Below are 127515 nucleotides of genomic sequence, written 5' to 3'. Positions count from 1 at the left end.
TTCAGAATAAACATTCTTCTCAGCAGCACCTGAGATTTTCTTTTTCTTTTTTTATTAACTTGAGTATTTCTTATATACATTTCAAGTGTTATTCCCTTTCCCGGTTTCCGGGCAAACATCCCCCTCCCCCCTCCCCTTCCTTATGGGTGTCCCCCTCCCAACCCTCCCCCCATTGCCGCCCTCCCCCCATAGACTAGTTCACTGGGGGTTCAGTCTTAGCAGGACCCAGGGCTTCCCCTTCCACTGGTGCTCTTACTAGGATATTCATTGCTACCTACGGGGTCAGAGTCCAGGGTCAGTCCATGTATAGTATTTAGGTAGTGGCTTAGTCCCTGGAAGCTCTGGTTGCTTGACATTGTTGTACTTTTGGGGTCTCGAGCCCCTTCAAGCTCTTCCAGTTCTTTCTCTGATTCCTTCAACGGGGGACCTATTCTCAGTTCAGTGGTTTGCTGCTGGCATTCGCCTCTGTATTTGCTGTATTCTGGCTGTCTCTCAGGAGCGATCTACATCCGGCTCCTGTCGGTCTGCACTTCTTTGCTTCATCCATCTTGTCCAATTGGGTGGCTGTATATGTATGGGCCACCTGTGGGGCAGGCTCTGAATGGGTGTTCCTTCAGTCTCTGTTTTAATCTTTGCCTCTCCCTTCCCTACCAAGGGTATTCTTTTTCCTCATTTAAAGAAGGAGTGAAGCATTCACATTTTGATCATCCGTCTTGAGTTTCGTTTGTTCTAGGGATCTAGGGTAATTCAAGCATTTGGGCTAATAGCCACTTATCAATGAGTGCATACCATGTATGTCTTTCTGTGATTGGGTTAGCTCACTCAGGATGATATTTTCCAGTTCCAACCATTTGCCTACGAATTTCATAAACTCGTTGTTTTTGATAGCTGAGTAATATTCCATTGTGTAGATGTACCACATTTTCTGTATCCATTCCTCTGTTGAAGGGCATCTGGGTTCTTTCCAGTTTCTGGCTATTATAAATAAGGCTGCGATGAACATAGTGGAGCACGTGTCTCTTTTATATGTTGAGGCATCTTTTGGGTATATGCCCAAGAGAGGTATAGCTGGATCCTCAGGCAGTTCAATGTCCAATTTTCTGAGGAACCTCCACACTGATTTCCAGAATGGTTTTACCAGTCTGCAATCCCACCAACAATGGAGGAGTGTTCCTCTTTCTCCACATCCTCCCAGCATCTGCTGTCACCTGAGTTTTTGATCTTAGCCATTCTCACTGGTGTGAGGTGAAATCTCAGGGTTGTTTTGATTTGCATTTCCCTTATGACTAAAGATGTTGAACATTTCTTTAGGTGTTTCTCAGCCATTCGGCATTCCTCAGCTGTGAATTCTTTGTTTAGCTCTGAACCCCATTTTTTAATAGGGTTATTTGTTTCCCTGCGGTCTAACTTCTTGAGTTCTTTGTATATTTTGGATATAAGGCCTCTATCTGTTATAGGATTGGTAAAGATCTTTTCCCAATCTGTTGGTTGCCGTTTTGTCCTAACCACAGTGTCCTTTGCCTTACAGAAGCTTTGCAGTTTTATGAGATCCCATTTGTCGATTCTTGATCTTAGAGCATAAGCCATTGGTGTTTTGTTCAGGAAATTTTTTCCAGTGCCCATGTGTTCCAGATGCTTCCCTAGTTTTTCTTCTATTAGTTTGACTGTGTCTGGTTTGATGTGGAGGTCCTTGATCCACTTGGACTTAAGCTTTGTACAGGGTGATAAGGAAGGATCGATCTGCATTCTTCTACATGTTGCCCTCCAGTTGAACCAGCACCATTTGCTGAAAATGCTATCTTTTTTCCATTGGATGGTTTTGGCTCCTTTGTCAAAAATCAAGTGACCATAGGTGTGTGGGTTCATTTCTGGGTCTTCAATTCTATTCCATTTGTCTATCTGTCTGTCTCTGTACCAATACCATGTAGTTTTTATCACTATTGCTCTGTAATACTGCTTGAGTTCAGGGATAGTGATTCCCCCTGAAGTCCTTTTATTGTTGAGGATAGCTTTAGCTATCCTGGGTTTTTTGTTATTCCAGATGAATTTGCAAATTGTTCTGTCTAACTCTTTGAAGAATTGGATTGGTATTTTGATGGGGATTGCATTGAATCTGTAGATTGCTTTTAGTAAAATGGCCATTTTTACTATATTAATCCTGCCAATCCATGAGCATGGGAGATCTTTCCATCTTCTGAGGTCTTCTTCAATTTCCTTCTTCAGTGTCTTGTAGTTCTTATTGTACAGATCTTTTACTTGCTTGGTTAAAGTCACACCGAGGTACTTTATATTATTTGGGTCTATTATGAAGGGTGTAGTTTCCCTAATTTCTTTCTCGGCTTGTTTCTCTTTTGTATAGAGGAAGGCAACTGATTTATTTGAGTTAATTTTATACCCAGCCACTTTGCTGAAGTTGTTTATCAGCTTTAGTAGTTCTCTGGTGGAACTTTTGGGATCACTTAAATATACTAACATGTCATCTGCAAATAGTGATATTTTGACTTCTTCTTTTCCGATCTGTATCCCCTTGATCTCCTTTTGTTGTCTGATTGCTCTGGCTAGAACTTCAAGAACTATATTGAATAAGTAGGGAGAGAGTGGGCAGCCTTGTCTAGTCCCTGATTTTAATGGGATTGCTTCAAGTTTCTCTCCATTTAGTTTAATGTTAGCAACTGGTTTGCTGTATATGGCTTTTACTATGTTTAGGTATGGGCCTTGAATTCCTATTCATTCCAGGACTTTTATCATGAAGGGGTGTTGAATTTTGTCAAATGCTTTCTCAGCATCTAATGAAATGATCATGTGGTTCTGTTCTTTCAGTTTGTTTATATAATGGATCACGTTGACGGTTTTCCGTATATTAAACCATCCCTGCATGCCTGGGATGAAGCCTACTTGATCATGGTGGATGATTGTTTTGATGTGCTCTTGAATTCGGTTTGCCAGAATTTTATTGAGTATTTTTGCATCGATATTCATAAGGGAAATTGGTCTGAAGTTCTCTTTCTTTGTTGTGTCTTTGTGTGGTTTAGGTATAAGAGTAATTGTGGCTTCGTAGAAGGAATTCGGTAGTGCTCCATCTGTTTCAATTTTGTGGAATAGTTTGGATAATATTGGTATGAGGTCTTCTATGAAGGTTTGATAGAATTCTGCACTAAACCCATCTGGACCTGGGCTCTTTTTGGTTGGGAGACCTTTAATGACTGCTTCTATTTCCTTAGGAGTTATGGGGTTGTTTAACTGGTTTATCTTTTCCTGATTTAACTTCGATACCTGGTATCTGTCTAGGAAATTGTCCATTTCCTGAAGATTTTCAAGTTTTGTTGAATATAGGTTTTTATAGTAAGATCTGATGATTTTTTGAATTTCCTCTGAATCTGTAGTTATGTCTCCCTTTTCATTTCTGATTTTGTTAATTTGGACGCACTCTCTGTGTCCTCTCGTTAGTCTGGCTAAGGGTTTATCTATCTTGTTGATTTTCTCAAAAACCAACTTTTGGTTCTGTTGATTCTTTCTATGGTCCTTTTTGTTTCTACTTGGTTGATTTCAGCTCTGAGTTTGATTATTTCCTGCCTTCTACTCCTCCTGGGTGTATTTGCTTCTTTTTGTTCTAGAGCTTTTAGGTGTGCTGTCAAGCTGCTGACATATGCTCTTTCCTGTTCTTTCTGCAGGCACTCAGCGCTATGAGTTTTCCTCTTAGCAGAGCTTTCATTGTGTCCCATAAGTTTGGGTATGTTGTATCTTCATTTTCATTAAATTCTAAAAAGTTTTTAATTTCTTTCTTTATTTCTTCCTTGACCAGGTTATCATTGAGTAGAGCATTGTTCAATTTCCACGTATATGTGGGCATTCTTCCCTTATTGTTATTGAAGACCAGTTTTAGGCCGTGGTGGTCCAATAGCATGCATGGGATTATTTCTATCTTTCTGTACCTGTTGAGGCCCGTTTTTTGACCAATTATATGGTCAATTTTGGAGAAAGTACCATGAGGAGCTGAGAAGAAGGTATATCCTTTTGCTTTAGGATAGAATGTTCTATAAATATCCGTTAAGTCCATTTGGCTCATGACTTCTCTTAGTCTGTCGACATCACTGTTTAATTTCTGTTTCCATGATCTGTCCATTGATGAGAGTGGGGTGTTGAAATCTCCCACTATTATTGTGTGAGGTGCAATGTGTGCTTTGAGCTTTAGTAAGGTTTCTTTTACGTATGTAGGTGCCCTTGTATTTGGGGCATAGATATTTAGGATTGAGAGTTCATCTTGGTGGATTTTTCCTTTGATGAATATGAAGTGTCCTTCCTTATCTTTTTTGATGACTTTTGGTTGGAAATTGATTTTATTTGATATTAGAATGGCTACTCCAGCTTGCTTCTTCTGACCATTTGCTTGGAAAGTTGTTTTCCAGCCTTTCACTCTGAGGTAGTGTCTGTCTTTGTCTCTGAGGTGTGTTTCCTGTAGGCAGCAGAATGCAGGGTCCTCGTTGCATATCCAGTTTGTTAATCTATTTCTTTTTATTGGGGAGTTGAGGCCATTGATGTTGAGAGATATTAAGGAATAGTGATTATTGCTTCCCGTTATATTCATATTTGGATGTGAGGTTATGTTTGTGTGCTTTCATTCTCTTTGTTTTGTTGCCAAGACGATTAGTTTCTTGCTTCTTCTAGGGTATATCTTGCCTCCTTATGTTGGGCTTTACCATTTATTATCCTTTGTAGTGCTGGATTTGTGGAAAGATATTGTGTAAATTTGGTTTTGTCATGGAGTATCTTGGTTTCTCCATCAATGTTAATTGAGAGTTTTGCAGGATACAGTAACCTGGGCTGGCATTTGTGTTCTCTTAGGGTCTGTATAACATCAGTCCAGTATCTTCTGGCCTTCATAGTTTCTGGCGAGAAGTCTGGTGTGATTCTGATAGGTCTGCCTTTATATGTTACTTGACCTTTTTCCCTTACTGCTTTTAATATTCTTTCTTTATTTTGTGCGTTTGGTGTTTTGATAATTATGTGACGGGAGGTGTTTCTTTTCTGGTCCAATCTATTTGGAGTTCTGTAGGCTTCTTGTATGTCTATGGGTATCTCTTTTTTTAGGTTAGGGAAGTTTTCTTCTATGATTTTGTTGAAGATATTTACTGGTCCTTTGAGCTGGGAGTCTTCACTCTCTTCTGTACCTATTATCCTTAGGTTTGATCTTCTCATTGAGTCCTGGATTTCCTGTATGTTTTGGACCAGTAGCTTTTTCCGCTTTACATTATCTTTGACAGTTGAGTCAATGATTTCTATGGAATCTTCTGCTCCTGAGATTCTCTCTTCCATCTCTTGTATTCTGTTGGTGAAGCTTGTATCTACAGCTCCTTGTCTCTTCTTTTGGTTTTCTATATCCAGGGTTGTTTCCATGTGTTCTTTCTTGATTGCTTCTATTTCCATATTTAATTCCTTCAACTGTTTGATTGTGTTTTCCTGGAATTCTTTCAGGGATTTTTGTGTCTCCTCTCTATGGGCTTCTACTTGTTTATTCATGTTTTCCTGGAATTCTTTCAGGGATTTTTGTGTCTCCTCTCTATGGGCTTCTACTTGTTTATTTATGTTTTCCTGGAATTCTTTCAGGGATTTTTGCGATTCTTTCAGGCATTTTTGCGATTCCTCTCGGTAGGCTTCTACTTGTTCTCTAAGGGAGTTCTTCACGTCTTTCTTGAAGTCCTCCAGCATCATGATCAAAAATGATTTTGGAACTAGATCTTGCTTTTCTGGTGTGTTTGGATATTCCATGTTTGTTTTGATGGGAGAATTGGGCTCCGATGGTGCCATGTAGTCTTGGTTTCTGTTGCTTGGGTTCCTGCGCTTGCCTCTCGCCATCAGATTATCTCTAGTGTTACTTTGTTCTGCTATTTCTGACAGTGGCTAGACTGTCCTATAAGCCTGTGTGTCAGGAGTGCTGTAGACCTGTTTTCCTCTCTTTCAGTCAGTTATGGGGACAGAGTGTTCTGCTTTCCGGCGTGTGGTTTTTCCTCTCTACAGGTCTTCAGCTGTTCCTGTGGGCCTGTGTCTTGAGTTCACCAGGCAGCTTTCTTGCAGCAGAAAAGTTGGTCTTACCTGTGGTCCTGAGGCTCAAGTTCGCTCGTGGGGTGCTACCCACGGGCTCTCTGCAGCGGCAGCAACCAGGAAGACCTGTGCCGCTGTTTCTGGGAGCTTCAGTGCACCAGGGTTCCAGATGGTCTTTGGCTTTTTCCTCTGGCGTCCGAGATGTGTGTGCAGAGAGCAGTCTCTTCTGGTTTCCCAGGCTTGTCTGCCTCTCTGAAGGTTCAGCTCTCCCTCCCACGGGATTTGGGTGCAGAGAACTGTTTATCCGGTCTGTTTCCTTCTGGTTCTGGTGGTGTCTCAGGCACAGGGGTCCTGCCGCTCCTGGGCCCTCCCCCACGGGAGCCCAGAGGCCTTATACAGTTTCCTCTTGGGCCAGGGATGTGGGCAGGGGTGAGCAGTGTTGGTGGTCTCTTCCGCTCTGCAGTCTCAGGAGTGCCCACCTGACCAGGCGGTTGGGTCTCTCTCTCACAGGGTCTCGAGATTTTCTATAAAGTAGTTTGTATATTAGGATATAAAGAAAATTTTTTTAAAATTTATTTTATTGGATATTTTACTTATTTACATTTCAAATGTTATCCTCTTTCCTGGTTTCCCCTACAGAAAGCCCCTATCTCTCCCCCTACCCCCTGCTTCCATGGAAGTGCTTCCCTACCCTTTACCCACTCCCTCCTGCCTCCACACCCTGGCATTCCCCTACACTGGGGCATTGAGCCTTCATAGAACCAAGGACCTCTCCTCTCATTGATGCCCAACAAGGTCATCCTCTGCTACATATGCAGCTGGAATCATGGGTCCCTCCATGTGAACTCCTCTTTGGTTGGTGGTTTAGTCCCCAGGAACTCTGGGGGGGTCTGGTTGGCTGATGTTGTTCTTCCTATGAGGTTACAAACCCCTTCAGCTCCTTCAGTCCTTTCTCTAACTCCTCCATTGGGGACCCCTTGTTCAGTCCAATGGTTGACTGTGAGCATCCTCATCTGTTTGTCAGGCTCTGGCAGAACCTCTCAGGAGACAGTTATATCAGGCTCCTGTCAGCAAGCAGTTCTTGGAATTCTCAATAGCATCTAGGTTTAGTGTCTGTATATGGAATGGATCCCCATGTGGGGCAGTCTCTGGATGGCCTTTCCTTCAGTCTCTGCTCCACACTTTGTCTCTGTGTTTCCTCATGTGAGTATTTTGTTCCCCTTTCTAAGAAGGATTGATGAATCCAACTTTGGTCTTCCTTGTTCTTGAGCTTCATATGGTTTGTGAATTGTATCATGTACTGTATTCCAAGCTTTGGGGCTAATACCTTCTTATCAGTGAGTGCATACCATGTGTGTTCTTTTGTGACTGGGTTACCTCACTCAGGATATTTTCTAATTTCAACCATTTGCCTAAGAATTTCATGAAGTCATTGTTTTTAATAGCTGGTATTCCATTGTGTGATGTACCACATTTTCTGTACCAATTCCTCTGTTGAAGGACATCTGGGGTCTTTCCAACTTCTGGCTATTATAAATAAGGCTACTCTGAATATAGTGGAATGTGTGTTCTTGTTATGTGTTGGGGCATCTTATGCCCAGTAGTGGTATCATTCTGTTTATTTGATTGCAATGGAATAAAACTGCAAAAAAGCAAAGGAAACAATGGACTGTATACAATCTCATAGGATTAAACAACATACAGTTGAATGGAGATGTCTGTCATTCAAGAAATCAAGAATGAAATAAATAATGTAAAAATGACCATCTTACCAAAAATAATCTACAGATTCAATGCACAATAAAGAAATTTCAAGATCTTCCTTCACATACGGAGAAAAAGCCATATTACAATTATCATGAAACAAAAAAAGACTGGATAGCCAAATAATTCTTGAATAAAAAGAATATGGTTGGAGGTATCAAGACACTACGTTTTAAGTGCCACGGTAGTATGAGCAACATACTATAGCATACTCTAAATTGCCAGAGGAAAGGTACAGAGTATAAAGACACAGTTATGGTTTTCTGAACATAACTCAAAGCATAGGACCTCAAAGCCTGCCCCACAGTGATGCACTTCCTTCAACAAGGTCACACCTACTCCAATAAGGCCATCCCTCCTAATAGTAGCACTTCCTAATGGCCAAGCCTATTCAAACTATCAGAGACTTTAATATATAAATATGGTACAAGCACCTAAAGGTCCTGAATGAGGTAATAGAGTTGTCAACAACTAAAAAAATGTCTCCACCTATTATATCTCTTAGTTAAATGTCACTAATAATTGACATTCAAAACAATCCATCAGTTTCCATTCCATCATTGTTTCTTATGTTTAAGAAATGACAAACAGGTCTGGGCATGTCCATTAGCATTCAAGTGTTGGAGGGTATCTGGAGGTGCAGAAGAACCACTTGGTTTCTTGGTGTCAACTGAGTATACAGGTATATGGAAAATTCCACAACCACTCTATACACACAGAAATGCACCAAGGAACATTTTATCTTAGAAAATCATCAATGAATGTTCTTTGAGTGATGTTTTATAAATGGCAGATACATTTCTGCTAGATATGATGCCAGAATCCAGCCTTGAAAAGAAGCACCAGGTATTCAGAAAATGAAGGAACTGGTTCCTTGGCCTAGAGATTGAGGCAGTGGGGTATCTCTCAGGCCCACAGCTCATGAACTCCCTGGTCAGATAATAATTTAGAGTAGAGAGGACATTTGTCATGAAGGGCTGGGACCACAAACTGAGGACAAGTGGTGATTTGAATAGGAATGGGCCCCTCAGACTCATGTGTTTGAATGCTTTGCCCATAGACAGTGACACTATTAGGAAATGTGGTCTTGTTGGAGGAAGTGTGTCACTGTGAGGGAAGGCTTAGAGATCCCCTATACTTAAGCTATACCCAGTCTCTCCTGGGAGCCTGCAAATCAAGATGGGGAACACTCAGCTCCTTTTCCAGCAACATGTCTTCCAGAACGCTGCCATATTTCCCAGCATGACTATAATGGACTAAATCTCTGAAACTGTCTGCCAGCCCCAATTAAATGCTGTCCTTTATAGGAGTTGCCATGGTCGTGGTGTTTCTTCACAGCAGTGGAAACCCTAATTAAGACAAGCATACTGGAGGAGACACAGTGAAAGGGCAGCTGATTTTGCCATTTGGAGGAGGCAAGAGCAGCCAGCCATAGCTGTGCCTTTCAGGAAGAAACAGAAAACCATCAAGGAGGAACTTCTTTAGGGCCAGGGTATGGGTGCCCAAGTCTTCTGTGTACTGGAACAATGGAAGCAAGACCAGTCCTCAGATTGTACTACAGGCTGTCTGATACTGGTCCTTGCACACCTTCCAGAAACTCAGGCTGGGCTGTGTGGGAGTGTCTCTTGATCCAGGATTCTTTAATGTGTCCTGCCACGCTTCTTTGTGATTCTGAAGCTTCTACCTACAGACCTGTATTACAGTCTCTGAAACCCAAGCTAGTCATAGACACCGTTCCCCATTAAACTTGTTGAGTAGGTAAAGGAGTGTGAACTTGATCTCTGTAGGAGCTGGCCATGAGAGTAAGGCAGGATAGGCAGATGAGTTCTTCAGAGGCTCCAGATTTGCAGTGTGTTTCAATGAAACAGCTACGCTATTACAGGGAGTGGGCATAGACATAAAATCGTGACTGTAACGGATGGGAGCCCTGAATGTAGACTCAGGAAACTCTAAGTCCTGAAAGCAGAGAGTGGTTTTCAGGGCACTGTGAGTGCTCACTTTTATCCATGTCACGTTTCAAAGAGCTGCATCCTATTCTCCAGTGATATCCTCTGCATACGTCTACAGGATGTGTAGATTAGGACACCGCCTGATATTTCCAGTAACAACTTTTCTGCAGCCTCCTATTCATACCAACACTTGGCCTAGGCTTGTTCCTGAAAGAACTGTGAATACAGTGACTCTGGGTTTGATGAGAGGATTGCTGCTATACTAGACGGACCTCAGGAGTCCCACTGTGCCTTCTACAAGGGCTAAAGGTGAAGCATGAATGGTGGAGTGCCTTGGCCCTATCTGTTACATTCTGGCTCTTGTAACCTCTGCCTAATGAATTCAAGTTCTATGACTTTGCCTTGTCCCAGCAAACTCTCTACCTACTCCACATAGGACCCAAATTCCTGTCTGAGAGAGGTCCCAATATTCTGTTTCCTGTCAATGACACACAGGAAACAGACTTGGGCCTGCAGGTCCATCATACCACCAGACTAACTTCCTCCTAACATTAAATGCTGGAGTCTAGGGGCTCCTGCTGCTGCTTCTCCTCATGCATGGCAAGACTTGTTAGGGGAACATAGGGAACCTTAGTTAAAACTGGTAAGTTCTGCAGACTCAGAGGCTGAGACTACAGAGAGGAAGAAACTCACAAAGATGTCAGAAGAACTTGTTAGAAATGTTTGTCTCCAAATTTCCTCACCAGGACCTTTGAAATGACTTGGCAAATAAGGGTGCCTGCCTCCAAGCTGGTGACCAGAGTCCAATCCCCAGAACCCACACTGTAGAAGGAGATTACTGATTCTAAATGCCCAAAGACACAGAGTATCTGTCTATCAAGCAAATAATACTGGTGGAGGTCACTCAGAGTGAGGAGATCTGAGTTATGCTGAACCTGCAAGTCAGAGGATAAAGCAGCAGATGGGTCTTTTCCTTCCATGCTTTTGTAACTGAAGCTGTTACTGGACTTTTGGATAATAGGAATATAATGTATTCATGCTGCCAAGTATCTCTGAGTGTGCCAATTCTCAGGATAGAACAGATCCTTCAGGACACTGTACAAAGTTATTAGGTTATACAAAAGGTCCTGGTGCCACCCCCAATGCCTCAGTTGACCTTAGCAGTCCCTGGGTTCTCTTTACCAGGCACATAACCTAGGGCAAAGGTAGGTTGGATTTCAGTCCAAATGGCTTGTGTGCTCTGAGCCTGTCAGTAACTTTCAGGCCCTTATCAGAAGTTAAGCCAGAACAACTTTATGCCCAGAGTATGTGTGCTGTGCGGCAATTGATCAATTCCCCACCTCTGGACACACCTCTTGCTAGGCCTCTCCAATCTGATAGTGTAAACTTCATTGACCTCTTCCCAAACCTCCCTAGTTCAATCCACTGAATTTACCTTACCTGTGACCCCTTGCTGTGGGTCACCAGACTACAGAAGGTCACCAGTGTTCTCTATGCAGCAAGATCTACCTGACTCACTTGTGGCTACTGTTTGGAACATTCTTTTTTTGGATTCCTGGGCTTAGAACCAGTGACAACTAAAGAGGGATGGAGTTGCATCCTGTCCTCCCCTCCATCTCATCCTGTTCTACATCGTACTTGGGAACATCAAATATCACCTTGTAGACAATGCCGAGGATTACTTAGAGCAGATGTATTAGCTGAATGCTTTGTGACTCACCTGTAAACACAGAACCTAAGAAGCTGAGAGAGCAATTCAGTCTGACCACAGATAATATTCTGACAAAAAAACCCTGAAAAATCAGAAAAAGAAGAAATGTGTTCACCTTATTTGAGTCCATGGATGACTCCTGTTCAAGAGTATAAGCTTTTACCTTACAGCCGGAAGGACATTTCTCCTGATCACACAGGATTTCATAATATTTCTTAGAAGATAAAGCTTTGTGGGCATAGTCAGGGTCTAAGCAGGACCATTTCAGTATCTGCTGTCTCTTACAATAACTTTCAGGCATCACTGGCTGGTGCTATCAGTAAGATATATTGACAAAGATGCTGTGTGGTAAGCCATTGTTTGTAGCAACCAAATCACAGGGGACAGGGTGAGCATTTAGACTTAGAAAGGGGTTGAAAATTGTTCTTTTGTGGCCCTGGCACCCTTCCCAAATGTGGCACCCAGGGCGCTGATTCATGTGTGTGAGATCAGGGAGGGCAGCAACAGAAGAGTCACGAGGCCCATTTGGGGCTTTTAGCTTTTCTTGTTGCAACTCATCAGATATGTAAACTTCTACACTGTCAAAAAGTGGTGCCTTGGGGACAGGGGGTGACTGGAAGTGGGAACTGGTGGAAAACACACACACACACACACACACACACACACACAGAGAGAGAGAGAGAGAGAGAGAGAGAGAGAGAGAGAGAGAGAGAGAGAGAGAGCAAGAGGGTCTCTGTGCTCTCTTAGGCACAGAAAATCAGGACTGCTTATGGACCGCACAACATCCAAAGCAGAACCTTTTCTGAGGTAAAGAAGAGTTAACAAAGCTATTATGTCCAACTGCTTATCTTCACCCAATGTCAAAACTTGGAGCATACAGGATTTTTAGGTCATTAGGTGGTTTTCTATCATCTCTTCATTTCTTGAACCTTACTCCAACAGGTTGGGCATCCTATGTGCAGGACGCAGCAGCTCTCATGTGAACCCTGGCACAGACAACAATGATGATAATGTAGTCTCTGTGTGTGTGTGTGTGTGTGTGTGTGTGTGTGTGTGTGTGTGTGTGTGGCTGTGTATGAGACTGTGTATATTGTGGATCTGTGTGTGTGTTTGTGTGTGTGTTTGTGTGTTTATGCATTGTGTACGTGTGCTCTGACTATGTGTTTGTGGCTGTGGCTGTGTGTTTGCGGCTGTGTATGAAACTATGTATTTTGTGAATCTGTGTGTGTGTGTTTGTGTCTCTGTGTTTGTGTGTGTTGGAGTGGTTGTGTCTGTATGTCTGAGTATGTATGTCTGTGTGTCTATGTGTCTATGTGTATCTGTCTGTCTATGTGTCAATCTGTTTCTGTCTGCCTTTCTCTCTCTCTCTCTCTCTCTCTCTCTCTCTCTCTCTCTCTGAGTGTGTGTGTGTTGGAGTGGTTGTGTCTGTATGTGTGAGTAGGTATGTCTGTGTGTCTGTGTGTCTATGTGTATCTGTCTATCTATGTGACAATCTGTTTCTTTCTGTCTGTCTGTCTCTGTCTCTCCCTCTGTCTCTCTGTCTCTCTGTCTCTGTCTCTGTCTCTCTCTCTCTCTCTCTCTCTCTCTCTCTCTCTCTCTCTCTCTCTCTGTGTGTGTGTGTGTGTGTGTGTTGGAGTCTGCTGAAGTTTCTTCTCAGCCCCCAGGGCCTGGAGATACTATGAGGTTCATGTTCACATGCTTGGAACATCTGTGAATATGTTTGACTGTGAGGTGGGTCTTGGCAATGGAATGGGAACATTAGAAGGTCCAGATGTGTCCAGGAGAAGAGCATCCTATTCCTGTCTCCCTGAGTACCTGCCATTGTATACGCACTTATTTCTAACATTCACAGACCCCTGTGGTCCTTTGGTTGCTTGTGACACAATCACTCTCCTTCAGCTTCCATACTATTAATTAATTTATTATATATTAATTATATATTAATTCATTGTTGCTCCTAAACTTTCTCTGGGTCCTCTATGAAAAACATTTTCTTGTACTTTGTTGAATGGTTGTATATAGCCTGGTTAATTCACAAAGAATATGAACTAGTCAACCAATCTCACTTCAGATACAAGAGTGTTTCTTTCACTGAAAAAGGTTCCTTGTGTTAATTTATGTCAATCACTCTCTTATCTCTGTTCCTGGAAACCACTTGACTACTTTGTGCTGGAAGAGTCTGGAAATGGTGTGTGATTTAGAAACATCAGGGTCCTGGCTCTTCTATCAGGGAAAAGAAATCATTGGTGACTCCTTCTGCTACTAAAGATTAATTAATGGTCTTGAGATTCAAGTGCCATCTTTGACTAAGAACATCAGTCCATATATGAGTATTTGTTTACCTATATCCCAGCTGATGGGCTTCTGAGTGGTTTCCATTGTTTTTTTCCTGTTGTTAATGAAGCTCTTGTCAACTTTTTGGAACATATTTTGCTGTTGTTGTTTATTTGTTATTTTGTGATTAGTAATTTCATTCCCTTGTATTAAAGTCCTAAAAGTAGAATTTCTCAATCATAGGACAAGAGTGTGCTTAATTTTTGAAGAAAAATACCATCCTGTCTTTCAAGATGACTACATCATTTTGAATCTCCTCTAGCCATGTGCATGGGGTGCTCCATACCTTTGCCAACACTGAATATACTAAATGGGTGTGGAGTGGTGTCTTAATGCAGGTGTTTCCGTGAATATTGAGCCTCTGCTTTTAGACCGGTTTCAATGTCTGTCTGTCTGTCTGTCTGTCTGTCTGTTGGTTAGATTGTGTCCCTGACTCCCTGAACAGAAGAGAACCTTGGATTTCTCCAGTCCATATTTTTATCATGTCTCTGGTCAGAGGATATGGGGACTTTCTTCCAGCTGAGCTAAAAAAGAGTTTGGAGTTAGAAAAAAGCACCAGAATGTTCAGGAAACAGAAATTGGTTGCTTAGCCGAGACATTGAAGGAGCTGGAGACCTTTCAACCCCTATAGCCTGGAAAATACTTGGATCTGGGTTCTAAAAGTAGAACATCCTCCAGGAAGGGTTGGAACCACAGATTGGGCAAGCATATATTGGAGTCACAACACTGTATCAAGGAGGCAGGAGAAAACAGAGCTATAAAGTCCTGTAGTGCCAGGCTATGGGATCCTATATTATCTGGGGATAAAAACCATAGAGCCATATCCTATCTCACATACAAAGGATGACCCCATGTTGATTCCCACACCACTTCTTCCAAGAAGTCAGATGTGTCCAGTTGTAAATTGCTGGTTGTATATTCTTAGATACAGCTTGCTAGGAATTTTTTACTGTGAAACTCCAATTCTGGCTGTGTGTACTGAACCCCACTGATATCACTTGGCAGAGGAGGTGGTTTGGCAAGTGGCTTAGCCAGTTAGGGAGTTTGCTGCCAAGCCTAACAACCTAAGTTTGATCCCTGAACCCATGTGGTGAAAAGAGAGAACTAACTCTTACAAATTGTCTTCTGACTTCCACATGTACATGATGGAATATGAGTGCCCATACATATACATACATGTTCACAATACATAAGTAAAAGGTAGAAAAGGTTAAAACGTTTGTCAAATGGATAAATGACTTCCAAGTTGATTTAAACAGGAGCTGGCAGTGTGAGAAACTACATTGGAGGTGGAGGCAGAAGTGTCAGAATTTCAGTATCTTTCAATAAAGTTACCATGACCTAATTTTGGGGGCAGGTTATACCTGCATTCCTAAGGTACAAGGGGCTCTGAGTGTGGACTCAGTACGCTACGAGTTTTGTCAGCACAGAGGAGTCTTGAGGATGAAAGGAAGGCACACTCAGATCTCCTGGCCTTGCTCTTCTCTTTATCTTGGCATCTTGACTATGTATCTGTTGACAGGAGCCCCATGACTTCTCCTGTTACAACTTTCTGATCCCTGATCTTCACACCAACACCCACCTTGGGTTGGTAAGTAAAAGAGCCAGAGATTATGATGACTCCATATTTGAAAGTCAGGAATCCTGGAATTCCAGAAGCACTTCAGATGCCTTGCTGTGTCTGGCCAGGAGGCCAGGAAAGGAGCAGAAACAGCAGGGGTGGCTTTGCCCTACCTGCTGGCTATTGGCTTCCTGTGGCTTCTACCTTATCAGTTCTCCAGCAATGAGAACTTTGCCCCATCCAACCAAATGCCACACCTACACCCTCAAAGCTACAAATTCCTGCCTGGGCCATGACAATGCAGCAGCACAGGTTTAGGCCTGAGATTCAACCATGCCTTTGGCTAGACTTCCTGGTTGGCTGTATGTTGTAGCCTGTGGGCTCCTGCTTCTCCTCCAGCATGTGCACGGTGAGACTGTCTAAATGAACGGAGGGGACCAGGGTCAGAGCTGCTCCAGTTCTGCAGAGTCATGGCTGAGGTTATGGGATGGAAAGCAGCAGGGAGGGAGAAGGGACTGGTGGAGAATGACATATGACAGCATGGGGTGTGTGTGCTTCTGTGTGTGCTTTCTAATATACTACTAGGGCACACAGGTGTCAGAGATGTCTGAGGTTAGTACATACTGAGGAGGCAACAGAGACAGAACAACAAGCAAGACATGTCCCTCCTCTGCATGTGGTTGTAGCTAAAAATCCCACTGAACTTGATAATGACAATAATTCCTTCATAATGCCAAGTAGCTCTGTGCCTGTCACATTTTTGGCTAGGGAAGAACCTTGTCGATTTGCAAGAAGATCAGCGGACAAGGTTTCTGTCCCTAGGTAATCCTACTGCTGAACTGAGAGGCCCTGGCTTACCTTCCCCATGTACCATGATGATGATGAGGTAGAAATTCCCAAGTGTATTGACAGCTGATGGCATCTCTCTACTTACAGGCCAGGACTCAGCCAGCCCCATCAGGAACACACACACGGGTCAGGTGAGAGGCAGCTTTGTCCATGTGAAGGACACTAAATCTGGTATCCACACCTTCCTGGGAATTCCCTTTGCCAAGCCTCCTGTAGGACCGCTGCGCTTTGCACCTCCTGAGGACCCTGAGCCATGGAGTGGTGTGAGAGATGCGACCTCACAGCCGGCCATGTAAGTTCTGGGACTCAGAGGACTTAAGGCATGAGTTCGAGGCCACACTGCGATGTTTTCTCCAACTCAGCTCTACAGCAGTTTTCTTCCTGTGCTGAGGGGTGTCTCCCATGCACATTTCTGGTGAATGTGCTAAGGGTTAGAGTAGAACAACTGTTCCAGCCTGCTGGGTCAGAGCCTGGAACCTATAGGGAGTTTGTTGAAGGTACTGCAGTAAGGAGCAGAGACTGAGTCCATTTTTCACAGTCTCTGTGACCATCCGTTATCCCTGTGCCACTGACTAAGGAACAAGTACTCATACTTCCAACTGGAGACTATGTGGAACAAGGAGGTACTTATTGATGCTCCTAATGCAAAGAACATGATCAAGATAACTTACCAATGGCATGTCAACCAGTCAACAGATCTAGAAAATCACTGAGTAAGATTCTCTTCCCAGGTGATTTACAATGTGTCAAGTCAATAATCAATACTAGCCACCTTGACAGGATTTAAATTGCATACACAGAAGGGTTAAATTTTGGAACAGAAAGTCAAGCATTTTCTAGGAATCTGTTGGAAGTCTCAATATACTACACCCTAGAATGTTACTATACATGGAGAGGCCTCCCTGAAAAATCTGGCTCTATTTCTATTACCACGGGCCTAGTAGCCTTTACTGTGGTAGGGACTTTAGAGAAGAATCAAGTGTTAGCAGGCCATCATGGAAAGCAGTAATTATAGGTGGCTGAGAGAAGTTTCAGGTTAAGATATACATTTGTCAACCACATACCTTGGACTTCCTGTCTTCCATTTTCACTAGGTGTCTGCAGACTGATATAATGAATTTAGATGGTATCAAGGAAATGAAGCTGACCGTGCATCCCACCCCTATGTCTGAAGACTGCCTGTATCTCAACATCTATACACCAGCTCATGCCCGTGAGGGCTCTAACCTGCCTGTGAGTGTCAGGTCATGGTCGGCTGGGAAGAGATAATTTATTTCTCTGGAAGATGGGAAGGGACAAAATAATTATGAGCTCCACTGTAGTTTAGATCCTGATTAGTAGTTTTACCTCATTGGGTTCAGGTCAACCCATGGTGACCAACCTGCCTCAACGTGTGTGTGTGTGTGTGTGTGTGTGTGTGTGTGTGTGTGTGTGTGTGTGTATCAGAGTCCTAGGGATATGAGAGTCCTAGGGTAAGAGGGTCTAGGTCTTTGATTAAACCAGGAATTCCTCTATCAACCTGGCAGACCCACTCAGGATGGTGCACAAGGGCTGATATTGACATCATCCAAATTTCTACCTGCAAGTTATCTCGTCTGCCAATGGGATCTGATGCCTATTTTGATTAACAGTCAGAAAAGACACTCAGAAGCACACTCCATTTTTGTTTTTGTTGTTGTTGTTGTTGCTGCTGTTTGGTTGGTTGGTTTGGACTGGTTTGGTTTTGTTCTACTTTGATGTGTCTGAGAGTAATGATGACTTTAACTTACATCTAGAGTCATTAATCCATTCTGAGATTTACTGTTGGGGAAGCTAGAATGGAAATATTCTCAAAGGCCTAAAGCACCCCATCTGTGACTCACTTCCTGAGATCCTGAGGAAGTCTGTTTGTAGGTCAACCTGTACAGAGCAAAGCAGTTGATAACCTTATGGGCAGTCTAGATGAGCTTGGGCTGTGTGTGGGCCTCCTGGTAGGTGAGTTCCTCTCTCCAGGTGATGGTATGGATCCACGGTGGTGGGCTGGTTCTAGGATCAGCTTCCATGAATGATGCATCCACACTGGCAGCTACTGAGGAAATAGTAATTGTCTCCATCCAGTATCGTTTGGGTGTCCTTGGCTTCTTCAGGTAAGCCTGGGACAGGGCTGGGTAATGGGGACTAAGTAGTACATGGGCAATCGTGCATTCTTCTTCTTCCTGCTACTTCTCAGCACTGGAGACCAGAATGCCAGAGGCAACTGGGGATACCTGGACCAAGTGGCTGCCCTACGCTGGGTCCAGCAAAATATTGCTTACTTTGGAGGCAACCATGGCAAGGTCACTATATTTGGTGGCTCAGCAGGAGGCACAAGTGTGTCTTCCCATGTTGTGTCCCCCATGTCCAAAGGACTCTTTCATGGAGCTATTATGCAGAGTGGAGTGGCCCTGCTGCCTGACCTCATCTCTGATAAATCTGAGGTGGTCTACAAGGTAAGTGCCCTCATGAACATCAGCTACCTCAATCTTGGCTTCTGGTACTCTGGTGTTCAGTTAAATGGCAAAAGCAAGGATCATGGGAAATAGCTTCTTTCCAGTAACTTCTGAGTGGTGTGAAATATTGAATCCATTTTCTTCTGCTTTATGTATGATGAGCATTTACATGACAGCAAACCTCTTTCCAGTGTCTTCTGTCACTAGCAGAAACACTTAATACATGGTTTCCCAGTTTGTTTCTTATCACTGTGATAAAGACCATTGTCAAAAGCTACTTGGAGAGAAAAGGTTTATTTCAGCACACAACTTATAATCTATCTTGAAGAGAAGTTCACACACAGACATGTACCTGGAGGCCAGAACTGAATCAGAGGCCAAGAAGCAACATGTCTACTGGTTTGTTAACTGTGGCTTCCTCGTTTTGCTTTCTTATACAACACAGAACACCTGCCCATGGGGGGCATTGCCCACAGTGAAGTGGGCTCTTTTGCATTAGTCATTTATCAGGAAAAGGCCCAGACTTGCCATGGACCAATCTAATAGAGACAATATTCCCAGCAGAACTTCCTCTTTCCAACTGATCCTGGCTTGTGTTGAGTTGATTAAAAAATCTAACAAGAACACAAGATTGAGGAAAAGTGTCAACTGGTAAAACTACTTGCTATGCAAGCATGAGGTCCCAAGTTCAAATACCTTGAACCCATACAAAGCTAGTGTTTTTAATGTTTCAGAAAACTCAGTGTTCCTATGGAGATACAGGAAACAAAGACTCCCTAGTAAGCCAGCTAAGTTTGTATAGACAAAGTGAGCAAGGGATAGGGTGACATGTACTTCCTGAGATTGCTCTCTGACCTTCATAGTCTAAATGTGCTATATTGTAACCATTGTTAAAATAACACACACACACACACACACACACACCAAAGCAACAACAAAGCAATGCACAGGTAGAATGTCCTTTCCCAGCTGTCAGTCACCTCTGAGCAACAGAAAATGTCAACAATTCCATTGACTCCTTTCATCCCCAGCAAACACTAGGATGTGGTATTTAGGGGTAATGACTTCTACTAGTATCAAAGAAACTGTTCACTGCTGGGAAGGATGAGCTAACCATTGTCTGTTCCATTTACAGACAGTAGCCAACCTATCTGGATGTGAGGCCCCAGACTCAGAAGCCCTGATACGCTGCCTGCGAGCAAAGAGTAAACAAGAGATCCTGGCTATTAACCAGGTTGGGAGAATTGTGTGTCTTGGAGAACTTGATGACCAGGATGTGGGATTACCATTATTCACTTACTACTCAATTTGCTATCTCATCTCCATGGTTTGGTGTCCTTTCAGTACAGTGTTCAAAGAGAGCATGACAAGCTAATGTGCATTTCTTCTAGAGTGTGCATAGTATCCTGAGATAAGATATGATATAGGGAATTGCTGTGGATATTCATGAGCATTAGAATATTTATATGATTGATCTTCGGTACTGACCGTCAATGCTGTATAGGTCTTCAAGATGATTCCTGGTGTGGTGGATGGAAAGTTCCTACCCAAACATCCTCAGGAGCTGTTGGCCTCTGGTGATTTTCACCCTGTCCCAAGCATCATTGGTATCAACACAGATGAATGTGGCTGGGGAATCCCTGTGGTAAGACATAGTTCTAAGCCCCTGAAAACATAAACTCAAATGGTGTGGGGGGAGGAATTCAGAGATACTTTGATGTAGTTCCAACCCATCCAAAACTTAAGACTATCTTCTGCCTCTCAGTTCCTGGGCCTTGACCATATAATAAAGAAAATAACCAGAGAGACCCTGCCCACTGTTCTAAAGAGCACAGCAGCACAGATGGTGAGAGATACCTTAGTTTCCTGTCCCAATAAAGAGGGTTCCTGTATACTTACTTTCCTAGATCTCTCTCTCTCTCTCTCTCTCTCTCTCTCTCTCTCTCTCTGTGTGTGTGTGTGTGTGTGTGTGTGTGTTCACTACAAAGCTTCTAACTTTACCCATAGACCCTCTTTCATCTCTGACCACATTCCTTACTTAGAGGCTGCTGCCTGCCTGTCCTGTCATCATTCTTCCTGATTCTTCCTGGTATAGATGCTGCCTCCTGAGTGTATTGACCTGATAATGGAAGAGTACATGGGGGACACTGAGAACCCAGAGACCCTCCAAGAACAGTTCAGACACATGCTGGGGGACTTCATGTTTGTGATCCCTGCCCTGCAAGTAGCACATTTCCAACGTAAGTACATCTGTGACAAGAGGGGTAATCAGAGCTGTGGGACCCCAGTGAACTCTGCAGTGTCAAGGCTGGACCCAGGCCCTGGTCAGGTCTCAGGTAGCAGACAGCTTTCCCCCCAGTGAATCTTTATGTCTAGTATAAAGGATGGCATCCAATCCAGGTCTAGAGGAGGAAACATGTGAGATACACTCAGTGTCTTGTCAACTCCTTGGCTGGAATACCAGGGCCTCTGCTTAACACAGATTTCCTGTGTCCAGTGCCCCAGTCTGGATCTCACCACTCAACTGGGATTCTAGATAATTTAACAGCAAGGTTTCCTGTCACTGAAGGTGAGGCAGATAAGCACCATATGAGAAATCATGATGTCAACATGTGTTCCAGGTTCCCAGGCTCCTGTCTACTTTTATGAGTTCCAGCATCTGCCCAGCTTCATCAAGCAAGTCAGACCATCCCATGTTAAGGCAGACCATGGTGATGACATTCTCTTTGTCTTTGGCTCCTACTTGTGGGGCATGACCTGTGAGTCTTTCTTGTTTCCTTGGGATGAATCAGCATCGATGAGTTCTCAAGGGATTATTGTGCTCTCTGTCCAGTTGGGGAAACTGGGAGGGGACCGGGTCAAGTGTTCACCACATCAGAGCTTAAAAAACAACCCAAGCTCCTCCTCCCAAATATGTTTCAGTTTGAATATGATCCTTTCCTTGTCTAGCTTGTGCTAGAAGGAATGAGAGCACACTGCTCTAGAAATGAACCCAAGAAACTTCAAGTACTGCTTTGGATGGATACCCAATTCTGAGAGGAGAGGGAAGAGGGTATAAACCAGGCCTAGGGTTTACTCTCTGGCTGTGGTTGCTATAGGAGAGCATGAGTTGATAACTACATGAGTTGGTAGGACTTGGACTCTTTTTCTTCTTCTGTCTGCAGTTGACCTCACTGAGGAGGAGGAGCTGCTGAAGAGGAGGGTGATGAAGTACTGGGCCAACTTTGCAAGAACTGGGTGAGAATAGACCCCATCTTCAACCTCTTTATGGTCAAGTCTCCATCTCCAGCCCCAGTGTGGGTGTGTTCCATTAGTGTTCATGTGTCCTTAATAACACAAGAGTCTACAACTCAGGCCACACTAAGGCAGATATCTTACAGCTTTCAGTTACTGTTCATCCCACAGAGATCAGGTGGATGAGTCACATTACTGTAGTACCGTTCTTTAGATTTTCCTCTGAGAAGGAGATACAAAACTAGCCAGCTCCCCTTGCTTCACATGGAGTAGACACTGATGGTGAAACTTGTATCTATATCAGTACACCAGTCTCTCTGTCCCCTGAGGCCCATGGTCTGCTCACCCACTACCCTGACCAAATAAGGGGATCAGGCTTTGTGTCAGAGAGACCTTCACTCCTATCTGCTGGCTGGTATATCCACAGGAACCCCAATGGTGAAGATCTACCCCACTGGCCTGTGTTGGACCATGATGAGCAGTATTTGCAGTTGAACACCCAGCCTGCTGTGGGCCGAGCCCTAAAGGCCAGAAGGCTGCAGTTCTGGACCAAGACTCTGCCCCAGAAGATCCAGGAGCTAAAGGGTTCTCAGAGCAAGCATGCAGAGCTGTAGCATCCTGGGCCAGGAGTGTGAGGTTGAAAGCAAATGGGGTAATTCTGAGGTTACAAAGTACATTATCTACATTTATTCATTCCAATAAGTACATAAGCATTTCTCACCTCAGCATTTGGTCTTTCAGACATGTATGAAAAACACTCTGTGTTATCATTCTGGGCAAACATTCATTAGAGTCAATAAAAGCTCTCATAACAGTGTGGATGTTTGTGCCCAAAAGTACCTCCACATTCTTTAACCCTTCACTGAGACTAAGCTCCTCTTTCCTTCCTTCCTTCCTTCCTTCCTTCCTTCCTTCCTTCCTTCCTTCCTTCTCCGTTCCTTCCTTCCTTACTTTTTTTCTTCCATTAGCTTCTTCCCCATCTTCACTCTCCTCTTCTCCAAGTCCCAGACCCTCTTCAAATGAAGCAGATGCTTCAGGGACTGTTGACTACAGAGACTGACTGAATTAAATCCCGTGTCTTCGCTTGGCAAGTTCATGTTTTCTCATATTTATAATTACCATCAGAAAAATCAGTTTCTTTAAGCCCCATTGCCTTCAGAATTCTGTTCCTAAGAGATCATTAACTACAAATAGAACACATGTGTCCTCAGATGTGTGCAGGCCAAGATAGGAAAATTACATAAATCTGAAGCAAGATAACAAGACCCACATCTCTGAAGCAAAACAAAAACCATAACCAGTAACTTACAACAGTACAAATGTACAGTCTTATGGATTGAGAAATTCTGGGTCAAGATGCCCACAGATTTGCTGTGTGGTGAGAAACAGTTCTCAGGGAAACCATTCTCAAGGATTACTACTTGTGCCCTCTCCTGGTAGGATGTGTAAACAAGGCCATTATAAGGATAATATTAAGTCCCTGCTGACTTGAAGTGGGGACAGGGAAGACCTTCCTCTCAGTGAGACTGACCCTGTGTGATGTTTCTGTTCTATATGCACAGCATTGATTGAAGTTCCTACTGCCAGCATGCCTCTGCTTATCAGCTCAGTATACACACATTAACTGGGTGTCAATTAAGTTTGAGAGTTTTAATAATTATCTCATTTTTAATAACTTGAGTGTGGGTTGTTTTTTTGATGCTAGGGATTGATCTTAGGACTTGTGCAATTAGGCAATGGTTCCACCCATGAACTATATCCTCAGATTGTGGATTGTTTACATGCAATTAAATTAATCTATTTTAGGTGTATAGTTTAGAAAGCCATGAGTAAATTCTATGCTTCCCTCAGGCCCTTTTGTGGCCAGTCACTGCCTTTAATTCTGTTTCAGAGTAAATATGAAATTTCTTTATCTTGCTGTCCTGGTATTTATCTCTAGTCCAATATAAATAGAACATTTTGTTACTGTTTAGGCCACTTCATGTAATGTTTTTGTTTCTTTTTATTGTGGAGTGCTATCCAAGTGTGCATACAACACATTTATTCACTTACCTGTCTATGCACAACTGTTGTCCTTCACTAATTCCAGGTTTGGGTTTTAATAAGCTGTATGGATATTCCCACACATGATGTCAGGTGATCACATGTATTAAATTTTTGAGTTTACAACCTAGAGCAGAACTGCTAAGTCATGAGACACATGTTAAACATTTAAACAAGGTTGTAAGGCTGGGAATATAGCAATGGTAGACAGATTCCCCTATTGTACAAAGCCCTGAGTACTATAAAAATAAAATAAAGACAGATCAGATAATATAGACTTTCAATCCTAGCTACTCAGAGAGCTGAGAACCTAGGGATCACAAGTTAAGACCTGCCTGAGGTATAGAGCAAGCTCTAGGCAAAACTGGAAATTTTAGTTGTGATCTGTCTCCACATAAAACATATAAAAAATGGCCAGTAGGTGGTGACTGAGCATGCATTTTTAAATTATTAATTATATCTATTTACATTTCTATTATCCCCCTTCCTGGTTCTCCCTCCACAAGCCCCACATAAAATTCCCCCCATCTCCCTTGCCTATAAGAGTGTGCTCCCCACCCACCCACTCCCACTTCACCCCTCTAGCATTCCCTTCTCTGGGCCATCAAACCTACAAAGGACCAAGCACAACCTCTTCCACCCACTCCCACCTCACCTTTCTAGCATCCCCCTTCTCTGGGGCATCACTCCTCTAAAGGACCAAGCACAACCCCTCCCACTGAGATGAGTTAGTCCTCTGCTACATATGTAGTGGGGGCCACAGACCAGCCTATGTGTGCTCTTTGGTTGGTGGCTTAGTTTCTGGGAGCTCTGATGGGTCCAGTTAATTCATACTGTTGTTCTTCCTACGGGGTTGCAATCTCCTTCAGCTCCTTCAGTCCTTCCTCTAATTCTTCCATGGGGGTGCCCAGCCTCCGTTCAATGGTTTGCTGTAAGTATCTGCATCTGTCTCATTCAGGAAGAGCCTCTCAGAAGACAGCCATGCCAGGCTCCTGGATGCAGGCACATCTGGCATCAGCAATAGTGTCAGGGTTTGGTGTCTGTATATAGGATGAATCCCAAGGTAGGGCAGTCTCTGAATGGCCTTTCCTTCAGTCTCTACTCCATTTTTTGTCACTGCATTTTCTTTAGATAGAAACAATTCTGGGTTAAAAATTTTGAAATGGCTGGGTGACCCCATTCCTCAAGTGGGAGCCATGTCTATCTACTGGAGGTAGTCTCTCCAGGTTTTATCTCCCTGATTTTGGGCATTTTAGCTAATGTCATCCCCATTGGGTCCTGGGAGTGACTGAGCACACCTTTAATCCAACTTTTGGGAAGCAAAAGCAGTTATATCTCTGAGTTCTGTGCCAGCCTGGTCTAAAGAGGCAGTTCCTGGTTGGCCAGAGCTACAGAGAAACACTGTCTTGAAAAAAAAGTACAAGAAATATAAAAATCTAATTTGACTTAGTGGGTTATTAAAGAAAGGGAACACAGAAAAAACAAGAGAAATGAACAAAGAGAAGAAGAAAGAGGAGAAAACAGCAGCCTTCATACAGATTAGCACAAGATCTTTACCCACCCTACATCCAACAGAGGCTCAATATTCAAAATATATAAAGAACTTAAGAAGTTAGACACCAGCAACCCAAATAACCCAATTTAAAAAGAGGGGTACAGAGCTAAACAGAGAATTATCAACAGGAATCTCGAATGGCTGAGAAACACTTAAATATTTGACATCCTTAGTCATCAGGGACATGCAAATCAAAACTTCTCTGAGATTCCATCTCACACCCATCAGAATGGCTCACATCAAAAACATCAAAAAGCACATGCTGGTTATGATGTGGAGTAAGAGGAACATTTCTTCACTGCTGATGGGAGTACAAACTTGTACTACCACTCTGGAAATCAATTTGGCATTTTCTAAGGAAATTAGGATAATGCTACCTCAAGACCCAGCTATACCGCTCCTGGGTGTACCCAAAAGATGCTCCACCTTTCCACAAGGACATTTGCTCAACTATGCTCAGTCAGCTTTATTTGTAAGACCTGGAAACTAAAAGGAACCCAGATGTCCCTCAACTGAAAAATGGATAAAGAAAATGTGGTTCATTTACACAATGGAATACTACTCAGCTATTAAAACAAGGACATCATGAATTTTGCAGGCAAATGGATGGAACTAGAAAAATATCATCTTGAGTGAGGTAACTCAGATCTAAAAGGGTGTGCATGATTTGTACTCATTTATAAGTGGATATTAGCCATAAATTATAGGATAAACATGCTATAATCCACAGAACCAAAGAAGCCAAAATAGCAAGGAGGTCCCAAAGGAGATGCTTGGATCTTTCTCAGGAGGGGAAATTAAACAGATATTGAGGTCGATTGATGGCGGGAACTTGGTGGGAGAGGGAAGGGGAAAGGGAGCCAGGCTGACAGTGATCAGGGGAGAAAGAATGGAATTCGGTGGTGCTGAGGCATGTCTAGCACATGCCAGAGACCAGGGAGGGGAGGAGGCACCAGGGAGGTCATGGGGGTGACTCTAGCTGAGACTCCTCGTAGTGAGGGATATGGCATCTGGAGTAGCCACTTCCTGTTGCCAGGCAGGACTCCCAGTGGAGGGATAAAGACAGCAACACACCTGCAAAACCTTCCAAAATATGTCCTGCTTTCAAGATGTTCAGGGACAAAGATGGAGCAGAGACAGAGAGAATGTCTAACCAATGACTATCCCAAATTGAGACCCAGCCTATGGGCAAGAAATAACCAATCCCTGACACTATCAATAATACTGTGTTAGGCTGGCAGCCTAGCATAACTGTCCTCTGAGAGATTTAACACACAGGCAATGGAAAGAGATACAAATACCCACAGCCAAATATTAGATGGAGCTTGGGGAGTCTTGCAGAAGAGTTGGGGAAAGGCCTGAGGAACCCAAAGAGGACAGGGGCTTTGCAGGAAGACCAACAGAATTAACTAACCTGGACCCTTGGGTACTCCCAGAGACTGAACTACAAACCAAAGAGCATACATGGGCTGGACCTAGGCTCTCTGCACATATGTTGCAGATGTGTAGTTTGTCTTCATTTGGGTTCCCCAACAACTAGAGTAAGAGCTATCCATGAACCTGTTACCTGTCTCTGGATCCTGTGCCCCTAACTGTGCCACCTTGTCTGACCTCAGTGGGAGAGGATGCACCTCCTCCTGCAGTGAGTTGATGTGCTAGAGTAGGGTCATACCCAGGGGAAAAAGAAGGAGGGTTGAAGGAGGATCTGTGTGAGGAGAGACTGGGAGAAGGGGTGGATGTTGGGATTTAAAGTGAATGAATGAATGAATGAATGAATGAATAGATAAATAAATGTATAAATAAATTAAAAAGAGGAAGAAGACAGAGGAAGAGGAGCACTTGAGTGTCTTTCTTCCAGCCGCCCCAGGCCTGAAAGACCTGGGCAGTGGCTTGAGTGTCTGTCTAGGGGCCCACTCTGGCAGGTGTGGCTGGAGTCAAGGCTTGGGAGACTTTCTTCCAGGCACCCGGGCACTCCAGGCATTTGAGTGACTTTGGCAGGGCCAACCCACCAACTGGCCTGAGTTTTATTTTTTAATCTATTTTTAATCAAGCAGTTATGAACATTTCAAGCATGAGTTTCTGTGACATACTTTCACATCCTTGGGCTAGAAATGTGAAATTAGATTTGCTGAATCACACCACACTTTAAGTTTTGAAGAAAATGCCAATCTGTCTTTCAAAATGACTACACCATTTCGCATTTCTTCCAGCTGTATGTGAGGACACCAGTGACTCCATGACTTTGCCAACACTACATTACTACATTAGTGAGAATGTAGTAATGGTGTCCATTTGCAACGGATCTGTGGATGTTTTGTTTTCCTCCTCCCATATATGAAGTTTTTTTTGTTTTTTTTAGGTGTTATTTTAAATCTTTTAACTCTCCTTTTCTTCTTCTTTAAGTTTATTTCTTCTTTAAAACTTTTATTTCTTTTTATGGAAAATACCCTTTTCTCCCAAAATTTACCCTGATTATCATTTCTTCTCCTTCTATTCCTCCCAGCTTCTCAACTCATCTCCATCTGCATTCATGCCTTTCTGTCTCTCATTAGAAAAAAATAGGTTTGTAAGAGATAATATCAAATTATACAAAACTACAAGATAAAACAAAAACTATCACATCAAAGTTGGACAGGACAAACAAACAAAAGAAAAAGCCCAAGAGAAGGTATTAGAATTAGAGACACACTCATTCACACACTCGGGAATTGAATAAAAACACTAAGCCATGATATATACTAGAAAACCTGGTGTATACCTGTGCAGGCTGCTCCAGTCTCCTGAGTTCTATGTGCTTTGCTCATGTTGACTGAGAGGGTCTTGTTGGCTTGGTGTCCTCTATCCCCTAGAGTCTTACAATCTTTCTCCCTCCTCTTCTGCAGGGTTTCCTGGTCACTGATAGGAGAGATATGAGGAAGCCATCCCATTTAGGGCTGAGTGTCCCAAGGTCTCTCAGTGTCTGTGTAATGGTTTATTGCGGGTCTCTCTATTTTTCTCATTTGCACCAGAAGGACTTTTCTCTGATAATAGGTGAGCAAGGCATTAGTCTATGAGTATAGCAGAATATCATTAGGAGTCATGTAATCACCCCCTTTTTTTCCTTTAGGCCAGGAATATTTTTTTTAACCTAGGTAACTTGGGATATCTAGTCTCTGGCTCCTGGGCACAGGTGAGTGTTGAGTGTGGGTTCCATCTCATGGAAGGGACCTTAAGTCAAACCAGACATTGGTTGGTCATGTCTACAGATTTGTGCCACCATTGCCCTATGCAACTTGCAAGAGGACAGCATTGTAGATCACCGGGTTTGTGGCTGGTTTGATGTTTGTGGTTCTTTTGGAACAATGCGAGAGTACCTTTCTGTACCAAAGATGCTAGAATGTTGGGGTGGAGGTGCTGGACTTTCCTGTGTTCAGTGACTTGTCTAAGTGTTGTCTTCAGCAGTGAGACCTTGTTGTCAGCGAAGAGCAACCTATGATATTAGGAATAGCCTGGCTTGTTTGGGGATTCCCACGGGACTTTTTTGTCTAAAAACCCAATTATAACAGAGTTAGATGTAACTTAATCTTGATGCTTGACGCTTCATTTGGTGACAAAGGATGGCCAGCTGATACTCTGCCTCCCCCATTATTTGACAATTTTATTTAGATCTCCATCATATACATACATATTTTAGGAAGTATTTACTGTATTAGGTTTCCATACTACTCTTAAAATATTCTTTAGTTTTGTCTGTCTCTCTTCATATTCCCTACTTCGACCACCCCTGCTTACCCTCATCACTTTAACACCCAATTCCTTCTCTGCTTCCATCCACAATTAACTATTGCATTCCCCTTTCCGAACAGGATCACTCTGTTCCCTCTGCTCCCTTGCTCTGTTCCTATTGTCTGTGGTTCAATGAATCATAGTTTGCTTATCATTGACTATACAGCTAGTTTCTACATATAAGCAAGTACATATAATACCTGACTTCAGGATCTGGGTTGGGTACTTCACCCAGGAAGATTTATTCTAGTTCTATCTAGTTGCCTGCAAGTTTCATGATGTCATATTTTTAACAGCTGAGTAATACTCCATTGTGCAAATGCACTGCTTTTCTTTATCCATTCATCTGTTGAGGGACATCTGGGTTGATCCCAACTTCCTGCTATTATGAATAGAGTAGCAATGAACATGGTCAACAAGTAAGTGTCTGTGTGGCAGAATGAATCATCTTTGGGCATATGCCCTTGAGTAGTATAGCTGGATCTTGATGTAGATCTATCCCCATCCTCCATAGGCACTGCCACACTGACTTAACAAGGCCTGTACACCTAATTAAACACACCCACCAGCAATGGAGGAGTGTGCCTCTTTCTCCACATCCTCACCAGCATGAGCTGTCACTTGTTTTGTTAATCTTAGCCATTGTCACAGGTGTAAGATGAAATCTCAAAGTCCTTCTGATTTGCATTTCCCTGATGGCAAGGATGTTGGATTGCTTAAGTGCCCCTCGGTCACTTGAATTTCCTCTACTGTGAATGCTCAGTATCCCATTTTTAATTGGGTTATTTGCTTCCTTGATATCTAGTTTCTTGACTCCTTTATATATTTTGGATATTAACCCTCTGCCATCTGTGTAATTGGTAAACATTTTACCCCATTCTGTTGGTTGTCTCTTTGTCTGAATAACACCAGTGAGAATGGCTAAGATCAAAATCTCAGGTGACAGCAAATGCTGGTGAGGATGTGGAGAAAGAGGAACACTCCTCCATTGTTGGTGGGATTGAAGACTGGTACAACCACTCTGGAAATCAGTCTGGAGGTTCCTCAGAAAATTGGACATTGAACTACCTGAGGACCCAGCTCTTGGGCATATACCCAAAAGATGCCCCAACATATAACAAAGACACATGCTCCACTATGTTCATAGCAGCCTTATTTATAATAGCCAGAAGCTGGAAAGAACCCAGATGCCCTTCAACAGAGGAATGGATACAGAAAATGTGGTACATCTACACAATGGAATATTACTCAGCTCTCAAAAACTATGACTTTATGAAATTCATAGGCAAATGGAGGGAACTGGAAAATATCATCCTGAGTATGGTAACCCAATCACAGAAAAACACATGGTATGCACTCATTGATAAGTGGCTATTAGCCCAAATACTTGAATTACCCTAGATGCACAGAACACATGAAACTCAAGATGGATGATCAAAATTCAAATGCTTCACTCCTCTTTAAAAGGGGAACAAGAATACCCTTGGCAGGGAATTGGGAGGCAAAGTTTAGAACAGAGGCAGAAGGAACACCCATTCAGAGCCTGCCCCACATGTGGCCCATACATATACAGCCACCAAACTAGATAAGATGGATGAAGCAAAGAAGTGCAGGCCGACAGGAACCGGGTGTAGATCTCTCCTGAGAGACACAGCCAGAATACAGCAAATACAGAGGCGAATGCCAGCAGCAAACCACTGAACTGAGAATAGGACCACCGTTGAAGGAATCTTAGAAAGGACTGGAAGAGCTTGAAGAGGCTTGAGACCCCATATGAACAACAATGCCAAGCATCCAGAGCTTCCAGGACTAAGCCACTACCTAAAGACTATACATGGACTGACCCTGGACTCTGACCTCATAGGTAGCAATGAATAGCCTAGTAAGAGAACCAGTGGAAGGGGAAGCCCTTGGCCCTGCCAAGACTGAACCCCCCTGAATGGGATTGTTGGGGGGAGGGTGGTAATGGGGGGAGGATGGGGAGGGGAACACCCATATAGAAGGGGAGGGGGAGGGGTTAGGGGAATGTTGGCCTTGAAACTGGGAAAGGGAATAACAATCGAAATGTAAATAAGAAATACTCAAGTTAATAAAGTTGGAAAAAACAAAAAACAAAAACAAACAAACAAAAAAAAAACCAAAAATGTTCTCTGTCATGTGAAGCTTCTTGGTTTCATGAGGTTCTATTTATTAATTGTTGGTCTTAGTGCCTGTGCTAATGATGTTTTGTTCAAAAACCCCTTTCCTTTGCCAATTAGTTCAAGGCTATTCCCCACTTTTTTTTCTATCACATTCAGTGTATCTGTTTTTGTTTTTCTGTTGTTGTTGATGGCTTTGAACCACTTGAAGTTGATTTTTGTGCTTGGAGATAATTGGATAAAATTGGATTTGTCTACATACAGCCATCCACTTCACCATTTTCATTTTGTTGAAGATGTCTTTTTTCCCCAGTGTGTATTTATGGCCTCTTTATAAAAAATCATGTGTCCATACATGTGTGGACTTATATCTGGGTCTTCAATTCAATTTCATTTATCCCCGCCTCAGGATCCATTCCATGTGCTGCCACTAAACCCAGCCACTCTTGCTGATGCCAAGTTGTGCTTGATGACAAAAGCCTGGTATAGCTGTCTCCTGAGAGGCTCTGCCAGAGCCTAACCAATGCATATGCAGATGCTTGCAGCCAACTCTCTGAGTGAGCACTGGGATTCCAGTGGAGGAGTTAGGGGAAGGACTGATTTTTGTGAGCTAATTTTGTATCCAGGCACTTTGCTGAAAGTGTTTACCAGCTGTAGGAGTTTTCTGGTAGATTTTTTTTATTTAACTTTCGTAATTGGTATCTGTACAGAAAACTGTCCATTTAGTTTAGATTTTCCAATTTTGAAAAGTGTAGGCTTTTGAAGTAAGACCTGATGATTCTTTGAATTTCCTCAGTATCTGCTGTTGCTGTATGTCTCCCTTTTCATTTCTGATTTTCTTAATTTGAGTACTGTGTTTCTGCCCTTTAGTTAGTTTGGCTAAGGGTTGATCTATCATGTTGATTTTTCTGAAAAAACAAATCTCTTGGTTTTGTCCATTCTTTTTACTGTGTTTGTTTGTTTGTTTGTTTTCATTTAATTGATTTCAGCCTGACTTTACGTTCCTGACATATACTCCTATTGGGTGAGTTTGTTTTTTCCTAGAGTTTTCAAGTATACTTTTAAATCATTAGTATGAGAACTCTCCGATTTCTTTATGAGGGCACTTAGGGATATAAATTTTCCTTAGCACTGCTTTCATTATGTCCCATAAGTTTGGGTATGTTGTGAGCAACTCATCTCTGCTGGCTGTGCCCCAGGAGGACCAGACTTGGGAAAATTGGTGGGGGAGGATTCTAAGCTGGTTGCTCTTGGGGTCCCAAGGCCCCCACAGGAAACAGGAAGCTCTTGGGGTCCCTCAAGACTCCTCCAGATTGCAGGGCAAGCCCAGAGGCAGACAATGGAGATCAGAAGACCATGTGTATGCAACTCACCTCTGCTGGCTGTGCTCTCAGTTACATGAGACTCTGGGAGCTACTCCTAATATACTCATGGTAGAGTGTAGGCTTGATTTGATCTAATAGTAGATGCCATAGAGGCAAAGAGCAAGCTCAGATGCAGAGAGGAAACGGTATGAGCAGACACTTGGTAATTCAACTAGGTTATATCAACAATAATAGATTTGTTGAGTCCCAGCACAAGTATGTGTTTAACTTTTGAAAATAAAATGTCAACCTGTCTTTCAAAGTGACTACACCATTTGGCATCTCATACAGCCATCATGTGTGAGCTTCATGTCTTTGCCAACACAGATTATGTGCTCCTGTATTAGTGATATTTTCTTGAAGATGATTCTATAGTCTTTAGTCCTTCTCTCCCTTCTTGCTTACAAATGAAAGATTTCAGATTCACCCCCTGTGTGATACACACAGAATTTGAGAGGCTTTTCCATTATACATTTTTACCAAGTTCTCTGCCATTCTCAATAAATGGCCTTTGATGGTGCAGTGGGTGACAGAGAACTTGGAACCTTCCCTCAAGTCATGTTACACAGTAGCCTAGGATTAAGAGGACACACCAGGCTGTCCAGATCACATAAAGAAACTACTTCTACATCTCTGAGCTTGGAAGAGCTGGGGGAAGGAAGCTTCCAGCTCCATAGCCAGCTGTTCCTCCAGAAAGGGTGCTAAGAAGGGACAAAACATCTTTCTAGACAGGGTCTGGAAGCACAGAGATTGTGATGGGAGACACTGAATTTATAGCATACCTTATAGATGGGATGATTTTTATGTTGCACATTCCAAATACCAGGAAGAGGTGGAACTATCCTTTAGCCTTGGTTCAGTAGCTTGGCAGAAAAAAGCTCTTCCTTGGAATGCAAGAGGATTGATGCTGATATTTGTACTGGGGCCTTAATGCAGTATTGAGCTCCTGATGCACACACATCTGTGACGTCCCCATTTCTGCTGACATACAAACCCTTACCAAATGGTCTTAAAATTTTCAGTAGCTGTATTATATTTAAAAAGCTTTGCTGTCTAATGATTTCTAGACAACCAAATTTGCTCATTTACCAACACAGATGGGAAAATTTTGCATAAAAACATGAAATATCTAACCACCTACACTTAGGTCTGAGACTACTCCTTTCACTAGTATCCTCTATGTCAATCATTGTTTGGTCTCTGTTCCAGAGCAACCACTTTCAGATGCTATAGTTTGGAAGCTGTATATAATTTGAAAACATCAGAGCCCCATCTGTCTTATTATGGTAAAATAATTCTTTGTGACTGGTCTGGTTACTAAATAAAACCTTTTTGAGAGTCAAGTATGTCATTTGGTTAACAGTATCATTCCACACATGCACACAACACGTTTTAGTCACTCCTCAGTTGATGCACATCTAGCTGACCTGATTTTGGCTGCTTTTAATTGAGCTCTTATGAAGTTTTTAAAGTATGAGTCTTTCTGATTGGTATCTTCAATTTCTTAAACTAAACACCTGTAGTTGAATTACTCAATCATGGGATAAATATGTTTAACCTTTAAAGAAACTGTCAAACTGTCATCTATAATGACTCTATGATTTTGTATCTCCTCTAGCCATATATGAGAGTGCCAGTGTTTCCATGTCTTTGCCAACACTTAGATCTTAAATCTGATTATACTGAATGGGCATATAAAAGTAGGTCATTGAATGTATTTTCATGGAGCTGAACCTCCACATTCTCTCTGTTTCTCTCTGTGTGTCTCTCTCTCTTTCTGTCTCTCTCTTTGTCTCTCTCTGTCTCTCTCTGCATCTCTCTCTGTTTCTCTCTCTGTCTCTCTCTGTCTCTGTATGTGTGTGTGTCTCTCCATCTCTGTCTCTTACATCTCTATCTCCCATGCTTCCCCTACTCACTTTCTCCTTCTATAGAACAGAACCTGAGTGACTTCTTCATTTTCCATTTTCACCGGGGCCATGGCTATTAGCAACACAGGGCCTCTGAGAGATGGTGCAATGAGTAGCAGAGTACACAGGGATTTCCTGAGCAGAGGTAAAGAAATGTTTGGGATTAAGAAACACAGGGAAGCATATAGAATAGGAGAGGGAGGGTTTAGGGGGATGTTGGCCCGGAAACCGGGAAGGGGAATAACATTCGAAATGTAAATAAGAAATACTCAAGTTAATAAAGATTTAAAAAAAAGAGAGGAAAAGGGCAAGAAAAAAATGAAAAGAATTTCATGGTAGGAATCTGCTTTAAAAAGAATATTTTCGAATTATGCCCTGAGTTTAGGAGACCTAGATTTCTTCTTTTATTTTTTTTACAAAATGTAATAATCTCATCTATTATTTTCTTTTTTACATTGCTACTCACAAATACAATTTTATAAATGTGATTATGTCCTATAAAAAAAAGAAAAAAAGAAACACAGAGATGCCCAACACCTATTGAGATCTGGTTATTTCATCCCTAGATTAGACAAACCTGGACCTTCTCAGCCCTCGTAGTCTAGCAATTCTTTGGTCAGGGAATGTGGTATAGAGAGAACAGCTACCAAGAAAGATTTGGACCACAGACAGGACAAGAGTGCATTGGAGGGGTGAAATTAAATTAAATTCTCTTAATTAGAGAAACCAGGAAAAAAAACCCCTGCTGCGTTGTGCCAGAGAAGCAGACAGAGAGACAAGGAAGGAGTTCTGTAATGCTGTCTTAGTCAGGGTTTCTATTCCTGCACAAACATCATGACCAAGAAGCAAGTTGGGGAGGAAGGGGTTTATTCAGCTTACACTTCCACATTGCTGTTCATCACCAAAAGAAGCCAGGACAGGAACTCACACGTGATAGGAAGCAGGAGCTGATGCAGAGGCCATGGAGTGAAGCGACTTACTGGCTTGCTTCCCCTGGCTTGCTCAGCTTGCTTTCTATTAAAACCCAGGACCACCAGCAAAGGGATGGCACCACCTACAATGGGCTGGGCTCTCCTCCCATGATCACTAGTTGAGAAAATGCCTTACAGCTGTATCTCGTGGAGGCATTTCCTCAACTGAGGCTCCTTTTTCTGTGATAATTCCAGCTTGTGTCAAGTCGGCACACAAGTACTGACACACCAGCCAGTACAAGTGCCATAATGTAGGCTCTAGATTATTACTTGGATAATTATGATGACAATTATAATTTGGAGCCAAGGTCAAGTTGCAGTTGTACTAGAGGCTGTCTGACACTGATAGCCACAACACTTCCTCCAAAGAGTCAGACTGGACTGGATATTGGCTCCTGATTCATTCATTCATTGATATATCCTGTTGGGGTTCTTTGTAATTCTGAAACATCTATTTTTAGATTTGTTCATCAGCTTTATCATAGATTGACCCCAGTGTTGGAGCTATTAAGGCCCTATTAAATACTGGTCATGTGGATAAAAATGAGATTGATCAGGGTGCGGTAAGAGAACGTTCCCCCAATTATGATGACCTGAGTTCTGCCTTGAGATTGACAGGGTGGAAAGACTTAACACAAATTATCCTTTCACCTTCATATAAACTATATATGGCCTAGGAGCATCCACACACACACATGTCCACGAGCAAAATAAATGCAAACAAAATTATTTGTTAAATGGACGAGTGACTGTGAAGTTGATCTTGGCAGGAGCTGAGCACTAGAGGAGACACTTCATAATAGTGGAGAGAACGGGGGCTATGGACTCTAAAAGTGACAGGATTTCAGTGTGTTTTCTTGAAAAAATGTGACCTAATAGGGAGAGCATCATGCAGATCCTAAGATAATTGTAGGGACCAGGGACCCTGAAAGCAAGCTCAGCAAACTGAGTCTTCAAAGCAAAGGTGTCTTGAGGATGCAGGTTGCACTCAAAACTCCTGCATTTGCCCATCTCTTATGTGCCATCTTACTGTGACCTTTTCATAGAAGCCATCTGGCCCCTCCTGTTACAGCTCTCTACACAGGTGAAGGGACAGGGTTCCTGGTATCCCAGATGAGCTCCAGAATTCATGCTGTGCTTTTCCATAAGGACAAAGACAGAACAGAAACAGCAGAGGTGACTTTGCCCTGACTCCTGGCCATTGGCTCCTATCACTTTTCTCTAATCACTTCTCTTACAATAAGAACGTTGATCGACCACAGGTTCCCCACCTACTTGTTTTGGTTTAAATACCTGCCTGAACAAGACTCACACATTCCACTTCCCACGGGTGAAACGTGGTCTTCCTAGCTGCACAGACTCAGGCCTGAGAGCTGATCATGCCACAGAACCAACTGCATAGCGGGCTGAATGCTGTGCTCTTTGGGCTCCTGCTTCTCCTTGTTCATGTGCAGGGTAAGGCTTACTAAACTAGCATTAGGGAATGACTGGAGTCAGAGCTGCCAAGTTCTGCATGTCAGAGCTGAGCTTCTGGAAAGAAAGGCATGGAAGGTAGGGGCTGATGGATATGATGCATAGTGTTTCTTAACCTGTGAGTCATGCCCATTGAAATCCCATATTTCTTATGGTATTAGAACCATCCAGACCATGTGTTTATTTTTATTACAACTTCCTAACTGAAATGTTACTCTTGATTGGTTTCTCAGTTCTTAAGAGCATCAGAAATATGTCTTTTCCAATGGCCATGACCCACAAGTTGAGGACTGGTGCAATAGATAAAAATATGATAAATGTGCTTACCACTTCTCTGACAGAAGCACACATATTGACCGGAAATCCCACACCCGCAGATCCCGGCCTGCAGCAGCTCTCTGCTCCCAGACCCCGTGAGAGAGAGAGACCTCACCACCTGGTCAGGTGGGCACTCCTGAGGCTGCAGAGCGGAAGAGACCACCAACACTGCCCACCCCTGCCCACATCCCTGGCCCAAGAGGAAACTGTATAAGGCCTCTGGGCTCCCGTGGGGGAGGGCCCAGGAGCCGCAGGACCCCTGCCTGAGACACCGCCGGAACCTGAAGGAAACAGACCGGATAAACAGTTCTCGGCACCCAAATCCCGTGGGAGGGAGAGCTGAACCTTCAGAGAAGCAGACAAGCCTGGGAAACCAGAAGAGACTGCTCTCTGCACATACATCTCGGACGCCAGAGGAAAACACCAAAGGCCATCTGGAACCCTGATGCACTGAAGCTCCCGGAAAGGGCGGCGCAGATCTTTCTGGTTGCTGCCGCCACAGAGAGCCCAAGGGCAGCACCCCGCGAGCGAACTTGAGCTTCAGGACCACAGGTAAGACCAACTTTTCTGCTGCAAGTGACCTGCCTGGTGAACTCAAGACACAGGCCCACAGGAACAGCTGAAGACCTGTAGAGAGGAAAAACTACACGCCGGAAAGCAGAACACTCTGTCCCCATAACTGACTGAAAGAGAGGAAAACAGGTCTACAGCACTCCTGACACACAGGCTTATAGGACAGTCTAGCCACTGTCAGAAATAGCAGAACAAAGTAACACTAGAGATAATCTGATGGCTAGAGGCAAGCGCAGGAACCCAAGCAACAGAAGCCAAGACTACATGGCATCATCGGAGCCCAATTCTCCCACCAAAACAAACATGGAATATCCAAACACACCAGAAAAGCAAGATCTAGTTTCAAAATCATATTGATCATGATGCTGGAGGACTTCAAGAAAGACGTGAAGAACACCCTTAGAGAAACACAGGAAAACGTTAATGAACAAGTAGAAGCCTACAGAAAGGAATCGCAAAAATCCCTGAAAGAATTCCAGGAAAACATAAATAAACAAGTAGAAGCCCATAGAGAGAAGACACAAAAATCCCTGAAAGAATTCCAGGAAAACATAAATAAACAAGTAGAAGCCCATAGAGAGAAGACACAAAAATCCCTGAAAGAATTCCAGGAAAACATAAATAAACAAGTAGAAGCCCATAGAGAGAAGACACAAAAATCCCTGAAAGAATTCCAGGAAAACACAATCAAACAGTTGAAGGAATTAAAAATGGAAATAGAAGCAATCAAGAAAGAACACATGGAAACAACCCTGGATATAGAAAACCAAAAGAAGAGACAAGGAGCTGTAGATACAAGCTTCACCAACAGAATACAAAAGATGGAAGAGAGAATCTCAGGAGCAGAAGATTCCATAGAAATCATTGACTCAACTGTCAAAGATAATGTAAAGCGGAAAAAGCTACTGGTCCAAAACATACAGGAAATCCAGGACTCAATGAGAAGATCAAACCTAAGGATAATAGGTACAGAAGAGAGTGAAGACTCCCAGCTCAAAGGACCAGTAAATATCTTCAACAAAATCATAGAAGAAAACTTCCCTAACCTAAAAAAAGAGATACCCATAGACATACAAGAAGCCTACAGAACTCCAAATAGATTGGACCAGAAAAGAAACACCTCCCGTCACATAATTGTCAAAACACCAAACACACAAAATAAAGAAAGAATATTAAAAGCAGTAAGGGAAAAAGGTCAAGTAACATATAAAGGCAGACCTATCAGAATCACACCAGACTTCTCGCCAGAAACTATGAAGGCCAAAAGATCCTGGATTGATGTCATACAGACCCTAAGAGAACACAAATGCCAGCCCAGGTTACTGTATCCAGCAAAACTCTCAATTAACATTGATGGAGAAACCAAGATATTCCATGACAAAACCAAATTTACACAATATCTTTCTACAAATCCAGCACTACAAAGGATAATAAATGGTAAAGCCCAACATAAGGAGGCAAGCTATACCCTAGAAGAAGCAAGAAACTAATCGTCTTGGCAACAAAACAAAGAGAATGAAAGCACACAAACATAACCTCACATCCAAATATGAATATAACGGGAAGCAATAATCACTATTCCTTAATATCTCTCAACATCAGTGGCCTCAACTCCCCCATAAAAAGAAATAGATTAACAAACTGGATATGCAACGAGGACCCTGCATTCTGCTGCCTACAGGAAACACACCTCAGAGACAAAGACAGACACTACCTCAGAGTGAAAGGCTGGAAAACAATTTTCCAAGGAAATGGTCAGAAGAAGCAAGCTGGAGTAGCCATTCTAATATCAAATAAAATCAATTTCCAACTAAAAGTCATCAAAAAAGATAAGGAAGGACACTTCATATTCATCAAAGGAAAAATCCACCAAGATGAACTCTCAATCCTAAATATCTATGCCCCAAATACAAGGGCACCTACATACGTAAAAGAAACCTTACTAAAGCTCAAAACACACATTGCACCTCACACAATAATAGTGGGAGATTTCAACACCCCACTCTCATCAATGGACAGATCATGGAAACAGAAATTAAACAGTGATGTCGACAGACTAAGAGAAGTCATGAGCCAAATGGACTTAACGGATATTTACAGAACATTCTATCCTAAAGCAAAAGGATATACCTTCTTCTCAGCTCCTCATGGTACTTTCTCCAAAATTGATCATATAATTGGTCAAAAAACGGGCCTCAACAGGTACAGAAAGATAGAAATAATCCCATGCGTGCTATCGGACCACCACGGCCTAAAACTGGTCTTCAATAACAATAAGGGAAGAATGCCCACATATACGTGGAAATTGAACAATGCTCTACTCAATGATAACCTGGTCAAGGAAGAAATAAAGAAAGAAATTAAAAACTTTTTAGAATTTAATGAAAATGAAGGTACAACATACCCAAACTTATGGGACACAATGAAAGCTGTGCTAAGAGGAAAACTCATAGCGCTGAGTGCCTGCAGAAAGAAACAGGAAAGAGCATATGTCAGCAGCTTGACAGCACACCTAAAAGCTCTAGAACAAAAAGAAGCAAATACACCCAGGAGGAGTAGAAGGCAGGAAATAATCAAACTCAGAGCTGAAATCAACCAAGTAGAAACAAAAAGGACCATAGAAAGAATCAACAGAACCAAAAGTTGGTTCTTTGAGAAAATCAACAAGATAGATAAACCCTTAGCCAGACTAACGAGAGGACACAGAGAGTGCGTCCAAATTAACAAAATCAGAAATGAAAAGGGAGACATAACTACAGATTCAGAGGAAATTCAAAAAATCATCAGATCTTACTATAAAAACCTATATTCAACAAAACTTGAAAATCTTCAGGAAATGACAATTTCCTAGACAGATACCAGGTATCGAAGTTAAATCAGGAAAAGATAAACCAGTTAAACAACCCTATAACTCCTAAGGAAATAGAAGCAGTCATTAAAGGTCTCCCAACCAAAAAGAGCCCAGGTCCAGACGGGTTTAGTGCAGAATTCTATCAGACCTTCATAGAAGACCTCATACCAATACTATACAAACTATTCCACAAAATTGAAACAGATGGAGCACTACCGAATTCCTTCTACGAAGCCACAATTACTCTTATACCTAAACCACACAAAGATGCAACAAAGAAAGAGAACTGCAGACCAATTTCCCTTATGAATATCGATGCAAAAATACTCAATAAAATTCTGGCAAACCGAATTCAAGAGCACATCAAAACAATCATCCACCATGATCAAGTAGGCTTCATCCCAGGCATGCAGGGATGGTTTAATATACGGAAAACCATCAACGTGATCCATTATATAAACAAACTGAAAGAACAGAACCACATGATCATTTCATTAGATGCTGAGAAAGCATTTGACAAAATTCAACAACCCTTCATGATAAAAGTCCTGGAAAGAAGAGGAATTCAAGGCCCATACCTGAACATAGTAAAAGCCATATACAGCAAACCAGTTGCTAACATTAAACTAAATGGAGAGAAACTTGAAGCAATCCCACTAAAATCAGGGACTAGACAAGGCTGCCCACTCTCTCCCTACTTATTCAATATAGTTCTTGAAGTTCTAGCCAGAGCAATCAGACAACAAAAGGAGATCAAGGGGATACAGATCGGAAAAGAAGAGGTCAAAATATCACTATTTGCAGATGACATGATAGTATATTTAAGTGATCCCAAACGTTCCACCAGAGAACTACTAAAGCTGATAAACAACTTCAGCAAAGTGGCTGGGTATAAAATTAACTCAAATAAATCAGTTGCCTTCCTCTATACAAAAGAGAAACAAGCCGAGAAAGAAATTAGGGAAACGACACCCTTCATAATAGACCCAAATAATATAAAGTACCTCGGTGTGACTTTAACCAAGCAAGTAAAAGATCTGTACAATAAGAACTTCAAGGAAAAGAGGAACTTGAGGAAAGAAATTGAAGAAGACCTCAGAAGATGGAAAGATCTCCCATGCTCATGGATTGGCAGGATTAATATAGTAAAAATGGCCATTTTACCAAAAGCAATCTACAGATTCAATGCAATCCCCATCAAAATACCAATCCAATTCTTCAAAGAGTTAGACAGAACAATTTGCAAATTCATCTGGAATAACAAAAAACCCAGGATAGCTAAAGCTATCCTCAACAATAAAAGGACTTCAGGGGGAATCACTATCCCTGAACTCAAGGAGTATTACAGAGCAATAGTGATAAAAACTGCATGGTATTGGTACAGAGACAGACAGATAGACCAATGGAATAGAATTGAAGACCCAGAAATGAACCCACACACCTATGGTCACTTGATTTTTGACAAAGGAGCCAAAACCATCCAATGGAAAAAAGATAGCATTTTCAGCAAATGGTGCTGGTTCAACTGGAGGTCAACATGTAGAAGAATGCAGATCGATCCATGCTTATCACCCTGTACAAAGCTTAAGTCCAAATGGATCAAGGACCTCCACATCAAACCAGACACAGTCAAACTAATAGAAGAAAAACTAGGGAAGCATCTGGAACACATGGGCACTGGAAAAAATTTCTTGAACAAAACACCAATGGCTTATGCTCTAAGATCAAGAATCGACGAACGGGATCTCATAAAACTGCAAAGCTTCTGTAAGGCAAAGGACACTGTGGTTAGGACAAAACGGCAACCAACAGATTGGGAAAAGATCTTTACCAATCCTACAACAGATAGAGGCCTTATATCCAAAATATACAAAGAACTCAAGAAGTTAGACCGCAGGGAAACAAATAACCCTATTAAAAAATGGGGTTCAGAGCTAAACAAAGAATTCACAGCTGAGGAATGCCGAATGGCTGAGAAACACCTAAAGAAATGTTCAACATCTTTAGTCATAAGGGAAATGCAAATCAAAACAACCCTGAGATTTCACCTCACACCAGTGAGAATGGCTAAGATCAAAAACTCAGGTGACAGCAGATGCTGGCGAGGATGTGGAGAAAGAGGAACACTCCTCCATTGTTGGTGGGATTGCAGACTGGTACAACCATTCTGGAAATCAGTCTGGAGGTTCCTCAGAAAATTGGACATTGAACTGCCTGAGGATCCAGCTATACCTCTCTTGGGCATATACCCAAAAGATGCCTCAACATATAAAAGAGACACATGCTCCACTATGTTCATCGCAGCCTTTTTTATAATAGCCAGAAACTGGAAAGAACCCAGATGCCCTTCAACAGAGGAATGGATACAGAAAATGTGGTACATCTACACAATGGAATATTACTCAGCTATCAAAAACAACGAGTTTATGAAATTCGTAGGCAAATGGTTGGAACTGGAAAATATCATCCTGAGTGAGCTAACCCAATCACAGAAAGACATACGTGGTATGCACTCATTGATAAGTGGCTATTAGCCCAAATGCTTAAATTACCCTAGATCCCTAGAACAAACGAAACTCAAGACGGATGATCAAAATGTGAATGCTTCACTCCTTCTTTAAATGAGGAAAAAGAATACCCTTGGCAGGGAAGGGAGAGGCAAAGATTAAAACAGAGACTGAAGGAACACCCATTCAGAGCCTGCCCCACATGTGACCCATACATATACAGCCACCCAATTAGACAAGATGGATGAAGCAAAGAAGTGCAGACCGACAGGAGCCGGATGTAGATTGCTCCTGAGAGACACAGCCAGAATACAGCAAATACAGAGGCGAATGCCAGCAGCAAACCACTGAACTGAGAATAGGACCCCCGTTGAAGGAATCAGAGAAAGAACTGGAAGAGCTTGAAGGGGCTCGAGACCCCAAAAGTACAACAATGCCAAGCAACCAGAGCTTCCAGGGACTAAGCCACTACCTAAAGACTATACATGGACTGACCCTGGACTCTGACCCCATAGGTAGCAGTGAATATCCTAGTAAGAGCACCAGTGGAACGGGAAGCCCTGGGTCCTGCTAAGACTGAACCCCCAGTGAAGTAGACTATGGGGGGAGGGCGGCAATGGGGGGAGGGTTGGGAGGGGAACACCCATAAGGAAGGGGAGGGGGGTGGGGGATGTTTGCCCTGAAACCGGGAAAGGGTATAACACTTGAAATGTATATAAGAAATACTCCAGTTAATAAAAAAAAAGAAATACTCAAGTTAATAAAAAAAAAAAAACTAAAACATAGAGCTAAAAAAAAAAAAGCACACATATTTTGTGGACCCACCAGCACTGAGACAGTCAGAGACATCTGAGATCACTCTATACTGAGGAGACAGCTTACTACTAGAAGCTCTAGAGAGAATAGCAGACAGTTCAAGGAAAAATGTGGAGGTGTTTCCCCTCTTCGGTGTCTGGCTATGACTGTAGCTACTACTGAGCTTTGTATAACAGTGACAATAATCATGACTTCATGTGGTCAAACGGCTCTGCATCTGTGACCACTTTGGTCAGAGAAATGCTCTGGTACCCTTCAAGTGGGTAGTAGGAAAGGTTCCTGGGCCTGAAGGATAGGGTAACTCTCACATTCATACCCCACAGGTAAACTTTGAGGCCCTGGGTTCCTTTCTCCTGTGCCCTGGTGACAATGAGATGGGAATATCACAACATGCTGGCAGCCAATTATAGAAAACTAACCCTGAGCCATCTCCCTTCAGGTCAGGACTCACCGGAGTCCAGCCCCATCAGGACCACTCACACTGGCTAGGTCCAAGGCAAGCTCATCCATGTGAAGGACACTAAAGCTGGTGTCCACACCTTCCTGGGAATTCCCTTTGCCAAGCCTCCTGTAGGACCACTGCGCTTTGCACCTCCTGAGGTCCCTGAGCCATGGAGTGGTGTGAGAGATGCGACCTCACATCCGGCCATGTAAGTTCTGGAACCCAGGGGATTTCAGGGACTGGGGGAAACTGTGCTCTGAGCTTTGGACCAGGCTGAAATGTCTCCTCCCTCTCAGCTACACAGAAGATTTTTCTCTTTGTGGATAAGTGCCCCATGTGCTTTTCTGGTAATGTGCTAAGGTTTAGTAGAACAACTGGGCCAGGCTTCTGGGTCAGAGCTTGGCACTCATGGGGAGCTAGATGCAGGTACTATTTTTTTCCACTAATTCATTTATTCACATGACATCTCAATCCCAGTCCCCCATGTCCTCCAAGTCCCCCTGTATATAGCCCCTCTTTCATCTTCCTCCCCTTCACCTCTAAGAACAGGGAGGTCCCTCACAATGAAGAAACCCACCCTAGTACCTCATGTCACTGCAGGACTATGTTTGTCCTCTCCTACTGAGGCCAGACAAGCTGCCCCAGTTAGGGAAGTAGGATCCAGACTCAAGCAACGAAGTCAAGGTAAGCCCTGCTTTCATTGTTGAGGACCCACATGAAGACCAAGGTGCGCATCTGCTACAAATGTGCAAGGGGCCTAGGTCCAGCCCTTGTATGCTCTTCGGTTGGTGGTTCAGTCTCTAAGAGTCCCCAAGTTTCCAGGTTAGTTGGCACTGTGGGTTTTCTTGTGGAGTCCTTATCCTCTCAGGGTTCCTTAATTCTTCCCCCACCTCTTCCACAAGACTTCCCAAGCTCCATTTAATGTTTACTGTGGCTCTCTGCATCTGTTTTGGTCAGCAGCTGGGTAAAGCCTCTCAGAGGACAGTTATGCTAGGTTCCTCTCTGTGAATCCAAGCTGACAGGAACAAACAGCCTGAAGCTCCAAGGAGGAAGGCAGACCTGCCACATGTCTGAACAGATCTTCTGAGGACAGCTCAGACCATCCCCCATAGATTGGCAGGGGTTGCCACTGGATTCATTTATGTCTATCTCACAAGGGAAATCTGTTTATCCAGGCCAGCAGTGACTAATATAGATGTCAACAATGTCTTCACATGTTTAATTGTGACAAGGCTTTGACCAACAAAGAGGCATAAAGGACTCACATTGTGTCCCTGTGAATCTACTACCTCTGCAGACACTGTTTGTTGTTTCCACTGGCCACACATAGACCTTTGTGGAGATGTGACTGAGTGGCACATTCATCAAAGTTGAGTTCACAGTGGTCTCCAATAAATCCAAGTGCATAGTCATAGAAGTGAACCCCAAGAGCATTCTGACATGTGAAACCATATAGACATGACAGGGATCCACAGACATGAATTTTGAACTCCAAGTTTATACCAGAATACTATTAAGGATGGACATGTGTGTATCTTCCTATATATTGAGGCATACAGTACCATTCATGCAGGGATAAGAAACATTTATCCACCTTCGAGTCACAATGCCTGTTTTGATATTCATATACACAGAAGCAGGAATAACCATTGATTCCATCCGGGCACACAACCCCATTGTGGCAAGGTCTGAAAGCACTCTCATTCTGATCTGTCTCCTGAAAACCTTCCAGCATCTCCAGCAGGGCAGATATAGACCTGCTGCTTGGGGTTTGTGTGACAGGTGCCTCTGTGTTGGCAGGCATTCCTCCCACAGGAATCAGTGGCCGTTTCCCAGGTCAGCTCGCTCTATCTATGATGATATTGAACTGCAGACACTCTTGAGAACAGAGATAAAATTGTTCACAGATTCAAATTAAGCCCCGTGTCCTCTGCCTCAGTAGGAGGTATATCCAGGCATGAGTTAATGTTACCTATTAGGCATCAATCTCCCCAAAAGACAGGAGAATACACCAGGTCCTGAGGAGTGTAATAGTGATCAATACTTGCTAACTCCACCCTCATGGTCACTGTGACAACCTATGTGCCATTGACAAGGGAACAAGTATATGTAATTAATTTCCTCTGGAGCACTTTAGGCAAGAGAAGTTCCCTGAGAGTCTGTACATGCGATGACTACTCCCTACCCTTTAGGGCAACATTGTCCATTGAATCTTCTAGAGACTGTGAGTCCAACATTCCAATATTGGAGAGTTTGTTTTCTGTTGCTATAATAAAGTACTGACAAATACAACTTAGGGGAGAAGGCTACTATTAGAGGCTGCAGATTTCAATCCATCATTGGTGGAAACCACAGTGGAACAAAACTACAGGAGCTGCTCACATCACAGCCGTGTCCAGGAACAGAGACTAGAAAATGCTAGCATGTCTGCTAATGCTTGGCTCACTTTTCTCATACAGTTCCATGAATGTCACTACAGACAGCCAATCATTTTCATATGGACACCAAAATGTTTCTCTATCACAGACTCAGAAACGTAAAAAGCCAGGCTTCACAGGACTGGCAACCTCCCTAAAAATTTGGCTCCAGTGCAGATTTCACAGGTCCCATTGCCTTTTCATTGGTTGGAAAGGACATAGAGAGAGAATTTGCATTCACAGGCACCATGGGGAGCAGCAGCTGAATGTGGCTGAGATAAAATCTCCAGGCTCACATTAGGTTTTGATTGCCATTCATGTCTTGGAATATTTGTCTGCTCTTTTCATCAGGTGTCTGCAAAATCTTGAACTACTGTACCCAGAGGGAATGAAGGAGATGAAACTGAACCTGTTTCCCTTCTCTATGTCTGAGGACTGCCTGTATCTCAACATCTATGCACCAGACCATGCCCATGAGGGCTCTAACCTGCCTGTGAGTGTCAGACTGTGGCCAGCTTAGGGAGAGGGCATTTTTGTCAAGACGATTAGAAGGGACAAAAGCAATCAGAGTTCCATTGCAGAGTGGATCCTGATGAAAGTCTTAGCTTATTTGGGTCAAAGGCCACCTCAGACATGATGCAGCTGAAACTTGAGTATGGGACACAGAGCACTGGAGCACTGAGCCATCAAAGGCTCTTTGATAAAACCAGAAATCATTTTACAACTTGTGCTCTGCAGAACCACTTAGGAGTTCAAGATCTCAACACTGAAGTCACCCAAACTTATACTTTTGGATTATCTGTTGTGACCATGACAGTTGGTGATCTTTTCCATTTTCAATCTGGAAAGATATGCATAGAGACACTCCTCTTTGTTCCACTGTAAAGAGCCTGAGTAATGATGACATCACTCTGTACATAGAGGCATTAATTCAAAGTGCAACACATGTTGGGAATGGGGATTAGAAATACACTAGTGGGAATACTAGAGGACCATGACTGTGGCCAAAGCCCTGAAGTCCTGAAGATTTTTATGTATTTCTGTAGCTATACATACTCTAGTAAGCAGGCCAGAGAGGTTTAACAGTCTAGGAGCTTCCTAGTGTCTCTTCTGACTTCTCCAGGTGATGGTGTGGATCCATGGTGGTGGGCTGGTTGCAGGCATGGCGTCCATGTATGATGGATCTACACTGGCAGCGACTGAGGATGTGGTGGTGGTCACCATCCAATATCATCTTGGTGTCTTGGGCTTCTTCAGGTGAGTTTGTGGCTGGGGTGGACAATGGTTGCTGATCACAACCTAGACATCCCTTTGATCCATGTCCCTTCCACTTCTCAGCACTGGAGACCAGCATGCCAGAGGCAACTGGGGATACCTGGACCAAGTGGCTACCCTACGCTGGGTCCAGCAGAACATCGCCCACTTTGGTGGAAATCCTAACCGTGTCACAATTTTTGGCGAATCTTCAGGTGGCACAAGTGTGTCTTCACATGTTGTGTCCCCCATGTCTCAAGGGCTCTTCCATGGTACCATCATGGAAAGTGGTGTGACCCTGCTGCCTTGCCTTTTCTCCAACACCTCTGAGACGGTCTCCACTGTAAGTGCTCTCAGCCCTGCTGCCTCAGCCTTTATGCTCTGGTACTCTGGTGTTCTGTTCATTGGGGAAATCAAGGACCACAGAAAATAGCTTCTTCCTAATCATTTCAGAGAAATTCAGGGGTTAGCATCTACTTACCTCTACTTCATACTGAGTGACTGTGTTATAGTCCTTGAAGCTTCTGTCATTGGCAAAATAAGTAAGCATCTGCGTGGAAGCTGCTACATTGATTTTTAAAAGTGCTTGGGGTGCAGGCCTGAAGACATAATTTCAAATACCCAGAATCCCCTAAGGGCTAGAGATAGTAACACCTAATGGTGTTCCTCTGCTGAGGTGGGAGCCAGAGAGGAGAGAATCTCTGAATGCTCACAGACCAGCTTAGGTAGTATAGGCAGCAAAAATGAAAAGACACCCTGTTAAATAAGAGGGGCAGGAAGAATGATATTTTCTACTCTAACCTTCATGTACAATCCTCAACAGACTTACTCCTTCCCTCATATATAAAATAAAAAAAGGCCAATGGAAAAAAACAAAACTACCCTAACAAAAAGAACAGGTATGCAGGTAGAAAAGGTCAGGCTTCCTGGCTGTCACCTTTGAGCAATAGGACAATGGGAACATTTATTTATTCCAATCCACGCAACACACACTATATATAGTGTGGAAATTAGGCACAACAGCATCAACTTGGAATTGAGAACTGTCTCCATACTTGTTCCTTTTGCAGACGGTGTCCAAGATCTCTGGATGTGAGGCCATGGACTCAGAGGCCCTGGTGCACTGCCTGAGAGGCAAAAGTGAAGCAGAGATTCTGGCTATTAACAAGGTTGGGAGAATTGTGTGTTTGGGAGAACATGGGCTACAGGATGTGGGATTCTGAACCAAATACCTCATCTTTATGCCTTTGTATTCTTTCAGTTCTGTGTGCAAAATGAATATCAAGATAGACTTATCTAAGTGTAGATTCTCCTCCAGGGTGAGCAGATCACACTGAAACAAGTGAGAAATGAGAAAACAGGGAGGTAACTCAGTGGACATCAGGATATTTATTTCATTAACCTTCAGCATTGACCTTTAATGCTACTCAGGTCTTCGTATTGATCCCCGCTGTGGTGGATGGAGAGTTCCTACCCAGGCATCCCAAAGAGTTGTTGGCATCTGAGGATTTTCACCCTGTCCCCAGCATCATTGGTGTCAACAATGATGAATATGGTTGGACAATCCCCAGGGTGAGGCACAGTTCCAATTATCTGGGAACCTGGAAGCTCATATGCTAAGCAGGTGTATTGATGGAAATGCAATACATCTTTAATCCAAGCCCATCAGACCCCACACTTAAGACTGTCTTCTGCCTCCCAGCTCACGGGCTCTGCTCAGACAATAAAGGAGATAACCAGAGAGAACCTGAAGGCTGTTCTGAAAAATACAACAGCAGAACTGGTGAGATATTTCTGGTCCTGTCCTAATAGTCTGGTCCCTACTATCTCTATTATATTTCTCTATTAGTAAAATAGCATCACTATTAATAAAAATCAGTAAATATGTAGGATTTGGTATGGGATTATCTCAGACCATGAACCCTTTTACCTATACTCTATGTCATCCCCAGCACCATTCTCCTAATACTGAAGGCAGTTGCCTACCTAACCCACATATGCCAACTTCAACATTCCTGATCTCCATTATAGTTGCTGCCTCGTGACTGTAGTGACCTGCTAATGGAAGAGTACATGGGGGACATTGAAGATCCCCAGACCCTCCAAGCACAGTTCACAGAGATGATGGAAGACTTCATCTTTGCAATCCCTGCTCTCCAAGTAGCACATTTTCAAAGTGAGCACATCTGTTTCAAGGTTTAGGGTAGAGGCTTAGAGATAGGAGTCATAGGTGAGCACTGTGGAGTGCTGTGGTGCTCAGATCTCCTCATGTCTAGTTTAAGTGGTGAGATCTGGGTACAGAGGAGAAAATGGGTTGCAAACTTAATAAAACCACTCAGTTAAGAAGGCCATGAGAACTGAAGAGTCAAGGGCTTTTCCATAGCTAGTGCTCCTGCCTGGGGCTCCCTCTCCCATCTAACTTCGGTGATTCCTGGTAACATTTTATCAAGGTATCTTGTTACCTCATTTGAATCAGAAAAAAAATTTCAGGTGAGAGGCCACTATGTCACTCTTTGTCCCACCTCCAGGTTCCCATGCTCCTGTCTACTTCTATGAGTTCCAACATCAATCTAGCTTCTTCAAGGGTATCAGGCCACCCCATGTGAAGGCTGACCATGCTGATGAAGTTCCTTTTGTTTTCGGGTGCATGCTCTTTGGAATGAAACGTGAGTCTTCATTGTTGTTGTTGTTGTTTCAACTGAATGGGGTTCAAGATGACTTCCTGGATGACTGCTGAGCTCTCAATCCATTTGAGAATATCTAGGTTTTGGGCAAGGACAAAATCAAATGTATACCAAATCATGGCCAAATAATCTATAACCAGTTTAGAATCTGTACCCTTCCCAATCTAGCCTGTGGTGGAGGATCTGACAGCACATTGGGGCAGGAATTCAATTAGAGGCTTGCGTGAGTCTTGGCCACTGGTTAATGAAGAAGTGAGGTAGTAAACCAATAGTTTGGGGTCCACCAAGAGTTGGGATTGTGAGTGTTGCATGTAGTAGCATACACTGGGATTTTTGTCTTTCTCATGACTTCAGTTGTCATCACTGAAGAGGAGAAGCTGCTGAACCCATGAAGTACTGGGCCAACTTTGCAAGAAATGGGTGAGAACACGCTCCTTTCCCAACATGTTAGCTGTGGGTCTTTATCTAGGGGTCAATTTTAGATGGTGACTTTCTTAGAATACATGAATCTTTGTTCACATGATGGAGTCTTCTCTATCAATAGCCCATTTATACAAATACCTTGCAGTTGTCAGATACTGACCATCTCACGGTGATGTAACTGATGGGCTATAGTGCTGTGGTACTGTTCTTTAGATCTTGCCCCTTAGAGTGAGACATAAAAGAGCTCATGTAGTCATCCCCCACATGAAGCAGAAACTAGTGAGTGACACTTGTCTGTGCATATCACAACTACTTTCCTATCAGTCCCCTTAACCCCTGTCCTTCTTGTTCCACTACCATCACCCAAAACAGGGGATCAGGCTTTGGACCAGAGTGACCTCACCCTTCTTTGCTTGTTGGCATATCCACAGGAATCCCAACAGCGAGGGTCTACCCTACTGGCCCATGCTGAACCAAGATGAGCAGTATATGCAGCTGGACATCCAGACTGCTGTGGGCCGAGCACTAAAGGCCAGAAGGCTGAAGTTCTGGACCGAGACTCTGCCCCAGAAGATTCAAGAGCTAAATAGATCTGTGCATACAAAGATATGTAGTGCCCTATGTGAAGAATGGTGTGTGGGATTGGATGCTGAGGGAGTCAGCTTCAAGTTCCCAAAATATATTGAGATTTCTGAGTTGATTCTAATATTCACATAACCTCCATACTTGTCTGGGTTTTTTTTATTTACCAGAAATTCTCTGCATGTGATTCTTTATCAAGCCTCATCATCTTTGGTTAGACCCACTCAATCAGTGCTCCCATAACTCTATATTTGTGAGCCCCACAGTGCCCCATCTCCTTTCACAGCTCACTGGAACTAGTTCCCTTAGCCTCTCAGTCTCACTCTCCTCTATGATATCTTTGAGTGTGAGGCCAGAGATGGGAAGGACTGTGGGAGTCAGCCTAATGTAAGAGTGTTTTTGAGGTATACCCAAACCCCAGAGATTTCTTCCTGAGTTTAGAAAGAGTAGGACTGCTTTCACCACCGCCCCCACACACACACCCTGTGGCCTCATGAGGTCATGTCCTGCAGGACTTGGAATTCTTCCTTATGTACCCAGGTTCCAGCCTATGATGTAATCTCACCCCAAAGACCCGTACCTTCTCTCCAATGGTTTAATTATCCTTTGTTACCCCCCAATTAAATCAAGTTGTCTTCCAAAAGCTGTTTCCTGAGATTCTGTTCTAGACACAGTCATGCTACCTGAGGTCGCTCCACCTGCAGCCATTGCTGCCTTTCTTCTCTTCCCAGATTTCAAATGGTCATGATTGTGGGCAGATCAAACTGTGAGGGGCAAGGAGTGGAGATTCCACCCTATGTGTTCTTATAACCTCACAGTGACCAAGTCAATGTGTGTTAACTCCCCTGCCTTTCTCTGGTGCACTATAACATTACAAGTTCCTGTGTTAACCCCTTTTCAAGATTTCTGCACTCCTGTAATGATAGTTCCCCAGGTTTATGTCTATGATCCAGAAGAACTTGCTTTACAGGTGGGAGGGGACCAAAAAAAGGAGGTTTTGGGTCTTCTTGAACTGTGTCTCATAATCTTACTGAGGGTCATGGGAACTGCTGGAACAGCTCTCATTCAAAGACACTATCTGGCTGTCAACTTCCAGGATAAGTTTGACCAGGCAATGGTCTCCACCTTTGACAGCCTCCAGTCCTTTCAACTTTAGATAACCTCCGATGTGGTGATTCCCTTACAAGAGCTCTCAACCTCTGACAGCTGAGCAAAGAGGAACTTGTGTTGTCCTAGGGGATAAATGCTGTTTCTATGTTAAAGACTCTGGGCTAGTTGAACAAAACATACAGGTATTTAAGAATCTCCCACTACATTTCTGAGCCTGTTATGATCTGAGTACCTCCAGAAGTAGCTTGTCTTCTTCCCCTCCGTCTTAGTCAGGGTTTCTATTCTTGCACAAACATCATGACCAAGGAGCAAGTTGGGGAGGAAAGAGTTTATTCAGCTTACACATTCACATAGCTGTTCATCACCAAAGAGAGTCAGGACTGGAATTCACAAAGGGCAGGAAGCAGGAGATGCGGAGGCCGTGAAGAGATGTTACTTACTGACTTGCTTCCTCTGGCTTCCTCAGCTTGCTTTCTTATAGAACCTAAGACTACCAGCCCAGGGATGGAACTACCCACAAGGGGCCCTCCCCACTCCCTTGATCACTAATTGAGAAAATGCCTCAATGCTGAATCTTATGGAGGCATTTCCTCAACTGAGGCTCCTTTCTCTGTGATAATTCCAATCTATGTCAAGTTGACACACAAAATCAGCCAGTACACCCTCCTTCGCCTCATACTGACTATTGGGACCTTCCTCCTCATGGATTCCTATTTCATACAATTTCTAAAACAGCAATTCAACAACACTGACAAAGTCACTAACAACCGGGTTCTGGTTCAATAACAAACCATTCCCCACCTAGAAGTTGACAACTATGATGATACATTATCTTTATGAAATGCAAGTGGAGAGAGATATGGAGCCAGGGAGCCATGGGATCTAGGGATCTGGTCCCAAATAAGACTGGAGTTGAAGCATACCCAAACCCCAGAATCCTTGCCCTGAGATCGGCCTGAGTAGTACTGATTCCCCCTCCCCCTGACCTGCATGTCCCTATGAACACTTCCTTATGCCTCCACCTTTGCCGTGCAGAGGATGCTACACATACTGGTAGCTAGGTTAAACTTTCATGTGGGAATTCTTCCTGATGCAAATGAAGGACCAGGGTCCCAGCCAATAATGTACTCTTGCCCCAAAGATCCCTACCCACTCTCTAAAGGTTTAAATACCCTTTGTTTCTCACATTAAATTGAGCTGTCTCACTGAAGCTGTCTCCCAAGAGTCTGTTCTTATGAGGCCAGGCCACCTGAGGTCCCCCCACCTTAGGACATTGTACTTCACTTCCCCTCTCAGGATCACAATGTGAGGGACATGGAATGAGGCCTGAATGGCATTTAAGTAAAGCAGAAGTTTTGGAGAATGGTGATATGTGTTTTCCAGAGAACCCATATCACATGGGTGGCCATGTCAAAAATCACATGCCCTCTCTCATCAAGTTCATATTTTTGGAGACCATGAATAAGGTCTCCAACAAGTTTGCTGTGTGTGCTACTTGACTCAAAAAGGATATCTTTTGTTTTCACTGTGTAGATGGGATAATTAATAGTTCTCATGAGCCAGGCCTCTAAAGGTATCACTCTTACTAATATCCCATAGGAGCCCAAGTTTCAATATAGAAGTATGATTCATAGGTGCTTTCAAAACACAACATATTGAGATTCCCATGTCGATTACTGGAGTTGAAAACATCTTAAAGTGTCTCTACCTATTGTGTTTGTAGATTTAATGTACAATTTAATTTAAGATATCTGTTCATTTTTGGATATTGATTTATTTTTCCACCCTTCCTATCACCAAAACTCATTCATCTAATCTGCCCCAAAGTGATTACTGGCATAATTTTATATGTGAAGTAGGTTCAAGTGTATTGAATTCTCCTAAAAGACTTTCTTTGTCATTAAGAGACCAGATATTTCCTGCTAGACACCTGGATATGTTATATCCCACTATCTCTGATCAGTTTGCCCTACAAGTCAAGTTTTATCAGGTTGTCAATGTCCTCTTATTAAAATTCAGTGCAAGGAAGACCAACCACAGGACAGCATGACCTTTGGGGTCACAATGAAGATTATGAATTGTCCATCCCGGACTCTATGTTCAGAGAAAGAAAACCTCCAGGAGGATTGCCCAGTACTCCCACTGGGGCCTGAGTTCATCATTGGGCTTTTGCTGCCAACAATTAAAACACATCAGGCTGCTTAGTTAATGCAGAGAATCTAGTTCTGTGTCCTTGAGCTTAGAAGAGCTGAGACAGACCATTTCTCAAACTCCAGATGTTCCTTCAGTGGGGGAGTTGGAGGGAGTCAAAACATCTGCCTTGTCCAGGAGTGCAAGCACAGAGACTTAGAAGGGGAGACACTCACTTGACACCATGCCTTGATGACTTGGGGAGTCAGGTACAGCTATGGTGGTACCATGACAGTGTAGACATTCAGAAAAGCACTGGAGGAAGGCCTGCTTTGCCAGGCTGTGGGAACTCTAGATTACTGAGGGATGGAGAGGAGACTGGCTCTCAGGTAGAACAGATGGTTCTCTACAGTAGATAGCCACACAGTTTCCTCCATGAACCCCTGTAGTCTTTAGTGAATCCTGACAGGTTTTCCAGGATTGCGACACTCCTGTTCATAGGTCTGTATTTCAGCTTAATCATGGTTTCTAAGTGTTCAGTGAATTCCAGTGTTGGAAACATGGAAAAATGTTTGTCAGGTGAATAAATGACCCCGAACATGTTCTCAGTAAGAGTTTTCCACCATGTTAGCCACATCATAGAGAATAAATGAAGAGGGAAAGGATACTTAAAAAGTGTCACATAAAAACAGACTCTCACCCAAAGTAAAAGATATCATAGATCTAGTGGACCTAATGGTCACCTACAGAACATAGCATCTAAATGCTACAAAATACACATTCTCCTTTGAAGTCCATGAGAATTTTCTATAAAATAGATTGTGTGCTAGGACTGGAAACAAGTTTTAAGAAACATTGGAAAATTGAAGTAATTATATCTTTCCGATAACAACAGAATAAAACTTTCATTCCATAGTAAGAGAAACTATAGAACAAATACAATCTTGTGTGGTTTAGACATCACGTATGCATCACTGAAGAAATCAAGAAGGAAATTCAGAAATGTAGAATAGCCCCGAGCTCTAATGTCTAAACTAAAGTCAGTATCTGACCTTTACCCATCTGTGGGTTTCTCAACACAGAGAACTTAGTGAAAGCAGAATCTGCAATTGTGGTTTTCTGCTCCTGGATCACTAACACAAAACCAACATTTGCCTATGAATGTGAAGATCATAAACTCTAGATTGTGAGTAAGGGTTGCTGGTATCTACAATGGCTTCAGATGCCATTCTGTGCCTTTCTTTTGGACTATAGAGTGTAATAACTCAACAGATATGACTTCCTTCACCTGCTAAATGCTGGCTCTCATCTGTCTAGTCAGGGAAATTCTCCTGCCCTGTCCCACCAAGCTGTCTTTGTATACCTCTATGGGTACAAAATCCCTCATAGACAAGGTCTTCCTGTTGGGAAACAGTGCAGCCATTTCAACACAGATTCAGGATGCAGTTGTGCCACTGGAACAGTTTCCTGAATGCTGTGCCCTATGGGCCCCTGCTTTGCCTTCTGTGTGTGCATGTTAACACTGAAAATGGGGGAAATGGAGACTGGGGTCAGAGAGTCAGAGGCTGAAAAGGCTGGTGACAAGGGACAGTGGAGATGTAAATTAGTAGAGTTGAGAGAAGACAGTGTGAGAAAGTGCACCACCCAATGTCCATGCCAAAATTTATGGGATAGCCCCTGTGGCCCACTGAGGGTCAGCAATGACTGAACACACTCATCACTAAGGAAACTGGTCAGTGGAGGACATTCATGAGCTGGACCTGCAGGTCAAAGTGCCAGGCACAAAGTTCAAATCAGGACAGATGTGACATTTCCCTCCTCCGTGTTTGGTTGTGGCTGTACCTGTGACTATAACTGCTACTGGCCCTCAGATAATAATGAAATTGGCTGTGTCATCATTGTGCCATAGAGCTCTCAGTGTCACCTACTTGTCCTTAGGAACAATCTTTTCCCCTCCAGGAAGATCTTGGGCAAATTGCCTGGCCCTAAGGCACACAGTTCCTAGACCCATATCCCACTGCTAACATGAGAATCCATAGGTTATCTTCCCCATACACCTCACTCTGGGCACAGAAACAAGTTGGTTTCTAGAGTAAAGGTTATGTTCTCTGGGCTTTTATCAAAAGTTTACTCAGGAGTGTTCAGGATCCAGAATGTATACATATACATATGTGTATGCACATACACATATACACATATAATTCCCTTAATGTCTATCACTCCAGGTGTCCAGTGTGAATTGCTGACCTTCCACCAGGATTGCCAATCTATTACAACCTACATAGGCCATACTTACTTTACCTGTGATCCTTGTGTGCTGTTTCCCAGGCTCTAGGATCTCACCAAGCCTTTCTAGGTAGGAAGCTCTACCTCACTTACTGAACATCCTCTGCTGGGATGCCTGGGTTCAGAATCAATGAAAACAGTAGAAGGCGTAGAGGTGTGTTCCCTCCTCCTTCATCCCTCCCAAGCCTGCCTCATCCTCCTAACACTAGTTCTAGGTACCGCTGATACATAGTGTCTGGATTAATTAAGAAGACGGGTATAAGTTGTATGTGTTGGCCTGTGCCTGCAACCCAGAACTCTGTATAAGGCAGAGAAACAGCAGAATATAGTTTCAAGGCAGCCTGAGATATATAGCAAGAGTTTGGCTCAAACTAACCAGGTATGCTAATAATAAAATGAAATATCCTGAGTATTCTGATTATTTTTTTTCAAATTGACACAAACCATAGAAATCTGAAAGAAGGGAATCTCAATTGGGGGAAAAAAGCCTTTATAAATCCTAGCTACTGCAGGACATTTTTAAAATTAGTGATTGATGGGGGAAAGCCCAGCACGTGTGGGTGGTGTCATCCCTGGACTGGGGGTCTGCAGTTCTATAATTTCAGGGAATTATAAAATTGGTCTGGTCTAGCTGCCTTGAGAGGCATGCACAAGTCATACTTCTTCTGGTTTTAACCTGAAGCTCCTAGTACATTTTGTGTGCCTTTCAGTTCCCGAGAAACCAAGGCACTTCCTCAGGCAGTGAGGCATACAGTAGCCTGTGGGTGTCTCTGGGTGCCATAGAGCTCAGTGAAGCGTGAGGTATCTGGTTGAATAATTAACATTAGATGTTAGTCTTATGTCCCATGTCTAGCTTGCACCTGCCATTACATCATGGGAACCATGTTGTATTCTGTTTGATACATGTACAAAAAAGCTGATTACTTGGAATAATTTAACAGGATTTTCACAACTCACCAGAGGTTAAATAAAGATACAGGGAAATATTAATTTTTATTATAGCTTAGGCCTTTAGCTCGGAAGACTCTCAGATAGGTTAATCTAAATTGACCTGACGTTTGTCAGGAAGTCTTGAGCCAATGATTAGTGAGGGAAAGATGGGCAAAGGGCAGGCCTGGAACCTGGCAGGTAGAGGAGGAAAGAAGGGACCATACCAAAGACCTCAGATCAGGTGAAGCAGGGATGGTAAGTATTGAGCACGAGCTGGGAGCTGCATGCTGTGGTCAGGACCAGGACCCTCATCCTCCTCCTGTCTGCAGTTGACTTCACTGAGGAGGAGCTGCTGAGCAGGAGGAGGGTGTACTGTATCAATGTTTCATAACATGGGTGAGCAGTCTCCTGGTGATAGAGAAGCAGTCAAAGCTCTGTTTTATCTTTGCTGACCTCACTACCAGGCATTTGTTCTTGATCACATGGTAACCTCCTTCCTCTGTACCAAGATCCACTTAGACAGGGATAACTTTTAGATGCTGGCTTCTGGTCATTAAACAAAAATATAGTGGGTTTAGATATTATGGTTTTTATAGAGAGAAACTGTCTCCATCACATGGCTCTACATGCATTGGATGCTGATCACTCTTTGATTGTCTAATCATCAAATTCATAGCTCTGTGCTCCCATTCCATGACCCCCTTCACTGCCCATAGGAGCCCTAACTGGGAGATAAGGCTTGGAGTCATCAGGACTCTAAGTGACATTTTTCTCATCCTGCTGAAAGGAGGTATTTGCAGTAACCTTAACATCAATGGCCAGCTCCTATACCCTGTGTTCCACCAGGATAAGTGACATTTGCAGTTGGACATGTTGCCTACCATGAGCCATCATCTGAAAGTCCACAGGCTGAGGTTCTGGATGCAGACCCTGTCCTCAGATGATCCAGGAGACCAAATGGATTGAGGACAAGCATAGTCCTGCAGCATGTAAGGATGGTGCTATCCTGAGTGCAAGTGAGGGTTTTCTGAGATGTACGCACACACACACACACACACACACACACACACACACACACACACACACACACAGAGAGAGAGAGAGAGAGAGAGAGAGAGAGAGAGAGAGCACCAAAGGTTGCTGTATTATATATGTCTCTATGTATCTACTCTTCAACAGCCTGGTCACCTAACATTTATAAAGAATCCTCTCTATGCCCATAGTTACAAAGCCTATATTCTCCCTGTCATATTTATTCCCTCAGTAAATGCCCTAAGAGAATGTGTGTGTGTGTGTGTGTTTGTGTGTGTGTGTGTGTGTGTGTGTGTGTGTGTATCCTCAGTAAATTCCCACAAGACAACATATGTGTATGAGCCCTGACTGATGCCATCTTTCTCCACACCCTCCCTTGACCCTGGGTTTCTTCATCTCTTCCTGACCTCATCTTTCCCCACTTATCTCATCTCAAACATTAAAAGTAAGCAGATGCTTTGAGAAGTATTTGCCACATTTTGTGAATGTATCACATTTTTATCCTCATCTTTGAGAAAGTCCTGTGTTTTCACATATCTATGAGTGGCCACTAAAACCTCGATTAGCTGAAAGTCTAATACATTGAAGTGCAGTGATCTTAAATCTTGGTTGTCGACTTCATAGTATCTGGAATCAACTAAAAGACACACCCTGGGTTGGATCTTGAAGGGCATTCTGAGGAGGTTAGCAAAGGGGAAAGGAGCCTCCTTGACAGTGTGTCCCAGACATGTTAACATGTTAACTTGTTCCATGTTAACGGCAACATTCCTTGCCTTCTTCCCTCTGCTTCTTCCTGGTGTGAGCATCTAACCAGCTCTGCTGATGGTACTACCATCTTTCAATGACATCAGACGTTAGTTTCTTCAAGTCTTCCAATGTGTGTTGAAGATGGGAGACTCTCCAGGAATCTTCCAGGCCTTCAACACCAGACTGAAACTGCTAGGGCATTGGAACATCATGGAATAAGCAGCTATCAGGATTCTAAGCCTCTCTAAGGTACAGATTGTTATCATTAGAGAACCTAGTACTTACCATGTAAGCCAGATATTCCAGTAAATCCCTATGTATAATGTATGTAGTCTATCACTTCTACTTCTTTAAAGGATTCTGCATGATACAGCTGTTGTAGCAAAATCATCCTAAGCGGCTAGCTTTGTGTTGAGTCAGGTGTCTATGTCCCAGCTACTTGGAAGGCAGAGACAGGAGGATTGTGTGAGCTCAGGAATATAAGAATTATCCATCTGATATAGAAGAATTATGTGTCAATAATTATATATGAACATATTTGTATGACTATACATATAAGTTTTCAACTTATAAACAATAAAACTTTGTTCATAGCTTTGGAGATTTATAAATCTAGGTTCAAGATGCTAGTAGATGTGCTGTGCTGTGAGGACTAGCTTTCTAGCTCAAAGATGTAACTTGTATCCTCACAAGATAGAAAGTATAAACAATGTTGCCATGACTTGATAAGCTTATTATAACTGTCCCTGACTATTAATATCATCACACTTAAGAATTGACTTCAACATATGACACAACTTAAGTGTTACCCATGACTGACATTTAAGACAATCCACCCATTTATGTATTTATTTGTGGATGACACATTTGTTAAGGAGATCTGGACCTGAATTTTCCCATTAGTTCCTCTAGCCTGAGACTGTGTGTGTGTGTGTGTGTGTGTGTGTGTGTGTGTGTGTGTGTGTGTGTTTGTGTATGAGTCTGGGTGTTTCTGTGTGATTGTGTATTTTGGAGTCTGCTGAAGTTCCTCCTCAAACCTCAAGGCATGAATGTTCTTGTTTCCCTGATCAGGGCAACAGTGAATATATTTGACTGCGAGGTGTGTCGATGTATGGACAGCTATCTCTGCCTTTCACAGATGCCCCTGAGACTCTTTGGCTTCTTGTGACACAATCACTCTCCCTCAGCTTCCATATTATTAATTTATATCCCAACTTATTATTGTCCCTAAACCATCTCTGGACCCTCTATTAAAAAACTTTCTCTTACACTTTATGCTATCATATAAAGGTGACAAATGGTACTCAACCTATCTCTGTGTTCCCTAAAGCATTTTCTCCTTGTCATTAAAGGTTTATGTCCTACCTGGTCCCACTACAGGAAGCCTTACCTGGCTACAGAAAATGGCTGCTTCATGCTCCATATTCTCTGTTACTGTGAGTCTTCACCAGAGTTACCCTTGTAGATTCCAGGAAGCTTCCACTGCTTCCAAATCCCAGTCATCTCTCCCAGCACTCTCTCCTTCCATCCCTCCCCTGCTCCTGATTCTTCCTGTTTCCCTTCCCCCACACTCCCACTCTGTCTATAAAACCTGTTTTATTTCTCCTTCCCTGGGAATTCCATGTGTCCTTCCTTAAGACCTCCTTGCTACTTAGTTTCTCTGAGTCTTTGGACTGTAGTCTGATTATTCTTTATATAACAGCTAATATCCACTTATAAGTGAGTACATACTATGTTTGTCCTTCCGGGTTACCTCACTTGGGATGATTTTTTTTCTAGTTCCATACATTTCACTGCAAATTTCATGGTGCCATGTTTTCCTAACAGCTGAGTCATCCTCCATTGTGTAAATGTAATACATTTTCTTTATCCGTTCTTCAGTTGACAGACATCTATGCTGTTTCCAAATTTTGGCTATTATGAACGTAGTTGAGCAAGTGTCCTTCTGGTAGGATGATAGCATCCTTTATGTAAATGCCCAAGAGTGGTATAGATGGGTTTTGAGGTAAATCAATTCCAAACTTTCTGAGGAACTTCCATATTGACTTATAATTTATAGTGCCTGCAATATGTTCTGTGGTAATGGTGGTGCCGAACATGTGGGAACGGTCAAATAAAGACAAACCCAACTTGAGGTCCATGTCATGAGAGGGAGCACATGCCTGACACTGCCTGGATGAACAGTAAACACAGTCTGGATTGCCCAGAGACCTAGGGTAGAACCAAACACAAAAGTTAATGAAATGATTCCTAATGATAGTCTGCTAGTCTCACAGATCTATGTCTAATCCAGTTGTCATCACCAAGGCTTCAATCAGCACCTGATGGGAGCAGTTGCAGACACTCACAGTCAAACATTAGGCAGAGCTGGGGAACTCCATGAAGAGGGGGAAGCCAAATTGTAGGAGGGGTCAAGGACACCCCAATAACACAGCCCTCAGAATTATCAAAGTAGGGCTCATAAGGATTCACGGAGACTGAAGCAGCAATCATGGAGCCTGCATAGGACTGTGCTAGGTCCTCTGCATACATATTATAGTTGTGTAGCTTAGTGTTCTTGTGGGACTCCTAACAGTGGGAGTAGAGTGTATCTGGTTCTCTTGCCTATTCTTGAGACCCTTTCCATCCTCCAGGGTTGCCTTGATAATCAGGGTTTGCACCTAGTCTTATTGTAACTTGTTCAGCCATGTTCAGTTGATATCCCTTTTTGAGGGGAAAGAGAGGAAGAAGTGGTTCTGAGTTAGAGGACAGGGAACTTAGCATTCCAGAAGGACTTCAGATGCTGTGTCTGTCCAAGAGGCCAGGGAAGGAGCAGAATCTGTAGATGTGCCTTTGCCCTGACTGCTAGCTATTGCCTTCCTATGGCTTCTGTCTTATCAGTTCTTCTTCAATAAGAACTTTGTCCCTCTAAATAAATTTCCACACCTACACTACTGAAAATACAAATTCCTGCCTGGGCCAGGACAATCTCTTCTGTTTCCTGCTGTGAGACTCTCATTTTGCAGCAGCACAGGTTAAGGTCTGAGATTCAACCATGCCTTTGGCTAGATTTCCTGTTTGGCTGGATGTTGTAGCCTGTGGTCTCTGACTTCTGCTCCAGCATGTGCATAGTGAGACTGTCTGAATGGGCAGAGGGGACCAGGGTCAGAGCTGCCCCAGTTTTGCAGAGTCAGTGGCTGAGCCTATGGGATGGAAGGCAGCAGGAAGTGAGGAGGAGCTGGTAGAGATGACTATCAATGGACTGTCTAGACTCACCAGCTACCAAGAATGACACAGAGACTATTATTTATTATACCTCAGTCCTTAGATTAGGCTATTTCCAACTTGGCTCATACTGCTTAAATTAACCGGGTTATTCTATTCTACATTTGCCACATGACCTGTTGACCCTAACACAATCCAAACAAATTCCTCTGTGTCTGCCTTGCTAATCTCTCACATCTCAGTTCTTCCCACAGCTCCTATCTCTACCCGGATGTCCCTCTCCTGCCTCAGCTATTGTCATCAGTAATTTATTAAACCAATAAGGAGATGATGGAGAAGATATTTACAAAACACTGAAACTGGTGACACTTCATAAAAAAAATCAAAGTCTGGAGAGTACTCAGCTCTCTGCTGGCATGGAAATCAACTCTTAAATAATACAAAGGCAACCTTTACACAAATAAAAGATTATTATTATCTTTTTATCCCAACGTCTCCTCCTTTTTTCCAGTAAAAGATTCTTTTTCTAAAATAAATAAACCATATACAATAAGGAAATTATAGGAACTATATCATAAGATTACATTTACAGTGTCTAATCCATTTGTATTTGGCAACCTTGGAGAAAGTACTCCATCTGTATCTTATCTTGGTGAGTTCAAAGTTCTGTACCTAATCAATTTCTATTATAAATTGCATTACCAATCCAAAAATATCTTTTTTTAGACCTTAAACCCTTTTTTAAAATCCTAAACAAATCAAACTTAATGTGGGACTATAACTATCTAGTTTTCAATCCCATCAGAGACTTGAGAAGGATAAATATTACTTGAGTAAACAGGAAGTAGAAAGCCACTTCCAAAACTCCAGAAATGACAAAGACTGTTGCCTGCCTGGACAACCACCCAAGGTTCCTCTGCAACATTGGGGCATCCATCTATCCTTAGCTTACAGGCCCAGAATAGACTTATCTGTGAAGCAGGAATATTGAAGCACTGGCCTACCTTGACTCTGCAAAGTTAGTCAATTGACTTCCCAGTGTCCTGTTTGTCCACAGCTTGGACAGCAAGCTGTCATCAGTCGAGACAAGGGCAGTTTTTTGCCCAATGCCTAGTTTTGCCACATTTGAAGCAAACTCTATATGGAGGTTCCGCGATGCCCATCATCTTCTTTGAAGTAGTATGGGGGTGCTGCCAGGAGCTGATGTGTCTCACAGTCATGAAAGCCTTTTGTTATTAATACATATTAAATGTCATAACATCTCTAAGTGGATAAGAGTAATGGCTCATCTTCTCATTTCCAAGATTCTAGAACATTCTTTTCCTGCAATTTTAGTAATTGCATATAATGAGGATTGACAGAATATGTTGCATCATTAGAAAGTCAAACCTGACAAGGAATGAAAAGAAATATTAAATCATTAGCCAGTAAAGGAAACTCTGGGATGAAAAATAAGTAAAAGTATATTCTGACTTGTTATCTGCTGGACAGTCCTTGGAAAGTTTCCTACCTATGACAACCCTTAACAGTTCCATGATAGGAAAAGAAAGAAATCAGACAAAGGGATTCATTCATTTTCATTGTCTGACAATATTAGAGTTACAAGAGAAGGATGAGTAAGTTTCTGTGGATTTAGCTTTGTAGGTGTTACTTACACCAAGTCTAGAAGTTTGTAGGGGCATGTATTCTTCCATAAGAGAAAATTATGAAAATGAAATGTAGAGGGGTTCATTGAGACATAATTCCTAGGCTCACTGAATAGGTAATATTATTAACACTCTTACATGTTTTGTTTATTGAAAATATAATTTTTAAATATAATGGAATTCACTAATATGGCTACCAGGTGATTTGTAAATGTTTACACTTAGCTGAACAGCAATTTGAAGTCCATTAACGTCTCAAGATGTCAGACAGATGATTCCTGAGTAGTTTACAAGAGTTTTGTCAAAATGGAAACACCAGATCATTAATAAGGTGGTTTGAAAATGGTAAAAAAATTATTAAATACCATATTCTACAGATCTCTGAATAGGTTGAAAACCTTTTATCTAAAGTATATCTTAATAGGCAAAGGATGCTTGTTTCTAGCTGTTTACTATCTGCTTAACTTTGAAAACTAACTTTAATTTTTTTCAAAGTCTACTTTTAATGATGGTTCTTAAATGCTTTAACCTCCCTTCTAGCCCGCTACCCACCAGAGGTAGTGGAAAAGAAAGGATATAGGGAAGTGGACCTGTTTAGAAATGGTTCTTTGTGTAAATCCCGTCTGTGTCGTCAGGAAGTCAACAGTTCAGTTCACAGGCCAGCAGTGGCAGCTTGATCCACTGGCAAACACTTCACAGATCTATCAGCAGTCCAGCTCAGTAGTGTCAGGATAGCAGCACAGAGCATGACCTAGCAGGAACAGCCAGGCAGGAGGGATGTGGAGCAGCAGGGGTGTCAGGAGCAGGTCTAGGCTGTGCCTCTCTCAACAAGCAAAGATGAGCGAAGATGCAAGACCAACAAGCATTGCACAGCTAGCCCCATAAGCCAACTGAGCCCAGCCAAGCCTCACATTCCTTTTCTACTCTGTTGAGTCCTATTTATACTCCCTCCAAATATCATGTATCCTCCACGGGTCTTGCCTCATCACATGTCTTGCCTCAGACATGTGTGTCTGTCTCAGTTAACATCACTCTGTCAATCAGCCCAAGTAATCAGAAGCAAGAAGCTTACAGCATACCACCGGTTTTTTGGTGTGTATCTTTATGGAGTTCTGACAAATGAAGCTTAACTATGCAATATAAGGCCTGTCACCACATGCTTCTGTGTCCTTTCACGCGCCTGCTTTAGTAGAACATCCTTTCACCTGTGTCTGCTTCAGGAAAACGTGCCTTCACAACTCTGCCATAGCCTTTCATCTGTGTCTACTTCAGCAAAATATTCCTTCATGTGTTTTCCCCAGCAAAATGTTCCTTCATGTGTTTTCCCCAGCAAAACACTATCCAACACAACTCACTTTCCAAAGATCCTTTAAGTTTTCATTTCAGAAAACATCTCAAGGCTGCTAAATAAAGCTTATTCCTGTAATAACTGAACTAGGACCTAGCAATACTCCAAGTTTGATTGTAATAGTTGACTAACTACCCACCTGCATTTCTTAATTATCTTAAACAGTTTATAGTAGTGACTTTCAGGACTAGAGCTTTACATTACATTTTAAAAATGAATTGTATAGGTACAACACCTTAAAGAAGAGTTGAAACATATATACAGTATGTTGTTACAAAATAACCTTAAATTTATATCAATATACAAATAGCCATACCATAAAATATTTTAGACTTATAGACTTATAGTTGTTTTTTAGTCCAAAATTAGAATCAGCAATCTACCCTTTTATTCTATCATTCCTATAACCCCCTCCCACATATGTTTCTGATGAATGTGCTAAAGATTAGAGTAGAACAATGGTGCCAGCCTGCTAGGTCAGAGCTTGGCACCTGATGGGAAATAATTGAAGGTACTGCAGTAAAAAGAGAGACTGAACCCATTCTTCACTGTCCCTGTGACCATCTATTGTCCCTATACCATTGATTAAGGAACAAGTACACATGCTTCCAAATGGAGACTATGTGGAACAAGGAAGTACTTATTGGCACTTAGAAGTGAACTTAAGATTGTCTTAGTACCATATGGAATGGTATTGTCCATTCACTCCTATAATTGCTATGTGGGCACACTACCCCAGTACCCAAGTACCTTTGTTCTCTTTCTGTTACTATAATAAAGTATCCTTATATAAGCAACTTAGTGAGGAAAGATTTTATTATAGGTCACAATTCCAGCTTATATTCAACCATAAATGGAAAACCACAGAAGCAAAAGTTTAAGAGAGCTGATTGCATCACATCCATAATCAGGAGCCTATGCTCCTATGTTTAAAGAAAGCATGCATGCCTACTAATCTTAACTTATTCTGTCCATTCTGATATAATTCAAAGAGTCCCCTTCTAGGGAATTGTGCCACCTACAATGGGCAGGTGTTGCCATTGCAATGAACAAAGTTGAGATAACTTGTCATTGTCAGGCCAACCAGTCAACAGCACCTAGACAATCCCTCATTAGGTTTGTTTTCCCAGGTGATTTTGCACTGTATCAAATCAACAACTCAAAACAACCACCACACCACCATTTACATTGTACAAACAGGAAGGATGAATGTTAGAACAGGAAGTCGAACAGTTTAATAAAAGTTACCAGACGTCTCCATATACTAGCTTCCAGAATATTACTATCCAACCATAGGCCTCCTTATAAGTCTTGATCTACTTCCATTTCCAAAGAGCTGGTGCCCTTTACCATTTGAGGAACTTGAGAGAGGAATTATATGCTAGAAGGCCATCATGGGAAGCAGTAGCTGAAGATGGTTAGGAGAAATTCAGACTAAGTTTAGGTTTGTCAACCATGTATCTTGGACATCCTGTCTTCCATTTTCACCAGGTGTCTGCAGACTGATATAATGAATTTAGAGTGGTGAAGGAGACGAAACTGAACATGGCTACCATCTCAATGTCTGAGATCTGATTGTATGTCAACATCTACACACTAGATCACGCCCATGAGAAGATCCAGGAACTAAAAACGTCTCAGGACAGGACTTCGCTGAGTGTTAGGCTATGGTTTTCTTTTGAAGAGGTCATTTTTTCTCTAATTCTGAGCTCCACTGTGGTTTAGACCCTGATTACTAGCCTTAACATAGGTTCAAGAAGGTCATCTTAGCTCATGGTGACTTCCCTAAACCTGTGTGTGTGAGACTCAATCCTGGTGCTCTGGGAAGTAAGAGGGTCTAGATCCTTGATTAAACCAGGACTTCTATCAACTTGGCAAACCCACACAAGATGGTGCACAAGGGCTGAATATTGACATCACTCAAATTTCTAGCTAAAATGGGATCTGATGGCCATTCTAATTAACAGTCAGGAAAGCCCCCCAGGAAGACAGTCCTTTTTGTTCTACTTTGATGGATCTGAGAGTAATGAAGACTTTAATTTAGATCTAGAGTCATTAATCCAAACTGAGATTTACTGTTGGGGAAGCTAGAATGGAAATATGCTCATAGTCCTAAAGTATCCCATCTGTGGCTCACTTCCTGAGATCCTGAGGAGATCTGTTTGTAAGTCAACCTGCACAGAGCAAAGCAGTTGATAACCTAATGGGCAGTCTAGGGCTGCATGAGCTTGGGCTGTATGTGGGCCTCCTGGCATGTGAGTTGCTGTCTCCAGGATCCACGGTGGTGGGCTAGTTCTAGGTAGATCAGCTTCCATGCTTGATACATCCACACTGGCAGCTACTGAGGAAATAGTAATTGTCACCATCCAGTATCATTTGGGCATACTTGGCTTCTTCAGGTAAGCTTGGGACTTGGCTGGTAATGGGGACTAAGTACATGGGCAGACAGGGAATTTTTCTTCCTATAACTTCTCAGCACTGGAGACCAGCATTCCAATGCAACTGGGGCTGCATAAATCTTTTTTCTACAAGGAATGTGAGCATAAATCTTTTTTCTACAAGGAATGTGATCTCCCTAGGGAAGGAAAAACCCAATAGATCAATGTAGAGACTTGGATGTATCCTGGATTCTGAGTGGTGAGGAGAAAGGGTATAAACCAGGCCTAGGGTTCAGCATTAAACTATAGTTGCTAGAGTAGATACTGAGTTAAAACATGCATGAAGTGGCTACATATCTGACACTTGTCCTCTTCCTGTCTGTAGTCCATTTCACTGAGAAATAGGAGCTGCTGAACCGAAGGATGATGAAGCACTGGGCCAATTTTGCAAGACATGGGAGGGATTATATCCCTCCCTTAACCTCTTTATAGTTAAGTCTACTTCTAGTGTCCCAGTGTGGGTGTGTTCTCTCAGTATGCATATGTCCTTAGTAACATGATAGTCTTCACCTCAGGGCACACTCAGGCAGATATCTTCTAGCTTTCAGTTACTGTTCATCCCACAGAGACCAGCTGGGTAAGTTACCCTATTGTGGTATTGTTCTTTAGATTTTACCTCTGAGAAGACACAAAACTAGCCAGCTCCCCTTGCATCACATGCAGTGGTGAAACTTGTATCTATATCAGTACACCAGTCCATCTGTCCCCTGAGGCCCGTGGTCTGCTAATCCATTGCCCTGACCAAATAAGGACATCAGGCTTTGGATCAGAGAGACCTTCACTCTTCCCTGCTGGCTAGTATATCCACAGGAACCACGACAGTGAGAGTTTGCCCTACTGGCCTGTGCTTGACAATGATGAGCAGTATCTGCAGCTGGACACCCAGCCTGCTGTAGGCCAAGCCCTGAAAGCCAGAAGGCTGCAGTTCTGAACCAAGACTTTGCCCAAGAAGATCCAGGAGCTAAAGGGCTCTCAGGACAAGCATGTAGAGCTGTAGCATCCTGTGTCAGGAAAGGTGTATGAGATGGAAAGCAGATGGGGGATTACTAAGGTTACAAAGTCCATTTATTAATTTTTATTTGTTCTAACAATTATATAATCATTTCTAACCTCAGCATTTGCCCTTTCAGATATGTATGAAAAACAACCTGTGTTATTCCTTATCATTCTGGGCTAACTTTTATTAGAGTTAATAAAAGCTCTCATAGCAGTGTGGATGTGTGAGCCCTGAAGTGCCTCCATCTTCTTTAACCCTTCACTAAGACTAAGGTCTTTCCTTCCTTCCTTCCTTCCTTCCTTCCTTCCTTCCTTCCTTCCTTCCTTCCTTTCTTTCATTATCTTCTCCCCATCCTCACTCTCTCTCCTCTTCTCCAATCCCAGGCCCTCTTCACATGAAGTGTATGCTTCAGGGACTGTTGACTACACATCCTGTATCAGCATATTTAGAATTACCATCAGAAAATCTTCTTTCCTTAAATCCTTTTGCCTTCAGAATGCTGTTTGTAAGAGATCATAAACTACAAATTGGACTCATAGTTTCCATGGCCTCAGATGTGTGGGCATTGAGATAGGAGAATTATATAAATCTCAGGCAATATAACAAGACCCACATCTCTGAAACACATAAACGAAATAGTCATAACTTACAAAGAGTAGAAAAAAAATACAGTCTTATAGATTGGGAAATTTGGGGTCAACGTGGACCCAGATTTGCTGTGTGGTGAGAAACAGTTCTCTAGGAAACCATTCTCAAGGGCACTGCTTGTGCCTTCTCCTGGTAGGATGTGTTAACAGGGCCATTACAAGGATAATATTAAGTCCCTGATGACTTGAAGTGGGTACAGGGAAGACTTTCCTCTCAGTGAGACTGAACATGTATCATGTTTCTGTTCTATATGCACAGAATTGATTGAAGTTCCTACTGCCAGTGTGCCTCTGCTTATCAGCTCAGTATATACACATTAACTTGGTGTCAATTAAGTTTGAGAGTTTTAATAATTATCTCATATTTAATAATTTGAGTATGGATTGTTTTATGGTGCTAGGGATTGATCTTAGGACTTGCATGTTGGGCAATGGTTCCACCCACGAACTACACCTCAGACTATTGTATATTGTTTAGATGAAATTGAATTAATCTCTCTTAGGTATCTGGTTTAGTAAGTCTGAGTAAATTCTCAAGGCTCGCAACTGTCATCAGATAAGATTTAGAACACTCCACCCTTCCATACTTCCCATAGGGCTTCCCTCAAGCCCCATTCACTGCCTTTAATTCTGTTTCAAAGTAAACATGTCATTGCTTTATCTTACTGTCCTGGGACTTGTCTCTAATCCAGTATAAATAGAATGTCTTGTGACTGGTTAAGTCACTTCATGTAATGTTTTTGCTTCCTATTATTGTAGAGTGCCATCCAAGTCTGCACACAACACATTTTATCCACTTACCCAGTCTATGAAAAACTGCTGTCCTCACTTATTAGCTCTTCTTTCTGGAGACACTGTTTCTGTATGGACCAGGAGGGCCTTGAACACATGACCTCGCTGCCTTGGCTCCCTCAGTGTTTGGATTACAGGATTATTGGGGCACCCATCCTCGGTTTGAGTTTTAATAAGTTGTATGGATAGTCTCACACATGATTCTATGTGATCTCACATATCTATTGTTGGTTTTACAATCTAGAGCAGAATTGCTATGTCATGAGACACGTGTGTTAAACACTTAAAGAAGTTGTAAGGCTAGGGATATAGCAGTGGTAAACAGCTTGCCCTGCATGTACAAAGCCCTGGGCACCATAAAAAGCAAAATAAAGTCAGATCAGATGGCATAGGTTTGTAATCTCAGCTATTCAAAGAGCTGTTGTGGCCAGGGACCACAAGTTAATACCAACCTGAGCTATAGAGCAAACCTCCAGGCAAAACTGGAAAAATTAGTTGTGGTCTCTCTCCACAGAGACAAAAAAATGGCCTGTAGGGGGCAGTGGTTGTGCCTTTAATCCAGCACTCTGAAGGCAGAAGCAGGTGGATCTTGTAGTTCCAAGCCAGCCTAGTCTACAAAAGGAGTTCCAGGACAGCCAAGGATACATAGAAAAACCCTGTCCTGAAAAACCAAAACAAAAAACAAAAAAAGTACAAAAAATTATAAAAAATATAATTTGATATAGAATATTATTAAAGATGGGGAAGGAGGAGGAAAAAGAAGAAAAAAGAATAGGATGAGGAAGGGAGAGGAGAATGGGGGAAAAAGCAGGAAATAGAAGCAGAAGGAGGAAGAGGGAGAGGAAAGGGGGGAAGAGCAGAAGAAAAGGAAGAGAAGCAAGATGTTGGGGTGGGATTGGGAGTAGGTCTTGAAGTGAGGGAAGTAGGGTACATTGTGTTAGTTCATGAAATAACCAAAGGAAAATTACCCCCAAAGTTCTAGGAATAAAGGTCAGTGGTAGAGGACTTATCTGGCATATGTGAGGTCATAGATCCAATTCTCTGTGCCCTCTTTAGAAGCTCTGGGGTAAAAGACTATACATGGACTGACCCTGGGCTCCAAATTCATAGGTAGCAATGAATAGCCTTGTAGGGGCACCCTAGGTCCTGCCAAGGCTGGACCCCCAGTGTATGAGATTGTTGGGGGGATGGTAATGGGGGGTGGATGGGGAGGGGAACATCCATATAGAAGGGGAGGGGGAGGGGTTAGGGGGCTGATGGCCTCAAAACTGGGAATGGGAATAACATTTGAAATGTAAATAAGAAATACTCAACTTAATAAAAATGGAAGAAAAAGAAAGAAGCTCTGGGGTAATTGTCTACATTGGAGCTGGATGAGTGTCAAATTTCCATGTCCATTTCTAAACAGCAACCAAGCTTTCTCATGTCTACCAATGATTTATAACACATCTGGAAAGCTGCAGGCCTGTTGCCTCCATCAGGTCAAGCTGCCATAAAAAAGGAGCATAAGCTGCCAGCTAGTTCAGTCTGAAATGGATATCCATGCTTCAGCTCCTTAGAAGACTGAAGCAGGAGAATTTCGTGAGCTCAAGAGCTAGTGGTTATATATATTTATATATACATATATATTTATATATATATACGTATATATATATGCAATGTACATGTGTGAACATGTATGTATCATTACATGTGTGGTTTATAAACAATAGAAATGTGTTCATAGTTGTGGAGACCACAAAAGTCAAGGTTGAGATACCAGCATATGTGCTATGTGATGACGGCCAGCTCTCTTTGCCAAAGAGTGAACCTGTGTCTTTTTTTTTTTTAATTAACTTGAGTATTTCTTATATATATTTCGAGTGTTATTCCCTTTCCCGATTTCCAGGCAAACATCCCCCTCCCCCCTCCCCTTCTTTATGGGTGTTCCCCTCCCCATCCTCCCCCCCTTGCCGCCCTCCCCCCAACAATCTAGTTCACTGGGGTGAACCTGTGTCTTTAATTGGGCAGTTGGGATAAATGCTGTTCAAGATCTGGGCATATTGTGTTCATATATGAAACTATCAAAGAATTAATAAAACCCCAAGGTTATGAGAAAACAACTCAGTGGTAGAGTGCTTATCTAGAGTGTGAAGGTCCTAGATACAGTTCTCTGTACTGGTTTGTTCAGATCTCCTGGTCTCCTGTGACAACTGCTAAAGACCAAAACTCATACTAACATCCTGTTGGAAATGAGATTTTACCATAGGCACGCAATACATCAACTTTCAAAACATAGCACTTAAAGGTCCCTATATCAATCACCAAGGTTGTGAACAATGGAAAACAACTCTATACATTTTGTTTGTAAATCAAATGTCACCTGTGATTGATATTTAAAACAATCTATTGTCAGCCACAAGATGGAAAGTAGTATAAGGTATTGGTGTCTATTAACTGTTTGAGCCTGAGACTCTGTGTGTGTGTGTGTGTGTGTGTGTGTGTGTGTGTAGTTGTGTGTGTTTATATATGTATATCTATGCATGTGTGTCTATGTATGTGTGCCTACATATATGTATATGTTTAATGTATGTGTGCATCTGTGTGTATACGCCTATTTTTGTGTGTGTTGGGGACACCGAACAACCCAGAAAACCTTCCACCAAAAATTTGTCCTGCCTACAAGATGTGCAGGGAGAAAGATGGAGCAGAGATTTAGGGGATGGCCAACCAATGTCTGGCCCAACTTGAGACCCACCCCATGGAAGAGACCAACTCTGACACTATTAATGATACTCTGCTATGCTTGCAGATAGGAGCCTAGCATAAATGTCCTCTGAGAGGCTTCATCCAGCAGCTGATGGAAACAAATGTAGAAATACACACACAAACATTAGGTGGAGATCAGGAAGGATTGAGGATTGAAAGACTGGGTGGTGACCGGGTCAAGAATGGCACAAGAAGACCAACAGAGTCAACTAATCTGGGCCTATGAGGGCTCACAGAGATTGAACTACCAACCAAAGAACATGGAATGGACCTAGGCCTCCTACACAGCTGTGCAGCTTGGTCTTCGTGTGGGTCTAGGAGTCTCATAAAAAAAGTCAATGAACCTTGTGTGCAGTACCACATCCTTGGTAGATTCATATCCAGTGCACATTAGCAACCACCTGTGATCCCATTCACCAACAAAGAAGCGGTTTCTTACCAACCCTTTGAGATGTAACTTCAGAAACCTCCAAAATCAGATGTATGGCTATGGTAACAGAGGGACTCCCTTGAGACAACAAAACACATGCCTTTTTTTCCATCTTTATTAACTTGGGTATTTTCTTATTTACATTTCGATTGGTTTTTTTTATTAACTTGAGTATTTCTTATATACATTTCGAGTGTTATTCCCTTTCCCGGTTTCCGGCAAACATCCCCCTCCCCTTCCTTATGGGTGTTCCCCTCCCCATCCTCCCCCCATTGCCGCCCTCCCCCCAACAATCTAGTTCACTGGGGGTTCAGTCTTAGCAGGACCCAGGGCTTCCCCTTCCATTGGTGCTCTTACTAGGATATTCATTGCTACCTATGAGGTCAGAGTCCAGGGTCAGTCCATGTATAGTCTTTAGGTAGTGGCTTAGTCCCTGGAAGCTCTGGTTGCTTGGCATTGTTGTACATATGGGGTCTCGAGCCCCTTCAAGCTCTTCCAGTTCTTTCTCTGATTCCTTCAACGGGGGTCCTATTCTCAGTTCAGTGGTTTGCTGCTGGCATTCGCCTCTGTATTTGCTGTATTCTGGCTGTGTCTCTCAGGAGCGATCTACATCCGGCTCCTGTCGGTCTGCACTTCTTTGCTTCATCCATCTTGTCTAATTGGGTGGCTGTATATGTATGGGCCACATGTGGGGTAGGCTCTGAATGGGTGTTCCTTCAGTCTCTGTTTTAATCTTTGCCTCTCTCTTCCCTGCCAAGGGTATTCTTGTTCCCCTTTTAAAGAAGGAGGGAAGCATTCACATTTTGATCATCTGTCTTGAGTTTCATTTGTTCTAGGGATCTAGGGTAATTCAAGCATTTGGGCTAATAGCCACTTATCAATGAGTGCATACCATGTATGTCTTTCTGTGATTGGGTTAGCTCACTCAGGATGATATTTTCCAGTTCCAACCATTTGCCTACGAATTTCATAAAGTCATTGTTTTTGATAGCTGAGTAATATTCCATTGTGTAGATATACCACATTTTCTGTATCCATTCCTCTGTTGAAGGGCATCTGGGTTCTTTCCAGCTTCTGGCTATTATAAATAAGGCTGCGATGAACATAGTGGAGCATGTGTCTTATTCCCTTTCCCGGTTTCCAGGCCAACATCCACCTAACCCCTCCCCATCCCCTTCTTTATGGGTGTTCCCCTCCCCATCCTCCCCACATTACCGCCCTCCCCCCAACAATCCCGTTCACTGGGGGTTCAGTCTTGGCTGGACCAAGGGCTTCCCCTTCCACTGGTGATCTTACTAGGCTATTCATTGCTACCTATGAGGTCAGAGTCCAGGGTCAGTCCATGTATAGTCTTTAGGTAGTGGCTTAGTCCCTGGAAGCTCTGGTTGGTTGGCATTGTTGTACATATGGGGTCTCGAGCCCCTTCAAGCTCTTCCAGTCCTTTCTCTGATTCCTTCAACAGGGGTCCCATTCTCAGTTCAGTGGTTTGCTGCTGGCATTCGCCTCTGTGTTTGCTGTATTCTGGCTGTGTCTCTCAGGAGAGATCTACATCCAGTTCCTGTCGGTCTGCACTTCTTTGCTTCATCCATCTTATCTAGTTTGGTGGCTGTATATGTATGGGCCACATGTGGGGCAGGCTCTGAATGGGTGTTCCTTCTGCCTCTGTTCTAAACTTTGCCTCCCAATTTCCTCCCAAGGGTATTCTTGTTCCCCTTTTAAAGAAGGAGTGAAGCATTCTTCTTGAGTGTCATGTGTTCTGTGCATCTAGGGTAATTCGAGCATAACAGCACACATGCTTGAGTGTGTCTTGTCCTTTCATTGGTTAATCTCTTTAACCTCTGTGCTAAAAACATAGCAGCATCTCTTCTTTAAAATGCAAACTCTGGAAGAGGTAGACTGATAGGGAGAGGAGACTCTTGGATCTGTTAACCTTCATGAAAACCTCACACAGATCCCTAGGGATACAGATATCTTGAGCCATCACTCAGCCTTGGGTGGTCTTTGAGTTATTCTTGCTCTTGTAAGCAATCTTGTCAAGGTCCTGCCTATAGATTCAGGTACTGAGTTTGGAGCAGAAGCTGATGGGTTCTTGCAGTTGATGTTCTTTTACTATTCTGGGGGCCAGAGGTAATAGCTTCTGGCAATTAACTCCTGTTGATAGCAGCATGGAATTAAGAAAAGAAACTTAGTTACTAGACTCTATAGTCTTTAAATCAGGAGCTACTGTTGACCAAGCAAAAGGTTTGGAGTTTGTTAACTCTTCATGAACCAGAGAGGAAAAAAAGAAAGGCAAAGTCAGGTATACACAGACACATACATAGTAGATGAAGCAGAAAAGGGATACGCTAGCTGTTTAGTTTTGTTCTTAGTTTTTATACCTTCTCAGACAAAAATTACCTCATAGCAATTATCAGATAGAACCATTATGGTGGAATAATTTATTACATACATGGTTTTCTAAACACTTTTACATTTCATAAGTTCATTTTAGGTTTAAAGCAATATCTCATGCCAACGGTTGATAAGGTTTAAGGAATAGCAATAGAATTGTTTACAAGCCTTTCAATTAAGACTAGTACCTGACTAAACATTCCTTATCTATTTTATATCTCCACAAGTTCATTATAAGTTTAAAGTAATAGCTTTTGATGACACAAGTTACCAAGGTTTTGTCAAGAGACAAATCATCTACCTTGTGTCTTATTATTTTGAAGTCTTGTATGGATAAACTAGTCAATCATTTATTTTCCCGACACCTACAATAAATTGACCATTCCCAGTTTATGACCGTTATAACAGACATTAGTGACCTCAGTCCTAATCCAGAAGAAATGTTTTCCTTGATCATAAATCTGTTTTAAGTCTATCTTCTTTTCCTAGTGCAATTAGTTCGTGACACAGAATTCTATTTGTAGCTTTTTATTCTAGAGGGGACTTAAAACTACTTGTATTTATTTAGGAGTTCTATAAAATCATTGACAGTAATTATGAAATCACTATCTCATCTAAACAGCATGAAAATACATCTGCAGGAAATTTGCCCAATAGGGTGGGCTGATGCCCAGGATTTGTTAGGCCATGTATTGGTGGCAGGAAAGGCATAACAGCAGTGAGAAACAATCCTGAGATGAAGTCTCTGGAGTCCATGCATTTCAGAGCTCACCCATGTGAATTGGAGGGCATCTCAGAAACACCAGGCTGATTTGCAGCTTAGGTTTGCCAAATTCTACAGTGTCAAAACACGATGCTCTATGAGGTGAGGTGACAGGGAGGTGTGAGCTTGTAAAGATGACAAACCCAGAGGAGAGAGAAGGACTTCACTGAATACCTCCCTGCACCTTTGGCTATGGAAAAAATCAGAGCTGCCTAACGAATGTATAGAATGCAAGGCAAGTCCCAGTCTGAGACAGAGAAAAGTTAGCAAACTCATGATGTACCTCATCCACCTTCACTCAAATCAGAACTCTAGGTTCATAGGGATCAGTAGGTAAAAGTGGTAATACTGGCATGCCCTACCCTGGACACCAATGGGTAGACAAGGATAAATTTCAGCCTGACTTAGGTGTTGGGGAGAGGGAAGAGCAATTTTTAGGATGCAAGTAGATAGCTACCTGATACTTCCTCTGGGGACTGAGGCATTATTGAGCTCCTGCTGCAAACACTCCTCTGAGCACTTTAGAATTTTAATACCTATATTAGTTATGAAGAGTTTAATTATTAAATGATTTGCATATAATCCAACAATCCATTTATCTTCATAGCTTGGTTATTGTGAACAAATGAATGTAACTATGTTCATTTCAAACAGGCCACATTTTGAGATTTTCAGGGTGCACACACTCAGTTGGAGATGTTGGAATTTTTTCTTCTCCCTTACTAGAAGAATGAGCTGGTCTCTGCCTAATTCTTGTACAATCGCTGTCCATCATGTCCATCTGATTCTCCTGTGACATCTTGACTGTGACCTTCTCACAGAAGTGCTCTGGCTTCTCCTATTACAACTTTCTGGCCAGGTATGGGAATAGGGTTCCTGATATCCCAGTCAAGTTCCAGAATTTATGCTGGGTCTTGAGAGGGCCAGGAGGCCAGAGAGGGAACAGAAACAGCAGAAGTGACTTTCCCTGCCTCCTAGCCATTGGCTCCTGTCACTCATGACTAATAACTTCTCCTACAATGAGAACTTTGACCGACCGCAGCAAGTTCCCCACCTACATCCTTTTTTTGTTTAAATTCCTGCCTGGGCAGGACTTACACATTCTGCTTCCTGTTTGTGAAACTTGGCCGTCTTAACAGCACAGATTCAGAACTGAGAGCTGATCATGCCACAGAACCAACTCCATAGCTGGCTGAATGCTGTGTTCTTTGGGCTGCTGCTTCTTCTTATCCATGTGCAGGGTGAGGCTCACTAAACTGGCAATGGGGAATGACTGGAGTCAGAGCTGCCAAGCCCTGCTTGTAAGAGCTGAGCTCGTGGGAGGGAAGGCATGGGGAATGGGGAGGGAACTGATCAAAACCATAGATCAGACATTCTCAAACTGTAGGTCACAACCATAGGAAAAAAACATAGATGAATGGTATTAAAAACACCCAACCATACGATTATTTTATCTTAGTGCCTCCTAACTGAATGTTGCTCTTGAGTGGTTTCTCAGTTCCTAAGAGCAGCAGAAATATATCTTCCATTGGTTATGAACCACAGGTTGAGGACTGGTACAATAGATAAAAGTATGAGAACATTTGCCTACCAATTCCCCCAATAAAAAGCACGTACTTTTGTAGACCCAATACCACTCAGAGGGGCAGAGACTTCTAAGATCACTCTTTACTGAGGAGTTCAGTGTGAGATTTGGTGAGAGCAGTAGAGAATTCAGGGAAAATAAAGAGATATTTTGCCCTCCTTTGAGTATGGCTATGACTGTAACTCCTAGTAACATTTGGATAAGAATGATAATAATCATAAATTCAAGTGGCAAAATGTCTCTGAGTGTGTGATCTCTTCGGCTAGCGAAATGGTGGCGAACCCTTGGAAAATAATACAGGAAAGGTTTCTGTCCCTGAGGGACAGGGAAACTCCCATACTCATACTCTAAAACTGAACTGGGGGTCCTGGGTTTCCTTCCTCTGTGCCCTAGTAAGAAGGGGATGGGAATCTCCTGGCAGCTGAAACCTAACCATGAGGCATCTCTCCACCAGGTCAGCACTCACCAGAGTCCAGCCCCATCAGAAACACACACATAGGCCAGGTCCGAGGCAAGCTTGACCACGTGAAGGACACTAAAGCTGGTGTCCACACCTTCCTGGGAATTCCCTTTGCCAAGCCTCCTGTAGGACCACTGCGCTTTGCACCTCCTGAGGCCCCTGAGCCATGGAGTGGTGTGAGAGATGGGACCTCACAACCAGCCATGTAAGTTCTGGACCCAGAGAGTTTCAGGTACTGAAGAAAACTATTCTCTGAGCTCTGGGCCATGCTGAAGTGTCTCTTCCATCTCAGCTACACAGAAGTTTTCTCTCTTTGTGGATGAGTGCCCCATGCATTTTTTTCTGGTGATAGATTCAATAGAACAACTGTGTCAGGCTCCTGGGTCAGAATTTGGCACTGATAAGTATTTTGGAGGGGAAAAATGATAAAGTGTTCACAAGTTCAGAATAAGCCCAGTGTTGTCTGCCACAATGGGAAGTGTCACAATGAGTAGATATCATCTATTAGGCATCAGTGCTGCTGATTCCAGGAGAATATACTTCAGATCCTGAGGAATGCAACAGTAATCAAGACTTACTAACCCCACTCTCACAGTCACTATGACAACCTATAGGACCAAGTGCCATTGACCAGGGAACAAATAGGTGTAATGAATTTCCTCTGGAGACACTTCAGACAAGAGAAATTCCCTGAGACTCTGCACACATGATGAAGGACTCCTCACTACTGCCATTAGGGCAGCATTGTCCATTGAATCCTTTGATAGCTCTAGGAGCCCAACACTCCAAGATGGGGATCTTAGTTTGTTTTCTGTTGCTGTAATAAAGTACCAACAAATGCAATTTAGGGGACAAAGCTACTATGAGAGGCTCCAGATTACAATCCATCATTGTGGAGAAACCACAGTGAAACAAAGCTACAGGAGCTGCTCATATCATAGCCATGTCCAGGAACAGACACTAGAAAATGTTTGCATGCCTGCTAATGCTTGACTTACTTTTCCATTCTTAATAAAATTCCATGAACATCACTGCAGACAACCAATCATTAACATGGAGATACTTAGTAGTCTCTCTATCCCAGTCTCAGAAATAAAGACATTGAGGCCCTACCCTGTTGGAGGCCTCCCTAAAAATCTGGCTTTACCCAACTTTCACAGGGAGAAGCTGAAGGTGGCCTTAAAAAATCCAGACTCACATTTGGTTTTGAGTATCATCCATCTACTGGAATATCTGTCTGCTCTTTTCATCAGGTGTCTGCAAAATCTTGATGTAATCAATGCAGAGGGGTTGAAGGAGATGAAACTGAAGCTGCCTCCTGTCTCTATGTCTGAGGACTGCCTGTACCTCAACATCTATGCACCAGCCCATGCCCATGAGGGCTCTAACCTGCCTGTAAGTGTCAGGCCATGGCCAGTTTAGGGAGAGGGCATTTTTTTCTCAGATGATTAGGAGGGACAAAAGAAACATGAGTTCCGTTGCTTCATTGGGTCAAAGAAGACCATCTCAGTCACACAATGCAATTGAAACCTGGATATGGGACACAGAGCACTGGAGCACTGAGCCATCAAAGGCTCTTTGATAAAACAAGTACTTATTCTACACCTTGTGCTCTGCAGAACCACTTAAGAGCTCAAGACTGAGGCCACCCAAACTTATACATTTATGTTTCTGTTGTGACAATGAGAGTTGATGATTCTTTACTATTTCAATCTGTAGAGATATCTATAGAGACACTCCTCTGTTCTGCTGTGAAAAGCCTGAGTAGTGATGAGATTACTCTATACATAGAGGCATTAATTCAAAGTACAATAAATAGTCAGGATTGGGACTAGAAGAACACCGAGCAGCTACTAGATGTCCCTGGTAGTGGTCAAAGTCCTGAAGTCCAGGAAATTTTTGCATATGTCTGTATCTGCGCAGAGGCACAGCATTTGAAATTCTAGTAAGCAGATCAGAGAGCTCGGACAAGCTAGGAGCTTCCTGGCATCTCCCTTGACTTCTCCAGGTAATGGTGTGGATCCATGGTGGAGGACTGATGACAGGCATGGCTTCCATGTATGATGGATCTCTATTGACAGTCAATGAGGACTTGGTGGTTGTCACTATCCAGTATCGTCTGGGTGTCCTAGGCTTTTTCAGGTAAGGCCACAAATGGGCAATGGTAGCTGACCAGAATCCAGACACCCCTTTGATCCATGTCCCTTCCACTTCTCAGCACTGGAGATGAGCACGCCAGAGGCAACTGGGGATACCTGGACCAAGTGGCTGCCCTAAGATGGGTCCAGCAGAATATCGCCCACTTTGGAGGCAACCCTGATCGTGTCACTATTTTTGGCGAGTCTGCAGGTGGTACATGTGTGTCTACACATGTTGTGTCCCCCATGTCCCAAGGACTCTTTCATGGAGCCATCATGGAAAGTGGAGTGGCCCTGCTGCCCTACCTTATTGCTGACACCTCTGAGATGTTCTCTACTGTAAGTGTTCTCAGCCCTGCTGCCTTGGTCTTTATATTCTGGTGCTCTGATGCTGTGTTTAGTGGCAAAAGCCAGGGGAATGGAAAATGACTACTTTAAAATAATTTCTGAGAAACACGGGGGTTAGCGTCTGCTCACATCTACTTCATACTGGATACATATGTTATCAGACAAGCAAACTGCTCCTTGCAGCTTTTATCACTGGTAAAAATAAGTATGCATGTGCTTGGGTGTTGTTTCATTGGTTTTTAAAAAATACCTGGAGGGCAAGCCTGAGGCCATAAGTTCAAATCATGAGAATACACAAAGGGTTGGAGACAGTGACATGCATCTGTAATTCTCATGTTACTCTGGTCAGGTCAGGTCAAGTCAATATCAGAGAATTCCTGAATGTTCACAGACCAGATCAGGTACTAGGAAGAAAAAAAACCACTCTGTCAAATGAGGGGGACAATGAAGACTTACACTTTTCCCTCTACTCTTAATATACAAACCTTAAAAATGTTATAGTTTCCTTCATCTGTTAAACACAGAAAGATAGGTGAAGAAAACAAATCTAACTTAAATATATGCAAGTAGAAAGAGTCCTGCATGCTGGCTGTAACTTTTGAACAAAAGACAATTGGAACAATATGTATTTATTCCAATATACACAACACACTGTAGAGTTGGTATTAGGCAGAACAGCATCGACTTGAAATTAAGAATTCTGCTCCCTGCCTCATTTCCTTTGCAGATGGTAGCCAAGGTCTCTGGATGTGAGGCCATGGACTCAGAGGCCCTGGTGCACTGTCTAAGAGCCAAGAGTGAAGCAGAGATTCTGGCTATTAACAAGGTTGGGAGAATTGTGTGTCTGAGAGAACATGGTCTACATGTTGTGGGATTCTGAACTAAATACCTTATCTTTATGCCTTTGTGTTCTTTCAGTTTTGTGTGCAAAATGAATATCAAGATAGGCTAATCTAAGTGTAGATCACCCTGAAACTAGTGAGAAATGATAAATAGTGGGAAGTGACTTGGGATATTTATTTCATTAACCTTCAGCATTGACCTCTAATGACACTCAGGTTGTGCAGATGGTCCCTGCTGTGGTGGATGGAGAGTTCCTACCCAGGCATCCCAAAGAGTTGTTGGCATCTGAGGATTTTCGCCCTGTCCCCAGCATCATTGGTGTCAACAATGATGAATACGGTTGGACCATTCCTCTGGTGAGGTGTTGTTCCAATGCTCTGGGAGCTTGGAGACTCATATGCTTATCAGGTGTCTTATGGAAACACAATACATCTTTGATCCAAGTCCATCAGACCCCACACTTAAGACTGTCTTCTGCCTCACAGGTCATGGGCACTACTCAAATGATAAAGGAGCTATCCAGAGAGAACCTGCAAGCTATTCTTAAGAAGACAACAGCACAACTGGTGAAATATTTCTCGTCCTGCCCTAATAGTCTGGTTATTTATATGTTCTCTGACAGCATCCCTATTAATGAAATTCAGCATATATGTATGATTTGGTATGGGGTTAACTCAGATCATGAACCTTTTTACCTATACCCTATATCATCCCAGACCACTAAAGGCTACTACTGCCTACCTAACCTACAATGCACCAACTTCAATGTTCCTGATCTCCTTGGTATAGATGCTGCCTCTGGAGTGCAGTGACCTATTGATGGAAGAGTACATGGGGGACATTGAGGACCCTAAGACCCTCCAAGCACAGTTTACAGAGTTGATGGAAGACTTCATGTTTGTGATCCCTGCACTGCAAGTGGCACATTTTCAGTGTTAGTACATGTGTGACAAGGCTTAGGGGAATAGCTCAGAGATGGGGGACATGGGTAAGCACCGTGGAGTATGGTCATGTCCAGGTCTCCTCATGTCTAGTTTAAGAGAGTGAAATCTGGCTATGGAGGTAGAAAATAGGTTGCTGATACTCTAGTGACTTAATAAAACCACTCAGCTGGGAAGGCCATGGGCACTGATTAGTCAAGGGCTTTTCCATAGCTAGTGCTCCTCCTGCCTGGGGTTCAGTCTCCCATTTAACTTTTGTGATTCAAGGTAACTTTTTATCAAGGTATCTTGTCACCAAATATGTATCAGAAAAAAGTTTCACGTGAGCAGCCACTATGTCACTCTTTGTCCCACCTCTAGGTTCCCATGCCCCTGTCTACTTTTATGAGTTCCAACATCAGATCACCTTCCTCAAGGATATCAGGCCACCCCACGTGAAGGCTGACCATGGTGATGAAATTCCTTTTGTCTTTGGGTACTTCTTTTGGGACATGAAAAGTGAGTATTCCTTTCTTTTCTTGAACTGAATGAGGTCCCAGTTGAGTTCCTGGGGGACTTCTGAGCTCTCGATCCATTTGAGGAAAGCTAGATTCTGGGAGCAGAGAAAATCAAATATGTACCATACTATATCCCAAAAACCATGCCCACTTTAGAATCTTCACCCTTCCCAGTCTAGCCTGTGATGGAGGAGCTGATGTCATATCAGGGCAGGAATTGAATTAGAAACTTGCATTGATCTTGGATTCTGGATAATGAAGAAGGGAGGCAACAAAGCCAATAGTTTGGGGTCAGGCAGCAGCTGAAATGATGCATGTGAAGAATGAGTTGACAGTTGCATGAGGTGGCATACACTTTGCATTTCTTATGACTTCAGCTGACTTCACTGAGGAGGAGAAGCTGCTGAGCAGGAGGATGATGAAGTACTGGGCCACCTTTGCAAGACATGGGTAAGAAAACACCTCTCAAGCTTACATCTAGGGCTTCCTTTTGGATGGTCACCTTCTAACATGCATGAATTTCCACCACATGATAGAGTCTTTTCTTTTTTTTTTTTTATTAACTTGAGTATTTCTTATATACATTTCGAGTGTTATGCCCTTCCCCGGTTTCCGAGCAAACATCCCCCTCCCCCCTCCCCTTCCTTATGGGTGTTCCCCTCCCAACCCTCCCCCCATTGCCGCCCTCCCCCCCATAGTCTAGTTCACTGGGGGTTCAGTCTTAGCAGGACCCAGGGCTTCCCCTTCCACTGGTGCTCTTACTAGGATATTCATTGCTACCTATGAGGTCAGAGTCCAGGGTCAGTCCATGTATAGTCTTTAGGTAGTGGCTTAGTCCCTGGAAGCTCTGGTTGCTTGACATTGTTGTACATATGGGGTCTCGAGCCCCTTCAAGCTCTTCCAGTTCTTTCTCTGAATCCTTCAACGGGGGACCTATTCTCAGTTCAGTGGTTTGCTGCTGGCATTCGCCTCTGTATTTGCTGTATTCTGGCTGTGTCTCTCAGGAGTGATCTATATCCGGCTCCTGTCGGTCTGCACTTCTTTGCTTCATCCATCTTGTCTAATTGGGTGGCTGTATATGTATGGGCCACATGTGGGGCAGGCTCTGAATGGGTGTTCCTTCAGTCTCTGTTTTAATCTTTGCCTCTCCCTTCCCTGCCAAGGGTATTCTTTTTCCTCATTTAAAGAAGGAGTGAAGCATTCACATTTTGATCATCCATCTTGAGTTTCGTTTGTTCTAGGGATCTAGGGTAATTCAAGCATCTGGGCTAATAGCCACTTATCAATGAGTGCATACCATGTATGTCTTTCTGTGATTAGGTTAGCTCACTCAGGATGATGTTTTCCAGTTCCAACCATTTGCCTACGAATTTCATAAACTCGTTGTTTTTGATAGCTGAGTAATATTCCATTGTGTAGATGTACCACATTTTCTGTATCCATTCCTCTGTTGAAGGGCATCTGGGTTCTTTCCATTTTCTGGCTATTATAAATAAGGCTGCAATGAACATAGTGGAGCACGTGTCTCTTTTATATGTTGAGGCATCTTTTGGGTATATGCCCAAGAGAGGTATAGCTGGATCCTCAGGCAGTTCAATGTCCAATTTTCTGAGGAACCTCCAGACTGATTTCCAGAATGGTTGTACCAGTCTGCAATCCCACCAACAATGGAGGAGTGTTCCTCCTTCTCCACATCCTCGCCAACATCTGCTGTCCCCTGAGTTTTTGATCTTAGCCATTCTCACTGGTGTGAGGTGAAATCTCAGGGTTGTTTTGATTTGCATTTCCCTTATGACTAAAGATGTTGAACATTTCTTTAGGTGTTTCTCAGCCATTCGGCATTCCTCAGCTGTGAATTCTTTGTTCAGCTCTGAACCCCATTTTTTAATAGTGTTATTTGTTTCCCTGCGGTCTAAATTCTTGAGTTCTTTGTATATTTTGGATATAAGGCCTCTATCTGTTGTAGGATTTGTAAAGATCTTTTCCCAATCTGTTGGTTGCCGTTTTGTCCTAACCACAGTGTCCTTTGCCTTACAGAAGCTTTGCAGTTTTATGAGATCCCATTTGTCGATTCTTGATCTTAGAGCATAAGCCATTGGTGTTTTGTTCAGGAAATTTTTTCCAGTGCCCATGTGTTTCAGATGCTTCCCTAGTTTTTCTTCTATTAGTTTGAGTGTGTCTGGTTTGATGTGGAGGTCCTTGATCCACTTGGACTTAAGCTTTGTACAGGGTGATAAGCATGGATCGATCTGCATTCTTCTACATGTTGCCCTCCAGTTGAACCAGCACCATTTGCTGAAAATGCTATTTTTTTTCCATTTGATGGTTTTGGCTCCTTTGTCAAAAATCAAGTGACCATAGGTGTGTGGGTTCATTTCTGGGTCTTCAATTCTATTCCATTGGTCTATCTGTCTGTCTCTGTACCAATACCATGCAGTTTTTATCACTATTGCTCTGTAATATTGCTTGAGTTCAGGGATAGTGATTCCCCCTGAGGTCCTTTTATTGTTGAGGATAGCTTTAGCTATCCTGGGTTTTTTGTTATTCCAGATGAATTTGCAAATTGTTCTGTCTAACTCTTTGAAGAATTGGATTGGTATTTTGATGGGGATTGCATTGAATCTGTAGATTGCTTTTGGTAAAATGGCCATTTTTACTATATTAATCCTGCCAATCCATGAGCTTGGGAGATCTTTCCATCTTCTGAGGTCTTCTTCAATTTCTTTCCTCAGTGTCTTGAAGTTCTTTTTTTTTTTAATTGATTTTTTTTATTAACTTGAGTATTTCTTATATACATTTCGAGTGTTATTCCCTTTCCCGGTTTCCGGGCAAACATCCCCCTCCCCCCTCCCCTTCCTTATGGGTGTTCCCCTCCCAACCCTCCCCCCATTGCCGCCCTCCCCCCATAGACTAGTTCACTGGGGGTTCAGTCTTAGCAGGACCCAGGGCTTCCCCTTCCACTGGTGCTCTTACTAGGATATTCATTGCTACCTATGGGGTCAGAGTCCAGGGTCACTCCATGTATAGTCTTTAGGTAGTGGCTTAGTACCTGGAAGCTCTGGTTGCTTGGCATTGTTGTACTTTTGGGGTCTCGAGCCCCTTCAAGCTCTTCCAGTTCTTTCTCTGATTCCTTCAATAGGGGACCTATTCTCAGTTCAGTGGTTTGCTGCTGGCATTCGCCTCTATATTTGCTGTATTCTGGCTGTGTCTCTCAGGAGCGATCTACATCCGGCTCCTGTCGGTCTGCACTTCTTTGCTTCATCCATCTTGTCTAATTGGTGGCTGTATATGTATGGGCCACATGTGGGGCAGGCTCTGAATGGGTGTTCCTTCAGTCTCTGTTTTAATCTTTGCCTCTCCCTTCCCTGCCAAGGGTATTCTTTTTCCTCATTTAAAGAAGGAGTGAAGCATTCACATTTTGATCATCCGTCTTGAGTTTCGTTTGTTCTAGGGATCTAGGGTAATTCAAGCATTTGGGCTAATAGCCACTTATCAATGAGTGCATACAATGTATGTCTTTCTGTGATTGGGTTAGCTCACTCAGGATGATATTTTCCAGTTCCAACCATTTGCCTACGAATTTCATAAACTCGTTGTTTTTGATAGCTGAGTAATATTCCATTGTGTAGATGTACCACATTTTCTGTATCCATTCCTCTGTTGAAGGGCATCTGGGTTCTTTCCATTTTCTGGCTATTATAAATAAGGCTGCAATGAACATAGTGGAGCACGTGTCTCTTTTATATGTTGAGGCATCTTTTGGGTATATGCCCAAGAGAGGTATAGCTGGATCCTCAGGCAGTTCAATGTCTAATTTTCTGAGGAATCTCCACACTGATTTCCAGAATGGTTTTACCAGTCTGCAATCCCACCAACAATGGAGGAGTGTTGCTTTTCCTCCACATCCTCGCCAGCATCTGTTGTCCCCTGAGTTTTTGATCTTAGCCAATCGCACTGGTGTGAGGTGAAATCTCAGGGTTGTTTTGATTTGCATTTCCCTTATGACTAAAGATGTTGAACATTTCTTTAGGTGTTTCTCAGCCATTCGGCATTCCTCAGCTGTGAATTCTTTGTTTAGCTCTGAACCCCATTTTTTAATAGGGTTATTTGTTTCCCTGCGGTCTAACTTCTTGAGTTCTTTGTATATTTTGGATATAAGGCCTCTATCTGTTGTAGGATTGGTAAAGATCTTTTCCCAATCTGTTGGTTGCCGTTTTGTCCTAACCACAGTGTCCTTTGCCTTACAGAAGCTTTGCAGTTTTATGAGATCCCATTTGTCGATTCTTGATCTTAGAGCATAAGCCATTGGTGTTTTGTTCAGGAAATTTTTTCCAGTGCCCATGTGTTCCAGATGCTTCCCTAGTTTTTCTTCTATTAGTTTGAGTGTGTCTGGTTTGATGTGGAGGTCCTTGATCCACTTGGACTTAAGCTTTGTACAGGGTGATAAGGATGGATCGATCTGCATTCTTCTACATGTTGCCCTCCAGTTGAACCAGCACCATTTGCTAAAAATGCTATCTTTTTTCCATTGGATGGTTTTGGCTCCTTTGTCAAAAATCAAGTGACCATAGGTGTGTGGGTTCATTTCTGGGTCTTCAATTCTATTCCATTGGTCTATCTGTCTGTCTCTGTACCAATACCATGCAGTTTTTATCACTATTGCTCTGTAATACTGCTTGAGTTCAGGGATAGTGATTCCCCCTGAAGTCCTTTTATTGTTGAGGATAGCTTTAGCTATCCTGGGTTTTTTGTTATTCCAGATGAATTTGCAAATTGTTCTGTCTAACTCTTTGAAGAATTGGATTGGTATTTTGATGGGGATTGCATTGAATCTGTAGATTGCTTTTGGTAAAATGGCCATTTTTACTATATTAATCCTGCCAATCCATGAGCATGGGAGATCTTTCCATCTTCTGAGGTCTTCTTCAATTTCTTTCCTCAGTGTCTTGAAGTTCTTATTGTACAGATCTTTTACTTGCTTGGTTAAAGTCACACCGAGGTACTTTATATTATTTGGGTCTATTATGAAGGGTGTCGTTTCCCTAATTTCTTTCTCGGCTTGCCTCTCTTTTGTATAGAGGAAGGCAACTGATTTATTTGAGTTAATTTTATACCCAGCCACTTTGCTGAAGTTGTTTATCAGCTTTAGTAGTTCTCTGGTGGAACTTTTGGGATCACTTAAATATACTATCATATCATCTGCAAATAGTGATATGTTGACCTCTTCTTTTCCGATCTGTATCCCCTTGATCTCCTTTTGTTGTCTGATTGCTCTGGCTAGAACTTCAAGAACTATATTGAATAAGTAGGGAGAGAGTGGGCAGCCTTGTCTAGTCCCTGATTTTAGTGGGATTGCTTCAAGTTTCTCTCCATTTAGTTTAATGTTAGCAACTGGTTTGCTGTATATGGTTTTTACTATGTTTAGGTATGGGCCTTGAATTCCTATTCTTTCCAGGACTTTTATCATGAAGGCGTGTTGAATTTTGTCAAATGCTTTCTCAGCATCTAATGAAATGATCATGTGGTTCTGTTCTTTCAGTTTGTTTATATAATGGATCACGTTGATGGTTTTCCGTATATTAAACCATCCCTGCATGCCTGGGATGAAGCCTACTTGATCATGGTGGATGATTGTTTTGATGTGCTCTTGGATTCGGTTTGCCAGAATTTTATGAGTATTTTTGTGTCCATATTCATAAGGGAAATTGGTCTGAAGTTCTCTTTCTTTGTTGTGTCTTTGTGTGGTTTAGGTGTAAGAGTAATTGTGGCTTCGTAGAAGGTATTCGGTAGTGATCCATCTGTTTCAATTTTGTGGAATAGTTTGGATAATATTGGTATGAGGTCTTCTATGAAGGTTTGATAGAATTCTGCACTAAACCCGTCTGGACCTGGGCTCTTTTTGGTTGGGAGACCTTTAATGACTGCTTTTATTTCCTTAGGAGTTATGGGGTTGTTTAACCGGTTTATCTGTTCCTGATTTAACTTCGATACCTGGTATCTGTCTAGGAAATTGTCCATTTCCTGAAGATTTTCAAGTTTTGTTGAATATAGGCTTTTATAGTAAGATCTGATGATTTTTTGAATTTCCTCTGAATCTGTAGTTATGTCTCCCTTTTCATTTCTGATTTTGTTAATTTGGACGCACTCTCTGTGTCCTCTCGTTAGTCTGGCTAAGGGTTTATCTATCTTGTTGATTTTCTCAAAGAACCAACTTTTGGTTCTGTTGATTCTTTCTATGGTCCTTTTTGTTTCTACTTGGTTGATTTCAGCTCTGAGTTTGATTATTTCCTGCCTTCTACTCCTCCTGGGTGTATTTGCTTCTTTTTGTTCTAGAGCTTTTAGGTGTGCTGTCAAGCTGCTGACATATGCTCTTTCCTGTTTCTTTCTGCAGGCACTCAGCGCTATGAGTTTTCCTCTTAGCACAGCTTTCATTGTGTCCCATAAGTTTGGGTATGTTGTACCTTCATTTTCATTAAATTCTAAAAAGTTTTTAATTTCTTTCTTTATTTCTTCCTTGACCAGGTTATCATTGAGTAGAGCATTGTTCAATTTCCACGTATAAGTGGGCATTCTTCCCATATTGTTATTGAAGACCAGTTTTAGGCCGTGGTGGTCCGATAGCACGCATGGGATTATTTCTATCTTTCTGTACCTGTTGAGGCCTGTTTTTTGACCAATTATATGGTCAATTTTGGAGAAAGTACCATGAGGAGCTGAGAAGAAGGTATATCCTTTTGCTTTAGGATAGAATGTTCTATAAATATCCGTTAAGTCCATTTGGCTCATGACTTCTCTTAGTCTGTCGACATCACTGTTTAATTTCTGTTTCCATGATCTGTCCATTGATGAGAGTGGGGTGTTGAAATCTCCCACTATTATTGTGTGAGGTGCAATGTGTGTTTTGAGCTTTAATAAGGTTTCTTTTACGTATGTAGGTGCCCTTGTATTTGGGGCATAGATATTTAGGATTGAGAGTTCATCTTGGTGGATTTTCCTTTGATGAATATGAAGTGTCCTTCCTTATCTTTTTTGATGACTTTTAGTTGAAAATTGATTTTATTTGATATTAGAATGGCTACTCCAGCTTGCTTCTTCTGACCGTTTTCTTGGAAAGTTGTTTTCCAGCCTTTCACTCTGAGGTAGTGTCTGTCTTTGTCTCTGCGGTGTGTTTCCTGTAGGCAGCAGAATGCAGGGTCCTCGTTGCGTATCCCGTTTGTTAATCTATGTCTTTTTATTGGGGTTTGAGGCCATTGATGTTGAGAGATATTAAGGAATCGTGATTATTGCTTCCCGTTATATTCATATTTGGATGTGAGGTTATGTTTGTGTGCTTTCACTCTCTTTGTTTTGTTGCCAAGACGATTAGTTTCTTGCTTCTTCTAGGGTATATCTTGCCTCCTTATGTTGGGCTTTACCATTTATTATCCTTTGTAGTGCTGGATTTGTATAAAGATATTGTGTAAATTTGGTTTTGTCATGGAATATCTTGGTTTCTCCATCAATGTTAATTGAGAGTTTTGCAGGATACAGTAACCTGGGCTGGCATTTGTGTTCTCTTAGGGTCTGTATGACATCAGTCCAGGATCTTCTGGCCTTCATAGTTTCTGGCGAGAAGTCTGGTGTGATTCTGATAGGTCTGCCTTTATATATTACTTGACCTTTTTTCCTTACTGCTTTTAATATTCTTTCTTTATTTTGTGCGTTTGGTGTTTTGACAATTATGTGACGGGAGGTGTTTCTTTTCTGGTCCAATCTATTTGGAGTTCTGTAGGCTTCTTGTATGTCTATGGGTATCTCTTTTTTTAAGTTAGGGAAGTTTTCTTCTATGATTTTGTTGAAGATATTTACTGGTCCTTTGAGCTGGGAGTCTTCACTCTCTTCTATACCTATTATCCTTAGGTTTGATCTTCTCATTGAGTCCTGGATTTCCTGTATGTTTGGACCAGAGTCTTTTCTACATAGTAACTCATTTATACATATATTTTGATATTTTGTAGGTATCACATACTAGTTATCTCACGGTGACCTAGCTTGTAGGCTATAGTGCTATGGTACTGTTCTTTGGATCTTGCCTCTTAGGGGGAGACATAAAATAGATCAAGTAGTTTTCCCCATATGAAACAGAAACTCATGAGTGACACTTGTATGTACACATCAGGACACCTATCCCATCAGACCCCTTAACCAATGTCCTAATTTTTCCATTGCCCTGACCCAAAACATAGAATCAGGCTTTGGATGGATGTAACCATGCTGTTCTTTTCCTGTTAATATCCACAGGAACCCCAACAGTGAGGGTCTATCCTACTGGCCCGTGATGGACCATGATCAGCAGTACCTGCAGCTGGACACCCAGCCTGCTGTGGGCAGAGCCCTGAAGGCCAGAAGGCTGCAGTTCTGGACAAAGACTCTGCCCCAGAAGATCCAGGAGCTAAAGGGGGCTCAGGACAATCACACAGAGCTTTAGTACCCTGTGTCAGGAAAGGTTTTTGGGTTTAGAGTCAATAGCACTACAAAGTCCATTTATTTATTTTTATTTGTTCCAACACTTACATAAGCATTTGTAACCTTAGCCTTTGAGCTTTCATGTATAAAAAACACTCTGTATGTTATTCCTTATCATTATGGACAAACTTTCATTAAATTCAAGACATTCTCAAATAGTGTAGATGTGTGAGCCCCAAAGTGCCTCCATCTTCTTTAATCCTTCACTGAAACTAGGTTCCTCCTTCCTTCCTTCTTTCATTCCTTCCATCATTACTTCATTCCTTTCTTCCATTATCTTCTCCCCATCTTTACTCTCCTCTTCTCCAAGTTCCAAATGAAGTGGATGCTTCAGGGACTGTTGGCAGCAGGAGAGTGACTATGTCAAAATCTTGTGTCTACTCTCAGCAATACATTGCTTTTTTATATATATTTAAAATTGGCAACAGAAAACTTGCCCTATTGCCTTCATCATTTCCGAATGCTGTTCCCAAAAGATCATAAACTTTAAATCGCACAGAGGGCAAGCCTGACTGGGGGCTTGCTGACTTTCAGTGGCCAGGCTTCTAGCAGGTAGGGCATGGCTTAGAGGGCTGCCACCGTTGAAGCAGCAGTAGGACCAATGTCTTTCATGACCCCATTTTAAACAGGCCCTTAGCAGAGTTGACTTAGGCTGGTCCTGAATGGAATAGGGCATACAGAACCTCCCTGTTCCTTCTGCAGAGATGCAGTTGGCCTCAGGGCAACTGCTAAAGCTTGGGTTTGGAGAGTAGCCTTCTGCTGTAGCTAAGCCTGTTGGGAAAAGTCATTCACCTCCTCTCAGCCATTAAAGACTTTAAAAGCAGTTTTCACCAACTCCTGTATGAGGATATTTCAGAAGGTTTATATATAGTTTATAGGAATTAGAAAATTATCTCATACAAAGCTCAAGTCCAAGTGGATCAAGTCCAAACCAGATACACTCAAATAGAAGAAAAAGTGGGGAAGAGTCTCAAACACATAGGCACTGGGGAAATTTTCTTGAACAGAACACCAATGGCTTATGCTTTAAGATCAAGAATCAACAAACGGGACCTCATGAAACTGCAAAGTTTCTGTAAGGCAAAGGACACTGTCATTAGGACAAAACGGCAACCAACAGATTGGGAACAGATCTTTACCAATTCTACATCTGATAGAGGGCTAATACCCAAAATATACAAAGAACTCACAAAGTTAGACTCTAGAGAGCTAAATAACCCTATTAAAATGGGGTACAGAGCTAAACAAAGAATTCACAGCTGAGGAATATTGAATGGTTAAGAAACACCTAAAGAAATGTTCAGTATCCTTAGTCATCAGGGAAATGCAAATCAAAACAACCCTGAGATTCCACCTCACACCAGTCAGAATGGCTAAGAGCAAAAACTCAGGTGAAAACTGATGCTGGCGAGGATGTGGTGAAAGAGGAACACTCCTCCATTGTTGGCGGGATTGCAGACTGGTACAACCATTCTGGAAATCAGTCTACAGAATCCTCAGAAAATTGGACATTCAACTACCTGAGAACCCAGCTATACCTCTCTTGGGCATATACCCAAAAGACACTCCAACATACAACAAAGACACATGCTCCACTATGTTCATAGCAGCCTTATTTATAATAGCCAGAAGCTGGAAAGAACCCAGATGCCCTTCAACAGAGGAATGGATACAGAAAATGTGGTACATCTACACAATGGAATATTACTCAGCTATCAAAAACAATGACTTTATGAAATTCGTAGGCAAATGGATGGAACTGGAAAATATCATCCTGAGTGAGGTAACACAATCACAGAAAAACACACATGGTATGCTCTCACTGATAAGTGGATATTAGCTCAAAATCTCAAATTACCCAAGATACAATCCACAGACCACATGAAGCTCAAGAAGCATGACCAAAGTGTGGATGCTTCACTCTTCCTTAAAAGGAGAAACAAAAATATTCATAGGAGGAGATATAGTGGGGTGGGACAGGGGTGGATGTGAGGGGAACACCCTTATAGAAGAAGGGGAGGAGGATGGGATAGGGGGCTTATGTCCGGGAAACTGGGAAAGGAAATAACAGTTGAAATGTAAATTTTAAAAAAATCCAATGAAAAATTATCTCAAATAAAACAAAGTATACCATGGGTTGATGTGTGTAACCAGAAGGAAAAATAGGGAAGTTACAACCTTACGTGGCTGACATACACATGAAATTATGTGGAATGGATCTTTTACAAAAATGAGGTACTCAAAATGATATTTCTGTAGTTCCAGAGACAGCTCATAATGAAACTGTGGATGGAATTAGATGCTCCCGAGGATGGTATTGATATATGTCATCAAAAAATTCCAGGCTCTATCAATTGTCTAACTACAGAATATCTCAGGGATTGAGTTTCCAAATTTACAAGTGGGGGGGAGACACTGTTGTAATACCAATGGCCCTACACTTAAAGTGGGTGACAAGCTTGTATAGGTAGAGTAGTGGTCCTTAACTAAGTAAAAAATCATGGATATTTGCATAGCTGGTATAAAAGCAGCTAGAGACTCAACATATTGAAGAGTCTACCAGCCCATGGAATTCTCCTGGTGGACTCCATACCCCACATTTCAGTGCCAGTTCCCATTCAAGCTCTGCCTCCCTGCCCTTTATGTCATAGTGGCCCTGATCATAACATGTGTATCCTGAGAGGAAAAGCAAGTTCTCTGTATCTCTCTCTCTCTCTCTCTCTCTCTCTCTCTCTCTCTCTCTCTCTCTCTCTCTCTCTCATGCTCCCCCTACTCACTCCCTCCTTGGACAGAGCAGAACCTGAGTGTCTTCTTCATTTTACATTTTCACTGGGGCCATGGCCATCATCAACACAGGGCCTCTGAGCGATGGTGCAGTGAGTAGCAAAGCACACATGGATTTCCCAGGGAGGAAGGAAAAACTGTGGTGTGCTATGTCTGGGAAGCAACCAGAGAGACATAAGGAAGAAGTTCGGTAGTGCCATGCTATAAAGTTCTGGATTATTATCTGGATAATAAAGACGGTAATCAGAATTTAGAGTCAAGGTCAATTCTCACTAAAGGATATCTGACACTGATCCCCATGAAACTTCCTCCAGAGAGGCAGGCTGGATTGAAAATGGGCTCCCGAGTCTTTGATATATCCTCTCCAGATTCTTTGCAATTCTGAAACTTCTATTTTTAGGTTTATATCTCTGCCTTATCATAGATTGACCATAGTTGGAGATATTAAGGCCCTATTAAATACTGCTCGTGTGAATAAGAGTGACAGTAATCAGGGTATGGTAAGAGAATGGTCCTCCATTTCTGATGACCTAAGTTCCTTCTGGAGATTAACACGGTGGAAGGATAATACAGACTTAAAAAAAATCTCCTTTCACCTCCATATATGCCTGGGAGCATCTTCAAACACATACATCCATGAGAACAACAAATGCAAACAATTAACATTATTTGTTAAATGAATGATTGGCTGTGAAGTTGATCTTGGGAGGAGCTGAGCACTAGAGGAGACCCCTCTTGACAGTGGAGAGAACAGGTCTCTGGGCTCTACAGAAAGAATTTTAGTTTTCTCAACAAAATAATGGGGCCTAATAGGGAGAGGGTCAGACAGATCTTAAAATGATTGTAGGGACCAGGGACCCTGGAAACAGGCTCAGTACACTGAGTCTTCGAAGCACAGAAGTCTTGAGGATGCAGGTCACACTCAAAGCTCCTGCATTTGCCTGTGACATCTTGACTGTGACCTCCTCACAGAAGCACTCTAGGTTCTGTTACAACTTTCTGGCCAGGTATAAGGACAGGGTTCCTGATGTCCCAGACAACCACCAGAGTTCATACTGTGCGTTTCCAGGAAGCCAGAGAGGGAACAGAAGCAGCAGAGGTGATTTTTTTTCCTGCCTCCTGGTCATTAGCTCCTATCACATGTGACCAATCACTTCTCCTACAATGTGAACTTTCACCCACCACATCATGTTCCCCGCCCACATCCTTTTGGTTTAAATTCCTACCTGGGCAAGGTTCGCTGTTTATACTTCCTGTTTGTGAAACTTGGTCATTCTAGCAGCACAGACTCAGAACTGAGAGCTGATCATGCCACGGAACCAACTGCATAGCTGGCTGAATGCTGTGCTCTTTGGGCTGCTGCTTCTTCTTATTCATGTGCAGGGTGAGGCTCACTAAACTGGCAATGGGGAATGACTGGAGTCAGAGCTGCCAAGCCCTGCTTGTCAGAGTTTAGCTTGTGGGAGAGAAGGAATGGGAGGGGCACTGATGGTAAACTTAGATCAGCCATTCTCAACCTGTATGTCCTGGCCATTGGAAAACTCATATATCCGATGACATTAGAAACACTCAACTATAAAATTATTTTACTGCTTCTTTCTTACTGTAATGTTACTCTTGAGTGGTTTCTTAGTTCCTAAGAGCATCAAAAATATGTGTTTTCCAGTGATCATGACCCACAGATTGAAGAATGGCACAATACACAAAAGATGGGAAACATGCTTACCACTTCCCCAACAAAAGCACACATGTTTTGTGGACACACTGGCACTCAGAGGGTCAGAGACATCTAAGACCACTCCCTACTGGGGAAACAATTCAGTGTAAGGAGCTTTGGAGACAGCAGGAGACAATTCTGGGGAAAATAAGAAGGCACTCTTCCCTACTTGGTGTATGTGTATACCAATTATCATAATTTCATGTGACCAAATGGCTCTGAATATGCGATGACTTCTTTGGCTAGGGAAATGTTCTGGCGTACTTCAAAATGGACATAAAAAAGGTTCCTAGCCTGAGGGATAGGGAAGCTCCCACATTCACATGCCTCAGGTGAACTCGGGTTGGGGTTGGATGGGTTCCCTTCTTCTGTGCCCTGGTGACAATGAGACGGGAATCTCACAGTCTGCTGGCAACTGATTACAGAAAACTAACCCTGAAGTATCTTTCCACCAGGTCAGGACTCACCGGAGTCCAGCCCCATCAGGACCACACACACTGGCCAGGTCCAAGGCAAGCTCGACCACGTGAAGGACACTAAAGCTGGTGTCCACACCTTCCTGGGAATTCCCTTTGCCAAGCCTCCTGTAGGACCGCTGCGCTTTGCACCTCCTGAGCCACCTGAGCCATGGAGTGGTGTGAGAGATGCGACCTCACAGCCGGCCATGTAAGTTCTGGACCCAGAGGGTTTCAGGCTCTGGGGGAGACTGTGCTCTGAGTTTTGGGTCATGCCAAAGTGTCTCCTCCATCTCAGCTACACAGAAGTTTTCCCTCTTTGTAGATGAGTGCCTCGTGCATTTTTCTGATGCTGTGCTAAGATTGATTAGAACAACTGTACCATGCTCCTGGATCAGAGTTTCATACTCATAGGGAATAACATGGAGGTATTATGGAGAGAAACAAAGATAAAATTGTTCACACATTCCAGTTAAGCAAAGTGTCCTCTACCACAATGGGGGCATCCCTAGGCATGAGTAAATGTCACCTATTAGGCAGCAAGCACGCTAAATCCAGGAGAATATACTTCAGGTACTTGAGGAGGACAGTAGTGATAGATAATGCTAACCCCATCCTCACAGCCATTGTGAAATCCTATAAGGCCGTGTGCCATTGACTAGGGAACAAATAGATGTAATTATCCTCTGGAGACACTTCAGACAAGTGAAGTTCCCTGAGAGTCTGCACACATGACAAGGGACTACTCACCACCCTTTAGGGCAGCAGCATTGTCTATTGAATCCTTTAGAAGCTCCGGAAGTCCAACACTCCAATATGGGGATCTTAGTTTGTTTTCTGTTGCTGTAATAAAGTACCAACAAAAACAAGTTAAAGGAGAAAGCAACTATTAGAGGCTCCAGATTACAATCCATCATGGGGGTGGGGAGGAAAGACAGTGAAACAAAACTATAGGAGCTGATCACATCACAGCCATACCCAGTGTCTTGGTTAGAGTTTTACTGCTGTGAACAGACGCCATGAACATGGCAAGACTTATAAAGGACAACATTCATTTACTTTTATTTTTTTAAAGATTTATCTATTTATTGCAAAGCACACTGCAGCTGTCTTCAGAAAGACCAGAGGAGGGCATCAGATCTCATTATAGATGGTTGTGAGCCACCGTGTGGTTGCTGGGATTTGAACTCAGGACCTCTGGAAGAGCAGTCAGTGCTCTTAACCACTATGGAGCTGACTTACAGGTTCAGAGGTTCAGTCCAGTATCATTAAGGTGGGAACATGGCAGCATCTAGGCAGACACAGTGCAGGAGGAGCTGAGAGCTCTACATCTTCATCTGAAGGTTGCTAGCAGAATACTGACTTCCAGGCAGCTAGGGTGAGGGTCTTAAAGCCCACACCCACAGTGACACACCTGCTCCAACAGGGCCACAATTTCTAATAGTGCCACTCCCTGGGCCAAGCATATACAAGCCATGACATCCAGGAACAGAGACAAGAAAATACTTGCATGACTGCTAATGCTTGACTTGCTTTTCTCATACAATTCAATGAATGTCACTGCAGACAGCCAATCATTTCCAACAACTACTAGTCTCTCTATCCCAGACTTACAAAGACTAAAATCCAGGCCCTACCTAACTGGCAGCCTCCCCAGATATCTGGCTCCACCCCAGCTGTCATAGAGCTTGTGGCCTTTACCTTACTTGGACTTTAGAGACTTTGTGTTCACAAACACCATGAGGATCTTCAGCTGAACATGGCTGAGATCAAATCTCCAGACTCACATTACTCACCATCCATGTCTTGGAATATCTGTTTGCTATTTTCAAAGGTGTCTGCAAAATCTTGATATTCTGGATGAAGTAGGCCTGCTGGATATGAAAATGATACTGTCTTCCATTTCTATGTCTGAGGACTGCCTGTATCTCAATGTCTATGCACCAGCCCATGCCCGTGAGGGCTCTAACCTGCCTGTGAGTGTCAGGCCATGGTCAGCTATGGGAGAGGGCATTTTGTCAAGATGGTTAGAAGGGACAAAGGAAACCTGAGTTCCATTGCAGGGTGGACCCTGATGAAAGTCTTAGCTTACTTGGGTCACAGAAGGCCATCTCAGCCACACAATGCAGCTGAAAACTGAGTATGGAACACAGAGCCATCAAAGGCTCTTCAATAAAACCAGAAATCATTCTACAACCTGTGCTCTGCAGAAGCACTTAGGGGTTCAAGACCTCAACTCTGAGGCCACACAAATTTATACATTTATGTTTCTGTTGTGACTATGAGAATTGGTGATCCTTTCAATTTTTAATTTAGAGAGATATCCATAGACACACTCCTCTTTGTTCCACTGTGAAGAGTCTGAGTAATGATGATGTTCCTCTATGTAGAGAGCCATGAATTCAAACTGAGACACATGGTGGGATGGGGACCAGAAGTACACTAATGGGAATACTAGAGGTCCCTGGCTGTGGCCAAGGCCCTGAAATCCTAGGGATTTTTATATATTTTGGTAGCTACACAGAGACACAGAAGTGGATATTCTAGTAAGCAGATCAGAGAGCTTGGACAGGTTAGGACTTTCCTGGCATCTCCCTTGACTTCTCCAGGTGATGGTGTGGATCCACGGAGGTGCGCTGGTTGTAGGAATGGCTTCCATGTATGATGGATCTCTATTGACAGTCAATGAGGACTTGGTGGTTGTCACTATTCAGTATCGTCTGGGTGTCCTGGGCTTTTTCAGGTAAGGCCATTACTGGGCAATGGTAGCTAATCAGACCCTAGACAGCCTTTTGATCCATGTATCTTCCACTTCTCAGCACTGGAGATGAGCACGCCAGAGGCAACTGGGGATACCTGGACCAAGTGGCTGCCCTACGTTGGGTCCAGCAGAATATCGCCCATTTTGGAGGCAACCCTAACCGTGTCACTATCTTTGGCGAGTCTGCAGGTGGCACAAGTGTGTCTTCACATGTTATATCCCCCATGTCTCAAGGGCTCTTCCATGGTGCCATCATGGAGAGTGGAGTGGCCCTGCTGCCTGACCTTATCTCTGAAACCTCTGAAACGGTCTCCACTGTAAGTGTCCTCAGCCCTGCTGCCTCCGTCTTTATACTCTGGTACTCCACTGTTCTGTTCAGTGGGGAAATAGAGTCTTTCCAATAATTTCTAAGAAACTCGGGGGTTACCATCTGCTTGCATCTACTTCATACTGGATGAGTATGCTATCTGTCCATGAACTATAGTCCTTGCAGTTTCCACCATTGGCAAAAATAAGTCCGCATGTGTTTGGAAGCTGGTTCACTGATTTTTAAAACTGCTTGGAGTGCAAGCGTGAGGTGATTAGGTTCAAATCCCAAGAACACACAAAGGGCTTGAGACAGTAACACGTATCCGAAATTCTCATGTTATTCTGGTTAGGTGAGAGGCAGAGAATCCTTGGATGTTCACAGACTGGCTCATTGGGATAGGCATCAATAAAACAAGAAGTCACCCTGTCAAATAAAGAGGCAGTGAAGACTGAGACTTTGCCCTCTAACCTTCATGTAGGGACCTTTAGAAAATTATAGTTTCCCCAATACATGAAACACAGAAAGATAGGTAAAGAAAACAAAGCTACCCTAAACATGTGCAAGTAGAGTCCTGCTTGCTGGCTGTCACTTTGAGCAATAGGACAATGGGAACATTTATTTATTCCAACCCACACAAAACACACTATAGTGTTGGCAGTAGACACAACAGCATCAAATTGGATTGAGAACAGTTCTTCTTGCCTCATTTCCTTTGCAGACAGTGGCCAAGCTCTCTGGATGTGAGGCTATGGACTCAGAGGCCCTGGTGCGCTGCCTGAGAGCGAAGAGTGGAGCAGAGATTCTGGTCATTAACAAGGTTGGAATAATTATCTGGAAGGACGTGGTCTACATGATGTGGGATTCTGAATCAAATACCTTATCTTTATGCCTTTGTGTTCTTTCAGTTCTGTGTGCAAAATGAATATCAAGATAGACTTATCTAAGTGTAGATTCTCTTCCAGGGTGAGCAGATCACACTGAAACCAGTGAGAAATGAGAAAAAGGTGGAGGTGATTCAGTGGACATCAGGGTATTTATTTCATTAACTTTCAGCATTGACCTTTAATGCCACTCAGGTCTTCAAGATGATCCCCGCTGTGGTGGATGGAGAGTTCCTACCCAGGCATCCCAAAGAGCTGTTGGCATCTGAGGATTTTCACCCTGTCCCCAGCATCATTGGTGTTAACACAGATGAGTACTGTTGCACCATTCCTATGGTGAGGCACAGTTCCAATCCTCTGGGAGCCTGGAGAGTATATGAATGCTAATCGATAGAAACTCAATAAATCTTTAATCCAAGTCCATCAGATGCCACACTTAAGACTGCCTTCTGCCTCCCAGGTCATGGGCACTGCTCAAATAATAAAGGAGCTATCCAGAGAGAACCTGCAGGCTGTTCTAAAGGATACAGCAGCACAAATGGTGAGATACCTCAGGTCCTTGCCACATAGAGGGGTCTCTCATATATCCTTTTCAGACAGCATCTCTAGTAATAAAATCAGTGCATATGGTGATTCTGTGTGAGGTCCTCAGACCCTATGTCATCCCAGCCCCATTCTCCCAAATAGCAACTGAACCTATACTATGCTTAACCATATTGTTCTGGATCTCTTTGGTGTAGATGCTTCCTCCTGAGTGTGGTGACCTGCTCATGGAAGAGTACATGGGGAACACTGATGATTCCCAGACCCTACAAATACAGTACACAGAGATGATGGGAGACTTCCTGTTTGTGATCCCTGCACTCCAAGTAGCACACTTTCAGCGTGAGTACATCTGTGTCAAGGCTGATTGCAGTAGTTCAGAAATGAGGGTCGTGGATGAACGCTGTGGAGCAGTGTGGTACCCAGGTCTCCTCATGTCTAATTTAAGAGAGTTAAATCTTTCTACAGAGAAGAAAATGTGTTGCTCACACTCTATCGACCTAACAAAACCATTCAGCTGGGAAGGCCATGAGCACTGATGAGTCAAGGACTTTTCATTGGCTAGTGCTCCAGCCTGGGGTTCATTCTCCCATTTACCTTCTAGGTGACTTTTTATCAAGGTATCTTGTTACCAAATATTTGTCAGAAACACTTCACGTAAGAGATAACTAAGTCACTCTTTGTCCCGTCTCCAGGTTCCCATGCCCCTGTCTACTTCTATGAGTTCCAACATGCACCCAGCTATTTCAAGAATGTCAGGCCACCCCACGTGAAGGCTGACCATGCTGATGAGGTTCCTTTTGTCTTTGGGTCCTTCTTTTCGGGCATGAAACGTGAGTCTTCATTTCTTTTCTAGAACTGAATGAGGTCCCAGATGACCTTCCTGCAGGGGCTCCTGATTTTCCAGTCCATTTTAGAAAACCTAAGTTATGGAAGAGGGAAAAGAATTAAATGTGTACCATCTAATGGCCTCAAAACCGCGCCCAGACTAGAATCTGCACCCTTCCCAGTCTAGCCTGTGATGGAGGAGTTAGAAATTTGCATTGATCTTGGATTCTGGATAATGAAGAAGGGAGGCAACAAAGCCAATAGTTTGGGGTCAGACAGCAGCTGAAATGATGCGCGTGAAGTTGACAGTTGCATGAGGTGGCATACACTTTGCATTTCTCATGACTTCAGTTGACTTCACTGAGGAGGAGAGGCTGCTGAGCAGGAGGATGATGAAGTACTGGGCCAACTTTGCAAGACAGGGGTAAGAACACACCTCTCAACCTTACAAGTGGGTCCCTATCTAGGGCTTCTTTTTGGATGGTCACCTTCTAGCATGCATGAACCTTCCACCACATGATAGAGTCTTTTCTACATAGTAACTCATTTATACATATATTTTGATATGTTATAAGTGTCGCATACTAGTTATCTCACGGTGGCCTAGCTTGTGGGCTACAGTGCTATGGTACTGTTCTTTAGATCTTACCTTTTAGGGGGAGACATAAAACAGGTCAGGTAGTCTCCCCTAAATGAAGCAGAAACTCGTGAGTGACACTTGTATGCACATATTGGGACACCCATCCCATCAGACCCCTTAGTTGGTGTTCTAAATTTTCCATTATCCTGACCCAAAACATAGGATCAGGCTTTGGATGAGTGTTCTTTTCTGGGTGGCATATCCACAGGAACCCCAACAGCGAGGGTCTACCCTACTGGCCTGCATTGGACCACGATGAGCAGTACCTGCAGTTGGACACCCATCCTGCTGTGGACCGAGCCCTGAAGGCCAGAAGGCTGCAGTTCTGGACCAAGACTCTGCCCCAGAAGATTGAGGAGCTAAATGGAGCTCAGAAAAACCATGCAGAGCTGTAGTGTCTGGTGAAATGAACAGAGTGTGGGAGTGAGGGCAGGTGGGATCATTCTGAGTTTCAAAGTCTAATTTTTTGTTCCAACACTCAGAATCCTTTCCAATCCCAATATTTTCCCTTTCCAACATGAATGAGAAGCCCTCCATGTGTTACTCTTTATTCTTCCGAGCAAACTTTAATTGGACTCAATAAAAGTTCCCATAATAGTGTGGTTATATGAATCCTAAGTACCCAGATCATCTTTAACCCTTCACTGAAACTAGGCTCCTTCTTCCTTCTTTCCTTCCTTCATTCCTTCTTTTTTCCTTTCATCCTTCCTTCCTTCTTTCCATGACCTTCTTCCCATTCTCACTCTCCTACTTCCAAGTGCAAGAGCCTCTTCAAAAGAAGCAGATGCTTCAGGGACTGTTGATTGAAGGAGATTGACTGCATCAAAATCCTGTATCCTCTCTTGCAAGTTTATGTTTTCTCATATTTGTAACTGACCACAGGAAACCTGATTTCTCTAAGCCCTATTGCCTTCAAAATGCTGTTCCCAAAAGATTATAAACTACAAACTGCACTCACAGCATCAGTGTTCTCAAATGTTTGAAGGCTGAGACAAAAGTATTACAGAAGCTTGGGGCATGATAACAAGACCCACCACTCTGAAGCAAAACAAAAATCATAACCAGTACCTTACAACAACAGTAACAAATTTGCAGTCTTATAGATTGGGAAATTCAGGGTCAAGATGCCCACAGATTTGCTGTGTAATGAGAAACAGTTCTCTGGGAAATCAGTTTCAAGGATTACTGCTTGTGCCCTCTCCTGGTAGGAAGTGTAAACAAGACCATTACAAGGATAATATTAAGTCCTTGCTGACTTGAAATGGGGGCAGGGAAGACCTTCCTTTCAGTGAGACTGACCATGTATGATGTGTCCATTCTATAAGAACAGCATTGATTGAAGTTCCTACTGCCAGCATGCCTCTGCTTATCAGCTCTGTAGACGCACACTAAGTGGGTGTGAAATATGTTTGAGACTTTTAATAATTTTAAATAGCTTGAGTGTGGATTAATTTTATGGTGTTGGAGATTGGTCTTAGGACTTGTGCATGTTGGACCATGGTTCCACTCAAGAACCTCAGACTACTGTGGGTCATTCAAATGAAATTGAATTAATCTCTTTTAGGTGTCTGGTTTAACGAATCTGAGAAAATTCTAAGGCATATACCTCCCACCAAATCAGATTTAGAACATTCACCAGTCCCATACTTCCCAGAGGGCATCCCTTGAGCCCTTTGGCTGCCATTCACTGCCATTAATTCTGTTTCAAAGTAAACATGGCATTGCTTTACATTACTGTCCTGGGACTTGCTTCTAATCCAATATAAATAGAATGTTTTGTGACTTGTTAGGCCACTTCACATAATGTTTTTGTTTCCCTTTATGGTGGAGTGTCATCCAAGTGTGCACACAACACATTTTATCCACTTACTTGTCTATGCACAACCATTGTCCTTGTTCATTAGTTCTTCTTTCTGTAGACACTGTTTCTGTATAGACCAGGAGAGTCTTGAACACTTGACCTCACTGTCTTGGCCCCTCAGTGGTTGGATTACAGGTTAAATTATAGGATTATAGGGACACCCATCCTAGGTTTGGATTGTAATAAACCATATGGAAATCATCACACATGATTTTATGTGCTCTCATTGTTCTATTGCTGGTTTTACAATGTAGAGCAGAATTGCTATGTCATGAGACACGTGTGTTAAACATTTAAAGAAGTTGTAAGGCTAGGGATATAGCAGGAGTAGACAGCTTGCTCTGCATGAACAAAACCCTGGGTACCACAAAAAGCAAAAGGAAACCAGATCAGATGGCATAAGCTTGAAATCCTAGCTACTCAGAAAGCTGAAGTCAGAGATCACAAGACTTGCCTGAGCTATACAGCAAGCTCCTGGAAAAACTGGAAATTTTAGTTGTGTTCCATCTCCACAGAAAAGGTACAAAAAATGGCTGTTATGGGTGGTGGTGGACATCTTTAATCTAGCACTCTGAAGTCAGAAGCAGGTGGATCTCTGAGTTCCAGCCAGCCTGGTCTACAGAGGGAGTTCCAAGACAGCCAGGGCTACACAGAGAAAACCTGTTTTGGGGGTGGGGAGTACAAAAACATCATAAAATTCTAATTTGTCTCAGTGGGTTATTAACAAAGTGGAGGAGGAGGAGGAGGAAGAGGAAGAAGAAGAGGAATAGAATAACAGTAGCAGCTAGAAATAATTTTTAAAAAGTGGTGGTGGGTGCGTGGTCTTGGAAGTGATGGGAGATATGTAGGCATACATGTGACACATTGTTTTTGTTTATGAAGTTATGAAGAGAAAAAATATCAAGCTTCTAGGAATATAGCTCAATGGTAGAGGACCTATCTCACATGTGTAAAACTCGAAATCCAATTCTCTGTGCCCTCTTGAAAAGTTTTGGGGTAATTGTCTACATCAGAGCTGGTCGAGTGTCAAATTTCCATGTCCATTTTTTGTCAACTACCAAGCTTTCTCACAAATACAAATGACTTCTAACACATCTGATAAGACCCGTCCTAGCTGCCTCCATCACTTCAAGTTGCCATAAGAAATGGACATAAGCTGCCAGCTAGTTCAGTCCTGGGATGGATGTCTGTGCTTCAGCTCCTTGAAAGACTGACCCAGGAAGGTTGAGCTCAGAAGCTAAAGGGCTATCCATTCTACATGCATGCATTGCATTTCAATAATATATGCTATGTACATGTGTGAATATGTATGTATCATAACACATATGGCTTATAAACAATAGAAATGTGTTCATAGTTGTGGAGACCACAAAGCTCAAGGTTGAGATACCAGCATATGTACTATGTGATGAGGGCTGGCTCTCTTTGCCAAAGAGTGAACCTGTGTCTTCAACTGGGCAGATGGGATAAATAATGGTGTTGAAGATCTGGACACTTCGTGTTCATGTATGAAACTACCAAAGAATAAATAAAACCCCAAGGTTATGGGAGTATAGCTCAGTGGTAGAGTGCTTATCTAGAGTGTGCAAGACTCTTTATCCAATTCTCTATACTGGCTTTTTTAGATCTCCTGTGACAACTCCTAAAGACCCATGTCTTAGTTAGGGTTTTACTGTTGTGAACAGACACCATGACCAAGGCAACTCTTATAAGGACAACTTTTAATTGAGGCTGGCTTACAGGTTCAGAGGTTCAGTCCAGTACCATCAAGGCGGGAGCATGGCAGCATCCAGACAGACACAGTGCAGGAGGAGGTGAGAGCTCTGCATCTTCATGTGAAGGTTGTTAGCAGAATTCTGGCTGCCAGGCAGCTAGGATGAGGCCATTAACACCCACATCTACTGCCACAGGGCCACACCTTCTAATAGTGCCACTCCCTGGGATGAGCATATGTAAGCCATTACAACACAATTCTTACTAACATCCCATTAGAACCAGCTTTCACCATGGGCATGTGAAGCATAAATGCTCAGAACATAGCACATAGAGGTTCCCATATCAACCATCAAGGTTGTGAACAATTGAAAATATCCCTCCCTCAACCCCCCTCACTACTTGAACCCCCTATCTCAGTCCCTCATTCATCCATAATTATCTATTATATTTCTCTTTCCTAATGAGATCAATTCATTCCCTCTAGTTCCTTACTCTATACCTACCCTTTCTGGTTCTATGAACTGCAGCTTGGTTATCATTGACTTAACAGCTCATGTACATGTACAAGCAAATACATACTATATTTACCAATCTGGATTGGAGACACCTCATTGGAGATGTTTTTCTTACTTCTATTTATTTGCCTGCAATTTTCATGATGTCATATATTTTAACAGCTGAATAATACTTCATTGTGTAAACATGCCACATCTTTAGTATTCATTTGTTGAGGGACATCTGGGTTGCTTCCAATTTCTGAATATTCTGAAAATGATTGAGCAAGTGTCTCTCTGGTAGGAAATGCATAGCTGGATCATAAAGTAGATCTGTTCCCATCTTCCTGAGGATCTGCCATACTGATTTCCATAGTGGCTGTACAAGCTTGCATTTCCACCAGCAATGAATGTGTGTTCCTCTTACTCCATATCCTCACCGGCATGAGCTGTCACTTGCCTTGTTAAGCTTAGCCGTTTTCACAGATGTAAGATGAAATCTCACCGTAGTCTTGATTTGCATTTCCATGATGGCTAAGGATACCGAAGATTTTTAAAAGTGTTTCTCAGCCACTTAAATTTCTTCTATTGAGAAGTCTTTGCTTAGGTCCATATCCCACTTTAATTGGATTATTTGTTTTCTTGATATCTAATTTCTTGAATTCTTTATATATTTTGAATATTAGCTCTCTGTCAAATGTAAGGTTGGTTAAAAAGAAAATTTATTCCATTCTGAAGGCTCCTATTTTGTCCAATTGATGGTGCCTTTTGCCTTACTAAAGTCTTTTAGTTTCATGAATTCCTATTTGTTAATTGTTAATTTTAGTGCTAATGATCTGTTCAAAAGTCGTTTCCTGTACCAATGAGTTCAAGGCTATTCCCCACTTTCTCTTCTATCAGGTTCAGTGTATCTGCTTTTATATTGAGGTCTTTGAGCCATTAGGAGTTGATTTTTATTCCGGGTAATAAACCTGTATCTGTTTAAATTTTTCTACATGTGGTCACACAGCACCATTTATTGAAGGTGCTATCTTATTTCCAGTGTGTACTTCTGACCTCTCAGTCAAAAATAAGGTGTCCGTATGTGTATGCATTTGTCTTGGTCTTCAGTTTAATTCTTGGTCTTGAGTTGAACAGTGTGTGGTGATGCCTCCAGCAATTCTTTTATTACTCAGGAGTGATTTAGGAGTCAGGTTTTTGTGTTCAGTTTGAAGCTGTAAATTATCCTTTCCTGTTCTGTGAAGAATTGTGCTGGAATTTTGGTGAGGGTTGCATTGAATCTGTAGATTCCTTTTCGTAGGATGGTCCTTTTTACTATGTTAATCCTACTGAATCATGATCTTGATACATTTTTCCATTTTCTGATATGTTCTTCACTCTCTTTCTTCAATCACCTGAAGTTTTGTCACATAAATCTGTCATTTGTTGGGTAGGAGTTACCTGAAGATATTTTATATGATTTGAGGCTATTGTGAAATGTATTTCCCTGATTTCTTTCTCAGTCCATTTGTCTTTTGTACATAAGAGGGGGACTGATTTTTGTGAGTTAATTTTGTATCCAGCTTGTAGTGAAAATTTTGGTTTCTTTTAAAAGCCAGTTATGTTATGTTAATGTGTGTTTTTTTTAAATCCCAGGTATGGGATATGGGACTGCTTCAGTTTGTCCACAGCCATTAACTATGATTACCTCAAACTCTAGAAGGGGCATGATCTTTGCCAGCTGCAGATAGTTTAATTCTGGGAACTCAGAAGAGGGTCTAAGTGCCAGAGGCCTGAGAAAGCGGGGATCACACTTGGCAGCTGCTTCTCCCTCTGCTCTTGCCTCCACTACTGTTTCATTTGCTATTGCTGGATTGCTGGATTGCTGGATTGCTGGATTGTTGATTTGATGGTTTGCTGGATTGCTGGTTTGCCTTTTCTTTCTCTCCTACATAGGGTTGGGAAGTGTGGAAGAAACTAGGGTGGAATAAGGGTTGGAAGGGAGGTAAAGGATAAGAACCCAGTAAAATAATAAGCAAATATGCCAACATGAGCTACTTTGCTGAAAGTGTTTATCAGCTGTAGAAGTTTCCTGGTGGAATTTTCAGGTCACTTATCATATCATCTGAAAATACAGGTACTTTGACCTCTTCCTTTTCAATCCGATCTCCTTCAATCGATTCTCTTCTCGATCTCCTTCCATTGTCTTATTGCTCTAGCTCAGACTTTAAGTACTATACTGAATATGTATAGGGAGAGTGGGTGACCTTGTCTTTTTCCTGATTCTATTGGACTTGCTTTGAATTCTTCTCCATTTAAGGTGGCATGGGCTATGGCCTTGCTGAAAACTTTTTGTTTTTGGGGTGTATCTGTAATCTCTTCAGTACTTTTATTATGAAGGGATATTGGGTTTTTGTCAAAGTTCTTTTCTGCTTTTAAGGAGATGATCATGTGTGGTTTTTTAGGTTGTTTATACCATCCTTACATCTCTGACATGAGGCCTTCTTGATTATAGTGGATGATATTTTTTATGTATTCTTGGATTTGGTTTTCAAGTAATCTATTGAGGATTGTTTTGCATCTGTGTTTATAAGAAAAATTGATCTGTTACTCTCTTCCCTTTTTGGGTCTTTATGTGATTTGAGTATTAGTGTAACCATGGGTTTGTAAAATGAATTGGACAGTGTTTCTATTTTGTGAAATAATTTGAGGAGTATTGGCACTAACTCTTCTTTAAAAGCCTGGTAGAATTCCCCAGTACATCTGGCTCTGGTCTTCTTTTGGTTGAAAGATTTTTAATGACTGTTTCCATTTCTCTAGGGGTTATATATACATTTACATTGCTTACCTGTTCTTGATTTAAGTTTGGTAAGTGGTATGTATCAGGCAAATTATCTGTTTCTTTTAGTTTTTCCAATTATGTAGAGTGCAGAGTTTTTATTAATGCTTTTATTTATTTACATCCTATATAATGATTCCCCCCAGTCCCCCCTCGAAGAGTTCTTTCCCCATCCTCCCTCCCACAGACTAAGCCACCAACCAAAGAGCATACACAGGCTGGTCCTAGGCCCCTGGCACATATGTAGCAGAGGACTGCATAACCTGGCCTCAGTGGGAGAGGATGCACCTAATCCTGTAGAGATTTGATGCCCCAGGGAGGGGGGATGCCTGGGAGACCCTCTCATAGTGCAGGTTTTAAAAAGAATATTCTTATGATTCTCTGGATTTCCAGTGTCTGTTACTATGCCTCTCTTTTCATTTCTAGTTTTGTTCATTTGAGTCTTCTCTCTCCACCTTTTAGTTTTTTGGATAAGGGTTGGAATCTTCCTGCTTTTCTCAAAACTCACAACTTTTGTTTCATTGATTCTTTGTATTGCTTTTTGTTTATTTCTGTATTGTTTATTTTTATCCCTGATTACTTCTTGCCATCTACTTCTTTTGGATGTGATTTCTGTTTTTGTTCTAGTAGAGCTTTCAGGTATGCTGCTGTTACTTCTGTGAGATCTTTCCAATATTTGTGTGTGAGCATGCATGCATGCATGTGTGTGTACGTGTATACACATGCTTGGTGTGTGTGTGTGTGTGTGTGTGTGTGTGTGTGTGTGTGTGTAAGCTCTCAGTACTATGAAGTTACTTCAATATGTCCCATAAGTTTGGGTATGTTGTATATTCATTTTTACTCAATTTTCAACTGTAATTTCGTCCTAAATTCTGTCTTGATTCATTTTTCATTCAGTAGAGAATTTTTCAGTTTCCATGAGTTTCTGTTGTTATTGCTGTTGCTGATGCCCAGTTTTAATCCATGGCAGTCAGGTAGGCTTTAGGCTGTTAGTCAATTTTTTGTTTTGGTTGAGACTTGCTTTGTGTTCAAGTATGTGGTCAATTTTGGATAAAATGCCACAAGGTGCTGAGGGTCTCAAGGGAACTAATCCATACCCCTCTGCCTCACTTGAGTTGAATATTTTCTTTGCCCAGCACAATTGTACCTTGTGATCTTCATTGTCTTAGGAATCATGTGAGGAGGCAAGATGGCTCCTTGGGCTGTCACTGGTCAGTCTGGGGAAGTGGGAACAATTTCACACTGACCACCATGCATACAGTGGACACTATGAGATTTGCAGGGTACACACACTCAGTTGGCAATGTTGGAAATTTTCCTCTCCCTTTCTGGAAGAAGGAGCCAGTCTCTCACTGCCTAATTCTTGTACAGTTGCTGTCCATCCTGTCTGTGTGTGAGCAGATGGCTTGAATGCTCTGGTTGGCTGCCTGGGAGGCAGAGGGAAGAGGAAAGCTTCTGACTTTGACTTTTCACAAAGTTTGTTGAATCATGGTTTCATGTAGAAAGGGGGTCAATGGGGTGTGGAATACAAAGGCCTCACTGCCCTGAACCAATTACCTCAAATCCATGACCTTTTGACTTCGTACTCTTCAAAGCAAAATAGAAACCAAATTTAGATACACTAAGTGTGAAATCTTTCTTCAGATGAATAGGAGCATCATGGGATGAATCAATAAGTGTGTAAGGGTGCAATTGCCTTTTTGGATATGGGACTTGATTATATTCCCCTACTTTGAATGGTTTCTGGTCTTGAAGATCATCCCTGAGTTTGGTTACCCACTGATAGAGAAGCTCATGAGAGGCACTGAAGACCCCCTCCACCGTACAACTACAGTTCCAAAGATGATGGTGATTTCACACTTCTGAGCTCTGCCCAGCAAGAAGTATATTTCCAGGTGGAAACAGTCTTGAGGCTGGATTGGATCAAGTATGCACTGTTTTACAGCTCAAAAGCTACTGTGGGGTTAGAATTCAAGCTGCTTCCATCCCATTATGTGCTCCCTCCTCCTGTATCCATTCTAAGTGAACGATCATAGTAACAATCATAGGAGATGGGCAGGGAGGAGAGCCATCCTTTGAACACAAGTGCCTGATACTTCAACGGGAGCCTAGGAACATTACTGAGCTCCTGCTGCAAACACACCTCTGTGGGGTACTCATTTCTGCTGATGTACAGGACATTCCACAAAGGGGTTTTTAGATGCTAAGTAGCCCTCTTACCACTGGAAAGATTCATTGTCAGATGATTCCTATGCAATCAAATTCACCAATTACCAGCGATAACTTGGTAAATTTTCATAAGAGTAAGAGATAAGCAATAACACACACTTCGAGTGTAAGGAAAAAAATCCACTCATGATCCTTTACGTTGATCGTCACCTGGTCTCTGCTTCCTGGCAACCACATGACTACTTTCTGATGGAAGACTTCGGAAACTACATAAAATCTAAAAACACCAGGGCTCTGGCTGTCCTATCATGGAAAAGGAATTATTTGTGACTAATCCCATTACAAGGTACAAACTATTCAAGCGTTTTGTCCTTTGATAAACTATGCCATTCCACATATGCACACAACACATTTTACCCACTCCCCACTTAATGCACACCTGAACAACCCGATTCCCACTACTCTCAATCAAGCTCTTGTGCACTTCATAAACATAAGTTTTTGAGATCAACATTTTTTTCTTTGCGTTGGGCTAAAGATCCTTTAGCCCAAAATTGTTTAATCATATTAACACATGTGTGTTTAACTTTTAGTGGAAGTGGCAAGCTGTCCTTAATGACTGTATCATTTTTATCTCCTCCAGACATGTTTGAGGGCATTAGCGACTCCATATCTTCGCACTGAATGGGTGTGAAGGAGTGTCTATTGCAGGTATTTCAACAGAATTTGAATTTCTGCTTCCCTTGCTTCTACCTACTCCTGTGCTCACTCCCTGCTTCTTCCACAGAAATGCACCTGAGAGTCTTCTTCATTCCACGTGTTTGCTATGGCTTTGGCAATTATCAACATAGGAACTGTATGGATGCACAGTGAGTAACAAAACACATGGGTTCCACCTCCTCCTTCCCAACTTTCTTAGTTACTATTCTATAGATACCATGGCCAAGATGACTTGTAAAAAAAAAACATTTCACTGGGTGCTTCCTTTCAGTTTCAGAAGATGAGTTAAAGACCATCATCCTGGTGGGCAGCATGGCAGCAGGTAGGCAGGAACAGTGCTGGAGCAGTAGCTGAGAGTTTACATCCTGATCCACAAGCAGGTGGCAGAGAGGTAGCTTAGGCCTGGCATGGATTTTTTGAAACTTCAAATCCAATCCCTAGTGACAAACCTCCTTCAACAAGAGCACACCTCCTGACTCCTCCAAAGCAGTCCAACTGGAAAGCAAACATTCAAATATGAGTCTGTAGAGACTATTCTCTTGCAAACCACTACACCAGCCAAAAAAGTCTTGAATTAAAAAGCACCAGGAAGCCCTGGAAACTTAAAGATGCTGATTCCTTGACCTGAGAAAGGAGGAACTGAAGACGACCTCACAGCCCCCAAAGCCTATCAGTTCTTTTTCTCAAGGAACTGAGAGGAGAGAGAGGAGCATCCAGTGAGGGCTGGGACAACAGACTGGACAGGTGTACATTGCAGTCACTACATTGAAACAATAGCAAGCGCTAATAGGGAAAGGCTTGGCCACATTATTTTTGGAGAGACAGAAAAGCACTGAGGATATAGTTCTGCAGTGCTAGGCCATCGGTCCATAGAGTATCAGGCTCCGAAAATACAGAACAAAGGCAAATCTCAGACTACAGGCTTACTTTGATCCCTGTATTACATCCTGTAGGAGATCAGCTGAGCATTGTGGATGTTCCTAATCCTGTACTCTTTGGTGTGTTCTGCCAAGGGTTCTTTGTGATTATCAAACTCCCAGTATAGACCTGTGCCTTTGGCTTTATCAAAGACTCTGAAAGCTCAGTGTTGGACTAGCAGGACCTGATTAAATGTTTGTTAAGTGAAGACCAGGAAATGGCACAATGCACAAAGGAACTTTCAAAAGATGGGAGACCTGAAATGGGTCCCCCATATCCACACAGTGGAAGGATCTGACTGGTGGAAGTTGCATTTCACATGTGTGCCAAGGTATTCACACATGCATATAAACACATACACAATAAAGAAAGAAGTGGGAAAAAATAAGTGTTCCTTATTTTTCCATAAGAGAGAGAGAGAGAGAGAGAGAGAGAGAGAGAGAGAGAGAGAGATCTTGAATGTATACCTACTCGAAGACCTCTAGGTTTTCCCTATTAGATTCCTGTTCCCTGAACTCCATCACCTTGACATCTAGCCAGTGAGTACAAGTGATCACAGTTTGAATAGATTTAGGTTTGAATACATAACTCCTGGTATTACAGAAGGACCTCAGATGCCATGGTATACCTTTCTAGTAGGCCAAAGAGCAGGAACAAAGATTGCTTTGGCTTCCGGCTGGCCTGCTCTTCTTTGGCAATACGAGCTTTGCCCCACCCTAGTGAATTTCCTGCCTACTTTATTTTAGGTCCAAATTCCTGCCTAGGCAAGGCTCACATCTTTTGTTTCCTGTCCATGGCCTATAGCTGTCTTGGAGCAACACAGACTCAGATCTAAGAGCTGACCATGACACTGTACAAACGTCCTGGATGTCTGAATGCTGTGACTTGTGGGCTCCTGCTTCTCGTCCTGCATGTGAGAGGTGAGACTCCTTCAGTAAGCAATGAGGAACAGGGTCAGAGCTGCTCAGTTTCTCAGAGTCAGCAGCTTAGCTTGTGGGAGAGAAGACACCAGGGAGGAAAAAGCTGGTAAAGATGGCAAATGCAAGGGTGGGAAAATGTGTGCCTCCCAATGCCTTCACCAAAGCCCACAAAGTGAGCCCTGCAGCTCACAGAGGTTCAGGGAAGCCTAAGGACACCCCACACTGGAAGAAAAGCCACTCTGGTGTAAGAAGGTCTAAGGAGCACTGCACCTACGGGTTAGAGGAAAGAGAGCAAAGGGGACACTTCCTTCCTCCAAGTGTGACTGTAGGTGCTACAGATCTTTGGGTGATAATGAAAATCATACATCCATGCTGCCAAGTGGCTCTGAGTATGTCTCCTTCTTATCCAGAGACATGCCCTGCTAACATTCAAATGGAGTATGAGCAATGTTCCTGTCTTGGGGGGTGTGAAGAATCTCCTATTTCCACATCCCACACCTGAGTCTACACACCTCAGATTCCCTTCCCCATGGACACTAGTGAAAATGAGGTGGGAATCAACCACATAGTGGAAACTGCCTGGACAAAACTAACCACGATGGCCTCTTCACCCACAGGCCAGGACTCGGCCAGCCCCATCAGGAACACACACACAGGCCAGGTAAGAGGCAGCCTCGTCCATGTGAAAGACACTGACATTGATGTCCACACCTTCCTGGGAATTCCCTTTGCCAAGCCTCCTGTAGGACCGCTGCGCTTTGCACCTCCTGAGGCCCCTGAGCCATGGAGTGGTGTGAGAGATGCGACCTCACATCCGGCCATGTAAGTTCTGGACCCAGACAATTTCAGGTACAGGGTGGGAGTGGGAGTAAAAGCATGCTCTGAGCTCTGGACCCAAATGAAATTCTTCCTTTTTCTCAACCCCATAGAAGTTTTCTGCTATAAAGTGCAGTGTGTTGTGCATTTTATGATACATAGCTAAGGTTTCTTTTTTTTTTTTATTAACTTGAGTATTTCTTATATACATTTCGAGTGTTATTCCCTTTCCCGGTATCCGGGCAAACATCCCCCTCCCCCCTCCCCTTCCTTATGGGTGTTCCCCTCCCAACCCTCCCCCCATTGCCGCCCTCCCCCCACCAGTCTAGTTCACTGGGGGTTCAGTCTTAGCAGGACCCAGGGCTTCCCCTTCCACTGGTGCTCTTACTAGGATATTCATTGCTACCTATGAGGTCAGAGTCCAGGGTCAGTCCATGTATAGTCTTTAGGTAGTGGCTTAGTCCCTGGAAGCTCTGGTTGGTTGGCATTGTTGTATATATGGGGTCTTGAGCCCCTTCAAGCTCTTCCAGTTCTTTCTCTGATTCCTTCAACGGGGGTCCTGTTCTCAGTTCAGTGGTTTGCTGCTGGCATTCGCCTCTGTATTTGCTGTATTCTGGCTGTGTCTCTCAGGAGCGATCTACATCCGGCTCCTGTCGGTCTGCACTTCTTTGCTTCATCCATCTTGTCTAATTGGGTGGCTGTATATGTATGGGCCACCTGTGGGGCAGGCTCTGAATGTGTGTTCCTTCAGTCTCTGTTTTAATCTTTGCCTCTCCCTTCCCTGCCGAGGGTATTCTTGTTCCCCTTTTAAAGAAGGAGTGAACCATTCACATTTTGATCATCCGTCTTGAGTTTCATTTGTTCTAGGCATCTAGGGTAATTCAAGCATTTGGGCTAATAGCCACTTATCAATGAGTGCATACCATGTATGTCTTTCTGTGATTGGGTTAGCTCACTCAGGATGATGTTTTCCATTTGCCTACGAATTTCATAAAGTCGTTGTTTTTGATAGCTGAGTAATATCCCATTGTGTAGATGTACCACATTTTCTGTATCCATTCCTCTGTTGAAGGGCATCTGGGTTCTTTCCAGCTTCTGGCTATTATAAATAAGGCTGCAATGAACATAGTGGAGCACGTGTCTTTTTTATATGTTGGGGCATCTTTTGGTTATATGCCCAAGAGATGTATAGCTGGATCCTCAGGCAGTTCAATGTCCAATTTTCTGAGGATCCTCCAGACTGATTTCCAGAATGGTTGTACCAGTCTGCAATCCCACCAACAATGGAGGAGTGTTCCTCTTCCTCCACATCCTCGCCAGCATCTGTTGTCCCCTGAGTTTTTGATCTTAGCCATTCTCACTGGTGTGAGGTGAAATCTCAGGGTTGTTTTGATTTGCATTTCCCTTATGACTAATAGAACAACTTTGGCAGTCTCCTGGTCAAAGATCAGTTCCTATAGGGAGTTATCTCTCAGTTTCATAGTGAGAAACAGATATAAACCGTTTCCAGATTCAGAGTGTGCCAAGTGATCTCTGCCACCATAGGAAAGTCAGTATAAACACATTAACCAGCAAGAGCCCAGAGTCAAGTATCGTGTACTATAAGTCTCTCAGGAGGCAGCAGTGATGTGTCCTTCACAACTCCATCCTCTACAGTCACTGATACAACCCAAAGAGTCAAGTGCCATCATCCAAAGAAACATGTAAAAGCTTCCTCTGAAGATTATGTGGGAAGCAGATGTACTGAGAGTTTCTGGATGTAGGGTAAACAACATCCCATGACTCTTTGGGACATCATTGTCCACTGAATTCCATAGTAACTGTGTAATTATAGCACCACATTATCCAGGTATCTTCATTTTGTTTCTTGCAGCTGTGATAAAATTCCTGGTAAAAAGCTGTTTAAGACAGAAACAGTTTACTATGGATCACAGCTCCATGTTTCTATCCATTACAAGGCGGAAACTTAAGGGAATAAATAATATCACAATCTTAACTGGGACCAGAGAGCTAAGAATGCATACCCATCTCCTAATGTTCAGTTTGCCTTCTCTGTTGATATTTAGAAGCACCTTCCTAGGGAATGGTTTCTCCAATAGTTGGAAAGATTACCACCTCAATTAAGAGAATTAGGAAAATCCCCATAGGCTAACCTGATCTAGAAAAATCCTTCATTGATACTATATTTCCAAGTGATTCTATGTTATCTCAAGGTGAAAATTAAGACTAAACTGTCTCAATAGGCATTAAAGAGTACAGAGAGATTGTCACTGCTTGCAGGAAATTATTCTCATAGAGAATAGTTCTCCAGACACTAGACTCAAAAAGAATAAAATATATGCATTCACCCAAGTGGAGACCTCTCTGTAAATCTGATTCTACCCTAGATTTCACTGAGCCTGTGACCTTTACCTTGGTAGGAAAAGGCTTTAGAGAGAACCATGCATTGGCAGGATATCTTGGAGGGAAGTGGCTAAAAGTTGCTGAGAGACAACCCAGACAAAAAAACTGATATTGACCAGCAAACATCTCTTGAATTAACTGTCTGCCATTGTCATCAGGTGTCTACAAAATGACAATATGATGGGTTCAGAGGATATGAAGATAATGAAATTGATCCTGCCCCCCATCTCTATGTCTGAGGACTGCCTGTATCTCAACATCTATGCACCAACCCATGCCCATGAGGGTTCTAATTTGCCTGTGAGTGCTGGATCATGGTCGACTGGGTGGTAATGGAGTTTTCTCCATTACCATTAGAAAGCACAAAACAACTGAATTCTGCTACAGTGTAAACCCTAGAGGATTCAAGAAAGCCTTCTTGTCCATGATGGCAGCTGAACTCTAGATGGGACACTGAGCAATGGAGCACTGGGAGATCGAGGTTGTGTTCCAGGAATAGATCAGGGCTTTCTCAGCCAACCTGAGCCCTAGGAATACAGTCAAATGTCTAAAGGCTGAACACTGAAATAAACCAAATTTTCAGCTTTGGGATATTGTTTGTGGCCAATGAGATTTGGAAATACTTTTGATTCATAATCCAGAAAAATGCTTATGGGGACACTCTTCTCTATACTTCTGGGGAGTCTAAACATAATGGTGACATTACTCTAGGCTGTGACTCCTGATATGACAATGAAGCTTGGAAATATTCTGGTGAGACTGTAGTTCATCATCTGTATCCAGGGTCTAAAGTACTGAGGGGTCCTATGTGTGTGCACAGTTGTATAAATACAAAGCAGTTGATAATCTAACAGGCAGTCCTACTTGAACTTATACTGGATAGAAGCCTCCTGACAGCTCTTCTGACTTCTCCAGGTGATGGTGTGGATCCATGGTGGTGCACTCACTGTAGGCATGGCTTCCATGTATGATGGCTCCATGCTGGCAGCGACTGAGGATGTGGTGGTGGTCACTATCCAGTATCGTCTGGGTGTCCTGGGATTCTTCAGGTGAATCTGGTGAAGGGTAGGGCAATGTGGGCTTGTCAAAAACTAAACAGCCCTGTGATCTCTGTCCCTTCTACTTCTCAGCACTGGAGATGAGCATGCAAGAGGCAACTGGGGATACCTGGACCAAGTGGCTGCCCTTCGCTGGGTCCAGCAGAACATCGCCCACTTTGGAGGCAACCCCAACCGTGTCACTATTTTTGGCGAGTCAGCAGGTGGCACAAGTGTATCCTCACATGTTGTATCCCCCATGTCACAGGGGCTCTTCCATGGTGCCATCATGGAGAGTGGAGTAGTTGTGCTTCCTGATCTTATCTCCCGTTCCTCTGAGATGGTTTACAGAGTAAGTGCACACTGTCCCTCCAACCTTGACTACTGTCTTAGCACTCACTCTAGTATGCTGGTACTGTGTTTAGTAGGGAAAATGAAGGCCATGGGAAGTAACTTCTCTTCATTGCTTTCTTAGACTCAAGGTTTAGAACCCTCATCACTACCCCATTATAGAGTGCTTTATACAAGTGCTTTATACAAAGGGCTGGTTGGTTGGTTGGTTGGTTGGTTGGTTGGTTGGTTGGTTGGTTGGTTTGGTTGGTTGGTTTGGTTTGGTTTGGTTTTGCTGAACATTTATATAAAGTTCATCAAAGCTGTACCTAACAGCTTCCATCACTGGCAAAAGAAAGTATGTATATGTTCAGGAAATGGTACATAGGCGAGAAAGCTTGATGTACAGGTGTGAGGATCTGAGTTCAGTTCCCCCAGAACACACATGTTGTTAATCCAGGGCTTCCTGTGGAAAGAAGGGAGACAGGGACAGAAAAGTTTTAGAAAGTTACAGACCAGCTAAACTGGAGTAGGCTGCAGCAAAACAAGAGACCATTTCTCAAATTAAGTGAAAGGCAGGAGAGAAGGCCAGGGCGAGATGGGGGAGGGATGTATCACTGTCACAATTGAGCAAAAGAAAAATGGGAACAATTTTGTTCTTGCTCCAGCCCACACACATTTGGTATAGCATTTAGAGCCGATGGCACTGTCTTGGGACTGGGAAAACTTCTCTGCCTGGAAGACAGCTTCATCCTGTTCTCGTTACAGATAGTGGCCAATCTATCTGGTTGTGCAGCTGTGGACTCAGAGACCCTGATGCAGTGCCTAAGAGGCAAGAGTGAAGCAGAGATTCTGGATATTAATAAGGTTGGCAGAATGGTGTGGCTGGGAAAATGGCAGATAGCAAGGTGTATTATAGGAAGTCCTCAATACTACGAACAAATTACCTAATCCCCATGGCTAGTATCATTTTAGTCCTTGGTGCAAAACCAATACCAACATAAGCTAATCTAAAAGTAAGGTTTCTTCAGGGATGATACGGGGGAGGTGTGGTGGAGAATAACTAACCTGAGGCAAATTAGAAAGAGGAGATGGAGTGGACGACATTCATTGGAAATCAGAAAATATATAATTAACACCTTCTGTCTGACTTTGAATGTTCCTCAGGTCTTCAAGATCATCCCTGCTGTGGTGGATGGAGAGTTCCTACCCAAGCATCCTCAGGAGCTGCTGGCCTCTGCTAATTTTCACCGTGTCCCCAGCATCATTGGCATCAACAATGATGAGTATGGTTGGATTCTCCCTATGGTGAGACTCATTTCTAATCTTCTAGGAGCCTAGGGACTCATCTGGTAGGAAATGGGAACTCAGAGATTTACAGATCTGTATCCATGCTGTGCCATACTTAAAAACATTCTCTCTATACTAGATCTTTGACTCAGCTCAGAAAATAGAGGAAATAACCAGAAAGACCCTGCCAACTGTTCTAAAGAGCACAGCCCTAAAAATGGTGAGAATCTTGGGGGTGCTGCCACAATTGTGAAGATCCCTATATGACTTTCACAGACAGAATCCCCAGAAAGTGTGTGTGTATGTGTGTGTGTGTGTGTGTGTGTGTGTGTGTGTGTGTATACACAACCACACATCTGCACATATACCTGCCTAAGGTCACAGAGCTTTCTCCCTATACCAGACTGCTTTTGCATTTCTCCATCCTGAGGCTATTGCCTACCTATCCTAGTGCCTGTTTAATCTCATTCTTTCTCATCACAATGTGGTAGATGCTGCCTCCTGAGTGTGGTGACCTGCTAATGGAAGAGTACATGGGGGACACTGAGGACCCCAAGACTCTCCAAGCACAGTTCAGAGAGATGATGGGAGACTTCATGTTCGTGATCCCTGCACTCCAAGTAGCACATTTTCAGCGTGAGTACATCTACAAGGTTGAAGGAAGAAGCTCGGATCTGTGGGTCCCAAACAAGCCCCATGGTGTCCAGGCCTGACCTATGTCAGGATCAGATCTCTGGTTTCAGACGACTTACAGTCTTTATCTGGTAAACGCTTATACTGAGAGTAAGATGGTGACATCTTATCTGAGTACAGATAAAGAAACAGCTGAGAGGTATCTGTCACTTGTCCTAACTTCTCCCCCGAGGGCAGAGTCATTATTGAATAGAGGACTTTCCCACATCCAATGCTCCAGGATGAGGTTCCACACTCAGCTGTTTTGATTCCAGCTACTTTGAGACTAAGGCATCTGTCACCAAATGTGTATCAGGGTAGTCTGGACAAAGTGCCACCATGTCATTCTATGTCCTCACCTTCAGGTTCCCATGCTCCTGTCTACTTCTATGAGTTCCAACATCGGTCCAGCTTCTTCAAGGATGTCAAGCCACCCCATGTGAAGGCTGACCATGGTGATGAAGTTTTCCTTGTCTTTGGCTACCTAGTTGGTGACATAAAATGTGAGTCTTCATGAATTTCCTTGATCTGGATGGAGTTATTGAAATCTTAAGGATAGCAGAGTTCTTAATCCAGTCAAGAAAACCAAGTCCTTATAGAAAGATAGAATCCAGTGTGCACCATCTTACAGCTCAAAACGTACATTAGGTTATAATCAGGACATTTCCAAGTCTACCTTGTGTTATTGGTAATGAGAAAATAATGGTGCAGGAACAAACTTGGCTGAATTCACTTAGAGTTTTAGATCCTGGGTTGTGGCAGGAGGGAAGGAGGGAACCAGACCAATAGTTTAGACTTGAGTGATCGCTAACTTGGTGAGTGTGAAGCATGAGTGGGCAGCTGCATGAAGTGGCTGGGACCTGGGTACCTGTCCTTCTCTTTTCAGTTCCACACACTGAGGAGGAGGAGCTACTTAGCAGAAAGATAATGAAGTACTGGGCCAACTTTGCACGGCATGGGTGAGAGGATGCCCTTCCCTCAACTTCTGCAAGGGTGGGTTGCTGTCCAGAACTCCCTTTGTGTGTGGTGAGCTCCTTCACATGTATGGTCCTTTATTACATGAGAGAGTCTTCCCTACTCTAGAGCATACTTTGACAAGCAGTTTACCACACAGTCAACTGCCATGAGCATGCACGCACGCACACACACACACACACACACACACACACACACACGGCACACTTAGTGTTTGTTTCCTGGACATCTTGCAGTAACTTGGTGGGTGGGCCACGGTATTGTGGTAATGTTCTTTAGCTTTTGCCTTGGAGAAGGGGGCAGAAAATGGGCCATGTGGGACAATAACCTTGTCCCAAAAGGAATAGAAATGCATAGGTCACACACATCCCAATAGTCCCCTTAACCCCCTGTCCTACTTTACTCACTGTCCTAAGCCAAATCAGGATCAAGTGACCTTCACCCAAATCTGCTGGCTGGTATATCCACAGGAACCCCAACAGTGAGGGTCTACCCCACTGGCCTGTGATGGACCATGATGATCAATACCTGCAGCTGGACATCCAGCCTTCTGTAGGTCGAGCCCTGAAGGCCAGAAGGCTGAAGTTCTGGACCAAGACTCTGCCCCAGAAGATCCAGGAGCTAAAGGGGGCTCAGGAGAGGCACAGAGAGTTGTAGTGCCCTGTGTGAAGAAAGGCATGTGGGCTTCATGTCTGAGGTTTGGAAAGTCTTTTAATCCTACCATTCACATAACCATTCATAACACATACAGTTATCCATTTTACCAATTTATATGACAAACCCTCTATTTGTCACTCCTCCACAAAATTCTGCCAACCTTTTATTAGAGGCACTCAATAAAAGCTCCTCTAATGATGTGGAATGTGAATGTGTGAGACTACACAAGTTCTGGCTGCTGCTCCAGATAGATCTCAAACTACCAGCAGATCTTGGTATACAAACCTGTGGACATGGTTGTTTAGAAACTGAATCAGAAATATTGCATGATCCTAGTAGTTCTATACCACTTTGAACTACATAGCAAGACCTGTATCTCAGAACACTAGCTGGATAACTTGCAAACAATAGAAATGTATGTAAAGTTCTTTGGAATGAGAAATACAGGGTGAGAAAATGAACTTGAGTCATTCAATCTTTCAGTTAGACCTTTCTGATTTCAGCCACTGAACATCCCAGCTACCAAAAACAGTGACTGTTGTCCCTAGAGAGGAAATCTCATCTCTTTCCTTCCCAAATTACAATTATCCACTTTTGTGAAAAGCTTGATTTGATATGTTCATAGACACCTCAAGCAAGGCCAGGAGTAGGGGTTGACCAGCAGGACCAAGTAGGCTTTCTGTAATAATAAATTTGCTCTTATGCACAGGGATTCTGCAGACACTGTGAAGCCCACACTTGTGTAAACAGCTATGTGAAGATCTTCAACTATGTGTGTGTCCTAGAGATGATATGGGAGAGAAAAAGAATGCCTGGGCATGTGTATCAGAAGAGATTTCTGTCCCTGGCACCCTGATGGCTACTCCATGTATGGAAATGACTTCTTTTCATTCATAAAATCCTAATAAAACCAACCTTTTCACGATATTCCATGTGATTTTCATTCTCATGCCCTTTTTGTTCTTATGGTTTTCAAGCCATGTATTCCAAGATCTATAGTATTTCATGTCCTTTACAATGGTGCCAATTTGTCTTCAATATGCCTTTTCTTTCCCTCAAAGCATTTTCTCTGTTATTTAAGAGGATGTATCCTGTATTCTTTAGACCCTGGGAACTCCTGGTCCCTCTTCCTTTGACCAACTTGTCCTCTTCTTAACCAGTTTTCTCAGGGCAAAGTCCCTTTGTTTCATTCATCCCTCTGAATACTAGCTGTAAGGCACCGTGACCTTTGCATGAAAACCAAGACTCCTATGTTGCCTGTCCTGGACACAAGAGCACAAATGAGAGGATATACTAGGAGGAGTCCCATCCAGTGTATAGCTTCAGGTCCTTTTATTGTCTCAGCAGCTGTATGTCTGTGTCACTTCCGTGTTAAGAGTCTTCTTTAGTAGGAAGAGGTCAGGGATTTTGAGATATGGTGTCACTATATAGCCCAGGCTTGGGTCATATTTACCAAGTCCCAGTACAGGTAAAGATGTGAAGCAACTGGCATCACATACATCGTTAGAGAGGGTAAGCAATGATGCAGTCATATTGGAAGACAGATTGGCATAGTCATCAAAGTTAAGCAAGCACAGACTTGTCACAAACTGCACAGCTTCTTGCTTACAGTTGCATCCAAAGGAGCTGAAAGCATTTGGGTACACAAAATTATGCTTGAAGTTATCTGTAAGGGTTTGATTAAAAAGTGTAGTGAACACACTTCTCATTATAGATAGCATCTAGAGGCCAAGGAAAGAGTGTTAAAGAGTCCTAGACTAGTTTGACTCCATATCAAGACATTATCTTAAAAAATAAAAAAACAAATACAGAAACCTACTTTTTCAGCTCAACTTGCTCTAGTTTAATGAGAAGCAGGACTGATAACATAGTCCTGTGAGTCCTGAGCAGATAATGGTGCTTTTGACCTTAGCTTCCGAGTGGACTTACCCTAATGTCCTTACTGTGGAATGCAGATTTGAGTTGATCTGATATTAGACTGCATAGATGCAAAGGACAAGATTGGAGACAGTCAAAGGTATGAACAGACTCTTGATAATTCAAGCAGTTTATATCAACAAGAGTTGCTGAATGCCAACAAAAGCATGTGTTTAACTTTTGAAGAAAATGTCAACCTGTCTTTCAAATGACTACACCATTTGCATATCTCCTAGGCATGCATGTGCGAGCGTGCCGATGGCTGTGAGTCTTTGCCAATACTAATTATTGTAGTTCTAAATCTATAACACACCTTAAGGATCAGAGAAAGGTGGAGACCATAGCTGTCCCATGCCAGTAGAAAAAAAAAAACAGAGGAAGCTAAGGAGGAAGGCCTATATGCTGGACTGTAGATGCTCTAGAATATTAGGGGCTGAAAAGGAGTGAAGGCCAGTCCCCAAGTGCTACTGTCTGGTTAATCCTTAAGATATTCAGGTTAGGCTGAGAGGGAGCTCCTGGTCTGCACTCTGTGATATGTCCTGGAAGGGTTCTCTGGGATTCTGGAACTCCTATTTATGGGTCTATGTCCCCAGCTTTATCATAGAGAGTCCCAGTGTTGGAATCAGCAAAGCCCATTAAATGTCTATCAAATATATATAAATGAGTGTGAACTTGATCATAATAGGGACTCACCACCAGTGTGGCACCAGTAAGGAGGTGAGATGAATGGGGAATGGGGACTTAAAATGAGTCACATAAAAAATAAACAGAGAAACAACTGAATTAAATAAGCAAGGTTCAACAAAAGAATTAAATGGAATTAATTATCTTATTTGATCACAATAGAATAAAACTCCCAACAATTAGCAAGTATGTGGTGAAAGGATGGGAGACAAAATGAAGTGGAATGGTTTGTGCACTGTCAAGAGAGGCAGAACTGGAGACATGACAGTGATGAGGAACAGCCTGATGTGGGCAGCCTGCACTATCATCCAAGGCCATGGTGATGTCCAGGCATGTACTGCTGTTGAGGACCATGCCTAGGTCCATAGTCCTGCCTCAACGGGGTTCTGTGTCAATGTCCATAGCCCATGTTACCAAATGACACTGGTGATCTGGCTTACTACAGGGGGCCATGTTGATGTCCAAAGGCTGAGCTAAACTGGCTCTGCCCCTCACCTGGGCACCATGGAAGAGCTGGCCAGTCCTAGCGGTACTTGATTGGGAGAGTTGGCCCTGCTTGTTGCTGGATAGCACAGGAGAGCTGGCCCCTAGTGGCTTGGATGTAGGAGAGATGGTAGGCTGACCAACTCAGCTACTACCCAAGTAGTATTACCCAAGATCCATGGCTTTACATTGTCCTTCCCCAACATCTGCCACATCTAAAAACTGCTAGAGTATGTGAGGGGGCCAGTCCTGCAGAACTAAAGCTACAGGATCTCCATGACAGAGGGCAACAATAAAATACCCAGTAGGAGTCCCAGTAGGGGCCTCAAATCAGACCAATGAGTCATTGCAATCAACATTTTCAAGTAAAGCTGTTTGGACAAAATGGTATTCTATGTGACACACTGAGACACATCACAGCTTTCACAGTAAGATTTGTTGTGGATGTTGTTGTTCTCTTACAGGATGGATGTTCCAAGGGTAGAGGACAGATATGGAGGGAGATGAGTAGAATTGGGGTACATGATGTAAAATTTACAAAGAATAAACAGATTTTTAAAAAAGAATAAAATCCCCAACCTACCTCAAGAGAAACTATAGAACACATACAATCTTGTGGAGATTAAATAGCATGCTATTGAATGATGAATGTGTAATTGAAAAAGTTTAAGTCTAAAAAATTCCTATAATCAAATATAAAGAGAAACACAACATCTCAAAAACCCATGGGACTTACTCAAAGCAGTCCTGAGCTATTTAAATGCCTAA

The 127515-nt window shown here is 42.7% G+C and overlaps 4 protein-coding genes and 1 pseudogene across 6 annotated transcripts; all 5 read left to right on the top strand.

Annotated features, from left to right (window-relative positions):
- Positions 1 to 15678: 15678 nt before the first annotated feature.
- Ces2a (carboxylesterase 2A) lies at positions 15679 to 22689 on the top strand. Its single transcript, NM_144743.1, is given in 12 exon segments — positions 15679 to 15767; positions 16295 to 16499; positions 17302 to 17440; positions 18200 to 18333; positions 18417 to 18675; positions 19811 to 19909; positions 20180 to 20320; positions 20441 to 20521; positions 20771 to 20915; positions 21297 to 21434; positions 21840 to 21912; positions 22337 to 22689. Coding segments are annotated over 12 exon segments (1677 nt in total). The 5' UTR covers positions 15679 to 15691; the 3' UTR covers positions 22524 to 22689.
- A 14342-nt stretch (positions 22690 to 37031) lies between these two features.
- On the top strand, positions 37032 to 69860 carry Ces2c-ps2 (carboxylesterase 2C, pseudogene 2; annotated as a pseudogene).
- An 8910-nt stretch (positions 69861 to 78770) lies between these two features.
- Positions 78771 to 93111, top strand: Ces2b (carboxyesterase 2B). The gene is given in 12 exon segments (NM_001100999.1): positions 78771 to 78872; positions 79671 to 79881; positions 80930 to 81071; positions 81685 to 81818; positions 81895 to 82153; positions 82890 to 82988; positions 83221 to 83361; positions 83491 to 83571; positions 83795 to 83939; positions 84307 to 84444; positions 84821 to 84893; positions 92724 to 93111. Coding segments are annotated over 12 exon segments (1686 nt in total). The 5' UTR covers positions 78771 to 78796; the 3' UTR covers positions 92911 to 93111.
- Positions 93112 to 96969: 3858 nt separating this feature from the next.
- Ces2 (carboxylesterase 2) lies at positions 96970 to 104770 on the top strand. Of its 3 annotated transcripts, NM_001190369.1 has the most exon segments (12): positions 96992 to 97116; positions 97905 to 98115; positions 99739 to 99880; positions 100514 to 100647; positions 100724 to 100982; positions 101694 to 101792; positions 102052 to 102192; positions 102317 to 102397; positions 102597 to 102741; positions 103095 to 103232; positions 103579 to 103651; positions 104076 to 104484. In NM_001190369.1, coding segments are annotated over 12 exon segments (1686 nt in total). In that variant the 5' UTR covers positions 96992 to 97040; the 3' UTR covers positions 104263 to 104484.
- A 10562-nt stretch (positions 104771 to 115332) lies between these two features.
- Ces2el1 (carboxylesterase 2E like 1) lies at positions 115333 to 124590 on the top strand. Its single transcript, NM_001431972.1, has 13 exons — positions 115333 to 115483; positions 116101 to 116305; positions 118861 to 119002; positions 119618 to 119751; positions 119833 to 120091; positions 120838 to 120936; positions 121237 to 121377; positions 121499 to 121579; positions 121851 to 121995; positions 122397 to 122534; positions 122918 to 122990; positions 123477 to 123703; positions 124373 to 124590. The coding sequence occupies exons 1-12, from the start codon at positions 115408 to 115410 to the stop codon at positions 123661 to 123663; spliced, it is 1680 nt and encodes a 559-aa protein (NP_001418901.1). The 5' UTR covers positions 115333 to 115407; the 3' UTR covers positions 123664 to 123703; positions 124373 to 124590.
- The last annotated feature ends 2925 nt before the right edge of the window (positions 124591 to 127515 follow it).

Source organism: Rattus norvegicus, chromosome 19 (genome assembly GCF_021556685.1).
Source record: "Rattus norvegicus strain SHRSP/BbbUtx chromosome 19, alternate assembly SHRSP_T2T, whole genome shotgun sequence".
NCBI lineage: Eukaryota > Metazoa > Chordata > Mammalia > Rodentia > Muridae > Rattus > Rattus norvegicus.
Note: the sequence above shows the minus strand (reverse complement) of the source record. Positions and strands in the feature narration are given on the sequence as shown.

Bases quoted from the DNA above. Each gene is read 5' to 3' on its own strand.
- Ces2 (XM_087593749.1), top strand. From the start codon at position 98,077: ATGGAGTGGTGTGAGAGATGCGACCTCACAGCCGGCCAT. The intron at 98,116-100,513 runs GTAAGTTCTGGA...TGACTTCTCCAG, and splicing joins GCGACCTCACAGCCGGCCAT to GTGATGGTGTGGATCCACGG. The intron at 102,193-102,316 runs GTGAGGCACAGT...TCTGCCTCCCAG, and splicing joins ACTGTTGCACCATTCCTATG to GTCATGGGCACTGCTCAAAT.
- Ces2el1 (NM_001431972.1), top strand. From the start codon at position 115,408: ATGACACTGTACAAACGTCCTGGATGTCTGAATGCTGTGACTTGTGGG. The intron at 119,003-119,617 runs GTGAGTGCTGGA...TGACTTCTCCAG, and splicing joins ATGAGGGTTCTAATTTGCCT to GTGATGGTGTGGATCCATGG. The intron at 119,752-119,832 runs GTGAATCTGGTG...TCTACTTCTCAG, and splicing joins GGTGTCCTGGGATTCTTCAG to CACTGGAGATGAGCATGCAA.